This window comes from Abramis brama (assembly GCF_963993115.1).
Source record: "Abramis brama genome assembly, chromosome: 4".
NCBI classification, from domain to species: domain Eukaryota; kingdom Metazoa; phylum Chordata; class Actinopteri; order Cypriniformes; family Leuciscidae; genus Abramis; species Abramis brama.
Genome location: NC_139966.1, coordinates 32,850,873 through 32,995,051, shown reverse-complemented (window position 1 = coordinate 32,995,051; position 144,179 = coordinate 32,850,873). Strand labels below are relative to the sequence as shown.

General features: G+C 39.4%; 4 protein-coding genes across 10 annotated transcripts; 2 read left to right on the top strand and 2 right to left on the bottom strand.

Annotated features, from left to right (window-relative positions):
* The first annotated feature begins 22,548 nt into the window (after positions 1 to 22,548).
* On the top strand, positions 22,549 to 31,197 carry LOC311082328 (uncharacterized protein). Its single transcript, XM_084113092.1, has 3 exons — positions 22,549 to 22,614; positions 23,188 to 23,310; positions 29,581 to 31,197. The coding sequence occupies exons 2-3, from the start codon at positions 23,223 to 23,225 to the stop codon at positions 31,110 to 31,112; spliced, it is 1,620 nt and encodes a 539-aa protein (XP_083969218.1). The 5' UTR covers positions 22,549 to 22,614; positions 23,188 to 23,222; the 3' UTR covers positions 31,113 to 31,197.
* A 38,301-nt stretch (positions 31,198 to 69,498) lies between these two features.
* Positions 69,499 to 71,615, top strand: LOC311081814 (uncharacterized protein; the record flags this gene model as incomplete). The annotated part of the gene is made up of 2 exons (XM_084112509.1): positions 69,499 to 69,598; positions 70,549 to 71,615. The coding sequence occupies exon 2, from the start codon at positions 70,614 to 70,616 to the stop codon at positions 71,613 to 71,615; it is 1,002 nt and encodes a 333-aa protein (XP_083968635.1). The 5' UTR covers positions 69,499 to 69,598; positions 70,549 to 70,613.
* Positions 71,616 to 71,623: 8 nt separating this feature from the next.
* Positions 71,624 to 100,303, bottom strand: LOC311081813 (uncharacterized protein). 4 transcript variants are annotated; one of them, XR_014606012.1, is made up of 6 exons: positions 100,261 to 100,303; positions 91,608 to 91,742; positions 73,831 to 80,744; positions 73,439 to 73,538; positions 73,108 to 73,247; positions 71,624 to 72,703 (listed from the first exon to the last, which is right to left on the bottom strand). XR_014606012.1 is itself a non-coding variant. In XM_084112508.1 (4 exons), exons 1-4 carry the CDS (start codon positions 74,162 to 74,164, stop codon positions 71,922 to 71,924), a joined length of 1,356 nt encoding a protein of 451 aa, XP_083968634.1. In that variant the 5' UTR covers positions 74,165 to 74,805; the 3' UTR covers positions 71,624 to 71,921. The 4 variants fall into 4 exon arrangements, 1 of the variants encoding a protein (XP_083968634.1); XR_014606013.1 differs by lacking the exon at positions 100,261 to 100,303 and adding an exon at positions 92,518 to 92,576; XR_014606014.1 differs by lacking the exon at positions 100,261 to 100,303 and having other exon boundaries at positions 73,831 to 74,390; positions 74,712 to 80,744; positions 91,608 to 91,802.
* Positions 100,304 to 112,820: 12,517 nt separating this feature from the next.
* Positions 112,821 to 130,798, bottom strand: LOC311080816 (uncharacterized protein). Of its 4 annotated transcripts, XM_084110962.1 has the most exons (5): positions 130,740 to 130,798; positions 129,879 to 130,028; positions 115,850 to 115,946; positions 115,612 to 115,774; positions 112,821 to 115,458 (listed from the first exon to the last, which is right to left on the bottom strand). In XM_084110962.1, the coding sequence occupies exons 2-5, from the start codon at positions 129,961 to 129,963 to the stop codon at positions 115,309 to 115,311; spliced, it is 495 nt and encodes a 164-aa protein (XP_083967088.1). In that variant the 5' UTR covers positions 129,964 to 130,028; positions 130,740 to 130,798; the 3' UTR covers positions 112,821 to 115,308. The 4 variants fall into 4 exon arrangements, with proteins under 4 accessions (XP_083967088.1, XP_083967089.1, XP_083967086.1 ...); XM_084110963.1 differs by lacking the exon at positions 112,821 to 115,458 and having other exon boundaries at positions 115,496 to 115,774; positions 130,557 to 130,763; XM_084110960.1 differs by lacking the exons at positions 112,821 to 115,458; positions 115,612 to 115,774; positions 115,850 to 115,946 and adding an exon at positions 119,744 to 121,159.
* Between the last annotated feature and the right edge of the window lie 13,381 nt (positions 130,799 to 144,179).

The window sequence follows — 144,179 nt, the reverse complement described above, 5'->3', positions numbered from 1 at the left end:
ACTCCTCACTTCAGGAGGAATAATCTGTGGGTTTATTTCTTCCCTACATTCACATAGAACCAGCAAACCTCCTGCTTCAACACTGAAAGTCCTTCCTCTTACTCTTACACGACCCCAACAGCGCACAGTTTGCATCAGTTCTTCAATTTGGCTTATGCTGACTTCCTCTGCAACCCCAGCAATCATTACAGCATGAGCTGGATCAAGTTGTTCTCCTTTACACCAACTACTGAGTGTATCTTGGTGTTTACGGTACAATGCAGGCTCCATGTTTATTCTCACAAATGACAACAAGGGAAGTTAGACACAACTGAATATCCTAGATAACCACAAACTTATGAAACCCATCCCAGCGGTGCCTCCATTTTATGTAACGCCCCCTTCCTGTCAATGGGAATTTTAATGGGTGACGCCCAAGTTCTTTAGTATGATGGGTTTAGTTTAATTTGTGCTGCTATCTATTTTACTTCAAATCAAAGGGAAAATTAAATGTAATTCACCACAATACAAAGAATTAACTCCAAATGAAATTTAATTAATTAAAATAAATTATCTATCAATACTGGGTAAACAAAAAACAAAAATATCTTTGATACTGTGTTATCCTTTTCAATAAAGCTTTTGTCAAGATACAAAGTGTGTGTCCTTTTCTCTTTCAAATGAAATTCACATGTGAATCAACAATCAATAAAATCAAAGAGACAAATAAAAGTTTTCAAACAAATAGAATAACCTCCTAAGCCGGCAAATAATACTTTAAATACCCCTTAGTTTCTGTTGCAGGCCTGTTCCGCTGCTTGGGTTCGTAGAGGCCAAAAACACACGGCCGCTTCACTCAATTGAGCCACAAATAAAATAAAACAAAATAGGTACCTTTGCTGAAGATTTGGATCTATTAAATCACGATCGGTCACAGTCCATCGGGCTCCTAACCGGAATCCATCTCACCGTCGCGAGACGCACTCAACAGCCGTCAGCAGTGCGCCATTCATCCAGCGGCTCAGACGCTTACCAACACGATATCTTGCTCCATTCAGCAGTGCACGGGACTCCAGTCACCAAAGTCTCCGAAATAACATCCGTTGTCGTTCTCCTTCACAACGAACGCGACCATAGACAGTTCACTCCGAATGTACTGGCTCGCCGCCAGTGGTTCGTCCGTGCAAGTCTGTGACGCACTTTAAATAAACTCGAACTTCGCGGTCACGCTTAGCCAGCAGTAACTCAGTTCAAAGTCCACTCTAATATCCTTGAGATGAACTATAATGCATACATTTTTATACACAATTCACACTTTCCAGAGAGTTGTCTCGCCGACATCCCACATCTGTCATCATTTCTATCTCGTGCATTCTCTGCCTCTCCTCCCGCTTCTCGTCCCACCCCTCCTCATATCTGATAGGTTATTATTCACAAAGTACCCAATCACATGATAAAGAAAGAAAAATAACAGGCCCTAACAGTTAGGTTATCTCTAAACACATTTTTCCACAGTACATTTAAACCAAACTTTATACATTTTTGTATACAACTTTGTAGAAACTATTTAGATCTAAAACCTCTAACAGATTCCCACCTGGGCTACACTTCATTTGCATAAAGATGGGCATCGGCCAGCTTTTTGACGCGCAGCATTTTTTCAAATGAAGCGCCGCCTTGCCGGAATGCTTTGCGGGTGCGACAAAGTCGCTTGACGTCACCCATAGGAATATAGTGGAGCGCGGCACGACAGAAGTGTCGCACGGACAAGTGGATCAGCGCCGTCAGTCTCCTTCTCCACTCGACGCGGCCGTTTGCATCATATCACTTACTATAGTACCACCCCTTGAAGGCTACAGAGTCCTCTGATTAGCTAGAATAAGTCATGGTAACCTTCTTCTGATTGGGTAAGAAAAATATTCCTCCCAGCTGCAATTTTTCCATTGGTCTTTGCGTGTGGAATATTCCTAACAACATCGATTTCATTGGCCTTATACGCAGTGGTATTACGCAACAAGGAAGTGTGTATACCATATACCATTGTTTTCAGCGGAATCTGAGGAAGACGGCAAAAAAGACCGCATCTCTCTATCATTAATAGTTTTTAAGATAATTACACATTTGTAAAAGGATGCCATTTTGGGCGGTACCGCCCAATCCGTCCCCAGAGGGTTAAACTGCCCAGTAAAACAACTCTAAGGAGGCACATAATGGGCAGTCTGGGGAGCTTTGATGTGAGTTAAAAACATAACGCATTGACACACCCTCTACTTATGCCGCGTAACTCATCCCACATAAACTTGCGCTATTCTGACATCATGAATGCACAAATCCAAATACACGTTTACAACTTTAGTGTAATCATGAATGTCATCGCAGAGTATGCAAGAATTAACACAGAGCAATACTTCCATTTATTCTGTAGCCTGGATTTCTGCATGGTGTTCTTGCAAAAATTAAAACAAAAACAAAGACCATGACAAAGGAAGAGAAGATGTGTTCCCTTGTGCTGGACGAGATGTCTATAAAAGGCCACCTTGACTACAACAGGAAAACAGACTCAATTGATGGTCTTACACAAGATGGCTCCCAGGCTCGTCAGGCTATGGTGTTCCTGGCTAGGGCCATAAATGGAAAATGGAAGCAGGTCTGCAAAATATAAATGGGCACAATGTACAAACAGTACAGTAAACATTTGGAAGCATCCACAAAGTTCAGAAACACTACTATGTGTGTACACTCAGAAGAGTACATACATGTACAAATATTTAAAAAACACAAAAAAACATCACACTTCACCTTTTAGGCAATCGGCTATTTCCTGTGCAAATCTGCCATGCCAGGTGAGGAGATTGCCAGGAAACTGAGGGAAGCTGTCACCCGCCTCGACAGTGCTGGACTGAATGCATGTTGTGTATTACATAGTGAAAAACAGAATGCCAAAATAAAAGGTGATTGATCCTTAATAACTTACATCTTACTTTCAGGTCAAATGCATTGTCTGTGACCAGGGGTCCACAAATGTGAAGGCCATGAGAGCCCTTGGTGCTTCCTTGGACATCAATGAGGATGGCAATGGATCACACTGCATCCTACAAAGACAAATTCCACTCATATTTGATGTTCCACATCTTGTAAAATCAATCTGGAACAACTTTAAAAGACATTCACTGAATGTAAAAGAAACTTTAACAACATTTTCAAATTTGCATTCACTTTCATCACTGTAATGATTACAATCATTGTAATTATGTCCTCTAAGGTTGGGGGACATGATCTGACATGGAGACACCTGGAAGATTTTTTCAACCAGGACAAAAGAAGTGTCATCCGGATGGCTCCTAAACTGACAGAGCGGCATATTCACTTGCCTCCATTCACCATCATGAGGGTCAAACTGGCCACTCAGGTCTTCAGCCACTCCGTAGCAGCTGGTGCAGCTACACAACTTATTATCTACAACAAAAACACAAAAAAAACATAATACACTGAGAAACATCTGATTATTCTCCCCTGACATTCACAAGGCATGCAGACCATAGTGCTCCACCATAAACTCACAGAGGATGCTCTTCACACAGCCAAATTTGCAGAGGACATGGATAGGCTCTTTGACATCCTCAATTCCAGGTGGAACTAAAATACACAAGAACAAACAAAATATGCACAAACATGGTTCTATTAAAGTGTGCACAGTGTGTGTACATGTATCATTCAAACTGAGGTCATAAATTGTGAGATTGTGTGTAGGCTACTTCTATAAATCACCAAAATTAAAATGGTTCCGCAGGAGCATGAGAGACAGTAAATGGTGGAGGAGGCCGCTTTGTGCCAACACCACCAGGCTCCAATATCTCCAGAACAGCAACTGGATAAAGTCCTGGAAATTTGGGTAAGCCTTGGGGTAAACTCCAAGATGAGTTACTAAGATGAGTATGGTACCTTAAAACTCACAGACCAATCCTTTTAAGGTCTGGAAAATACCACCATGCCAGATAGGACTGGTGATCAGCATCCAGAGTATCCTGATGCTTCACCAGCAGCTGATGTCAGAGGGGGTGAAATATCTTTGCACATCCAAGCTCAACCAAGACTGCCTAGAGGTATTAAAGCTGATTTTAGTGATGTTCTGCCTAGGGTTGGGCCGATGGACATTTAGCCGGCATCGCAAAAGAGTTAACTTTATAGTCATTTACACTGTGTGTCTGATATGTCGGCAAATATATTTGAATGGGTTGTTATTGCTGCTTCCATAGACACCATTGTGCATTTTACAAACTATAAATGCATTGTTTTGCTGTAAATTATATGTATTTAAATGTCTGAAACCTAAAATAAACATTATGTGGTTAAAAACACTGAACAGTTGTGAAATAGCCTATGACAAGCGCTGAGCGTGTCCGTCTTTGGCTCAGCGCCAGCCACAGCGCGAAAGCACAGGTTGAATATGGCAGTTATGTCACATCACTGTACATTCGCTCCTTAGTGGTCAGCTGCTGCAGAGCGTGCCGAAATTGAAATTGCTGATGAGATAAAGAGGAAAATATCTAGTGGAAAATAAGAATGTTACGTAACCCCTCTCCTCCCCTCCCTCCCGATGTCATCGTCCATCGCGATGTTTCACAGTAGACATCGTCTGATGCCAAATTGTTGCTTGACGAAGATCTGCACACAAAAACAGTTGGTTTCACCAACCACTCTAAACCAAAATAAATAGTGTTCCAACCAATCACCGACAGGGGGTGGGTGTTGTGAGGTTTTCGCGTGCAGCCGTGAAACCACTCAAAACCAGATTGTTTTTGTGTGCAGATCTCAAAGCCTAGGCTGCCTACAGAGACACAGTTTTTTGACAGCATGCTTATGGGGCGGGCAGCTAGTGGTCTTTTAAGTGGTCTAAAACATCATATTGTTTTTCTTCAGGAAAATCATCTTGTATGCCACGCTTCCGTGACAAGATGTCCAGCGGGGAAAGTGGCAAGGAAATGCTGGCAGTGAAATGGCATGACAAGTGTGATGCCCAAATGTTGACATCAATCCGTAGAGATTTCATTCTATATTTTTTTATGTTAAAACCACTATTACAATACTTGTATTGTATACTGTGTAAATATTGTTTATTGTTTAAAATGTTACATATAATTTGGAAACTATTACACTATATCAATTCTTTAAATAATATTGTAGAGCCATATTTATGATTTAAACATGTTATGCTGTAGTTATTATATTATTATGCCATTTCTATTATATTTAGATATTTAATAATACCTGTATTATAAATATTTTGTAATTACTTTACAAAAATTTTTTTATGACTGTTCTATATCTGTTCAAGTTGTCATGCTGTTACAAGTAAGCAACCTGTCATTTCATTCTGCATTCCATGTTGTCTTTGTTTTTGTGAAACTGAGTAAACTGAACCAAACCAACTTTGGTTAAAAAAAGGTTCAAAACTAACTTTGGCTCATGCTGTTTTCATTGCACAGATAGTATTTGGATATTTTTGTGAATACATATAAAGGATGCAAGTATGTTGTTTCAGCTACTTTATTTTGATGGTCCCTTTTGAACATTCTGTGAACTATAAGTAACGTTGCACTTACGTGTCAACTAACTCTCATTAGAGTATTAGTAAACTATCTGCTTAATATCTGCTAACCCTTTATTGTGATTTGTAACTTTGCAACTACATGTCAATTTATTCTAACCCTAAGCCTACAAGTCTACTAATATTCTACTAACACTCTAATGAGAGTTACAGTGCTGGTCAGAATTATTTGCCCCCTTGGTAAATATGATCAAAGATGGCAAATAAATCTGCATTGTTTATCCTTTTGATATTTTATTTTAAAAAAAATGCAAAAATCTAACCTTTTATTGAAGTAAAAGAACTGAAAGTGGGGGGAGAAATCACATTATGAAATAAATGTTTTTCTCCTAAACACATTATTCACATTAAAACCAAGCATCTGTAATAGCCATCCCAATCTCTGACCTGAACCCTAAATGAGTGGGCTGAACTGAAGAGAAGAAGCGCCAACATGCAGGATCTGGAGAGATTCTGAATGGAGGAATGGTCTCTGATCTCTTGTCATTTGTTCTCCAAACTCATCAGGCATTATAGGAGAAGACTCTTATCTTGGAAAAAGGAGGTTGCAAAAAGTATTTAATAAAAGGGGGCAAATAATTGTTCCCAACGTGTTTTGGAGATTTCATAATGTGATTTTCCCCCAAGTTTCAATTATTTTACTTCTGAAAGGTTAGATTTTTGCAATTTTTTTAAAATAAAATATCAAAAGGATTAACAATGCAGATTTATTTTGTACAGCCATCTTATTTACCAGCACTGTAGTTGACATGTGCAACGTGTGCTGTTGTGATGGATTCTATTCAGGGGGTTGAAAAATTGAGACTGCAGAAGTCATGAAAAGTTGCATTTTAAGTTGAATTTGGAGAAACCATTTGAAACATTTGTTGTGTTGAGCCATTTTAATTACTTTTGTTTTGTTCATTGCAAACAGCTGAAAGTCTGTAAACTTTGCCAATAAACCTGATTTGCAATGGTGGTTGAATAATTTAGATTAAAACTGTGTGTTTGCAGGTAATTATATTTCAAACAAAAAAAGCAAAGAAATTCTGAAAATGTGTGAGTTTGTGTTCACATACATACAAGTAAAAAAGATTATCAAAATAAGAGTGCATAAAAGATTCAATAATTTTAATTTTTTGGGTGAAATGCATTTAGCCCTGTGATGGACTGGCCATTTGTCCATGGTGTTTCTCTGCCTTAAGTCTGAGATAATTTGAACGGCTCTAGCATCCCAGCGACACCCCAGGACAAGTGGTGTGGAGAATGAATGAATGAATGAATGAATGCTTTTTATAGTATTTTAAATACATTTTTTTTTTTTGCATATTTGGCAGGAAATGGAAGACAGACAATCTGCTTTGGGTTGTTTATTGCACCAAATTCATTTGAAAGAAAACAGCAACAAAGTACAAATAAACAAGTATATGTATACAGGCTACTAGAAATACAACAAAGAATCAACTGTGCTGATAAAAAATATATTTGAGCCAAGCATAACTAAAATGTTTTTAGTTCCTCACCACAATTTTAAAATGGCCAGGTATTTCCTGGATTCCAGAATCAGTAAACTTAAACAGATATTAGAACATGAGAACGAAATCAACTTGACTAAAGGACACAAAAATTGAGCTATTACACAACCCACAGCTGGAACTAGGGGTGGGCTGGGCGATATGACCAAATTCTTTTTTTTTTTTAACAAAAGCCAATGGGGGGACGCCCCTCCAGAAACCAACTGAAAACTGTTTGTACATTACATCAGTAACCGAGCTATCATCTGGGGTGGCAAATGGAGACCGCAGTGAGACTTCCTTCAACAATGTCTGGGATGAGACTATCATTATTATCAAGACATTTCCTCAGACATGCCACTCCCTAAGCGAAAACGACAGCTATCTAGAACACTGCAGGGTTGTGTCATAACATCTACAGTTGGACAGCATGTGGAGATGGACAGTAAGGAAGCCTTTAAATCACACGTTTACTACCCAATCATTGACTGTATGATTGGAGAAATAGAGAGGCGTTTCTCAAAATTAAACTGTGGGATCATGAAAGGAATACAAGCACTTAACCCCTCAAGCAGCAACTTTTTGGATGAAGAAAGCATTGCCCTCTTAGCCAAGGCTTATGATGCAGATATGGAGGACCTAAAAAACACGAGCTACATCAGACCAGACGAATTTTAAGCAGGAAAAAGTCTGATGGACAGATGATTCCTGTTACTTTGATGGAATTCACCAGGTTTCTTGAACCTTTTAAAGAAGTCTTCTTTGAGCTTTTCCGTCTTGCAAAAATAGCTGTTGTTAACTGTGAGTAGTGCCTCATGTGAGAGCAGTTTCTCTACACTGAAACTTGTAAAAACTCACTTGCGCTCCACTATGTCAGTAGTGATACAGTAGTGATCAGACTATGATAGTAGACTTAGCAATTTGTCAATACTTCGTATTGAGTCTGAGCGTTCAAAGACTATAGACATGGATGCTTTCATTAAAAGTTTTTGTGCACATAATGGTAACCGGCGAATTCAGCTCTTCTGAGTAGTATATCTACTTCTTTGTGTCATGTTCTGATTTTGTGTACATATGAGTTAATGGCTGCTGCCTTACATGTTTGACTATTTGTCTGACTAGTGTAACTAGGTTCACATAATCAGTTACAGTAGTATACTGCATCTTACAGACTAGGCATCATTTTGTCACGACACGCACACAAATAGATAGATCCAAGTGCAAATTTAATAGGGTAATCCGTAATCGTAAGTCATCCAGGCAAAGGGTCAAAAATCCATACAAAGGCAGTGCAAAACAAGACACAAAACAAGCAAAAGATCTCCTAAGTGCAAGTGACATTAAACAAGGATTCCATGACAATGAATGAAACAGACAGGGTATAAATAAGCAGATACAAACAATGTGAGTGGAAACAGCTGTGTGCAAATGACCAGTAATGAGTACAGGCAAAGGCTTATGGGAATTGCAGTTCCTAATGTGATGGGGACGGTATGGAGAAGAGACCTCTAGTGGACACCCAGGGAACACCAACCAGACACTGTGACATTAACCCCCCTCTAAGGAGCGGCTACCAGACGCTCCTTCGAAAACAAACACAAAACAAGAGTCCAGGAGGGAGCTGGAACAGTGAAGGATCAGGGGGAGGGATGGGGGGCCAGGTCCATGGAGGGGAACCAGAACAGGAGATGATGGTTTAACGGGTGGCAGAACAGATAGTTCAATGGGCCGGAGTGGATCAGAACATTCAGGGGTCCAGGGTGGAGCAGACCATGCAGACGGCCAGGGCGGAACCTGCCATTCGGGAAACCAGTGCAGAGCAGGCTGTGCAGACCCTTCGGGCGACCATGGTGGTGACGACCATTCGGGCGACCATGGTGGGGAACAGCCTTCAGGCGGCCAAGGTGGAGACGACCAGGGTGGAGCAGGCAGTTCAGGTGGCCAGGGTGGACCAGACCGTTCAGGTGGCCAGGGTGGACTAGACCGTTCAGGTGGCCATGGCGGTGCGACCTCCATGGCCCCATAAAGGGACCCACTGCCCCTCCGCAAAATTTTCTTGGGAGCGGCTATGTGATCATGGGCAGGAACAGACACCGGCTCAGGAACGGACACCGGCTCAGGAATAGACACAGGCGCAGGAACAGGAACAGACGCAAGCACATATGTGGCCATCTTGTCCGAAGTCTCTGAATCGGCAGAACTGACGCAAAGAAGCACTGGCTTGGTAGGTTGCATTGGTGGAGCCGGTAGGGTGAGACACTGGGGCGACGCTGGCAGAGCGAAGCACTGGGGTGGTGCCGGCAGGGCGAGGCACTGGGGCGGTGCTAGAAGAGCAAGGCGCTGGGGCGGTGCCGGCAGGACAAGACGCTGGGGTGGCGCCGGCAGGGCGAGACGCTGAGGCGGCGCCGGCAGGGCGAGGCGCTGAGGTGGTGCTGGAAGGCGCTGGGCTGGTGCCGGCAGGGTGATGCCCTTGGGGATGGGTTCGAGGCCCTGTGGAATAGGAGACGCCTTCCTCCTCCTCCTCTTACGAGAGTGTGGCGGTGTTACTGTCTCCTCGGCCTCCACTGGGGGTGCAACAGGGAGAGTGGACAGCTCTGGAACAACCGAAATCGGATCCTCCCAGACCACCGGACTTGAGACCCCCGAAGTCGGGTCCTCCCGGACCACCGGACTTGAGACCCCCAAAGTCGGGTCCTCCCGGACCACCGGCCTTGAGACCCCCGAAGTCTGGTCCTCCCGGACCACCGGACTTGAGACCCCCGAAGTCGGGTCCTGCCGGACCACAGGACTTGAGACCCCCAAAGTCGGGTCCTCCCGGACCACCGGACTTGAGACCCCCAAAGTCGGGTCCTCGTGGACAATAGCAGACTGCTTGGGGCCGGTCTCCGGAATAACAGCGGACTGCTCGGGGACGTTCTCCGGGCCTTGAGAGACGTAGACGCTTGCTTCCTTCTCCTCCTCCGATTCTGATGGTGAGACGGTGGCATCAAGCTCTCCGCCTCTGGAAGCGCTGCAGCAGTCTCTTGCAAGGGCATGGCGGCCATCTTGCCTGGAGAGACGGGCGTAGCTGGTGTTGCCCATTGGCTGCGATGGTGTAGGTAGCTAGTGAAACCCCAATAGTCCAGGATTTCAAGTCCCTTCATCTCCCACTGAGGCAAAGGTTCATCAAGGCAGTTATTGAGAAGATCCTTTAATACTGTATCATTATACCCCATGCCTCTTGAGAGAGTCCAAAATAGCTGAGATAGACCACCCACCGACTGGCCCTGCTGACGTAGATTTGTCAGATTACGGAGTCGTCCCCTCCTCTCCTTAGCAGTGCTAGGGGGAAGGATACGAATACCCGTACTGATGGATCTGTACATCCTCTTGATGGAATCCTTCTGTCACGACACGCACACAAATAGATAGATCCAAGTGCAAATTTAATAGGGTAATCCGTAATCGTAAGTCATCCAGGCAAAGGGTCAAAAATCCATACAAAGGCAGTCCAAAACAAGAAACAAAACAGGCAAAAGATCTCCGAAGTGCAAGTCACATTAAAAAAGGATTCCATGACAATGAATGAAACAGACAGCGTATAAATAAGCAGATACAAACAATGTGAGTGGAAACAGCTGTGTGCAAATGACCAGTAATGAGTACAGGCAAAGACTTGAATTACAGTTCCTAATGTGATGGTGACGGTATGGGGAAGAGACCTCTAGTGGACACCCAGGGAACACCAACCAGACACATTTATTTTGGGGCTCAGAATTTCCTGGAATTTTCCCCAAAATGCATTGTTTTATTGTTTGGTAATCAAAATATTCTGGATTCCTTATCTTTTTGATCACTATGAATAAATAAATGCACTTTGTGTACAAATTAAGGAATCAATTTATTTTATTTTAAAAGTGTTTGTTTCTACCAGTAATCTCCACTGCAGCAAGATAATTTTTCCATGATTTCTCCATTAATATGCTTACACACACATTATCATGCACACACACATTCTCACACATATACTCTCTCACACACACACACACACATACACTCACAAACGCAGATGCAGTTTGGGAGTGAGGAATGTAGCTATTTTGTGTGTGAATTCCATTTGGTGCTGAACTTTTTGGCGACATTAGTTCGTCCAGACGTTGCACACAAGTTTTTAGTTTTATGGATCACGGTAGGACTAGAAACCAGTTGGCCTCTCTAACCATTAGGCCATGACTTTCCTATCCAGGTGCTGATATTTATATATAGCTGATGCGCGCAACTCTAAGGCTGTGTGTCCAGTTTTTAGTTTTTAGCCAGCTGAAAACATTAGGCGCTTGACAGCACATCGTTTTTCTTCTTCTTTTTTTTTTTTTTTTGCAGTTGAGATGCTTTGCTTGCTATGATGGAATATCCGCAGAAGTGTTTCTAGTATCTCATTTCACAGATAGTTTTTTTCTGTATTGTTTCTATAAAAATATGTCGATAAAATGTAAAGTATTTGCTCAGGCTCTTGTTTTAAATGATTTTGTTCCTTACTATGCTTGTTATTGTCATCTGTTGATGTTGTAACAAGTAAAATGTGGCGGTTGGTCGGTGTGGTATTTGTCCCGCCCCTCCTCCACTCTGATTGGATGGCTGTGTAAAAAGTGACAGTGATGAGCACTGTGTTTTACAGGGTTGCTGCAGACTTTGTAAAATCAAATTTAAAATATTTTAAGACCTTTTTAAGACCCAAGCAAAGAAAAAATAATACAATTTTTGTGCAGCAGAACAAACAGCCATTAACATAGGCTTAACATATGTAACCATTTTTATTCAATAAATGTAATAGCATCAGAACAGATATATCTCAGCATTATATTTCTCGTAACTTATAAGCCTTTCTCTCAATTTCTTTATCCAGGTCATGTAGCTCCCCTCTTTTCTCCTTGCAGTGTCTTCTCAGTATTTTTAGACTTTGTAGTTAGTTCTGCCATCTTTGTCCCTGATGAACACACAAGGTTGTATTGTCTGATCACATCTTTAATAATTCACACTGCATGATTTTCACTCAGTGAACGAGCACCGATTTGCCTATGATTTCGGGCATTTGTCTCACAAAACCTGTCGGCGAGTAAAATTGGGCCTAAAATCGTGCAGTGTGAACTCGGCATTACTTAGCTTCACTTGCAGGCCGGAATGTTTGAAGTAGGTGACTAGTTTTTTTCACATCTTTCAGAAGGTGGCCAACTTCGGGTGTTTTGTCCATCACAGCAGACGAGAATACATGTGAAAGGATGATGTTGAGTATATGAGCACTACAGTTCAGTCTTGTGAAGCCGCGTAGAGCTGCGACCATGTTCGCTCCTCTGTCAGTGACAAAGACAAATTTCTTTACCTATGAACTATCTCAGGGATAGGCAACTCCGGTCCTGGAGGGCCACTGTCCTGCAGAGTTTAGCTTCAGCCCTGATAAAAACTCACCTGCCTGTATCTATTTAGTAATCCTGAAAACACTGATTGCCTTGTTCAGGTGTGTTTAATTGGGGTTGGAGCTAAACTCTGCAGGACAGTGGCCCTCCAGGACCGGAGTTGCCTATCCCTGAACTATCTCTTCCAAATACTCTGAGATTTTGAAATAAGAAAGCTTGAATGTTTTCGCAGTCGCAGTTTTTGAAATGAAACCGATATATCTCAGCATTATATTTCTCGTAGCTCATAAGCCTTTGGACGCAATTTCCTTATCCTGCTCAGCTCCTCAGCGAAAAACAACTGGTGCTTGCATCCGCTTCCTATTTATTCCTGCGCTGTGTGGCAGAGCGTGATATGCAAATCTCGCACGCTAATGTGATCCCAATACGTTGGTATATTTACGTACGTCTCGGTTCCCTCCTTCAGGGAACGAGGGTTACATACGGAACGAGATGTTTTCTTTATCCAACTGAGAGATGTAGTTTGAGTATCCTAAAGGGATGGGCGTATTGATCTGAAGTATCAATATATTGATATTGACGTTGAGTATCGAAAATGAAATACAACAGAACGCAAATGAGCCACAACACAACGGAAATAAGCCACAACACAATGGAAAATGTACAACACAACAGAAAATGTACAACACAACGAAATAAAGCCGCAACACAACTAAAATACTCCCGACCACTAGACGGCTCTCAGAGCGCGATAAAGTTAGTTTTCCTTGCCACTGAGTCTAAAAAATTTAACAACACCACTATTAGTTTGAACAGTATGTAGCTAACCATTGTATATCGACATTTAATAATTCAAAATCACCTACGTGCATTATAGCTGCATATTTATACTCTAGAATGCTTTGACGCGCTACCAGTGCATGATCCGCCAATTCTTTCAAGTTGTTAAAACGTATAATTTGAATTAATTAAAATTACTTTTAACATTCAAAAACAGACACGTTCCAAATCCAAAGCTTGATTGTATTGGTAGTAGACTGACTTACTACAGATGATTTTTTTCCAATACCTCCCTTCATTACAGTAAACAATTATTTTTTTAGGAAATTTCTGTAATATAATAAAAGTATTTTTTCTTGTATCATGTTTCAAAGGATGTAGTTCCTATTAACCATTGTGCCAATAGCTCCCTATATGCACAGTACACAATTAGTTTTTTATAAAAACATTAGGCCTACTGTAATTCACCTAAAGGCTTTTTTTTTTCATGTCCCAAAGCTTGTGGTAGGTTCCTAGTGACCAGACTGACTTATTACAGGTGAAATTGTGCCAATACCTTCCTGTAATTCTGCAATTCACCAAATGGTTTTTAATTTTATTTATCAAATTATAATATAATAAATTATACATTTTAACCACTTGGTGGAATTGCCAGACGTTCCCTTAGGGATGCGCTGTGGTAGCGCATCAAAGTATTCTCCAGTATAAATACGCAGCTATAATCGACATACAATGGTTACATACTGTACAAACTAATTGCGCAACCCGGTATCACGACAAGACGTGAAATAATCACGTTGGTCCACTTTGGAAAACGTGTAGATGTCACGGTTTAACCCCCTCAAACGTGAAACTTACACGTTTGCGTTAACACATTCCAGTGGAGAAATACCCGGATGTTGACCTATTCTACACGCTATCGCTGTAAGCTCTACCATAACGACCTATTTTGGTTTTCATTAAACCGAGAAAAATGGAATTTTGTTGTATTGACGATCACTGAGCAATTTTCTGTTATTTAATTATTTAAAATGTAAAAAACATTTATTATTTTCAAGGTGAAAAGCATTAATTTGCCTTGATCCACGCCGAAAAAAACTTCTAAATGTCACGTTTTTAATGAAGTAATGAGTAAAACGTCTATTTTTCTTGCGTCCCCCAGCTCCTCGTTTAGGCGAAAGGTACGCTAAAACAATGTATTACATCAATGTTAAACCATATTAACCATAACCTTTTAAATACTCAACCTAGTTCCATTGCTTAGCAACTACGGGAAACAACTCCAGTAACTTCACTGCCATTGGTTAGCACCTTAGTGCTTACAGATTAGGAGACATATATGTGTTCGCTGCATTTGTAATGTTATACTTTTAATTCCGAGAAGAAAAATGTTGCTGTGTTGGGTAGAATACATTAATAGTGCATACCCTCTCCAAACATGATAACTACACGACAGATAGAAAAAAAATACCCAAATGTAAGACGTCAAGTGACGTCACCGTAATTTGCTAAAGTTTAATTTAAAGAAGAAAAAAAAAAACTGAATAACTACTTCACAGGATTAACACCCTCAAATGTGAAACTTGCATGTTTTTCCAGCTGTGGAAATTCTGGGAAAATACCTGTTAATGCCCGTTAATGATGACGTTAAAAACTCCCGCTTGCAACCACGACTTCCTCCTCTTCGGACTTCATCAAGCAGGTAAGACACGTTGACAACAATATGTACAACGATGTAATTATATAAGAGCTATTGCCATTTGCCTTATTTAATATTTTGATGGTGTTCTTTGGTCACTCAGTCAATGTCTTATTTTTCCAATAGATGTTTTAATGTTAGCAATTTAGTTTTACAATTAAGATGGCTGAGCAGGACATTGGTGCAGCAGAGGATGCTATGTTCCACGCAGACCTGCTTTTGGCTCAAATGAAAGTGAGTATCTTTAGTTATACAGCAATCTGCTCATTTTGCAAATGAATGGGATTCATACAGTGAGTAAAAATGGGAGAAAACCCACTGCTGTTGTGTTTACATGTAATGTTGACTTTCTGTCATGCAAGGAAAAGCAAGATGAGAAAAGAACATCCCCTAACCGTAAGAGTAAATTTCAGTGGATTGAGAGACTGTGAAGGGCGTCCACTGCTGAAAAGAAAGAGCAGAAGCGGAGAAACGCGTATGCGTTCTTCAGCTACAGGTTGGTCTTCGTCTGTATCCTACTGTATATTCTGAATGTGTGTGTGTGTGTGGTGCCCGGCTTGGTTGGTCTGTGTCTTCTCTGGTTAAATCACTTGTAAATGTAGCCTATCACTGCTTTTGATTGTTACAATCCCCACACATTCCAGGATGCCTATGCCCCCTTGCTAGTAATGTTTCCAAACAAACTTTGTCTGAACATCGCATCAATGAGTGATGCAGTAACATTACAGTAGTTATGTTTCTTTCTGCTAGAGTACCGTGTCTGATTTACTTACTTGCACCAAACTGCAAAATTATTTAAGGGAGACTTTATCCCAATATCTTTCAGTCCTGAATCCTTGTGAACCAGCTGAGGAGGTACCCAATGGTGACAGAACAAAACTTGTCTCAACACTTACTTGGTAGGATGACTCCTTATTGTCATTATTTTAATCAAATTAACAGAGTGAAATGATTGTTTGTTACTTCACTATATTGTAGCCAAGTAGTTTAATCTTTCCAGAACCACAATGGGGTCTTTGTAGAACCACTAAGGAGCTTTTTTCATGTCTCTCTTTCAGACAGTAAGATGCAGAAACTGCAGGAGATTCTGACAACAACTGTTGAAGCTTCAGATGGTCCTTCTTCAACATCATCATCAAGGAGCTTGCGACAGTCTGCAGCCCAAGATGAGTGCCAGAAAGCAAGGCCCTACCACCTGGACTGCTTGTTTTTCTCCAGAGTGGTCAAGGAAAATAAATGCAGTCAGTGCTCATCTCCTGTCATTATTCGTTGCAGAGACTGCATGCCAAAAGAGTGGCTGTGTATGGAGTGTGATTTAATTTGCCACAAAAAACTGGTACTCCATAACAGGGAGTCCTGCATTGATGGATTTTACCGGCCCATTCCGCCAACGGTGTGCTGTGTGAAAGAAAATGGCAGATATACATTAAAAAATCAAGGTACTGCTCTGATTATTTTGGTCAAATTGTGTGTGTGTGTGTGTGTGTGTGAGAACTTCTATGTAGTATTTACATTTCTCAATCAGACAGTCCTTCTTTAAGCTCTTTTCAAAATTGTGTAATTTCTTTTTAGTTCGGCTGTTGCCTACAGTGAGACCTGACCGACTGTGCACCTGTGACCCAACAAACATCACAGAATCTGCTGGCAGAGCAACTATTTTGGTTTGCATAAATGGTAGGTAGGTTTTAGCCTTTATTTTTTGGTTTTGCAGTTAAGGGTCACAAGATATTCATACGTTTTGCAGTTATGTGTCACAAGATATTCATACGTTTGATTCTTTTTAGGTCGTTATGACTTGCCCAATTTGGTGTGCAGAGTATGTCTATCACAATTGACACCTGACAGAAGCGACCTCATAAGAAGTGGGTATTGGCCAGCATCTGTGAATGCTGACACATTGTTTTCAGTGGATGTATTCAGCACATTTGAGAAGATGAAAACCGTTGCGCCGGGTTTGTCAAGACAAGGCTTTTTTCGGCTGTTAGAGCAGAGGACAGAGCAGTTTATGATCCGTGTGGATGAAGATTTCCTTAATTAGAGATCATTGGCAATTTCATTTTACTTTTCTCTTAACTATTTGCACATTTACAGAAGGGTAAAATACATGGAGATGTATTTCAGAGGAGCTTTGTGGAATACACTTTCTGCCAGTTTCTATGTGAGAAAATGGCAAATGTGGAGCACTTCACTAGCCAAGCATGCACACCCAACATGCTTGCGGTTTCTGCAGACGGCACACTACACGGCTTTGCTGTACGGCTTACACTGGACAACATTACTCTGTGACGGGGGCACTACATCATAGTAGCTCATGTTATCACAACACAGAAGCTTCTATTTATCATCAGATAATTATTCAAGGTTCCATGATAGGTTGTACTTGTTTCTGCTTCCTCCCTGGTTTCCTCTTGTGCTGTCATTGGCCATTACTCAGCACCATTTTATAGACTTGTCATACATCCACCACACTACAACAGCATGACACATTTTATACTGATAATTTAAAATCTGCTTAGAAACATCAGGATAACTGATACCACCGATACTGGTATGGAATATCGAGATGATACCAGGTATCAGTATCAGTACAAATTTGCCGCACTTTAAAATCCAGTACGAAGAACCATGTGGTGATAATTTTGTATTTTGCAGCTGTGCGCCTGGCTTAAGTTGTTTCACACCTTCTAAAACCTACTGAACAAATGGTGTCTGCCACTGAATATGCCTTTTTTTCTGCTTTCATTAAGGTCAGAGGAACCATACTTTGAGGGCATCTTCATTGCCAAAGATGCAGACGTATCCTCTTTCGTTGAAGAAATCAGGAGTAAAGTGAAAAGTGTTAGTAATGATTCAGTTTGTAGCCCTGCTGTGTAAATGCAGTATTTTTGCCATCTAATATATATATATTTTTTTTCCTTTTTCATGCAGACTCCAGGAAAAGGCACTTGTGGAGCTATTCAGTGGTCTGCTGCCAGGGAGACTGCCAGAAGAGCAAGCAAACTTGATGAAGAGGGTCTTGAGGTAGCTGTTTGCAGGCATGGGGTGATACTAAAGGGTCTCAACATGTACGGGGGGAGATCTTTGCGTATCCCCTGTTCCTGCAGAAGGAGCTTCAGGCAGCCACAAACATTAATTTCTACTGCACTGACATCTCATGCAAGTACTGGCCCTATCTTCAGAAGATGTCAGTCTCTATGCCTGAACTGAGCCCTCTTCTTCAAATGAGGCCGTTTCTGTCAGTCATGCATGCCAAGGCCCATTCAACTAAGTGTGAGGTATTGTCTTTATTATGCCATTTACTATTGCTATTTAATTTAATTATTGATAATGGGAATGCACAATTTATATCTTTGCAAAACTGAGATTGGTGCATCCCTAACCAATAACTTTTTCACATATTTGTTAGATTGTCTGGAGTGGTAGGAATCAGGAGGGTGCTGGCGCAACTGCAGGGGAAGAGATGCAAATGGTGAACAGTTTCCTCTCTCGTTGTGCCCTCACAACCAAGTACATGACCAAATATGTGATCCTGCTTTATTACATTAATAAAAATGTCTTGTTCTTTCAGTTATTCTTTCAGTAGTCTTTTATTCTTTACATAAAAATACAGAAGAGAAACCACATTGCGAATCATGGGACACAAAAAGTCTATACTGAATGTTTTAGTATTACTGAATTATTATTTCTGTCACAATTGCTTTGAGATGTAACCACCACATCAACCAAAGTAACTGTGACTACCAAAACTGTCATCCTTGTGTATTTCACACTGAATACAAGGTTTACACAAGACTGCCTTGAAAATACATTCAGCTGTGAGGTCTAAAAATCCCATACCAACTCCAGTGGATTTCCATCATGCACTGAGAATTATATCTGTAGGGCAGTTCCTCACCACCATCAGGTCTGGGAGCTACCAGGAAGACAACAGTAGCTTTTTGGCAGATTTCCTGGACACAGTGGAACAATATGTCACTCCATCAGTCAGAGTGGAACAGCTGATTGTGGAGAACAGAATAGCACCTGACCTCACAAAAACTGAGAAATGTATTCTCTTCCATCAGGCTACATTGTCCACAAAGTCGTCAGATTTGCCAGCATCTGTGGAAAATACAAAACTGTTAAATTAAAAGAGCTCAAGGCAGGTGCTCTTTGTTGTCCCTCCCAAGAAGCCTATGACTTAACTCAACATATTGAGAAACCATTTAGTACCAAGACCTCCCTGATGGAGCTTCCAAACGCAGTGGATGTCTTGGAGAAAGCAGCTCAGTCACTCTCCAGCAGGCTTCCATCATGCTGTGGAGTACAAGAAAAAAATCACTGATTTCAGCTCATTTCACTGCTGCTCCACATAAACTCATTTGTGTGAGGTTGTGCCACTTATAACGTGCAGTTGACCCACATGATGTATAAACATTTTCCCTGATTTGTAATAAGAATCATTTATAAATCAGCACTTACAAAAATTGACCCTGGTTTTCCCATGTATTGTACTGTAGTAAGTGTTTTTTGTGTGTGTGTGTGTGTGTGTGTGTGTGTATGTGTGTGTGTGTGTGTGTGTGTGTGTGTGTGTGTGCGTGTGTGTGTGTGTGTGTGTTTTTACTCTAAAATACTGCCTTAACAGGAATAGCACAAAGTTGTGTGACTGGGTGCAGACCTGCTGACCTTTGGAAAACATTTAACATTAATAACGTTATCCTAACGCTACGTAATTTGCAAGCTAGCTTGCTTGTTCACCAGGCATTTCAGTTGGCAAAGTAATGTAAAGTTATATGCTCAGTGACCATGTGTCGCAAATTGTTAATAGAATCAAATCAACTGAAGTCAGATTATTGACACGTGCACAAATGGATGTCTCTTCCTAAATGCAAATATATCTTTTCATTAAAATAGTTATTCTGAAAAATATGTGACTGCATTGTTTTCTTCACAACCAATTTATATATTGAAAATTTTGAAAATATATGAGCATGTAGTATGTCATTTACAAAATGCTTAAAGATAATAAAGTCATTTTGGGCCAATATGTGCATAAATGGAGAAGATATCGAAACTTCAAGGTGTTGATGTTGTTTCCACTCTAAAATGCAAACAAGGTTATTAAAGTTGTCTTTGAGAAATCTTTTGAAAAACCATTGAAACATAAATCCAGGCTTATAAAAAAAATGAAAGCACTCAGTTATATAAATACATTGCCGCACAGCTGAAACATTAGCATTTAGCACAATAGACAGCGGCTGTGTCATACAAAAGTAGATAAGTTGGTAACACTTTGCAATACCAGTACATGAATAATCATGTAATAATACCTGAATTAATAGTATCTTCAACATGAACTCATGATTAGTGATGATATGAACTAAACATGAGCCAATGAAGAGCTATCATGTGCTGAAAACCCTTGTCATAAATTAATAAAATTATCTCACTACACAACATCTAATGCAAAATATTCTATGAAAAGTACAGAGCTTTCCAGTGATATATAGTTTGTCAGGATTAGTGCAAGTTTAAACTAAGATATTATTGTTTTAAATATATAATAGCAGATGTCCCACCGGTGGGACGGTGACAGTAAATTAATAACGTTGTTTGTGCAACCACTGAAAATATGTTGAAAGTTCATGATGCAGGTGGGAGCATCTAGGAGATTTTACATGTAAAATCACAGAGCCGTATGCCTTTAGCATCACACGCCTGGACAGGACACGTCATACAAACACAGACAAGTCACCCTAAAAATAAAAAGTTTATTTGAGGTTAAACATTTAACTGTAGTATATTCAGTAAGATTAATGAAAGACATTACAGACAATTTTAAAACAACCTGCTCAACCATGTAAAAGGTATTGAGCTCTATATGCTGTAGCATTACAAATTCAAGTAAACTCTGTGGATATGACCATACCCAAAGGTGGAGTTTGTAAAAACAGTATTTATTTGAAATATAAATATTTTGTGACAGTATACACTACTGTTCAAAAGTTTGGGGTCAGTAATTCTTTCATTCAGCAAGGATGTGTTTAATTGATGAAAAGTGATAGTGATATTGTTAGAAAAGATTTCTGTTCTTTCAAAATGAACAGAAATCTTCATGTGACAGTGTTCAATACTGAGGGAGTTGACAAATACTTATAGAGTTGACAAAGGTCAACCAACTGAAGGTTACAACAAGTAATTGACAAGACAACAATTTAATACAACTAATTTTTAAAGTGATATTTAATTTAATACAACAATCCTTCCAGTAGTTTTTCTTCTCCTTTTAGCAGTACAGGGTCTCCAGTAGTTCAAAGAATACAAGAAGAGTATTTGTTAGATTGAGTGTAATGGTAAGCATTATTATGTAGCAGCAACAGAAATGTTCCCAATGTGAATCCAAAGGATCTGTAGTCTTTAAACCACATAAATTATACATACATTTGATTTTTTTTTTTTTTTTTTTTTACATGTTTGCTCTTTATTAAGTCAGTTACATAAGAGTTTGCTATTGCTGTGATCTCATGTGAGTGACAGGTTGTTAAAGAATAAAAAATATGAGTTCAAATTAATTATTTATAACATGAACTGCTATATACCATTAAAAAAAAGAATCATCAATTTTAGTTTCATGGTGACAGTAGATGTAAAGATGCTATGTATAAAAGGCATGTAAATCCGGCCAAATATATATGTAAATAAAATCATGAAACAACATTTGAATAATTCCCCCTATGCAAAATAATAATAATAATAATTTATCCCTATATAAAGAGTTTTGTGAGCACTTGTCAACTCCATCAGCTTACTGTGTTGTACATTTGAGCAATTTTGTTTATTTTCTCAGTTTTAGCTGCCTTAATATACATATCATAAATGCCAAGATATATCCCACAACTATTTACAGAAACTATTACACTGGGATGACGAGTTGACACTTTAAACCTGTGACCACAGAGACTTCAACACTGTCTGTATAAAATATAAAGAAATATAAAACTTCCAGGACTAAGGCTGCATCCGAAAACGTAGGCCGCTGACTTGTTGCCTCGCTGCCCTATCAGGCAATGACTTTGCAGGCGGCGTTTGTGCACGAAGGCACCTCACAAAACTGATTTTCTGATGAGCCTTTTAGGCAGTGTTGCGCTTTAATGATCTACAGTAAAACAGAGCAAGTTTTGGTAAAAAAAAAAAAAAAAAAAAAAATTAAGTAAATATTACATTACATGTATTTTCCAAGTATAGAACATGTATTTAAATAATACTAATACGATTATTTAAAAATAATAGCAATGAATGTCTCGAGTATCCAGATTTCCTTTAGAGGTAACTAAGTCTTTAAGTATTTTTTATTTTTTGATGATTTTTTATTTTATTTTTTAACATAAAGAAGGCTTTTGTGTGTTTTGCACCCTTATCTCAAGAATCAGTGATTATTCCTGAGCTCTGGTGGATTTAGAGTTGGGGCAGAGTAACAAGTAACGTGTGTATGAATGTAAGTATGTGCGTATGGAAGAGATAATTAAAAAATTCTCTTAAATAAATCCTGACTGTATAACAGTAGGTGGCATGCAATATGCACACAGGATGCAATGCGCTAAAAAAAGACTTTTATTTTGGCGCGGTAGTATGACGTCATAAGTAGGCGCCGCGCTACTGCATAGGATGTAATTCGTCTGAAGAAAGGTTTGTATTTTTAGTCATTTAAACGGTTTAAATCGATACAAACTGTTCAATTAATTTTAGAATCGTTTTTACAAGATATGTAAAGTTAATTATGTTTTTAATGTAACATTATAATGCTTTATATATCATTAAAGAAAGTTATTTTTTGTAGATAAAACGCATCCGCACATGCCTAACAAAACAGGCTCCTATCAGTGCGCTACCTATTTCATGAATCGGTCATTAAAAAGTAGAGATTAGAGAAACAGCTTTTTGAAACGTAGGAGTCAACTGAAGCAAATGCTGCTTATAAATCTGAATTGGGAAACAAATATGTATCTTTGATGACGAGACATGTGTAATGAGAACTTTTACTTTTTATTATTATTACTTTGTAGTGTTTTTTATTTTTTTTAATGGGGCCATTTAAGGCCATTAACTCACTCTGACTGACTCTCTTACCAGTGAACTGAACTACTGAACTAGAGCTGATTGATTTAGAGATTTAGATTGATCGCAGAGATTTAGTTTGGATTTATTTTCTTTCTGTTAATTATTCTCATCTTTAACATGACGTTATGTATAAACACACAGAAAAACTGTTGGAGCAACTGAGACACACTGTTATTATGATGGCGTTTATTAAAGAAGAGAGTGAAGAAATGAAGATTGAAGAAACGTTCAGTGTGAAACAAGAAGATACTGAGGAACAAACAGGTTGGTTTCATTCTCAAAGCAGAACTTTGATCCTTGTTTAAAATGGCCAGGTCTACATTAATGAATGATATTTTTGAAGAATGTTTGAGTGTCCCTATTAAAGTGGTTTTATTTGACATGGAGCGGGTCACCTCATGTGGACAGACATGTTGAGGCATCGTTGGAAAAACACATAGCTGCCAACTCTCACGCATTCACCGTGAGACATGCAATTGACACTTTTCACACGCTCTCACGCCACACATCCATTTTCTCACGCACAGAAAAATCGCGAAGCAAAGAGGACACGGAGACCGACAGACTAGACAGAGCAGGTTACTTATGATATAAAAAAAATCTCAGCTCTCAGATTCTGTCACTTTTATTACGAAATTCAGACAATAAATACCGTTTTGGCGCTTGTAAATGTGACCCGATCTTCTCTAGCTGATAACGTTAATCACGTTAAAATAACGTTAATCACGAATGAACACTGTTGAAAGATACAGTACAACTTACCGAAATGTATATTCCTCATGCATAATATCGACCAATCAATCAAACAAAGGGGTCAATAAAACAGCTGGAGAACAATTATGTCACATAACATTTACCTCAGGAAAGCCATTTAATGACCATAGCCTAATATAGGATAGGCACGTTAGATGGCTAGAAAAAAAGAGCTATAGAGAGTATTTTGCTAAATATGTGTACTATATTGCATATTTATTATATTTTTACTTAAATTATTAAATAAAGTTATTATAATAAAAAAAAAAAACGCATTATATTTAATTTGTGTTATTTTTAACCTTAAATAATACTGCCAGCTGATAGGGCTCTCTGTATATTTACAGCATTAGGTGAGTTGTTTTTTTCTAGAGAAAAATTAATGCCTATCTTGTGTAGCCTACCTAATATTTATCCAAATGAGTCAATATTAAATCGAGCTAGAAGCTGATAAATTTCCGTCTTTGAACGGATGCAGCTCACGGACCGGACCACCCACCTCTGCAGGTATGGTCTCGTTGGACGGGTCTCCTCCAGGGCTATCTATCTAATTTTTCCTCTTTCCTTTCCCGACTTATTAAGAGAAAATGAAAACGCACACGCTTCCCCCCATGTTTGCCATAGACCTATGGCTCCGAGCCCTGCTCCGGGGTCTGCGGGAGAATTTGAGCCTGGCCGAGTATGGTGAGCCTTCCCCGGCTTGGCTCAGACCGAAGGAGGGCCTGGAAGTCAGAGTGACTTTTTGATTTTAGACTTAGGGAAAATCTGGAGCCTTCCCTTCACCGCACACACCCCGTTACGCTTAACTCGTTTTTGGAATAAAGCCGCTATATTTCAGAAAACGGAATTTCGCAACGAGTCGGCACTCGGGCTGCTAACTTCTCCCTGGGCCCGTTGGTTCCAAAGTGCACCCTTCTCTGTTGGATCCCACATCTCCGCTTCGTGGGACGGGGGCGTGGCTTGGGAGTGGTCATGGGGGGTCAACGGGACATTTGCCCACTATAGTGGGTAATTGGACAAATAGTGGGTTCGTGGGACGGGGGCGTGGCTTGGGAGTGGTCGGTGGGGGTCAATGGGACATTTACCTACTATAGTGGGTAATTGGACAAATAGTGGGTTCGTGGGACGGGGGTGTGGCTTGGGAGTGGTGTGCTCTCTTAAGGGCCCGAGTGTGCTCGTTGTGCCATGGTGTTGGACTATTTTCTTTAATTTTCTTTAAGCGCAAAGGAGCAAATGTGTCTAAAGTGCTGGAAAAGAGAGAGTTAAAAGTTTCTGTTGCAATATTGAGTTCTTCTAAGCTATCCGGGATGCTGAGATGATGATGAACTGATCAGGAAGATCATTAATAAAGCAATCTTTAGTGGCAGAAGTGATAGGTCTAACATATTTGTAACACGGAGTCGACTTTGCAGCCTTGGCTAAATGTAATTTACATGAGACTAGATAATGATCTGAGATGTCATCGCTCTGCTGCAGAATTTCAACGGCATCAACATTGATTCCATGTGATAATATTAGATCTAGAGTATGATTACGAGAATGAGTAGGTCCTGACACGTGTTGTGTAACTCCAATTGAGTTTACAATGTCTTTAAATGCCAATCCCAATGCATCTTTTTCGTTATCTATGTGTATATTAAAATCACCAACAATTAGTACTTTATCTGCAGTCAATATTAATTCAGATAGAAAGTCCGCAAATTCTTTGATAAAGTCTGTATGGTGCCCTGGTGGCCTGTATACAGTAGCCAGCACAAATCTCAAACGTGATTTATCGTTTACACTATATATTTTTACATTAAGCACCAACACTTCAAAATAAGTATATTTGAAACTAGACTTCTTAGTAATTCTGAAAATATTACTATAAATTACAGCAACACATCCCCCTTTGCCTTTCAGACGAGGTTCATGTTTATAACCGTAATAAAAGCAGAGGACCTAATACAGAGCCATTTGGCACTCCATACTTTGTTGTAATTTACATTTACATTTAGTCATTTAGCAGACGCTTTTATCCAAAGCGACTTACAAAGTAGGACTAGATTAAGCGAGTCATCATGAAGAGGCAAAAAACAAAAAGCAGCGCAAGAAGTGCTCAAGATACAAAGTTCAGGCATTATTCAGAGTAGCATAAGCCCGATAAGTGAGGTTTAGAGGGAAAGGGGAGGGTTTTTTTTTTTTTTTTTTTTTTTATGTGGTTAAGTGCTCACGGAAGAGATGGGTTTTCAGATGTTTTTTGAAGGTTGTCAGGGATTCTGCATTCCGGATGAGGGAGGGGAGAGCGTTCCACCAGCATGGAACTGTGAATGAGAATGTTCTGGAAAGTGATTTTGTGGCTTTCTGGGATGGAACCACGAGACGTCGCTCGTTGGCCGATCGTAGGCTTCTGGTAGGGATGTAGACTCGTAGGAGTGAGTGAAAGTAGGAGGGAGCTGAGCCTGTGATAGATCTGTAAGCAAGCGTCAATGCCTTGAACTTGATGCGAGCAGTGAGAGGTAGCCAGTGCAGAGAGATGAACAGAGGAGTGACGTGGGCCCTCTTTGGCTCGTTGAAGACAAGACGAGCTGCAGCATTTTGGATCATCTGTAGGGGTTTAGTTGCACATGCTGGAAGTCCGGCCAGAAGAGCATTACAGTAGTCAAGCCTAGAAATGACCAGGGCCTGGACGAGAAGTTGTGTTGCATGCTCAGTTAAGAAAGGCCTGATCTTCCTGATGTTGTGCAGTGCAAACCTGCATGATCGAGCTGTCTTTGAAATGTGATCTGTGAAGGTCAGCTGGTCATCAAACGTTACTCCAAGATTTCTCACCGACCTTGATGGGGTGATTGATGATGACTCTAGCTGGATAGTGAAGTTGTGTTGTAGAGACGGATTGGCAGGGAGGACGAGAAGCTCAGTCTTTGCCAAGTTGAGCTGCAGGTGATGTTCCTTCATCCACGTTGAGATGTCCACCAGGCAGCTTGAGATCCGTGCAGCTACTGTGGGGTCATCTGGTTGAAACGAGAGGAAGAGCTGTGTGTCATCAGCATAGCAGTGGTAGGAGAAGCCGTGTGCTTGTATGATGTGTCCCAGTGATGTGGTGTAGATGGAGAAGAGGAGGGGACCAAGAACTGAACCCTGGGGAACACCTGTGGTCAGTTGATGTGCTCTGGATACCTCGCCTCTCCATGCGACCTTGAAGGACCTACCTGTGAGATAGGACTCAAACCAGTGGAGTGAAGTTCCTGTAATGCCCAGTGATGAGAGGCTGGACAGAAGGATTTGATGATTCACAGTGTCGAAGGCAGCAGACAGATCCAGGAGGATGAGGACTGAAGATTTGGAAGCAGCTTTTGCGATCCGTAGGGCTTCTGTGACAGACAGTAATGCAGTCTCAGTAGAATGCCCTTTCTTGAAGCCGGATTGGTTGACATCCAGCTGGTTGTTGAGAGACAGAAAGGATGTTACTTGGTTGAAAACAGCTCTTTTTGTAATGAGACATCTTTTCATTTACACAAAGTGGTAGTGGTCAGACAGTGCACACAGCCGCGCACACAGAGAGAGCTGCTTTTCAGATAGCGCACAAACTCCAAATTGATCCCTCAAAATTGTCAAAATACCCGTCTCAACAAGTATTCTCGTAAACCCAGCCAGTTGTCTTTGGATCGGTGCATTAGGTCTTAAAGTGACAGCAACCTATAAATACCTGGTGTTGTCTGTATGTCATTAATGTTAACTAAACAACAAAACACAACTCTAACAAAGATTAATCTATAATAAATTTATACAGTGAACATAGTGTTATTTTACGTTTAATTATTACATTTCTGTACCTGAAATGAATATTACAGTTAGACCTTACTTTATTTGTAACTTGTTATATTGTATTTATCTATGCTTGTAATTAGTGTATTTGTTCTTATTTTTACTGAGCCTTTATAATGTTTGAACTATTAGTTAGGCAAGTAGTTTTTGCTTTTGTCTTGTAGTACTTAAAATGCAATAAATGGAAAGAAAAATTTACTCAAATCCCTCATCCCCATGGAGATTAAGTTTACCTGACTAGTTCTTTTAAATCAAATGATTTTCTTTTTGGTAAGAGGGGTTTGATAATTGCCAGCTTGAAAGTATTTGGGACATGTCATAAAGCTAAGAATTAACAATATTGAGAAGAGTTAGCTAAAGCCGGTGACACACTTAACGACTGTAAGGCTGATTATGAATGTAATTTGATACTTAAGATTGATTTTGCCCAAACAAGCCGAGTCAGAAACAGTTACGTTCAGTCGGTGTTTAAAATCTGCTACAGTTGGAAACAGTCTGTGAATGTTTCAGCTAGTCGTTAAGTGTAGGGCTGGGTACCGAGTTTCGATACTTTTTAGGTACCGATCGAATTGCCTCGATACTATCGAGTATCGAAAAATGACATGTTGTTCGGTACCAGATTTCGATACCTAAGGGGTTAACTCGTCAACGTCAGTGCTCAAACAAATACATATGAAATGCACAACGACACACATAAAGTCGCTCACGCACATACATGTGTAGAGTTTGCGTAACTCTACACACACGAGAAGCGCGGAACTCTCCACACACATACTCATATGAGACGCGCGCACGCACAAACTCTCCACGCGCATACGAGACGCGAGCACACACACAAAACTCGCGCACATACTCAATGAGACGCGAGCACACACACACAAACTCTCTGCGCACATATTCATGAGACGCGAGCACACACACATAATACCTTAAAGATGTGGAAAAGTCGATCAAAAGTGTGGGTACATTTCTCCAGGCTCGATGCCAACGCGCGATGCAGTATTTGCGGTAAAATAATTGCTGCAAAGACCGGTACCACGACAAATATGATGAAGACCTTGACAGTGCACGGCCACGGAGTAAAAATAATAGCAGAAAGTTGCTTTGCCTTCTACTGGTAAATGAAGAGGTACCTTGTTGATCACTCTGACAGTGTTTATATTGCAATAATAACCTACTGAGTGTACACAGCCGTTCAAAAATGTGTTGGTCAGTCAGAATTTTTTTTTCAGTAAGGATGCATTAAAGTTATCAAAAGTGACATTAAAACGTGTAATGTTACAAAATATTTAGTTTTTAAATAAATGCTGTTCTTTTGACATTTTTATTCATCAAAGAATCATGAAAAAAAATTTATCATAGTTTCCAAAATATTAAGCAGCAAACTGTTTTCATATTTCTGAAGGATCATGTGACACTGAAGTAATGATTTTGAAAATTCAGCTTTGACATCACAGGAATAAATTACATTTTGAAATATATTCAAATAAGATTTTAAATTGTAATACTATTTCACAATATTACAAGTTTTACTGTATTTTTTATATAAAAAAAGAAAATCAGCTTTGGTGAGCATGAGCTCTTTATAAAACATTTTTTGTTCCTTTGTGCTTTTTTTGTTCCTTTGTGCACTGGCTAAGGAGCATGAGTCAAACTGAAAAAATAAAACCAACATTTTCTGAGGTAATGTGTTATGTAATCTTGTTAAAATGGATTTCATAAAATTGGTATCGAAAAAAGTATCGTTAGGAACCGGTATCGAAACTGAGGTATCGAAAATGGCACCGGATCGAAAGATTTTGAACGATACCCAGCCCTAGTTAAGTGTGTCCCCTGCATTAGTGAATAGCGAATGTATATACTGTAGGATCTAGTGTACATGTTTGTTTGTTTGTTTGTTTTTTATGCTTTACATGTCTAAATGTTTTGAATTGTGTCGCTTTGTGCCATTAAACTGGGGTTATTTTTTCTTAGATCTGATGGCACTAAAAGAGGAGAGTCAAGAGGACACTAAAAAGGAAGTCAAAGATCTGTATGCAAAACTAATACCTGGAGAAAAATCCTTGTTTTGCTCACAGAATGAAAATACTTTGTCACGAAAAAGAGCTCAAAATACAGAAACTGGAAGTTATATCACCTGTGAACATTGTGGAAAGAGTTTCATAAAACATAAAAACCTTCAAGTTCACATGAGAATTCACACAGGAGAGAAGCCATTTACTTGCCAGCAATGTGGAAAGAGTTTTGCTCAAAAAGGTAGTCTTAAATCTCACATGAGAGTTCACACTAAAGAGAGCCCTTTCACCTGCCAACAATGTGGAAAAAGTTTCACTCAAAAAGGAAACCTGAAAGTCCATATGAGAATTCACTTTAAAGTGACCCCATTCACCTGCCAACAATGTGGAAAAAGTTTCACTCAAAAAGGAAGCCTTAAAGATCACATGAGAATTCACACTGGAGAGAACCCATACACCTGCCAACAGTGTGGGAAAAATTTTATTCGAAAAGGAAACCTAAAAGTCCATATGAGAGTTCACACTGGAGAGAGCCCTTACACCTGTCAACAGTGTGGAAAAAGTTTTTCTCAAAAAGCAAGCCTTAACTGCCACACAAGAATTCACACTGGAGAGAAGCCTTACAAATGCCCTCATTGTGAAAAGAGTTTTACTCATAAAGGAACCCTTAATAAGCACATGTCAATTCACACTGGAGAGAAGCCGTTTGTATGTGGTCAGTGTGGAAAGAGTTTCAGATTTACAATAACCCTTAATTACCACATGAAGATTCACTCAAAAGATAACTGTTTAATATGTCATCAGTGTGGTAGAAGTTTCACAGACAAGAAGCACCTTAAGAATCATGTACAAATTCACATCGGAGAGAAGCCTTTCATGTGCCATCACTGTGGAAAGACTTTCAAAAAAAAAGCAAACCTTGAGATTCACACAAGAATTCACACTGGAGAGAAGCCTTATACCTGTCTTCAGTGTGGAAAGAGTTTCACAGTTAAAGGAAACCTTGACATTCACTCAAGGGTTCATACTGGAGAGAGGCCTTACAAGTGTCTTTGGTGTGAGAGTACTTTCAAATATCATAGAGACCTGAAATTGCATTTGCAAACTCATTCTAGAAAGAAATTACAAAGATCTGAGTGTGACCAGAGGATTACGAAAAGGAGCAATTTAAGAAATTACCTGAAATGTCATTTGCAAACAAATTCTAGAAAGAAATTACAAATATCTGAGTGTGACCAGAGGTTTATGAAAAGGAGCAATTCAAGAAATGACCTGCTCATTCACTCAGGAGGAAGGCGATTTAATTGTGACCAGTGTAAAAAGACATTTCTCTTGCCATCACACTTACAGATACACATGAAAAGTCACGCCGAAGTGAGACCCTATAATTGTTCTTTTTGTGGAAAGTGTTTTAAATGGCCCAGCAATTTACAATGGCACCAGAAATTATCTGTCTGTGTGAAATCAAAGATACATTCACACAGCAGATGAATGTGGCCCAAAATGGATTTTCTGCTCAAATGTGTGTGTGCGTATATATATATATATATATATATATATATATATATATATATATATATATATATATATACCGATAATTCTTTACATTTTAAAGCCGATAACCGATATATTGGCCGATAAATCCTAAATTCAAATTTTTATATACTTTGATAGCCTGAATACAAAAACAAAAGGCTCGCCATTAAAAGCCATGTCCCAAACACTTAAACATAAATCAAACATATACAATACAGTAGCCTAGTTTGAACCAGTGTATGATTCTTTAACTTTTTAAAATGAATTTTACACTCCTATGGCCAACTTTCTTTATTAAACAATGGTAACACTTTATAATAAGGTTTCATTTTTTTAGCATTACCGTATTTTCCGGACTATAAGTCGCACTTTTTTTCATAGTTTAGCTGGTCCTGCGACTTATAGTCAGGTGCGACTTGTATATCAAAATTAATTCAGACTGAGATGAAAACATTACCGTCTACAGCCGTGAGAGGGCGCTCTATGGCGGAGTTGTTCAGAAGCGACACCACGGATGAAGAAAATTCAATGGATTCAGTGATGTGGAATGAGATCGCGGGAGCTTGGTGAACTTGTTTACTGGTAACTTGCTTGTTGGACTCGCTGGCTTATGTTAATTTAGCCTATTCAGCCTCCCAGGTATATGTTCTTTATGCTATTGTGTAGCTGAATAACTGTTAATGTGTTGCGTTAACATACCGGATACCTACTCAGCCTGTTGTTCTGTGTGCTACTGTGCAGTTGAATAACTTGCCTTTCCAGATTAAATGTCTGTTCTTGGTCTTGGATTTTGTGAAATAAATTTCTAAATAAATGTGACTTATAGTCCAGTGCGACTTATATATGTTTTTTTCCTCTTCATGACGCATTTTTTGACTGATGCGACTTATACTCCAGAGCGACTTATAGTCCGGAAAATACGGTAGTTAACATGAACCAACAATTAATGAACAATACTTCTACAGCATTTATTAATATTAGTTAATGTTAAGCTCAACATTTTCTAAGACATTTTTAAGATCCAAAGTTATATCTGTTAACATTAGTTAATGCACTGTGAACTAACATGAACACAAATATTTTATTAACTAACATAAACAAAGGCTTTTGCTCTGTTAGTTCATGTTAGTTAATGCATTAACAGATGAGACCTTATTGTAAAGTGTTACCAAAATTGTTTTTAATTAAAGGAACACGCCGACTTTTTGGAACTATATTCTCAGAAGGCGAAGCACTGCTATTTCTGCGGAGTGATTTACTCCAACTCTGAGCGAACTCTCTGCTCCTCATCATGGGGCTTCTCGGGTGCTGCGAGCAAATCACTCCGCCCAAGAAGCAGCGCTTCGCCTTCTGAGAATATAGTTCCCAGTATGTATATGGTTAGAAGATGGCTGTATCTCATGTGACCTTGTTATTTGCTGTGACTATATAAATCACAACATGTAAATAGGAAAATGTTGGGGTTATTTTGTCACTTATTGGGAGCAGTAGACTAGCTGTAGCCGTTTACCTCCAGTCTTTGTGCTAAGCTAGGCTAGCGGTGGGTGCGTCTGACAGAATTACGGCACGCACAGAGATGAAAAGAGTATGTATGGACTTATCTAACTCTGGGGGATATGGTGAATAAGCCAAAGTCCCAAAAAGTCGGTGTGTTCCTTTAAATTAAAATGAAATACCTAAATAATGCAAACAAGTCATTGGATAACATTGGGCTGCATATAATGAAACCAAATGCATGTGCCATGGATAAATAAAGTGGAATTGCCTCTGCATGGACAATATAAGGAAATTATTTTAATCAAACCATATTAATGAAAATCAGGGTAGCCGCGGGGTCTTAAAAGTCTTAAAAAGGTCTTAAATGTCATGTTCCTAAATTAAGGCCTTAAAAAGTCTTAAATTCCGTTGTCCAAGTCTTAATTTTTGAAATGAAGGTCTTACATTTCATTATACTAGCCTATTTATTCAAAGTCAACCAGACTGCAACGCAAGGTGAAATGGGGGAAAAACAACAACAACATGAAAATTCAACAGGGTTTACCGTAACGTCAGAGAACGTCTAATTTCTTGGAGTATGCGCAAACAATAGTTTGGGTTTTCGCGCCAGCGGCAATGGATCAACATTCTAATCAATCAGTCGAGAGGAGAGACATCATGGGGAAGTGTCGTTTTAATACACAGTGGCTCTTAGTTGCTAGGTATAGAGATTGGGTGAGGGAGGTTCCGGGAAGCAACGTCGAAGCACAATGCTGTGTGTGTCGGAAGACGTTCAAGCTGACTACATTAGGTCATCTCGCTTTGGAGTCTCACATGAAGAGCGTGAAACACAACGCAGCAGCCCTTCACCGCCAGCCACCCATCGCTCAATTCTGCACGGCTCAACCTCCGAATGCACCTTGAGTTAGCACCGAAAGGAAACAGGAACACCGAAAGTCAGCAGCACCAGCCGAGCCAGACGATTCTACACACAATTTCTGACCACCACTCGTACAACTCGAATGAATAAGCGAAATTATTAAGGCGATGTTCGATGACTCTGAAATTGCTGCAGCGTTCACCTGCGGCAAGAACAAAACATCTTATATTACGAAATTCGGCCTGGCTCCATACATAACAAAGTTGTTGGTAAAAGACGTTAACGAGGCAATTGGTGGATTCGTTGCCATGTTTGATGAGTCTATATCTCTCTTACCTATCTGTCTACCCCTCTCTCTCTCTCCTATCTATCTATCTCTCTTATCTATCTCTCATTGTGTGTCTCTTTTTATCTATCTACCCCTCTCTATGTCTCTCTCTATCCCTCCCTCCCTCATTTTTAAGGTGTATTTACATTTCTTTTTATTCTTGAAAATGTAAAATGGTTGAAGCAATTTGAATGCTGAGAAACTTTACTAAGATGATTTGAAAAGTTAGTTTATCTGTTTATTGTTATGAATGTTTGATATTTACCAAAAACATCACTTTGCAGTGTATTGTTGAATGAGTTTTTTTTTATAATAAATGTATTTTTAATTAAAACATTTGTTAGTAATAGTCATTATTGGGATTTGATCTGGTGTTTTACAACTGCATAATGGGTGCGATGTAGGAAAAGGTCTTAAAAAGGTCTTAAAAAAGTCTTAAATTTGGGGTGATCAAACCTGGGGGAACCCTGAAAATATTAGGAGAACAAGTTATTAATAACAACACATCAATATTTTTTTCTTCAAAAATATAGAACAATTCTTGAACAATACAACAAAAATATAGAACAATTCTTGTTCGCCAGTGTTTCAGCGTGACGAGTGAACAAGAATTCACAACATTCTTTTGCAGTTGTGTTCTTATTAAAATGTTATAAAGCCTATGTGACAGATTTGTGTTGCACTTAACTATCTTCCTTTCCAATCCATTCATTCAAAACCATCACGGCGAACAGTAAATGATCTATTATCTATCAGCTTTGATATATCTGCCTAATTTTCTTATCGGATCGATAACGCTAACATAAAAAATTACCATTTATCGGCCGATGTCGATATGTTATCGGCCGATATGTCGATACGACATCGTGCATCCCTAGTATATATATATATATATATATATATATATATATATTAGGGCTGGGGTAAACGATTATTAATTAAGCGATTAGTCGGGTGATTATTTTATCGATTAGTCGACTAATCTAACTACTAATTTGAATTAATTATCCTGTCTGTTATTCGCATATCTCTCGAACTGTTAGTCCGATGGATTAGCCCCAAGAAGGTTGTGGTTTAAAAATAAACATTCTGACATAAGCTGTCAGCTACAATGTTTACTTCTGAATATTGTAGTATAAACGTGATAAATCCATTTTGATTAATTTGAGTAAAAAATGTGTTTTCTTTACCAAGAAAGTGGCAAGATGAAAACCACTATTTTCTGTTTCAGAAAATATTTTCTGTTTCTGGGGTTAACGTGTCAGCGTGACAGAAGTTTGATGCTGTCGTGTGAGAACAAGCAACAGTCGGCATTTTTCTTCCTCCCGCGTGCCTCATCTTCTTAATCTCCTCACGTAAATTATTAGATTTCGATGGCTTATGTTTCTTCCCTACGGCAGAAACCACCACAGGTTCATCAATGCCGTCAAATGTATTAATTTTTTTGTTTGTTTGTTGATCAAAAAGTACAAAGTAGATAAGGAAAACTAGGATGCCGGGTGTATTCAAAGCGCTGCCGTTACTGTTTACAATGTGTGGAATGGTGCGCTGTGATTGGTTGAGCGGATTTATAGCATTCTGCAGAGAAAGGAGACTGGCCTTTGTCGCGGTTTGGAAAGAAAGGGAGAAAACATGACAGAAAAACACGGCGGGTGGTGTGTGTGTGGCGAGCTGTACCTCCAGGAATGGTGCAAAAAAAATAAAATAAAAATAAATGAAGTGTCAACGCAAAAATATGACGTCGACGAAATTTTGACAGTATCCTAGGTTATTACGTGAGGAAGTTTTTTGTCCAATAATTAAAATCTCTGTTTTTTCAGAATTAAGTGGTAGGAAATTACTAGTCATCCAATTTTTTTATATCAGCTATGCATTCCGTTAATTTTGTGAATTGGTAAATTTCGTCAGGGCGTGAAGAAATATAGAGCTGAGTATCATCAGCATAACAGTGAAAACTAATACCATGCTTCCTAATGATATCTCCCAAGGGTAGCATGTACAGAGTGAAAAGCAACAGTCCTAGTACTGAGCCTTGTGGTACTCCATACTGAACTTGTGATCGATGAGACATCTCTTCATTTACTGCTACAAACTGATAACGGTCAGATAAGTATCCATGCTAATACAATTTTAAACCTTAAATCTTTATACAGATTTAAACCATGCTAATACAATTCCACTAATGCCAACATAATTTTCGAGTCTATTTAAAAGAATGTTGTGGTCAATAGTATCAAATGCAGCACTAAGATCGAGTAACACTAATGCCTGGCTCACACTACAGGAGTTTTAAAATCCTAACCGATTTTGAAATCTGGTTGCAGCACACACTTAAGGAGAATCTTTGCATATTTTCTTCCCTCAAATCTTAAACATGCTCACACTACAAGGTTTGAAAATCGCGGTGCAACACACACTACAAAATGTTATTAAGATTATCGTGCCAGAGGAAGCACCTCACGTGATCTCACGCAGCAGATCTGAAGTGGAAAAGCATGGAAACATATGGGATATGCATTGCCATGAGACACACACACACACACACACACACACACACGCACGCACATACACACGCACAGAGACTTTGAACCTACCAGTACTTTGAGTTAAGAGCTTAGATCGGGCCCAAAAAATCAAACCCGACCCTACCCGAGCCCATGCACGTTGTGTCCGAGCCCGGCCCGGCCTGACACAACACAACACATTAACATAACTGTAATTATGAGCCCGAGCCCGATTTAAACCCGACCATTTTTTTAATACGTGGGCCGTTATAACCAGGGGCGGTGCCAGATATTTTTTTAACCCAGGTGCTGAGGGGGTGCTAGATATATAGCCTATATAAATACTATTACAAAAATTGGCCACTTAATATTTAATATTCAATTATTTTAATTGTCACAATTAAAGTATTAATTTTATTAAATTGACCAAGCACAACATTTAGCATTCAATCAAATATTGATTAAAGATTTTTTATTATTAGGCTAATAATGTTATTTCAACATAATATCTTGTTATTTCAACAAAATATGTGTGCGTGGAACAAGCTAGATGTGCATTTGTAAATCCGGTGACGCGTGCATTGATTTATATTAATAAACTAGTGTTTTCTGTCGGCTGCAAAGATGAAGTTGACGATCGCCATCTCCGTAGTGAACGCGCCTATAGAGAGAAATGCACATGGATTACATAATCAGAGAGTAGCCTATTTCTTTTCGTTTTGAATTGTTTCGTTTAAAGACATTTCAAGATTCGTTGTATTTCTCATGTCTGTGAGGCATACACTGAGTTTCGGTTAATTTATGATGAGATGCGCTCCAGTTCACGAGCAATGCAAGTGACAGCGCAGGCGCCTCCATGTCATGTTGCATGATTATTGTCTGCTATATTTTCTTCCTATTTATTAAATCCAGGCAATTGGTTGATAAAAAAATTATATAAATTAAGAAACAACTTATACAAAACGAAATTCACTTTAAAGAAAGGTTTTCTACAAAACAAAACTTAATGAAGTGGTCAAAATCATGTCTGACCCACTCTATGTCTCCAGATACATTGCACATCATATCTTACTCGTGCTGTTCACTTTTCATAATCAACATAGCCTAAATGGAAAAAAATAACATTATAATATTTTAACAAATAGCACAATAAAACACAAGCATTTTTGGGGGCGGGCCCAGCCCCCTGGCCGCCCAAAACGACGGGTGTGCCTTCATATCAAGTCATATTGGTGAAAAGGTAGCCCTGACCAAGGAAAGCGAAATCTTTCAAAAATCATCCTTTTAAGGATAGGCTATATGTCTCATGAATGGCGTCAGCGCTGGTCAATACAATAAATCAATGCCGGCGTTGATCATGGAGTGACGCATCAGCTTCAGCGTTGTCCTGCTCAGCTGAGTCTTGTAAAGTGGAGCTCAAAGTTTAAATTAAATATTAAAATAATTAACAGCTTGTTTCATTACATCTAGCACCTATCTGTGAATGCATCCGCATTTTTACATTTCCGTTGAATGAACAGTTTAATGACTGAGTGACAGTCTCTAATGCGCAGAGACTTTCAATGTCAATACTGGTGAAATATCAGCACAAAGCCTCTCGTAAAGTGAGATTCAAGGAATTAACTGTTATATAACAATGGTCTAACAAGCTCATTGTCAGGTTTATGTTGTGTTTATTATTTTATGTGGACCCCCGACCCTTATTTTGACGTGTTGTGTCTTCATTTTAATCCACTTCGTTTTAACGCGCTTTTTAGTTTCGGTTTCATTATTGAACATGTAGGCTACTCGTCTTTGTGCCTGCTGACCACAGCGTAACACTTATTTATTTAGCAATAAATAAATGGAGATAAAAACGCATATCGAGTTGAGTCACTCAAAATTATCTCAAGGGAAATCGGATGATAAGAGCAAATCATTTGTGACTCTGATGAGAGCTGTCTCAGTACTATGGTATGGTCTAAATCCTGACTGGAAATCCTTGCAGATATTATTTCTTTCTAAAAAGGAACATAGTTGTGAGGATACCGCCTTTTTTAGTATATTTGACAGAAAAGGTAGATTCGAGATCGGCCTGTAATTGACTAATTCTGTACGATCAAGTTGCGTTTTTTTAACAAGCGGTTTAATCATAGCAAGCTTAAAAGTTTTTGGTACATAGCCTAATGACAAAGATTAATTAATGATATTAAGAAGAGGATCTATGACCTCTGGAAGCATCTCTTTCAGTAGCTTAGTTGGTATAGGGTCTAACATATATGTTGTTGATTTAGATGATTTAATGAGTTTAGCGAATTCTTCCTCTTCTATAGCAATGAATGAATCGGATTTTTCCTCACGATGCACTGCCTGATGCGATACTGTAGTAGACGGTTGCATGGTTATAATTTTCTCCCTGATATTATCAATCTTATAAGTGAAGAAGTTCATAAAGTCATTACTGCTGTGCTGCTTGGAAACTTCTGTGCTTGAAGCTTTATTTTTCATTAGTTTAGCCACTGTTTCAAATAAATACCTAGGGTTTTGTTTATTTTCTTCTAATAGGGTTGAAAAATAAGCAGATCTAGCAGCTTTTAAGGCCTCTCTGTATGCAATTGAGCTCTCTTTCCATGAAATGCGAAATACCTCTAGTTTTGTTTTCTTCCAGTTGCGCTCCATTTTTCTGGCTGCTCTCTTAAGGGCCTGAGTGTGCTCGTTGTACCATGGCGTTGGACTATTTTCTTTAATCTTCTTTAAGCACATCGGAGCAACTGTGTCTAAAGTGCTGGAAAAGAGAGAGTTTCTGTTGCAATATTGAGTTCTTCTAAGCTATCTGGGGCCTGTTTCAATAAGGAGGTTCAACCAACTCTGAGTTAAAACTTGAACTCTGAGTTGACTTACCCTGAGATGGGAAACTCTGAGTTCTCTTACGAGAGGTTCTCTCGTATTGCGTAAGTTGCTCACGCTATGGGAAAGTTCTCTTTCTTCGAGATCTGAAGCCAAAAAATTATCCTTATTTTTGTATTCATTGTCAACGCAGTGCGGCGGCCGGCAGACCATGGCAGGCTATATAAGCGTGCTCATTGGCTGCCCGGCGGCAACTGCTGCAGCCTACCAGTGAGCCCTGTGTGACGCTTCGCGCCCTCCACATCCTTCTAACCGTCAGGATGGGTGTGGCCAGTGTGTATATAAGGAGGGCTCACAGGCTGAAAATCTGATTTTCTTGTCTTCAGCGAAGCTCTTCGCATCGCTGGATCTTGAGAGCCGCCGCCGTTGAAACCAGCGACCAGCAAGCTTAGGAAAGCGCCTGAGGAAGCCGGCCGCCTTCGCCGCCTTCAGCCATCCGTGCCTGCTACGCTATCCGGCGACATATCCTTTTATTACTGTTGTGTGTGTTCGCCCTGCGACACACACTCTCTCTCATTTCTCTAAAAGAGCACGAGGCGTTTTTGTAAAAATGCCTCGTTTTTCCTGCGGCTCGTCTGCCTTGGCCGCGAGCACGCCGCCACCGCACTCTCTACGGGCGGCTGCCCCGAGTGCGAAGAGCTTTCAATGTCGACCCTGCGGGCTCGACTTGAAGTTTTCAACCAAGCTGTCGCTCCGCCTGTCCCTGCCGGGCCGCGCAAGAAGAAGTGCCGCTCGCAGAGACCACCGGAGACTGATGTGACTGAGGAGCTCGCCGGAACCTCTCCCTCGAGCTTCTCTCTCGCCCTCTCCGGCCCCCCTCCCGGCCGCTCAACCGCCGGCTCTCGCCCGCGCCGCCGCCGCCGCGTTAGGGGATGAGGCGAATGAGATAGACACCCTCCCTCTGTTCGAGCCGCGCAACTGCGCCGCTCACAAGGGATGGCAGAAGCGGACGGTCTCGGAGCGAGCTTCCTCTCCCTCTGTTCGAGCCGCGCAAACTGCGCCGCTCACAAGGGATGGCAGAAGCGGACGGTCTTGGAGCTCTCTTTACATTACAAGAAAGCTACTCCGTCCTCGCACGTCACTCACCGGCGAAAGGAGAACAGAGTGTTTTCGTCCCGCCGTGGCCGGACCAACCTCCATTTCTCACACATTTCTCAATCCCCTCTTAAGTTCAGGCGACTGGAATTGTTAATATCGCAGTATACGAGCCTATTATAAATACACGCACGCCTGCAAGCAAGCGCCGTCACAAGACATGGTGACGCTCTCTTATATGCTCGCGCTAACCGAAAGCTAATGTATTCTCCCCTGTGGTTCATTGGCAGGATCTTAGGCTTTCGCGCCAGAGACCCGTGTTCGATCCTGGCTCTCGCGGCATATAAGAATTTATGCTGTTCGCTTCTCCGAGCTCGCGGCCAGCTTTTCTTACATACAGAAAGCGGACCCGCTCTCTCCCTTGTTGGGCCGCGCAGATTGCGCCGTTCACAAGGGATGACTGAGCGGATGGTCACGAGCAACGTTCAGCGCGCGCGCCTCACTCACCACCGGCGAAAAGAGGAGAGTGTTTAGTCCCGCTGTGGCTGGACCAACCGCCAATTCTCACACATTTCTCAGTCCCCTCTTAAGTTCAGGCGGCTGGAAATATTACTATTGCAGTAAACGAGCCTGTTATAATACACGCACGCCTGCAAACAAACGCCGACACGACACATGAGGTCGCTCTCTTATATTCTCGCGCTAACCGAAAGCTAATGTATTCTCCCCTGTGGTTCAGTGGCAGGATCTTAGGCTTTCGCGCCAGAGACCCGTGTTCGATCCTGGCTCTCGCGGCATATAAGAATTTATGCTGTTCGCTTCTCCGAGCTCGCGGCCAGCTTTTCTTACATACAGAAAGCGGACCCGCTCTCTCCCTTGTTGGGCCGCGCAGATTGCGCCGTTCACAAGGGATGACTGAGCGGATGGTCACGAGCAACGTTCAGCGCGCGCGCCTCACTCACCACCGGCGAAAAGAGGAGAGTGTTTAGTCCCGCTGTGGCTGGACCAACCGCCAATTCTCACACATTTCTCAGTCCCCTCTTAAGTTCAGGCGGCTGGAAATATTACTATTGCAGTAAACGAGCCTGTTATAATACACGCACGCCTGCAAACAAACGCCGACACGACACATGAGGTCGCTCTCTTATATTCTCGCGCTAACCGAAAGCTAATGTGTTCTCCCCTGTGGTTCAGTGGCAAAATCATAGGCTTTCGCGTCAGAGACCCGTGTTCGATCCCGGCTCTCGCGGCAGATAAAAATGTATGCTGTTCGCTTCTCCGAGCTCGCGGCCAGTTTTTCTTACATACAGAAAGCGAACCCGCCTCTCGCACCACACCTACTCATGGTGCTTGAGTATTTATGAGCGTCTAAACACGAGGGAAGAAAAGACGGTTAAGTCCCGCTGCGGCTGGACCACCGTCAAAGCTTCACGCTCTGTCAGTCCCCGTTGCCACGGCTACTGCAGATGTTTACCTCGCAGCCAACGAGCCGGTATATCTACCCGCTTGCCTGCGCGCAACCGCCGTTCTCACGGCGACCCAGAGAAATCTCAAAAGAGCATAATGTCTGGTTGCACGGCTCACGCCGTATGTGTTTCAAGTGCAGTGAATGTGCCCACGTTTCTGTGTTCACCCCTGTACACAAGCACTATAAATCCTGTGTCTCTCACAGAGCCCACTCTCATAAAGCAGGCAAAAGCCGCTCAAGTGTTAAAAGTAGGTCACGTGTCCACCTCCCCGTGCCCACACCTATTCACCGCCCGCTCTGTCACACGGCCTCTCACGACCGGTCATGTTTTGAATGTAAGTCCTGTGCCCGCCCTCGAGTGCTCACACATACTAACAAACATTTCACCCCAGATGCCGCTCTCGCGCGTTGCGCCTCACACTACATGTTCCCCGTCCAAAGCCACCGGGACACTGTGTGTAAAACGGCCAGCCATCGCTGCATGCGAGCCGCCGTATTTAAGCACCAAGAGCGCGCATGCTGCGCCCGCGCCTCCGTTTCGAGCTCTCGAGCCCGCGATGCGCGGCAATCAGAGCCCGGAGGCCATTCTGCCCCTGGCTGCACACGCGAAAGCATGGGAAGCTATTCCAGGCGCGTCAGAATGGGTGCTAAGCACAGTAAAAGAGGGTTATACTCTGCAGTTCGCTCGCCGGCCCCCGCGCTTCAAGCGCGAACCGAGACGAGAGTGAATGGGGAAGTAGCACATCTACTTCAAGCAGAAATAGCGACACTTCTGTGCAAAGGGGCCATAGAACCGGTACCCCCTTCTATGAGCGAGTCGGGCTTTTACAGCCGTTATGTCCTCGTTCCCAAGAAGGACGGAGCTCTCAGACCGATTTTGGATCTGAGATATTTGAACAAAGCTCTTATGAGAAGACCGTTCAAAATGCTCACAACCAGACAGATCCTCGCGTAGATTCGCCCGAGGGACTGGTTTATCTCTCTCGATCTGAAAGACGCGTACTTTCAGATCCAGATAATACCCCGTCACAGGCCATTCTTGAGATTCGCCTTCGACGGTCAGGTATATCAATACACCGTCCTGCCGTTCAGCCTGTCTCTAGCACCCCGTACATTCACGAAGTGCATGGACACGGCTCTCGCTCCCCTGAGAGGTCAGGGAATGCAAATTCTGAACTATTTGGACAATTGGCTAATTCTAGCACAGTCAGAGGCAGAGCTTATTGTCCACAACAGTGCTTCTCAGCCACCTGGAAAGCCTGGGGCTCACGGTCAACTGGACCAAGAGCTCATTGGTGCCCAGTCAGTCAACCTCTTTCTGGGTTTGGATCTGGACTCTGTGGCAATGACAGCCCGCCTGTCGACACAGCGCACGCGCTGTATTCAACGTCTGGCCGCGTCTTTCCAGCCGGGCAGCACCGCACCTCTCAAGACATTTCAGAGGATGCTGGGTTGTAGGGCTTCAGCTGCAGCAGTGCTTCAGCTGGGTCTATTGCGTATGCGTCTGCTACAACGCTGGTTGAATGCCCGAGTGCCTCTCAGAGCCTGGGCTTCCGGCGGCATTCGAATCAGAGTGACTCAGAGCTGTGTTTCAGCACTGAAGCCCTGGTTAGCGGCCGACTGGTACCAGCGGGGAGTGACAATGGGAGCCGCCTCGCACCGCAAAGTTATCTCGACGGACGCTTCCACCGTAGGTTGGGGCGCTCTTTTCGAGGGCAAACCGGTCTTTGGCCTGTGGTCAGACCAGGAGAAATGCCTCCACATAAACTGTCGGGAGATGATAGCGGTTGAGAACGCGCTCAAGCGCTTCCTCCCACTCATACGGGATCACCATGTGCTAGTCCGCTCGGACAACATGTCCGTGGTGTCCCATGTGAACCGACAGGGCGGTGTCAGGTCCAGGAACCTATGCAACTGACAGAACGCCTTCTCGTGGGGGCTCATCGCTCGTTGCGCTCGCTGAGAGCCGCGCATGTGCCGGGCCACCTGAATGTCGGCCCAAACAGACTGTCCAGAGCCATCATTCCCCCGGGAGAATGGTCCCTGCACCCCCAGACAGTCCAATTACTCTGGCGCCTATTCGGCAGAGCGGAAATCGACCTCTTTGTGTCGGAAGACAACGCTCACTGCCCGACGTTCTTCTCAAAAGCGAGGATGTGCTGGCCCAGCCTCCCGCTGTAAGCTTTCCCTCCGATCTCCCTGTTACCACAGGTCATCACGAGGATCAGGGAAACGCACCACCCAGTGCTTCTTATAGCCCCGCGATGGGAGAACGAAATCTGGTACCCAGAGCTAGTGAGGCTGTCGCACTTAACCCCATGGCCGATCCCGGTGGGAAAGGATCTCCTCTCTCAAGCCGGTGGATCAATCTGGCATCCCCATCTAGAGCGCTGGTCTCTGCATGCGTGGATAATCAACGGATACCCATTGACCTGCCAGAAGGGGTCATAAACACGATCACGCAGTCTAGAGCTCCCTCTACGAGAAGGCTCTATGCATCTAAATGGTCTGTGTTCTCTAAATGGTGCGCTACTAAGAGCTTGGATCCACATACAGTGAGGAAAATAAGTATTTGAACACCCTGCTATTTTGCGAGTTCTCCCACTTAGAAATCATGGAGGGGTCTGAAATTGTCATCATAGGTGCATGTCCACTGTGAGAGACATAATCTAAAAAAAAAATATCCAGAAATCACAATGTATGATTTTTTAACTATTTATTTGTATGATACAGCTGCAAATAAGTATTTGAACACCTGAGAAAATCAATGTTAATATTTGGTACAGTAGCCTTTGTTTGCAATTACAGAGGTCAAACGTTTCCTGTAGTTTTTCACCAGGTTTGCACACACTGCAGGAGGGATTTTGGCCCACTCCTCCACACAGATCTTCTCTAGATCAGTCAGGTTTCTGGGCTGTCGCTGAGAAACACGGAGTTTGAGCTCCCTCCAAAGATTCTCTATTGGGTTTAGGTCTGGAGACTGGCTAGGCCACGCCAGAACCTTGATATGCTTCTTACAGAGCCACTCCTTGGTTATCCTGGCTGTGTGCTTCGGGTCATTGTCATGTTGGAAGACCCAGCCTCGACCCATCTTCAATGCTCTAACTGAGGGAAGGAGGTTGTTCCCCAAAATCTCGCAATACATGGCCCCGGTCATCCTCTCCTTAATACAGTGCAGTCGCCCTGTCCCATGTGCAGAAAAACACCCCCAAAGCATGATGCTACCACCCCCATGCTTCACAGTAGGGATGGTGTTCTTGGGATGGTACTCATCATTCTTCTTCCTCCAAACACGTTTAGTGGAATTATGACCAAAAAGTTCTATTTTGGTCTCATCTGACCACATGACTTTCTCCCATGACTCCTCTGGATCATCCAAATGGTCATTGGCAAACTTAAGACGGGCCTTGACATGTGCTGGTTTAAGCAGGGGAACCTTCCGTGCCATGCATGATTTCAAACCATGACGTCTTAGTGTATTACCAACAGTAACCTTGGAAACGGTGGTCCCAGCTCTTTTCAGGTCATTGACCAGCTCCTCCCGTGTAGTTCTGGGCTGATTTATCACCTTTCTTAGGATCATTGAGACCCCACGAGGTGAGATCTTGCATGGAGCCCCAGTCCGAGGGAGATTGACAGTCATGTTTAGCTTCTTCCATTTTCTAATGATTGCTCCAACAGTGGACCTTTTTCACCAAGCTGCTTGGCAATTTCCCCGTAGCCCTTTCCAGCCTTGTGGAGGTGTACAATTTTGTCTCTAGTGTCTTTGGACAGCTCTTTGGTCTTGGCCATGTTAGTAGTTGGATTCTTACTGATTGTATGGGGTGGACAGGTGTCTTTATGCAGCTAACGACCTCAAACAGGTGCATCTAATTTAGGATAATAAATGGAGTGGAGGTGGACATTTTAAAGGCAGACTAACAGGTCTTTGAGGGTCAGAATTCTAGCTGATAGACAGGTGTTCAAATACTTATTTGCAGCTGTATCATACAAATAAATAGTTAAAAAATCATATTTTGTGATTTCTGGATATTTTTTTTTTAGATTATGTCTCTCACAGTGGACATGCACCTACGAGGACAATTTCAGACCCCTCCATGATTTCCAAGTGGGAGAACTTGCAAAATAGCAGGGTGTTCAAATACTTATTTTCCTCACTGTACATGTGGGGTTCCGTGGGTGCTCTCCTTCCTACAGGAGCTGTTGGATAAGGGCAGGTCCCCTTCCACGCTCAAAGTGTATTTGGCGGCTACTGCAGCGTTCGCAGAGACAACGCGCAGCCGTGCAATAGGAAGGAACGAGCTTATTATCCGTTTCCTCAGAGGAGCCAGACGGATTAATCCCCCGCGGCCCCCCCTCGGTTCCTATTTGGGATCTGTCCTTGGTCCTGGAGGCCCTGAAGGCTTTTCCCTTTGAACCGCTTGAATCCGTGGATTTGAAGTACCTTTCGCTCAAAACCGTTTTTCTGATAGCTCTGTCTTCAGTAAAACGCGTGGGGGATCTGCAAGCGCTATCCGTTAGCCCTGCATGTCTTGAGTTCGGACCAAATGACTCCATAGTCATTCTCAGACCGAGACACGGTTACATCCCCAAAGCGATTGGTACCCCCTTTAGGGTGCAAATCATCTCCCTGTCGGCTATGCCAGCATCTGATAGCGGGGACAGCCATAACCTCCTATGCCCCGTTAGGGCGCTGAGAGTTTACATTACGCGCTCCGCCGCTTTTAGGCGTTCTGAGCAGCTCTTTGTTTCTTTCGGCGGACGCACCAAGGGTCTCGCTGCCTCGAAACAGAGCCTGTCCAGGTGGATAGTGGACGCGATTGCAGCAGCTTACGCCTCCAAACACCTGCAGTGCCCTTTGGGTATCAGAGCCCACTCCACTTGAGGCATGGCCTCTTCGTGGACCTGGTCCAGTGGAATTTCTATTCACGATATTTGTATGGCGGCGGGTTGGGCCTCCCCATCGACATTCGTGAGGTTTTATAACCTGGAAGTTCCCGCCTTGCAGGCTAAACTGTTGTCAGTATAAGTGGCATGTATGTTCTGCCCAGTCGCTCATGTGCAGACTACGTTCACGTACTGGTAATATTTCTGGTATGGCACCAAGGGAAGAGTATTTTTGTACACAGACCGGCTGTGCCGCTCTGTTCCTTTGTTCCCCCGTTACGCGCTTGTGTACCGGTGCTGGCCCGCGCCACTGGCCACCTGTCCTACACTCGGTCGCGCTGGGGACTATTCTCTCCACACATAGACCGGTGAGACCGCTCTATTTTTCCCCTATGTACTGTGTGGGCCCGCGCTGCTGGCCGCACTGCTTACGTTGATATATAGACCGGCTGTGCCGCTCTATTTTATATATGAAGTGAAGTGCTTTGTACATGTGCTGGCCCGTTTCTCCGACCGGCCACCTGTTTCAGCATGTTGTTTTCCCCGGTCTCCCTGGGACTCATGCGCTGGATGCTCGGCGTGCACGGCGTTGACAAGCAACTTACGCAATACGAGAGAACCTCTCGTAAGAGAACGTACTCGGTTACCTAATGTAACCTCGGTTTTCTCTAGAAGAGGGAACGAGTATTGCGTAACCTGCCGTGACGCGCCACGAGCTTTTGCGCTTCAGACTACGAAAACCAGATTTTCAGCCTGTGAGCCCTCCTTATATACACACTGCCCACACCCATCCTGACGGTTAGAAGGGTGTGGAGGGCGCGACGTCACACAGGGCTCACTGGTAGGCTGCAGCAGTTGCCGCCGGGCAGCCAATGAGCACGCTTATATAGCCTGCCATGGTCTGCCGGCCACCGCACTGCGTTGACAATGAATACAAAATTAAGGATAATTTTTTGGCTTCAGATCTCGAAGAAAGAGAACTTTCCCGTAGTGTAAGCAACTTACGCAATACTCGTTCCCTCTTCTAGAGAGAACCGAGGTTACATTAGGTAACCAAGTACGTTTTCGGTTACAGAACAGCTGAAATGAGTTAATTCAATCAACTCTGAGTTGACTGACTCTGAGTTAAGCGCGTGCACCACAACTATAAAAAGCCATTATCAATGGAGCGCAGATATTATGAGTCACCATGGCAACAGCGCCAGACAAAAAGAGGTCTGCATATTTCTCACCAGCAGAATTGGATGAGCTGCAAGCATATGGAAAGTACGAACACATATTATTATTAAATATCGGCTCCGGCAGCGAAGGACAGAGAGTTTTCTAGGGAGAAAGTAGTTGCTTGAGTCAATAATTACTGTTATACAGTGATGGGTGTAATTAATTACCAAGTAATCTAAATACTGTAATTTAATTAAAAGGGATTACTCTTAATTCTTCTGTAATTTAAAGTAAAATCTGATGTGATTGCATTAGACTATAGAACAATTCTGTATATTTAACATACATTTTTAAAAGGTATATTTAAAAATATTTAAAAAAAATATCTTGGGATAATATCTCCCTCTACACACTTTGGTCAATTCAAGAATAATTCAAGAATAATTCATGTAATTGTATATTGTTTATTTTAAAGCATTAAAAGTGCAGTTTCTTGTCTCTCTTTGTATTGTTCAAGTGGTTGAGGTTGATATGGGATTTAGTAATTAGTAATAAGTAGACCAATACTTTCTAAAGATAGTCTAAAGATAGTCATTATTACATTAATCTAATTACACTGTTGAAGATGTAATTTGTAGTTAGTAATTAATAACTATTTTAGAGTAACTTACCCAACTGTTATAATATCAGAGGTGAAACTGGAAGAACAGTATGTTAATTTCATGTAGATGTAATCCTGCAGGTATTAAAAGAACATGGCAGCAGCTGAAAATGAAATCTAAAAACATAATTCAATCAGGTAAGGCTTGAGCATATCATGGGTGTAGGCTACCTGACTTTACAAACATTTGACATATTAAATAACTAAATAGCATCCAGTGTCTAGCAGTGCAGCAGCAATTTTGGCTGAGGGACTTCATCAGAGCCAGTCACTCCCGAAGATCCAAGGGCCCTTTTTTGGGTGTTATTTTTTATATAGGCTATTTTTGATATTTCCATTTATTTTTCTTTGGGTTGGGTTTTTTGTTGGTCCCAACAGATTCTGATGGTAATACCTGTCTTTTGGAGGCCTACAGAGGTAATGTTAATATTATGTGTCTACACATCAAACAATCTACACATTCAGAATTTTTCACATTTTTATGTGGAGTAGCCTATAGAATCTAAGTATAAACGGGTATTCTTATCTCTCCCCCCGCCCCCAGAGTGTGGAAGAACAGCAGGAGGACGGTCCATCAACTTCTGTTGCACAGATGAACACAGTTCATAGATTTTCAGTAAATGCCAGTTTAATTCTGTAGAATTTGTTTAGAACTACATTATGTAACTCTAATCTACAACTGTATTTTCAGTTGGCAGTTAAGGAGTTATATAGACTTCATCTCAAAAAAATAGAAAAAAACAGCAGTAAAAACAGCAGTGAATAAATGTACCGAAAGAATGAATGAGGTGTTTAAACACCGCTTCCTCTTTTAAAAAGGGGAGGAGACCGAAAGAAACTCTGGGTTTACCGAAGAAAACCTGCTCCCGACCAGGTTAGGTTCACAGAGTAAGTTACCATGGTAATTGACTCTGAGTATAAGTTACCTCTCTTTCAGAAACGGGCTTGACTTACTCTGCTTTCTCAGGTTTGACATACCTCCCATTCTGAAACAGAAAACCCAGAGTTTCCCTCATTTCAGGGTTAACATACTCAGAGTTTTCACTTAACCTCCTTTCTGAAACAGGCCCCTGGGATGCTGAGATGATGAAACTGATCAGGAAGATTATTAATAAAGCAATCTTTAGTGGCAGAAGTGATAGGTCTAACATATTTGTAACACGGAGTCTTGGCTAAATGAAGTTTACATGAGACTAGATAATGATCTGTGATGTCTTCGCTCTGCTGCAGAATTTCGGTCCGTGTACTTGGCGGCCAACGGATTTTCGTTTTGAAAGGAAAAAAACAAAAACGAAAAACGTCCGGTTTCCCAATTACCATTAGTAAATAGGAAAACGAAAAACGGAAAACAACCCATTACTCGTTTTTTGTTTTGATATTAAAAAACATCTCGTTATCCGATTGTCCTTGATGTGTTTATAGATGGAAATCGGAAATCAAAATACGCATGTATAAAGTCGTAATCCTTAATTCTGCATTGGTATTTTTTTCGTGACCCGGAATCGATCGTAAGTAGTAAGCGGTTGTCATAGATACACCTATGAGCAGTTGTATGCTGCATACCCGGAAGTCATTTGAACATCACCATAGAACACCAGAGAACATAGACAGTTAGAATGATACGGACGTAAAAATGTTTTTAGATGAATATGCTAGTTTTATTTTAGAAAACCAAAAGAATGGAATGTCTTGTGGGGATATAGCAGCTGCGTTGGGTTCACAGTTTGGAACGATACGGGGGTTTTCTGAGAGGAGTGTGCGGAGGTGGTGTGCTGAGCAGGGACTTGTTAGGAGGAACTTCTGTCCTGACGGCCAACTTGAAGTTGAAATCGCTGAAGGTATTGCTGAGGTAAGTTTTTTTTATCAATCGCCGTTTACCACTTTTGTTAAATATACAAATTAATGCCACTCTTAAACAAAAAGCTGACCACAGCTAGGCCGATGCAGTCACCAAACATGTTTTGTTTATCGATAGATGCTAAAATCAGTATTTGAAAAAAATGTATCACTTAATCACTTTATCACTAAGTAGAATGTTTAGGCATAACAATTAACCCTCTGGGGTCTAAGGTGTTTTTGGGGCCCTTGGGATGTTTTGACATGCCCTGACATTTGTGCTTTTTTCAGTTATTTATAAACATGTTAATGGCAAAGGTGTAAATTCACTCTATATAGCACAAACAGGGCTACCATAATTTGTGAGCAACATGTATGTAGATGTTTGTATTTTTAAGAGAATAATGTTTATGCGTGGTTATTGAAAAAACTAAAAATGAAAGTTGCTGAAATAAGACCACAAAACTCATACTAAATATGTGTCCACAAGACTTTTGACTAATGGATGTTGTCGCTTCGTTTTCTGGCTTCAAAATTATGTGAAAATAGTCTTGCTTTATCGTTCACATAAAACAATACATTGATTTAAATGGTGTAAGACAGGTTTTGCTTGGAAAGCCAATATGCGAGGGGGGTGTGAAGGAGGAGTGGTTTACACCTGAGAATACAATGTCCCACCCATTATGTGTAATGACTTGCATAATGAGCCATTAATTCATGTGTGACACTGACTGAGCCACAAGAATGAATGCAAGGACAAAAGATATATTTAGAAGAAGACTTATATTGACCATTTAAGATTTTGCTTACATCTATCTTGTAAATATGTTTTGCTATTTTATTAAAAAGGTTACAATTACAATAATTACAATTTCAACAATATTTCAAGTGCACTCTTTCTTTGTAAAAACATGATTATAGGCCTACATTTGATCATATGTATTCATTAGTTTGAATATAGCCAACATTGGAACATCTAACATCTTAGTTGATGACTTTATTTTTGACAAAAATTGTATTTTATATATTATATATATATATATATATATATATATATATATATATATATAACAAAAGCTTATTTGATGTGGCAGTATATTCTACAGTAAAAACTGTACCCAAATCTAGTCAACAAAATGTTGTCTTTCATATTTCGCCTGACTGTAACATTGTTTTTATGAAATATTAGGGCATATAAATGTTAATTTGCAGTTTAATAAGTTGCTTATACAAAGACATTTTATTTCAACATATTTCAGTCGATTTTTACTCATCTCAAAGCATTTTACAAAGCCTGAACAAAGAATGAGAGGAGATTCAAAGGTTTTGTTTTTCAATCTGTTTTATTGTAATTCCTCTATGTGGAGGAACTAAATGTTCTAAATTTGCTCTAAGCAAATCAAATGTGAGCAAAATAAAAAAATAATCAGTCGGCTATAAACAAAGCAATTGTGAGCGATAAATAAACAAAAGTAAAGGCAGGTATCTCACAGTAAATGCTTATGCCCCGTTGATGCGGGCTCTAAGCAAATAAAATGTGAGCAAAATAAACAAAAGTAAAGGCAGATCGCTATCCTTCGGAAAGGTTAGCAGAGCACACACATAAGGTTCTGTGTGCAGTTCCTGTTCAACTGAAGACATAAGTGAACATTGCATGCCTGACATTTCCATGGTGTTAATTGCTTTTTACCACGCACTGCTTTGCAATGAACACATGAGCGGCGACCAACTGTGGCAACATCCCTGTCATTTGATGTCAGCTCAGCTCCTGGAACTGGTACATGGTCACTATTGGTCTGTTTTGGTGCTGTTTTCTGTGACACACCACAAAGCTCTGTTATAAGCTGCTCCATAAACTCTTTATGGGACAAGTTACCATGTAGCTCTTTGTGCACAATGAAAGAGTTGGTGGAAGCAATGTCCAAGAAGTGTAGAAAGATCTTTCTGTACCACTTCATGGTTTTGTGTTGTGCAGTGTAGTACTGTAACAGCTGATCAGACAGGTCAAGAGGGGACTTGTGTTTGTTGTAGGCAGTCACAGGTGCAGGACATGGAAATGTCTTTGTCCTCCATGTGTCTTGTGTTTTCATCCTCCTCTGCGCAGTGTCTCCTGTATAAGCAGGATGGATGGTAGAACAGACAGATACCTCTCGTGTGTCCATCCACTTCACAAATACAAGAGGTCCATCCCGAATCCACCTGATGGATCCCCTGGCAGATTTTTTAGAGAGTGAATTAGCTGCATTCCGAGGGCAGTCCTTCCTGTTGTCCCTGTAAGTCCCACATGCACCAAACTTCATTGCAAACAAGTCTTTTAGGAGCTTTGGACTTGTATAAAAATTGTCCATGTACACATGGTACCCAGAACCCAAAAATGTGTGGTCTAAAAGAGATGTTACAGCATCATATGACAGTCCATGGCCTGTGGGAAAGTTGTTCTTTCCTGTGTACACAGAAAAGTCCACAGTGTATCCATTCGATGAGTCTGCAAGAACAAACAACTTGAAACCCCAATCTGGTTGGCTTGGCTTTCATATACTGCGTCATACCTGTGTGTGCTTTGCATGCCACCATTCTTTCATCCACAGCTAAGTTTCTTTTAGGATGATAGATGGCTTTACAAGCATGACGAATAGTGTCCATGAGAGGTTTGACCCTGAAAAGACGGTCATGTTCAGCTGTGCCCCTCTTTCTGTCATTATCCATATCTGCATCTGGGTGACTCATGTGCACATTCCATGAAATGGTGCGGTATCTGTCCCGGGACATAACTGTAGCTGGAAAGGGTACGGAGAAAACACTGCTTTGCCACCAGTAGACGCTGATGGAGCTGACCTTCACCATGGCCATGTAGAACAGCAGCCCAATGTAGCGGTACATCTCACTGATGCTGATATCTGTCCATTTATATTTGCAGCCCGTTGCAGTTGCCTTGGCAGCCTGAGCATTGGTGTTGTGGCACAGAGTTGACACAGCACTTTCTGAAAAAAATTGTTTGAATAGACTCATGGGTGAATGTGAGTCTACAGGGCTCAGTTGTGGTCCAGTTTCCCGTGCAGGAAGGAATCGCACAGTCTGCGGAACGATGTCAACATCAGTCTCTGTTTTCCATGCCAGAGTTGACTGCCTGTTGCTTGCCTGCTGGTTAGCCTTGGCTCTCTTCGGGACAGGTGCTTGGACAAGTTCATTGTCACATCTGTAAAAAACAAAACAAAACACACTGTGAGCATACTGATAACACAATCAAAGACACTGTATTATTATCATTATCGATCACTAATGGCCATGGATAAAAAAAAGACAACAGTTTTTGTACTATCACACAAGAATATGTACTTTTATATTATGACGATGTAAACACAATTATATTTCATCTGTAAATATTACGTCTGTGGACTTACTCGGGATGATTCTCCATCGCACTGAGAACTGAACACACCTGTGTGCCCCTCTGCGGGGTGCTGGAGAAGGAGAGCTAGATGCAGCCACATTCCTAAAAAACAACAACAAAAAAAAAAAAAAAAAAAACTGTTAGCATACATTATCCAAAGTAAACTGATGGGCAATTAATTGTTATGGACGCACAATGTATGTATATATCTGTTGATGGTCCATAGGACAGAGAAATATCACAGCGTCACCGCGAGTATCTGTTTATGGGCCATATAGACCGCACGCATTTAGTGACGCACGCAATGAACGGATCGTTCGCGAACGACACATCACTACATTTCAAACATTTACACCTGTATTCACAAACCTCTGTGCATAAGGCAGTATTGAAGCATGATAAGCAGTGTCATAGTCTAACCAAAACCATACATTTATATATATAATGTCTAGTATTTAGACAGTAGGCCTAGGCTATCACATATTTTACCGGAGGCTGAAATATATTTATACTAAATCACATTACAGTTAAGCAGATATTCGCAAATAAGCTACATTAAACACAAGGCAGTATTTTAGCATGATAATCAGTGTTATAAGCTAATCAAAACTGAGTGAAATATATTTAATATACAAATATGTTTAGAGAGTAATAGCCTATCACATTGAAAAAGTTTACACTTGAGCATATACACGAATGTTAGGGATATTGTAAGGCAATCTTTCCTGTAAGATGTCAAAAGCTAGCCAAAACTAAGCAAAATATAGTCTAAAAATTCATGAGTTTTATATTATCAGAAAAAGAATTATATAACAGTAAACAACTTACTCCGAACTTGTGTCCTCGGCGGGATCAATTCGCTCTTCAAAATGCTGCTGTTCGTCGTCCGAGTTGCAATCTTCCTCTGAGGAAAAGGTGAATTCTTCCTCGCTGTCCAGAATCATCTGAAGGGCGTCTTTACCGGAGAAGCGTGCCATACTCAAAACGCGATGAACTATCAGTGAATCTGATGAAGAAACTGTGTTTGTATGGCATTGATCGGGGGGCGTGTGCGATGCATAGATCACCTAAACTATTTACCATGTGAATAGTGCCGGGGGCGTGGCGGCCTCAGCTCATTAAAGATAATGAAGGGAGAACGAAAAAACGGTACCTCTCCTTGCTTTCAAACGGATTACATAAGCTGAGAATATTTGTTTTTTATATAATTTACTTCATTTAAAAGAAGAGATTTCAAGCTTCATAAAGACATATCTCACGTGTCTGTGTGAGAAGTATTCGCTGAGTTCATTTTCGGACGCGTTTCAGAATAGACTTCACTGACAGAGAGTGGGCAGAACTCGCATCATGTTTATTTTTCTTTATTTGAAAAGCACAACACTTTGTTTTTATTGTGAGTATACACAAAAAAAAATTGAATCTTAACAGGATTGACTGATGTACAACACTTAAATTTAAGATCAAAATCAACAGAGTATTTAGAGTCTCGTTTGCACTCTTAAGAAAAAAAGCGAGCTGGTATCGCCGGCGATACCGCCGACCCCAGGGGGTTAACATTTAAACTAAGTTGCACTCCTGCTCTCAGACTGGATCGTCTTTCGGCCGAAAAATTATGACAGGCTATCTATCTGCAAAAGGGGTTAAAGCTTCTGAGGGCAGAATAGGCAAAGTGTTGAGACGTATTCATCAACCCTACCACATTGCAAGACAGCAGGAGAGGTCATAGCATTGTTTTTTTTTTCTGCATTTCAATAGAACACATCAGGGCCCTGTTTCAGGAAGCAGGCTTAACAAACTCTGAGCTTTACCCTGAGCTCTGAGTTGACTGACCCTGAGAGGTGAAACACAGTTTCAGAACAGCTCATAGAATTAGTTCAATATTCAGTATGTTGAACCTGATGGAAGTCACATATTCCACGAGTGGAATACGCTGAATACAATTTTATATTTTTAACTTATTGATCCTTCCTCCACTCCTGTTTTTTAAGATAAATGTCATGGTCCGCATTGGCACACATTCATATTTCTAGTGCCACTGGATTAGATTGGAGGCTCTGCTCTTTATTCACCCGTTGCCATGGTAAATCGTAGTATCAGAGCTTCATTGATGATAGCTTTTTTTCATCCCCAGTTCCCCACTCATGTGCTTCCAACCGGTTTAACGAGTTGATTTAACTAATTCTATCAGCTATTCTGGAACCTAAAACTCTGACTTTCCCATCTCAGATTTAGTCAACTCAGAGCTTAGGGATAAGCTCAGTGTCTGTTAAGCCTGCTTGCTGAAATAGGGCTTCAGATGTTTGGACCCCACTGTAACTTAGGTGTAGGTGAATCTTATCATACAAATCAAGGATTATTGAGATTTTATAATAATGTCGTTCTTATATTTTAGGGTGCCCGAAATCTGAACCCAATACCCTACAATGCACAATACATGGGGCACAAGCTACATGTGGATCAGAATGAAAAGCTTGTTATGTTTGGAGTGACCCATGTAATGGCTATCGATGGTTTCAGCAAGAAGATTGTCAGTCACTCCACTATGCAAATAAAGAACAACATCATCATTTATGAGGAAGTGTACACTGCCCTACAAAGCAAAAAGGCAGTAACTACGCAGAGTGCAGAACTGAGAAAAATGACTTTAAAGTTATCCTGTCATCCAGCCTAAGTAGTTGTAGGTAGATTATTGGACATGTGGCTGTTTTGTTACTTTATATTAGCTTATTTTTTGTACATATCAATCCTCATATTTAATTTGATATTTTACCCCTATTTTGCAGTTACTGTGTATTACTTACCAAAAACGTGGCACCATACCAAGGAAAAAGGCAGTAACTACAGATTCTCCAAAAACTATTTTGCCACAACTTGGGCTCTGGGTGTGTTGGATACACTGTATTTGAAATAATTGGAACCATTTGTTTTCCTGAACATGGATATACCAAACCCAAACTAATTTGACCATTTTAGGTCAATATTTTCCACCCGGAAGCTGTTCTGGTGCTGAAACGGCTGCTTAAAGTCTCACATTGCTAAGCTGTATCAAGGCCCAAATGGGGACAATTTATTTTGAATAGGACCACATTATTATGTGTGAGTATTAGATTAATGTGTGTCTGGGGGTGTTTCTGTATCTGTAATGTAGTATCTGCTATACCTACAAATCACATTAATGTTAAAGCACTGCAAAACAACTTTTCTTTGGAGCAATATAGGCAAGTTAAAAATCATTTTGCCTAAGTGTTTCTAAGGCTTTTCAAACTCTTATGATGATAACTAAGATAAAAAAGTTGATGATTTTATATGGTGCAGTATCTGTTTCAGTAGGTTTATACTGTAAACACAAAGTACTGAATGAAATGAATACATGGGACAGAAATTAGTAAACATACATTTAATAATAGATTGTATATAGATATATATAATAATAATAATAAAAATAATTGATGAACACCACATTTCATATGGTTATTACTCCTCATCCTCCACAACATTGCTCACAGGCAGGGAATACCAGAAAACCCTCCTGTTTGGTGGCATGAGAGGACAAAGATTACAGATGATGTCTCTCTTCTTGACCTCCTCAACCCCTCTATTCTGTGGTCGCAAAAGAGTGGGCACCTTCAGCGAGAATTTCTTCATGAGGAAGTCCAATTCCATAAATTCATTCTCCGTATAGGATAGTTTGTAAAAGAGGCTCTTGGAGCCACGCCGCACCTGTATCTTCGCCATCTCCCCAAGCTTTGGTGCTTGCGCTTTCTTGACCTTGACGGTGGAGTGGCCATCCCTCCAATCTAGCACATTGGCATTCTCCAATTTGACAACATCCACCTTCCTGGAGTTGGAGCCTGCCACAACACTCACAAAGTTATCGAAGTCGTAGACCACACCACCTGGACAGCTCCTCATTTGCTGCTCAACGCCATGGTGGAAACTGTCTGCACTCATGAACGTGTGTCCCCTCTCAAAAAACTTTTGTGTGATGTCCTCCTGTGAAATGGTGTCACTGTTCACACGAGTGAGGATAGAAGGCACCAGTTCTTATTCTGTGCACTGCAGTTGTCCACCCAGAATATGGTGTGGCGTACATTCCGCTCCTTCTCCAATGCAGTTGTGTATGCTGATGTAATTTCCGCTGCACTTCGCCCAGCCATTCCCTCGTGCCACAATACAGAAATGGTGTTTTTTTTGTTTGTTTTTTACCCACTGAGGCAAATGTTTCGTGGTATGCCACGATGCGACGAGTAAATACTGCTGACTTGACTCCTGGCATGCGTGGCAGCATTATCACCTTCTGGAGGTCCACGCTCCGAACTGATGTCATGTCCGGCCAGTCCCTCTCTGCATCTGCCTGGTAGCTTTGGCGGCTCTCTAGGGCAGACTGCTTATGTTTGTTCCACCTTAGGCACTCTCGGCAATCTGAGCTTTCAGTCTCCCCTGTGTGGCAGTTCGCATGTTCAGCATGTTCCAAACAGTCCTCACATTGCTCCTCCCCAAGTTTGGCAAAGCTGATTTTTTTGTCTTTTACAATCTTCCTGTATGCTTCATAGGAGCAGGCGTTTCCTTTATCCAGGTAGTCTGAATGCATCATCTTTATTGTGATGTCACTTGGCAGGTACCGTCGATTTGGGGCATGCTCCCGTCTGTAATGGCTCACACAAGGATGGAAGGACTCAATGTGGTCATCAAGGGTCTTCACGTCCATCTTGTTGACTGCAGCCTGCCTTCCTCTCTGGTCCTTGGATGGAACCAGTGGCCTGGTGTTCGACTTCCCCATCATGGAAATGACTAGACTGTCATTTTTAGGGTGGTAGCCCAATGATGACAGGAAAAACATTTTGCAGATCTGTCTTGGCTCTCCTTTCTGGTTTTGCAGCCGGTAGATGAATGAGTGGCCACGGCGACTTTCTGGGCCGGTTGTTGTTCTTTTGGTTGGCATTGGGGTAACTGAGTAAAACATCCATGATCGTCTTTCTGTGTAGGTCATCTCCCAGTATTGACTCCATATCTACCTCCGTCTTTCCTCTGAAATATGGTCTGTACACCTTCTTCGACATTTGGCACCACATGGCTCTCTCATTGGTGGTCGACGTGATTCCACATCAGGCTGTGGCCCTGGCTGTGGCTCTTGAACTTGTTCCCCTGGGTCTCCAAGTTCCACTTCAGTCTGTGTCATCGTAGGGGTTGGGACATAATCTAGGTCTGTAATGTCATCGTATAAGCTGTCCACGCTGGTGGTATCCAGTAAAGTGTCCAGGATGGTCCACTCCATTTCTTCAGCGGGGGGCAGGACTTGCTGCCTCTTTGATGGAATACCTACATGTGTATCTTAAATGAAAAAGAGAGAAAATTAGTGGCATGAATGTAAATCCACATCTGTCTGTGTCTGTCTGTCTGTCTGTGTACTGCAACAAATTATTATTATTATTATTATTATATGGACCTACAGGACAACATCTTCACTCTGATCAATATATGTATATTGATGTCTGTATATCATAATATTTCATTGTACAGGAAATAACTTCAAAGAGGTCCATGACAAAATAATGCATGAATTAGGCTAACACAATAATAAATTAATAATTTTGCACCCTTAATGAAAATGAAGAAAGAAAAGCCAACACACAAAAACGCAGCCTGGCTTCATAAGTTACATTAGGCCTACAATAATAGGATAAAACATAGAAGCTTGCAGTCATGCAGAGGGACAACATTTGCATAGGTTAATATAATTAAGGGGAATCCAAATTAAATATATAATTTTATATTCAGAAGAAACCGTGCAATAAATAAATGCTTAGGAACAGGAACCAATGTGTTTGAGCCTGAGAGGTAAGGGGGGCATAAATACCTGCCGGCTCGCTCTGCAGAAGTTTGTTTTTGTTGAAAGCATGGATGCTTACAGTAAAGAGAAAGATGTCAGTTTTGCTCACAACTAGCTAACTTCTCTAAACAGCGGACATAGTCTTCAAACAGCGGCCGCGAAGAGAGTGTGTTTTAAGTTGAACAGACACCTGTCACGTTACAGAATAACTGTTACACCGATAGCTGTGTTTATGGACAGTTATATTCTCCTGCTGGACAACAACGCTGTGAATGATTAGCCTATGAAAAAAGAAGACGCCGTTCATGTAGGCTAATAAGAGCGAAGAAGATCACTCTGGCTGCTTGGATGTTATGGGATAGCCTGATGCCTTTAGAAGTTTCACCTCCGCCCAAAGGTTATCTTTTGGTGCTGTTTCTGTCTGTCTGTTCGTTAGTAAGATAACTCGAAAAGTACTGTACGGATTTGGATGACATTTTCGGACAACATGGGTATTAGGACAAGGAACAGATGACTACATTTTGGTGGTGATCCGGAACATGGGACATTTGGAATTTGTATTGCCTCAGTGACCTATTAGGCTACCTTGACAGAGGTTAGTGCTCTCCGAGTGCTTTTCTAGTTATTAAATATTTTTCCACCGCTGGTTGGATTATACTGTAACTTTGTGACATGAACAACAAAATGATGACATGGCATCGGCGATGATGCGAAGTTACAGAGGATAAAGTTACAGCTAGGAGCAGGGAGGATCAGGGGCAGGTAAGCAAAGCTATTTAAAACATTGCCTGTCAATTAGCATAATGCTATCTGAATGGACCTCTGAGAGGAAGTCCCGCCCTGGCAGCTGACAGGTGTTTATATTGTGATAGCCTAGCCTCTAAATGTTTAATCTGTCACTGTTACTTACCATTCTCCGGGTATTTTCTTTTCAACGCCAGTTCGACCATCTTCTTTCCCCGGCTTTGTGCCATCTCAAACAAAATTTGTGTGAAGTTAGAAGGGAGACACTTTGACATGTTATCACTGTACGAAAATGTGGTTCACCATAACTACGGCCCTTTTAAAGATGCAGTTAGGTCTCTTATTGATTTCACCAGAAGGTGAGTGTGACCTGCAGTGGTCAATAAAGAAGCAGTATACTTCCAAAAATAACATTTATTACAGAGGAAACTGTAAAAGTGGTTTCAGTCCATAACAAGATAAATTGCACTAACAATGCAGTAACTCTGATTGTTTACAATAAGCACTTACCATCTTTGTTTCTTTGTAAAGTCTTTGTTTTAAATGTAATTGTCATGTAAAGAAGTTGAGCTTTTGTATAAAAATCTAGCTCATCAGATCACAATAAAGAACATAACATCAGTTAATCTGTTTTAACTACTTCCTCTAAGAGGTCAATTGCTGTTGAGGAACAAAAAGCAGAAAGACCCTTAACCTGGTGCACCTTGGAGTCAAACTCTTGAGCTCTGCATTTCAGACAGTTATCTGCGGTTAACAGCCACTGCTCCACACATGTTTGGCATCCAACCAGAGACTCGCAGCATGTGGAAAACATGGGCTCTTCCATTAGAGCTGCAAGGTTGTAATCAAAGAAAAATATGCATAATGACATTTAATAGTTTATTTCAATATAAAAAGGAAATTAACATGTACTGTATATGTACCTACTGTTACATAACTTACACATACCTTTACAAATTAGACAGGTGAAGGCGTCCTTTAAAGTGTGCAGACAAGCATCTGGCATTACTGTTGTGGTTTTTGGACTTTGCAAGCTCAGACAGCTGGTTTATGGTTGTAGTGATGTCTTGGATGCCCTCTGCAGCTTGCTTTAGTTGGTTCATTTTACCAATGACCTCGTGCACTCAAACTGTCTTCAGCCCTTCGACTTAAATGTAGGATCAGAAAAGAAATGATTCAAGATGCATTCAAATGGTGTATTCGGTATGAACAAATGATTACACATATTTCTGAATATTTTCATATTTCAGTATTTTCAGATAGCAGTGCAGGGGTGGTAGTGAAATCACTTTTTTCAGCTCATGAAGTTACTAACCCCCTAAGATAAATTCTGTTTTTGAAATCTGGTGTATATCTGGTTTAGGCTCATGCTAGGGATATTGTCAATATTCTATATATCTTTCATTTAAGCCCAGTACTGAATCTGTCAGACAAACACAGAGGTCACATGACTTCTTTAAACCAGAAATAACACACATTTTTTCACAATTTCCGCCTAAACTGTATGCTTTCTTTTATCCCTGTGGCATGAAAGAACACCACGGACACAAAACTCAACAACTTCAATACTCAAGACACTCTGATGACTCAGAAAATGTATAATATACCCATACTATTTATTTGTGAGAGCCTTAAATTAGACTTGTGCAGCCAGTACAAGTCTTCAAAATAGAATAGAGCCAATAGAATGGAGACCTATTAGTTGTAAAAGTCAATAAAGAAACAGGTTGTAAAGTGAATATATTTAATCAAAGACTGGTTTGTATGTTGATGTCCATTATTTTATTATCTAATCATCATCATTTTCCATGTCGTCCTCGTCTTCATCTGAACTTTCTACACAGGTCACCTGGTTTTCACACTCTGTCAGTTTACACATGTCTGTGTACCTGAGGCCATTTGCAAGACACATACATCGTGGGAGTGAACATTTTTTTGTGCAGTTGCAGGCGAGTAGATCCAGGACAGCTTCAGGTGCTGGCTGGCCTTCCATCCAGTGCAGCACCAACTGTTCACCTTCCTCCTCTGTCTCCATCTTCCATCCTCTTCCATCCTTGTCTTGTCACAGAATGCTAAAGACATGATAAAGACATCATGAACGCTAAGAACGCTAAAGTACGCTAAGAACTTTATGGGCAACTAAAGGAAGAACGTTGTCAATGTTAGATGGTTTTGAAAAGCCTGATTGGTTCAGAGATGGCACAGCTCAGTGCTCGATCAAGATAACAGCAGAAGCTGCTCGATCCCATGACAGATATACAAAACAGACCACCTCCTCCTTAAGGAACTCTCAATGACCCCAAGGTTGAAATCTCTTAAAACCAAAGAGACTGAGACTTTAACCCTTATGTGCTGTTGGGGATGTTTTCATCCACTATGGGGTATTTTTTAGTCTAAATTTGGCCATAACTTTCTCTGTGTTTCAGCAAATGGAATGATTTTTGGTGACAAATCTTATTTTGACACATATTTTGGGAAAATGCTTTGAAATTTTTCAAAAACTCAACAGTACACTGTGGGCAAATTTACTACCCTTTCGTTATGTTTGTGGCTGAAAACAGCCACTACTTTAAACTGCTGTAAAAATATATCAGATAAATATTTTTTTCAATTTTTTTTGCATAAATCTATTAATCAACCTCAGTCCTGCTCAAAAATACTAAATGTTTAAAAAAAATTCAGGATTTTAACTCTTTAATTGCCAAATTCGTAAATGATGTCACTGATTTGGGAAAAAACACACACAAAATGACTCATTTTCAATATAAAATGTGATTGTGGACTGGATTTTTTTTTACCTTTTATCACAGTCTTGGACATGTCAAAGATTAGAAACAACATTGGTTTTGATGCATTGTTAGTTTTTGTGCAGCATCAGATTTTAACTTTTTCTCCCTCATTTACTGTTCGTGGCTGTTTTTGCCCCATTGACTTCCATTATAACCACATTTTTTGATTGCAAAGTCATGACACCATATAATTATGCATTTTTGATTGTTGGTGGTTTTCCCTGTTGGGAAGAGGTAAAATTTGTAATTTTTACTGTTGATAACCAGGTGGCACCATTAACCCTTTAGATAGGCCTGTGCAAAAAAAAGCTTAGTTTCTGGCTTTTACATGGAGTTATATGGAGTTTATATGGAGCATAATAAAGTGTGTGTTTGTGTGTGTGTGTGTGTGTGTGTGTGAACTCACCTTGATGCGTCTGAGAAAATCAAAATATGCACCTCAGCTCTCAGAACTACATGGAGTAAACAAAAACAAAGTAAGTGTATTTATGCATCTGCTGCCTTTTGATGGTGAGAAATGCAGACTAAACAAAAACAAAGCAAGTGGATTTAAACGCGTGCATGCAAGCCTGCTGCTCATTTGATGGTGAGAAGAGCAGCAAGCAACATGAGAAAGGGCTTGACTTGTAGTGAAGTTTTAGAGATGATTATGCAGCCTGACCCCTCCAGCGAGCTGCATGATGTATCGTCTTCTCCCTCTGACACCACAGACTCAGGAGAGTCAGATCCTGATTTGGATGTGGCACCCTCATCATCCTCTCTAGCTTCCACTGAAGGCGAGGAGGATTCGGAGGATCCTGGATCTGGGTAGATTGGGAGAAACGGCGAAGTGTGGTTTTCCACTAACGCGGAGACAACTCCCTTTCTTCAGCCTGCCAGAGGCGTGACTCCAGGGCCGACGCGCTATGCCATCACAAAGCATAGTCATACATGTTTGTATGACTGTACAAACATGTATGTGTTGACGCAAGTCATGCTGACAATGAGGTCAATCATCTCCTCCATAAAAAACAGATTGAACACGGAATCCATGTTCTGGACCTTTGCGATGGCATAGCGCGTCGGCCCTGGAGTCACGCCTCTGGCAGGCTGAAGAAAGGGAGTTGTCTCCGCGTTAGTGGAAAACCACACTTCGCCGTTTCTCCCAATCCACCCAGATCCAGGATCCTCCGAATCCTCCTTGCCTTCAGTGGAAGCTAGAGAGGATGATGAGGGTGCCACATCCAAATCAGGATCTGACTCTCCTGAGTCTGTGGTGTCAGAGGGGGAAGACGATACATCATGCAGCTCGCTGGAGGGGTCAGGCTGCATAATCATCTCTAAAACTTCATTACAAGTCAAGCCCTTTCTCATGTTGCTTGCTGCTCTTCTCACCATCAAATGAGCAGCAGGCTTGCATGCACGCGTTTAAATCCACTTGCTTTGTTTTTGTTTAGTCTGCATTTCTCACCATCAAAAGGCAGCAGATGCATAAATACACTTACTTTGTTTTTGTTTACTCCATGTAGTTCTGAGAGCTGAGGTGCATATTTTGATTTTCTCAGATGCATCAAGGTGAGTTCACACACACACACACACACACACACACACACACTTTATTATGCTTTTATACTCCATATAAACTCCATAATACTCCATGTAAAAGCCAGAAACTAAGCTTTTTTTTGCACAGGCCTATCTAAAGGGTTAATGGTTCCACCTAGTTATCAACAGTAAAAATTACAAATTTTACTTCTTCCCAACAGGGAAAACCACCAACAATCAAAAATGCATGATTATATGGTGTCATGGCTTTGCAATCAAAAAATGTGGTTATAATGGAAGTCAATGGGGCAAAAACAGCCACGAACAGTAAATGAGGGAGAAAAAGTTAAAATCTCATGCTGCACAAAAACTAACAATGCATCAAAACCAATGTTGTTTCTAATCTTTGACATGTCCAAGACTGTGATAAAAGGTAAAAAAAAATCCAGTCCACAATCACATTTTATATTGAAAAATAGTCATTTTGTGTTTTTTTCCCCCCAAATCAGTGACATCATTTACGAATTTGGCAATTAAAGAGTTAAAATCCTGATTTTTTTTTAAACATTTAGTATTTTTGAGCAGGACTGAGGTTGATTAATAGATTTATGCAAAAAAAATTGAAAAAAATATTTATCTGATACATTTTTACAGCAGTTTAAAGTAGTGGCTGTTTTCAGCCACTAACATAACGAAAGGTAGTAAATTTAAACAATGCACAAGGGTTAACTACAAAAATACATAAAATCATCCCAAAACAATTATTGATGGACTTATAATCAAACATCGTTCAACTACATAATTCTATATTGTGTCTACAATCTATATGTGTGTCTAATATGCTTACAGTAGATCCCATATAAATCAGTAATTGTTATAACTGTTAGATGTTTGAATGAAAGTGTGTCTTGTTTACTTAATAATTTTGACCCATACAATGTATTGTTGGGTATTGCCACAAATATACCCGAGCGACTTATGACTGGTTTTGTGATCCAGGGTAACATATATACTATGGGCTTACTCCACGTGAGGTGAGCATGATGGATAAGTGTCTTGAGAACAGGGTAGAAAAGACAAGATTCAAGACCTCTTAATTTGTATTGGACCTTTCATGCAAACTCAATTTAATGTTTGTGAATGATGAATAAAATATTTAAAATCAGGTAAAAGTTAAATAAATACCAACACATACATTTAGACAATTTCTAAAAAAAAATGTGTGTCCCTACTCGTGTTATGATTTCTTTTAGGTCAGAAAGTTTGCCTATCAACTCACGGTGGAATTCAACATACAGCATCCACAAACCTGGGATGAGAAGAAAATGGCGGGGCCTGATTAGTTTAGCTCGTTTATGAAGCAGAACCCCAGACTTTCAGTGAGGAGTCCGCAGGCAACTAGTCTTTCAAGAGCCACCAGTTTCAGTCGTGCTAATGTAGAACTCTTCTTCAGTCGACTGGGGGAGGTGATTGATAAAAACGGGTTCGATGGCAGTGACATATGGAATGTCAACAAAACCAGCGTGACAACTGTCCAGGCACCACACCGGAGTCGTAGCACGCCGGGGTGTGAAGCAGGTCACAAACACACACAATATGCACATACACTCCCCATATTCACACATTTTATTGTTGCAGCCATTCATTTAAAAAAAAAACTATTGTTGTGGCATATCACTTGGAGTACCCTTAGTTTTTGTGCATTTTGTCTACCTGTTATAACTTATAACCCCAGTATATGTCACTACAAAAAAGGACCATCTTGTATTGGTCATCATCTCACAAAGTCTGTGATATAGTTGAAGAAATTTAAATTGTTGCCATTTGTAGTAGACAAATGTGGGTACTTTGCCTAAAAGTTTCAGACGTGTAGCTAAAAAAAAGAAAAAAAAAGGTAGTTTTAGGTGCTGAAGAAAAAAGTGTTACAACCATACCCGGTCTCCCCTACAACAGAATGCTCTCCAATGTTTTCTTTTAGCATCTTTTATGACTTTCCTTACCTTAGCCTGTGCTGTTATACTTAATAAAATCCTCAAATACAAATGTTTTCCTTACTTTTCTTAATGCACGGTTTCTATCCCTTATTGCTTTATTACTGTCATGCTTGGACTCAATGAGGAAGATGAGGCAACGGGTAACAAAATAACAAGAAGCTTTATTCCAATAACAATAGTATATCCAAGAAGAAACAGCATGTGAGGCACATATAGTGTGCACTGTCCACAAACAATCACTGACAAGGACATGAAGGGAACTTAAATACACAGATGATAATGAGACAACAGCTGAAGACCATGATGATGATGACTGGCAGGTGCGGGTAATGGTAGAGGAGGTGCAGGTGTGGGCCAAGGAGGATCAGGGGAACTGTAGTGCAGACAATTACGATGACAGTGACAGTGAAGAAGATGATGACAGTGACAATGAACGTAATGGTGACAATTACATTGTTCTGTCCACCATGGAACTGCTTTCTTCTTATACTTTTCTGTGTTTTTGCAATAATCTTTTTTGCAGTATTAATAACAGCTCCACATATTTTATCATTAAATTCCTCAATATCTTCATTTACATCATTTAATGCAATACATTTTTCTTAATTTTTTTCCTTTAAAATATTCCAATCTGCTGTTTTGAATTTCCACCTAGGTATTATTTCTTTAATTGCTATATCTACTTCAACCCCTAATTTCCATATTATAGGGAAGTGATCACTACCCATTAGAGTATTATTCAATACTCTCCCAACACTTACTCTAGCTAGATTTTGAGACAAGTTAAATCTAAAATTGAACTTCTCTCTGGTGCCATATCCAATCTTGTTGCATTCCCATCATTGACATATTAGGTTCTCCAAATCTAGAAAATCTTCCACGACTTTCCAATTTTGGTCTGTACACCTACCTCCCCATAATGTGCTGAGAGCATTAAAATCACGACTCCATATTATCCTACTTATTCCTGTACTAATGTTACTTAATATTTAATTATTTAATTGTTTACAAGCATAATGAAAATTAACTACTCTTATATTCTGTTCCCCAATCCACACCTCCGCCACTTGTGCTTCATGTTCAGAATTTATTTCCACTTTCCTAAAACCTATTCCTAATTTAATGAGAGTAATTACCCCTCCACCATTTCTGACTGTCCTATCCCTACGTTAAGCCGTATAACCCTGAACTGCAAAACTCAGGTAAGGTTTGAGCCATGACTCTTGAACACAAATTATGTGTGGTTTATTTTTAAGTCATAAAGTTATTATAAAGTCATCTATAATTTTTTTTTATTTCCTAACCTGGCAACCACCATACCCCGCACTATGGGCCCCTTCAAAATTGCAACACTTTATTCCATAGAAGAAAAAAATACTATGGAAGTCAATGGGGTCCATCAACTGTTTGGTAACCGTAATATCTTCTTTTTTGTTCAGCAGAAGAAAGAAACTCCTACAGGTTTGAAACAACTTGAGGGTGAGTAAATGATGACAGAATTTTCATTTTTAAGTGAACTATTCCTTTAAGTTTAACAGTTTCGAAAAGATTGACCTGTAGGTAGAGTTTTGATGTTTTTTATGTCTAAAAAACAATGTGTTCTCTCAAATCAAGGTTTTCTAGTTATTGTCTTGCACTGAATCAGTTAAGTTGATTTTACTTAGAATATTCAGTACTGTCAACATTACATTTAATGTTGTTTGAACCTATAAAGTTTAATTGGAACATCTTTATGAAAGCAACTTTCATTTTTAATTCCACAAAATCAAAGTTGGAGTTCAAAACCATAAAAATAGCAAATATGGTAAACACACCTTCCATCTAAAACACCACTGTCATTTACTTACCTGAATTTATCAATAAACCTGTCTAAGTTAATCCATTCGCTCTCTCTCTCTCTCGCGCTGACTGAAACATGATATAAAATAATTATTTACAATTGAAATAAAAGAATATTTTTTAAATAGTTTATTTGGTTGAACTAAGAAAAACAAGCCAAATTGGTATCGAAATCTTAAAACCTTAGAGGGCCAAAAAAACAGAGTGATCTGTGGAATTCACAGATCTGTGAATCAATTACTGTCCATATTAAGACAGCAAGGGCACCTGTTGCCTATGGATGCCAGGACACTTCTTGCTACACCACAAGATAAAACATCTGTCAGATAGAGAGGAATGGTGTCCTTCTCAGTGTAAACATTGATGGTATCCCTCTTTTCAGAAGTAGCAGTATTCAATTCTGGCATTACTGGCAAAATATTTTGTGGACAAAAGAAGCCTAGTCCCCTTGAGGAGTTTCTTTCTGACTTCTTGAATGAAGACGAGCATCTTAAAGACAATGGAATAAGTTATAAAGACCAGACATACACCATCAATATTGAAGCTCTGATCTGTAATGCGCCAGCAAGAGCATATCTAAAATGTATAGACCAATTATAGGTTTGTAAACATCCGGGATGCGCGCGCATCGTGGTTGCAGAAAGACCGTTAACAGCTGATCATTACAGCTGATCATTACACGGATACGGAAAAGAATAATACTATAATACTAATAGTTCGATTTAAAAAAATTTCATATACATTTTTTATATATATTTGAGTTTATATTTAATTTTCGGAATGTTCTCCGCGTATTTTAACAGTTTGTCACCCAGCGATAAGAACTGTTACAAAATGAAATTAACGTTAGTGAGTGGGATACATCTTACAGATCCATTTGCCATAAAACCTTCTGAATGGTTAAACGATGTAACGAAATGGCCAGCCATCCAGTGGCCAGAGATATACAATTATCTTATCGAAACTCCGAGTGTATATACCCGGGAGAAGTTAAAAGCGTACAAGTCGCTTGATGCGTACAACTTTGTTCTGTGTGGTCACGTCCAAGACATACAATTTCATGATTAAGTTCAAAACTTCGTAGTGCTGAAGACGGAGGTTCTGCCTAGCCAAAGACAGAGTAAGAAGACGGAATTGTACAAGGCCTGGGTTATCGTCAACAAGACAAACAACTGCATTCTTACTGCGAACTGCACCTGTATGGCTGGGTATGTAACCAAAATAAGATTACTATATTACGTTTTCATTATTTACCCATTTCAGCCAGTCTCAGCAATGTAATCAAACAAAATGTAACTTCTTATTTGCTGAAATCATACAACTGTTGGTATGTATAGCCTAAAGCACAATTTAAACCAATGTGTTACTACATTATACAATTTTGTGCAGGTTAGGGTCATGCTGCAGTCATGCAGCTGCACTTATGTTTAAAGTTGAGCTGTGGGTCAGGATGGGAAAGACGGAGAAGAGTTGTACATCAGGGACAAATATGTGGATTAACACATCCAAGAGAGAGGTGAAACCAGCCAGACTGAGTGAGATCAGCTTCAGAAAGGCTAAGAGGACAGACACCCAACTGCAGCCAGTCAGAGTAAAGTGTAGAAAGAACAATGTAAAAGGTAGACACAATCTGAATGTAGAAAAGATCAGGTCGTACATATAACAAGCAGGTATTAATTAGTTTTATTTTATTTAAATGAAAAGGGCAATTAATGAAAAAGACTAGTTGCAATAATAAAGCTTCTGAGGGTGTATTAGGACATGTTGTTCCAAGGTGTTATATTATTTCTGAGTTTTGATTATTTTAATTTGAAGCAATGGAAGTAAATGATTGATGCAAAAACACATTTCTACAAGGTGTCCCAATTTGTGAACATCTTGGAACAGCCTGTTAATACCTAAATGTTGTTTTTAACTTTGGCAGTTTGCTGCTTACTTTTGTACCATTTACTGGACTTGAACTACTTATATTTCAATAAAACTACAAAATGGGGATGTTCTCAAACTTTTGACCAGTAGTGTAATTAATGTAAAAACAGTTTTGTTAATAAAAAGTTAAAGTTATAATCAGTACCATGTAACTATTAATGACATGTAACCAGCTTTGATTGTAGTTTGTATTAAAATAAGGTATCTAACATTTAATTTGTGTATTCAGAACTGACAGATGAAGACATTGCAGACCTGAAAGTATTGGCACCTAATGCAGCTGTGCTCACTAGCATGGACTTCAGTGACACAGACTCCGCATCAGAATCTGAAACAGAGACCGGAGACCTGCCAGAGCCACTCGTAGCTCTGTATGATGCCAATCTGAGATGCCTCTGCCAAACTGAACTACAAGAGAGGTGTGAAGAGACCTTCGAAAAACTGGGGAAGCAGTTAACGAATGACCAGTGTGTAAACCTTGAGCTAACGACTAAAAATCAGGCCCACTCTCAGGCCTGGCACACACACAGAACTGGAAGGATAACGAGCACAACCCTACATCGTGCATGTACCGTAGTAACCGAGAGCGCTAAAACAAACCTTGTAAAACAGGTAATGCACTACAACAAACATGAGTTGTCCCATGTCCCAGCAGTACTTTGGGGAAGAGATATGGAGGACACAGCCAGAAGAATATACACAGAAATAATGAAAGCACAACATCACAACTTTGACGTGGAGCTATGCGGTCTTGTTGTGCGGCCAGACAAACCACATCTTGGGGCATCGCCGGATGGAATGGCAAACTGTACCTGCTGTGGGAAAGCAACTGTAGAGATTAAGTGCCCATACAAATACCGTGATGGTCTGACAGGAAGTAGTGAGGACACACAGTTCTGCTTAGACAAAGCACTTAAACTAAAGAAGAATCATGAATATTACCATCAAGTTCAGCTTCACATGTTTGTATGCAACGCCCAGTACTGCGACTTCGTGGTTTGGACAAAGCAAGATATTACCATCAACCGCATCACCAGAGATGAAGAAATGCTGCAAGCAGTCCTGCCTAAAGCTGAAGTGTTCTTTAAACGCAGAGTTTTGCCTGAGCTGTTAACGCGCACCATGGATCCACTGATGCAAGCACCTGCAGTCTGCTCACACTGTCAAAGGCCAGACTTTGGGATGATGATTGACTGTGCAAAGTGCAAGAACCATTTTCACTACACATGTGCCAGAGTAAGAAGAAAGCTTGTGGATTGGTATTGTGATCAGTGCAAAAACAACAACTCAGAATGAAATGTACTTCGAAGCAAATTATTTAATACAATACTAATATTTTACATAAAAACACTTACATGTGCAATAAGTTATGTTATTTACAATAAACAGTTACATAAAGAATTAATCAAAATCAAGCTATCTTCTTGAGACTAATATACATTTACAAAGGTTTGTGTCCACACACAATCACTATATACTCTTAAGAGGTCAACCTGTGTGAGTTGATTGATTGATTGATTTCTGGATCAAGATGACATAAAACAGTAATCCAAAGGATAACATTCTAAAGTAAAATACTTATTTTCAGCACGGTCCTTGGTGTTACACACAAGAAACAATGGACAGGAAGCAGACAAACCAGACTAAAAAAGACATATATAGTATGAAGAGGGTGTTAAAAAGGTCATAAAATCCAGACTCAGCTGTAATTTGTTTATCCGAAACCCGCCCGCCCCAGCCTGCCGACAGAAAAGTAATGGCTCCTGCAGGTGACATGCCAACCAAATATTTAACAGTGTTGTGGCTTTTATAAGTCGAGTACGTCTGGGCTCTGGAGGTTAAATTTGAGGGTCTGTTGATCAAAATTTCTGTACAGTCAATAATGCACCTGCAACGTTTATATTTGGGTTTAAAACATTTTGGCATATTCTTTAATATTGCATGCTTGCTTGGCCACTTGATGAGAGGCTTTAAAGCCAGAGACATAGCAGGGAGCCAACTTCTCAAAATTCTAGAGATGTCACATTCTGTGACATTAAATCTGAAAGCAATATCCTTGTTGCTGAGTCCTAATCTTAGTTTTAGTAAGACGGCTAATAGATGATCCTCCAGGTTCATAGAGCCACGCACAACCTCTACACTGTCTTTAAGTTTGCTAATCAACCACTCAAAAATGACACTTGTCAGACCTGTGAAAAACAGCACATGCACTGCTTTGCTTTTGATAGAGCTAAAGGAAAATTGTGTTTTTCTGAGTGTTGTCTTTAGTTCCTCATTCTCAGATTTCAGTTTTTTTATGTCCAAACGCAGGTTGTCACACACTGTAGAAAGTTGGCTGTACTTGTGTTTCAGATCATCATGGAGAACCTTTGGTACTGTGGCTTCTGAAATAGAGATTAGATTGTAATTAACTTATAAAAGATACATTGTCACTTGTTTTAGTTTAGCTTTTCTCAATTATTTGATAAGATGTTTTCAAGCAGCATGTGCTAAACAGAATAATGTTCAATTTCATTCACAACACAGTTCTGCTGTATTGAACAATATATAAACAGAATGACCAGATTCATCTTAATAATAGGCTTGTTTGAATTGAACTGGCACTGCACAGACCGATAGGTGAATGACATCAAAGTACCGCAAGAGTGAATAGAGAGTAGACAGCTCCTAATGGTTTTGAATTGCTCTTGCGTTACTTTGATGTCATAAACTGATTGGTCTGTGCAGCGCCGGTTCAAATCGAACAAGCCAAGAGACTGCCATTAGTTAAGATATGAGAAGTTCTTACCAATGCAAGGACCAGCAGCAGGCTCTATTCTGCAGTCATCTGAGGACAGGGAAGCTTCTGCAGATTCTGATGCAATCTTATCAGTAACTTGGTCTGGTGGTCTGTGGGTGGGTTCATCCCTTTTTCTTTTCCTCTTAAATCTGATACTCAGAGATGAGTGCAAACAGTAAGTCCAAAACAGTTTAGTTGGTTAGTAGACAAAAACGATCTGGTCTAACAAATTATATTTACAAAAAAGATGTGACATTACTTGCCATGCATTCTCTGCATATTGATGCATGCAATGTGATCCCAGTTAGCAACTAAATAAGGCATAAGTGACGATATTTACCTCTCAAGTTTTGCATCGCCTTTGTTTATTTCACACTGGGTTGAGAATGAAAAGACAGAAGGGACAAAGTCGGGACTATTAAATTCCATGGATACCTCTCCTGCACAAAAAAAGGTGTATTCTAGTGATTGACAGTACGATAGAGTGTAACAGCAAACTTAGCCTGAGTTTACTATAACGTATTAGCCAAGAACTAACTTTACTACCAAGCTTAGGCTAACTAGCAAGACAACGTAACCAAATTGAAGGTAAGTTAGCTAACGTTTAGTAAGCAAATTCGCCTCAAACTTGTACTTTATTCTGTGTTGTACAACTCATTATTTACCGTTATTTTTGTTGTTGTAAGCCAAACCGAGTGATGTGTGTCTGATTTAGCGTAACCGTTAACTTACCTGATATGAAGTGTGAACCGCAGAGTCGGGCATTTTTTATTTTTTCCTCGTTCCAGTCGGCTCTTCTGATGGCTTGTAACCAAAGACGTCTGCGGTTGGCGTTAAAAGGAGTGCGAGTTGATGGTATTCGGTAAAACTTAAGACCACTGTTTACAGATTTACGATTTTGGCATCCGACTGCACAACACGACATTTTTCCGTTTGTTGTTGTCTTTTGGTCCCGACATGCGCAGTAGAACCTGCGTGACGCCGTGTGACGTAGGGTGATAATTCCCCTATTAAGAATCACAATTCCTATGAGAGTTGTAAGAGATGTGTAATCAGAGGTGATCATGTTGAGGGAAGAATTGTGTTCAATGAACAGGAATGCCCTTCTCGATCAGATGAAGCTTTCAGTAGAGCAGAGTACAGCAACCACCAAACCAGTGTCAGCCCCTTAATTGCTGCAGGGATTCCTTGTGTAAGCTCATTTGTATTAGATTACATGCATATGTTCATCTTAGGAGTAGTCAGACACCTCTTGACATTCTTGACTCGTGGCCCAAAACACTGTCGTCTGTCTGTAAGGCAAAAGGAAGAGATATCCCAAAAATTACATGCGCTGAGAGGGAAGATGCAGAGTGAATTTGCACAGCAACCCCGGGGTTTACACGAACTGGACAGGTCAAAGGCCACTGAACTACAGCAGTTTTTGTTGTACACAGAACCTTTGGTGCCTGGTTCAAATGTTTACTTTTTTAACATTTTGATTACAAAATGTATGCTTAATATGACGTTGCATCACTAAAGCTAATAAAACTGAGTTTTTCTTTTAAAAGAGTAATATTTTAAACAGCACACTGAACTGAGTAATATTTATGTATACATTATCTTGTGAATACCTGCAGAGTAAAGAGATGATTTTTGTGAGGATCTGTATACAGTGTTTAAAGGGATGGCTCGGAGGAATTTCAACCTAGGGTCCTTTGCACAATGACCTCGAGCCAAACACCCCCCCAGAAGCCTTTTTTCCCTTGGTCGATCATTATTAAAGTTAGAGCTTATTCAGAGATATCAGCCAAATGGCTTAGTGCAGGCGGTAATGCATCCTCGTAAATTACCCCACTAATAATGCCCAGAATGGTACCAAAGTTCTACAATAGTACAAATAGGTTCTGTACTCATAAAACGAGGCATTGGAAAGTTTGTAAGTACATCAGGAGTTTATTTAAATAACACTTGTCTGATGGCTCATGCTACCGCTAACCCGGACATCGAGGCCACTTCCGTGATTTGGGAAAAGCCCGTAAAAGTCCTGGCAGAAAGTGATGCATAAGGATGTAGTGTAATGACGCCCAGTTCCAGGAATGCACTAATATTTTGTTGGTAGTACCAGTTTGCAACAATTATTAGTTAACACTAAGTTGTCAACACTTCAAAAAAAAATAAAAAAAATAAATTGGGATATATTTTGTTCAAATTTGTTTATTATTAGGATAAACCCCTTGAGATGCATCATCTCGTTTTCGAGGGGGTCTATATTTCTATGGAGTGTTAAATTCACTAGCTTTTCCCTTACACTTGTGAGTTTTGCTAAGGACTTTTACGGGCTCTAACTTTAATAATAATGTTAGACCAAGGGAAAAAAAGCTTCTGGGGGGGTGTTTGGCTCGAGGTCATGGTGCAAAGGACTTTTCTTCTTTTCTTTAATCCTCTTGGCCCCCTTGGGAGCATAGGGCGTCCACCATGGATCTCCACCTCACTCTCCTCTGTGCTAAGGACTTTACTTCTTGCCAGGAGGTCCCCGTCTTGGTCAGTTCATCAAGCGTGGACCGCCTCCAGTTGGATTTAGGTCTCCCTAACTTCCTCTTGCCTTGGGGATTATAGTCCAGATCTTGTCTTGCTATGTTCCTCGAATCCTTCCTTAGTGTGTGACCAATCCATCCCCACTTTCTAGATTTGATTTCAATGTGTATTTGCTCCTGGTTCATGCGTCTCCACAGGTCAACATTTTATATTTTATTAGGCCACCAAATCTTCAGTATGTATCTGAGACAGTTGTGCAAAGGACCCTAGGTTGAAATTACTCCGAACCATCCCTTTAACAGGTAAGACAAAAGCAGGGCCAGAAAATTGGCAGAAGTCATTCAAACAAATCCAAAACAGCAAGGTGGTGGTGGAGCCTTCTGTAAAAGATTGTCCACTGAAGGCAAGTAAAGTTTGAACCAAGTGTAGTTTGTTCAAACAATGAGAAATAAATAATAAAGAAAGAAAAAACAAAGACTTGACTTGAACAGACTTAACAGAAACCTTGAATGTGGACTCAACAGCAGAGGGTTACACATAGGAAGGAGATGGTCAGGCCACAAGTGATAATATGTACATGACAAAAGGGGAAAAAAAGCATCAAGGTCAAAGTAAAATGAAGTGAAGTTTGCAAATAAAAGTAGTAAACATGGGCAAATCACTTCTTAAGTCAAGTCACCTTCATTTATTTAGCACTTTTAACAATATAGATTGTTTCAAAGCAGCTTTAGAGTGATAATGGGAAATTAAAGTAACAGAGATTGTTTTGGCTTTAGAGCAGCTCTGGAATAAAGTTATTGTCCAAAAATAAAGTTAGTTTTGATTGATTCACTTCCGTTGCAAAGATCATTATTTATTAACTTAGGGGCCGCTTACACAACACCATTCTAACAGAATGGAGGTTCAACCAACTCTGAGTTAAAACTTGAACTCTGAGTTGACTTACCCTGAGATGGGAAACTGAGTTTTCGGTTACAGAACAGCTGAAATGAGTTGGTTCAATCAACTCTGAGTTGACTGACTCTGAGTTAAGCGCGTGCACCACAACTATAAAAAGCCCTCATCAATGGAGCGCAGATATTATGAGTCACCATGGCAACAGCGCCAGACAAAAAGAGGTCTGCATATTTCTCACCAGCAAAACTGGATGAGCTTCTGCAAGCATATGGAGAGTACGAACACATTATTATTATTATTATTATTATTATTAAATATCGGCTCCGGCAGCAAAGGACAGAGAGTTAGCTAGGGAGAAAATAGTTGCTTGAGTCAATGCATAAGTTTACATTTTAATAACTGTTATACAGTGATGGGTGTAATTAATTACCAAGTAATCTAAATACTGTAATTTAATTAAAGGGATTACTCTTAAGTCTTCTGTAATTTAAAGTAAAATCTGATGTAATTGCATTAGACTATAGAACAATTCTGTATATTTAACATACATTTTTAAAAGGTATATTTTTTAATGTAACCTTCTCCCTCTACACACTTTGGTCAATTCAAGAATAATTCATGCAATTGTATATTGTTTATTTGAAAGCATTAAAAGTGCAGTTTCTTGTCTCTCCTTGTATTGTTAAAGTGGTTGAGGTTGATATGGGATTTAGCAATTAGTAATAAGTAGACCAATACTTTCTAAAGATTATTACAGTCATTATTACATTAATCTAATTACACTGTTGAAGATGTCATTTGTAGTTAGTAATACAAGTAACTTATCCAACTGTTATAATATCAGAGGTGAAACTGGAAGAACAGTATGTTATTCAACCTAATTTTCATGTTGGTGCAATCCTGCAGGCATTAAAAGAACATGGCAGCAGCTGAAATAAATATAAAAACATAATTCAATCAAGTAAGGCTTGAGCATATCATGGGTATAGGCTACCTGACTTTACAAACATTTGACATATTAAATGACTAAATAGCATCCAGTGTCTAGCATTTTTCTATCCTGGAGGGACTTCAGAGCCAGTCACTCCTGAAGATCCAAGGGCCTTCATAAAATGTAAGAGGTTTACATATGAGTTATTTTTTATATAGGCTATTTTTTATATTTCCATTTATTTTACTTTGGGTTGGGTTTTTTGTTGGTCCCAACAGATTCTGATGGTAATATCTGTCTTTTGGAGCCTCCTGTCCCAACAGAACCACAGGCAGTTGTAAGTAGCCTACTCAATACACCAGAAATAATGACAAATAGTGTTATAAAGTGTACTCAACCAAATGCTCATCTTCACAGGACGATGGGGATAAAGAGTTTCTGCTGCCACAGAGAGGCCTACAGAGGTAATGTTAATATTGTGTGTCTACACATCAAACAATCTACAAATTCACATTACATTTTTATGTGGAGTAGCCTATAGAATTTAAGTTTAAATCTAAGTATAAACGGGTATTCTTATCTCTCCCTCCCTCAGAGTGTGGAAGAACAGCAGGAGGACAGTCCATCAACTTCTGTTGCACAGATGAACACAGTTCAGTGATTTTCAGTAAATGCCACAGTTTAATTCTGTAGAATTTGTTTAGAACTACATTATGTAACTCTAATCTACTACTGTATTTTCAGTTGGCAATTAAGGAGTTATATAGACTTTATCTTATTAAAAAAATTGGGGAAAAAACAGCAGTAAAAACAGCAATGAATAAATGTACCGAAAGAATGAATGAGGTGTTTAAACACCGCTTCCTCTTTAAAAAAGGGGAGGAGACCGAAAGAAACTCTGGGTTTACTGAAGAAAACCTGCTCCCGACCAGGTTAGGTTCACAGAGTAAGTTACCATGGTAACTGACTCTGAGTATAAGTTACCTCTCTTTCAGAAACAGGCTCAACTTACTCTGCTTTCTCAGGTTTGACATACCTCCCATTCTGAAACAGAAAACCCAGAGTTTCCCTCATTTCAGGGTTAACATACTCAGAGTTTTCACTTAACCTCCTTTCTGAAACAGGCCCCTGCTCATTCGCAAAACAACAGTGCCTGGTGGCTCGAGAACACAAACTTTGAAATAGGTTCCAAGGTGCAAGCGTTAATTTTTTTTGAAAAACGTTATCATCTCTGCATAAACCTCAAAAACGGCCTTCACAGGGGAGAGACTAGTTGACACTTCAGGACTGCGTTGTCGTCATGTCCAGGTGCAGGTCCTTTATTTATTTTTGGGGGGATTTATGGGAAGTGTTCCCAGTTCCAGCTGACTTAATCTATGCAGCCTAACATTGATGTGATGAACATGCCAAGGTGGAGCTTCACCTGTTCAGAAAAGCATTTGATACAGGCCACATTTAAGTGTCATGTAAACAGCACAGCAAAAAAAAAACAAACAAAAAAAAAACCTGCATTTGAGCAGATAATCAGAATGGGGCCACATTCAGCTGCGACGTGAACGTAGCCTTAATTTAACACATATCCGTATTTTCTGGTGCCATTTTAAATTGCCGAGCCATTTAAAACGCTTTCCACACAAAGAACATGAATAAGTTCTCACATTTGCATGACTTTTCATATGTATTTGTAAGTGTGATGGCAAAAGAAATTCTTTATGACACCGATCACAATTAAATGATCTTCCTCCAGAGTGGATAAGCAGATGATTTCTGAAATTGCTCCTTTTTGTAAACCTCTTGCCACACTCTAAACACTGCATTTTCTTTCCAGAATGAGTTTGCAAATTACGTTTTAGGTCTCTTTGATAAGTGAAACTCATCTCACGCTGAAGACGCGTGAAGGGCTTGTCTCCAGTGTGAACTCTCATGTGAGTCTTAAGGATTTTTTTGAATCGGAAACTTTTTCCACACTGGTGGCATTTATAAGGCTTCTTTCTGTTGTGTCTGGATGTAAGATGCCTGTTAAGGCTTTTCAGGGAACGGCAACTTCTTCCACACTCATGACATATAAAACAGTTCTCTCTTGAGTGAATCCTCGTGTGCTGACTAAGGGTTGCTTGACGTCTGAAACTCTTTCCACACTGATCACATGTGAATGGCCTCTCTCCAGTGTGACGGTTCATGTGATATCTAAGATTTATCCTCCGTGTGAAGCCCTTCCCACACAGTTTACAGGTGAAAGGACTCTCTCCAGTGTGATTTCTCATGTGGACGTCAAGGGATTTTTTATATGTGAAACTCTGTCCACACTGAGTGCATGTGTAAGGCTTCTCTCCAGTGTGAAGTCTCATGTGGAGTTTAAGGTTTCCTTTTTCAGTGAAACTTTTCCCACACTGATGACATTCAAAACAGTTCTCTCTTGAGTGAATCTTAATGTGGTTATTAAGGGTTATTTTACGTCTAAAATTCTTTCCACACTGATCACATCTGAATGGCTTCTCTCCATTGTGAATGTTCATGTGATATCTAAGGTTTAGTGCTACCGTGAAACACTTTCCACACAGTTTGCAAGTGAAAGGCTTCTCTCCGGTGTGAATTCTTATGTGCCTGTCAAGGGCTCCTTTTTGAGTGAAGCTCTTTCCACATTGTTGGCAGGTGTAAGGCTTCTCTCCATTGTGAATTCCGATGTGGACTTTAAGGTTTCCTTTTTGAGTAAAACCCTTTCCACACTGTCGGCAGATGAAAGGCTTCACTTCATTGTGAATTGCCATGTGGACTCTAAGGTCTTCAGGTTGATTGAAACTCGTTCCACACTTAAAGCAGGAGAAAGCATTCTCTCCATTGTGAATTCCCATGTGAATTCTAAGGTCTTCAGGTTGATTGAAACCCATTCCACATTCAAAGCAGGTGAAATAAAATCCAGTTCCTGTCTTCTGAGCTCTTTTTCGTGAGGAAGTCTTTTCAGTCTGCAAGGAACTACATGATTTTTCTCGAGTTATGAAAGCATTATGTTTCTCTTCCATTTCAATCAGGACTTTACTCTCATCTTTCAGTGGCATTTCTCTATTGTGAATTTCCATGTGGACTCTAAGGTCTTCAGGTTGATTGAAACTTGTTCCACACTCAAAGCAGGTGAAATAAAATCCAGTTCCTGTCTTCTGAGCTCTTTTTCGTGAGGAAGTCTTTTCAGTCTGCAAGGAACTACATGATTTTTCTTGCACTATGAAAGTATTGTGTTTCTCATACCGATCTTTCTCTTTCATTTCATTCAGGTCTTCACTCCCCTCTTTCATTGGCATCAGGTCTAAGACAAAAAAAGACAAATAAAAGTTAACCCAAGTTTAATGGCACAAAGCAACAGACATAAAAATATTTAGACATGTAAAACATCAAAATCTAACATAAAGCGTCAAAACCAAAAACATCCCATAACTACTAAGCTACTGAAAGAGGTGTTTTCTTTAATGTCAGACCCTCTTCTCAATTTTGTCAACTCTTTTCTTTATTTAGAACATGTCTCAAAAACATTCAAACTGGCAGATCACACAAAAAACATTGTCGCCAAGGGGAACTGGTTAACTACAGACAGATCTTAAATCTGACATTGATGTCTACAGTATTAGAAAAATGTCCTCTCAACTATGATCAGTCATGCAAAGTAATCAAAATAAATTCAGCCTGGATTTAATCCCTATTGCAGCACAGAAACTATGCTTATTAAAGTTACATCTTTCATCAACACAGACCCCAACATTCTCTTAGACAGCTTGAGAATTGTTGACATTTATGGACAAGCATTAGCAGGTTCGGGTCCCATCTACCCAACATTCACTCTAAGTTGTGCACTTATAATGTCTCAACAGCAACATTAATAAAATAAAATGTAATAAAATACAGCCTAGAGGACAGGCACCAAATGTGTGGGGAAATCCATTTGATTGTAATCTAAATAAGAAATAATTGCAGTGGTCAACCGCTATAGAGTTAGTACCAATGAATGCGGTTTACAGTATTCATAGAAAGAATTGTGTGAGTGGCAGTGAGCCAAATCTTTAAGTCGCTGTTATTTAATGTTTGTGGACCAAATAGCTCAATACCAAAGGCAACACAAAATGCAAAGATGTGTAAAATAAAACGTCATCATGTTTTAAAGAAGAGTGGCTTGATTAAATGGTGGAAATAACGGACGATAAACAGAGCAACGTAACACAACTCCAGAGACATTTACAAATGCACACACCAACCCACCACAGGTGAAGCGTGCAAACTCAAAATACCTGTTACGTCAGTTTTAGTGGTGGAACAGATCACAAAATTCACGGTTCGGATCATTTACGTTTTTTTGAGCCACGGATCGGATAATTTTTCAATCAGCAAAAAAAATAATAAAATGAAATATAAATGTCTGTGTGTGTGTGTATGTTCACACATTATTTAAAACAAGTGAACAGTCAGTAATAAAATAAGAACAAATACACAAATTACAATTTGTGTTTGATTGAACTGATTCAAGATTGCGCCTGTGCTTGGCATGTCTGATGCTCTCGTGTTTGCTTATCTGGTTGTTTGCTGTGTCTCTAAACTGCTGTATGTTTCTAGTCTACGACCATCAAGCTCTCCTAAACATCCACATCTCTGTGATGGACTAGGGCTGGGCGATATGACCAAAATCTCATATCACGATACAAGTTATCTCATATCCCGATAATGATATATATCACGATATAGTACCTTTTCTGTAAATTTAATCAATCAATAATGTATTGACCACATGGAAATGACCATTTCTTTTCTACATTTTAAAGTATACACTAAAAAATGTACGCATTCATAAGTGATTCATTTATTTTCTTTTATTTAGAACTTCTGGACAAATGTTTGATTATGAATGTAGAAATATAAAATAATGAAATATAAAACACTTTTCAAAAACAAATGATTATAGGCCCAACATAAAATATTGCTATATAAAATGTAAACATTGCACTTTCAAGTGAAAAAAGTAACAGCAATATAAGGCTCACAACATAAATAAAATATTACAAGAAAACAAACCACTGTAAATTATTGAATAAAGCCCCAACATAAAATATTGGTGTATAAAATAAATAAAAAAATACACTCCAGGTTAGTCCCACAACCAATATCAATATTTGACAACAATGCTTCAAAATGTTTAGCCTGTCTTGCCGAATCGCAGGGAGCTACTTTTATAGGTTGAAAGCCAGGAATACAAGTTGGTCAACTCTTTCTGGTGCAAGTGCTGACCTTTGGCACGTTACAATGTTCCCACTTGTACTAAATGCCCGCTCTGAGGAGGCACTTGTGGCAGGGATGCACAGCTATTTTTTAGACTGGAATGGTCTGTCTAGGGGTGATTTTCCACCCTCCACATTCTACTAAGGATTTTACACAGCAATTTACTGAACTTATCAGCAATATTGCTACTAATTATGATCGCTTCCTACTGGTGAGTGATTTTAATATTCATGTTTTCTGTCTGTCTAATCCATTGTCGCAGGAGTTCCTTAATCTAATAGATGCTTTTAATCTATCACAGTGGATCAAAGACTCTACAAGATCCAACGAATGGCCCTGAATATGAGTACTCTCTTATGGATTTGATGTTACTGATATTGTGTTCTCAGATTTTCTGCTCTCTGATCATAAGCCTATTTTATTCTCACTGTCTCTTCCGGATATCTCTCAACACCTGTAACATTGTCTCGGTTCTACTCTCCACAGTTTAGCACAAACTTAAATCTGTGCTTTGCTGAACTTTGTTCAGTGTTGCACTTGGATCAACCATTATCTGACCTGGATGCGGATCAACATCTTAGTCTTTTAAATTTGGCCTGGTTTAAGGTAGCAAATGTGACTGCTCCCCTTAAGCCTCACAAGTGCAAACCAAAACTGTGGAAAAATTCTGACACCCGTCACCAAAGACAAATTTGTAGAAAGGCAGAACGCAAATGGAAAAGGGACGGGCTGCATGTCTCTTTCCAAATGTTCAAAGACTCTCAAAAATCTTCCCAGAATACTGCCAAGTCTGTGAAAGTTGCTTATTTTTCTACCTTAATTGAATCCAATCACTCTAAATCAAAGGTTCTGTTTTCAGTTATTGAGTCTGTTGTAAATCCTTCTGTTAACACATTGTCTATTGCCTCTGATGCTCTATGTAAAGGCTTCGTGAGATTTTTTATTAACAAAATTACTAACTTAAGACTTAGCGTCAGCCTAACTTAACTGTTAACTTTTGGGGATTTTTTTGAACCTATCAACCTCCAGACACTGAAGGAAGTGATTGTCAAGCTCAAACCTTCATTTTGTCCTAACGATATCATTCACCCGAGATTTTTTTAATTAATTATTGATTTGATTGGGCCAGGTATGGCATTTCTTATCAACAAGTGCCTCCAAACGGGTCTGTTACAATCGTAAAGTGGCTACGGTCACTCCTCTGCTCAAGAAGCCTTCACTAGACCCTTCTGTTTAAAAAAAAAAAAATAAGTGCATCATTCTTGCATCAAAATTGTAAGTGTATTGTGATTGTCAAAACATTTTAGTAACTAAACAGAATTTTATTTTGTTTAGTGACAACATGTTACAATGTTTATTTTTTTTCTGGTCAGCTATGGTTTTCTATTATTGCTTGACAAATTTCATTTCAATTCAATTCAATTCTTGTGATTTAATTAAATATTGACTCATTTGGATAAATATTAGGTACACAAGATAGGCGTTCATTTTTCTCAAAAAAAAAACAAAAAAAAACACCTAATGCTGTAAACATACAGAGAGCCTTATCAGCTGGTAGTATCATTTAAGTTTAAAAATAACTCAAATTAAATATAACGCGTTTTTTATTATAATAACAACTTTATTTAATGATATAAGTAGAATTATAATAAATATGTAATACAGTACACATATTTAGCGAAATACTCTCTATAGCTCTTTTTTCTAGCCAACTAACGTGCTAGGCTATATATTATAATCATTAAAGGCCTTTCCTGAGGCAAGTTAAATGTTATGTGACATAATTGTTCTCCAGCTGTTTTACTGACTTCTTTCAGCGGTTGTTTTGAAGTTGTACTGTATCTTTTAACATTGTTCATTCATGTTTATTTACTATTAACTAGAGTTGATCGGTTCACGTGCCGCTAGGGATCTGTCACGTCACATTTACAAGCATCAAAACGGTATTAATTGTTTGAATTTCGTTATAAAATTGACAGAATCTGAGTGCTGAGATTTTTTTTTATATCATAAGTAACCTGCTCTGTCTTGTCTGTCAGTCTCCGTGTCCTCTTTGCTTCATGATTTTTCTGTGCGTGAGAAAATGGATGTGTGGCGTGAGAGCATGTTAAAAGTCTCACGGTGAATGCTTGAGAGTTGGCAGCCCTGGAATTTGTGCTACCTTTTCTGTCGACAATTTCATCATCTTTCGATAATAACTCAAGGTGATGTGCTTCCACACATTTTTTGTCGTCCTCGTGTCGAGTTTGCAAAGTGCAGTAGGAAATGGACTTTGTACTTTGATTCTCAGTGTATAAGCCCTGATTTAGAGAGTCTGTCCGTTTTTAAATCCTCAAGGGTGTGGAACATAGGTGTTCTGGTTGACCAGCCTTTAAAATTGGACAAACATATTTCCTTCGTAATCGGTTCCAGCTTCAATCAACTTAGTCAATTGTCTAAAATCAAAGGCTTTCTCTCTCCGAAAACTCTGGAAATGGCTGTTTATGCGTTTGTTACATCTCGGCTAGATTACTGCAATTCATTATATTGCGGTATATCCAAGTCTCAAATTGCTCGTCTTCAGCTAGTACAAAACGCTGCGGACAGCCTTCTTCATAAGTGTCGTATCTCATATCTCTACACTGGCTGCCAGTTGTAGAATTACAAATTTAAGAATATGTTTTAGATCTGCGGATCCTACTCCCTTACATAACATCACATAAGAAAACTAAACGTTGAACTGTGTGTGAATGTTATCTAGTCTTAGTTCTCGTGACCATGTGTTGTTTATACCATTTGGGGGGTGCCATTATCTCAGTTGGGGGTAATTGCCTCTATTGTTTTTAGATGATTAGATTCAGTGGTCATCTCTAAGGCAGGGTGACTTTCAAGGACTGCCCACTGAATGCCTATAAAGATACCATGTAAAGTTACTTTAGATTAGACTTTGGTGACTGCAGCTACCGACAGCTTGTGATCTCAATAAAGAATCCTGCTGAAGAAACAACCAAGTCTCCTGGTCTTCGATTCTGAGTTTACAACACAGTTCACCAGAGAATAGATTTTAAAATTCTACTCTTTGTTTTTAAATCTCTACATAACTTAGCTACTGCCTATCTCTCTGAACTACTTCATCACTACACTCTGTCCAGAGGCCTAAGATCATGTGACCGGGCTCTGCTAGTAGTTCCTCGGCTCTAGACTCAAGCGTAGAGGGGAGCTTGCATTTGTGGTGGCAGGGCCACAACTCTGGAACACCCTGCCTCTACAGATTAGAACAGCCCCTTCTCTATCTGCTTTCAAGTCTCTTTTAAAAACCTACCCGTTTTCTTTAGTATTTTGTTTATTTTCTTCGGTTGGTTTTACTAATTTATATTATTTATATGTATTAGAGTCTTATACTGTTTCGCTACTCCTGTTTTATGGTTCAGGACCTTTCACACCGGATACGTAACGAAAAAGCGAAACGAAAAAGCGAATAGTTTGTGTGCGAATAGTTCGCGTCAAAACCATTCACATCAGCCGCGACGCGAATTTGCGACGTCAGAGCTTCAACATTCCAAAACTTTTGCGCCGACAGCTGAGAAAACATGGACACTTCATCATCATCATCATCCAGTGAAGACGAGCTTTTCATTTTCTTTAAAAGACAGAAAAGAAGGTTTTGGGTGCACCCAATCTTAAAGAACAGAGAGTCTGAAGGGGAGTATGCTAATATCCACTTTTAGTTTCCTTTTCCTCTCTCCTTTTTCTCACATAGGTGTCCCTGAGGTTTTTCCAGTTTTTTTTGCATCTTCAACTAAACACAGTGCCTTTTGTAATGTAACACACGAAGTAACAAGTTAAAATCATTCGACTAGTAGATATCAGATATCACACAAAGAATGTATAGTATACTAAAATCAGCCCTAAATAGTCTCACTACATTTTGTTACATGTTCAAAGTACACGGTCTCTGTTTCTATCGTTGACGATAATAGTGTTAGCTTTCTATCCCAAATGTAGTTTAGCCTGCAAGCCTACACAGCACAGGACTATACAACGACTAAAACTATCACACAACATACTCACAGTCGTGATAACCGAGTTGGTTGGCAATGCTACGCCACACATTGTCTTTCAAATCTTTGTCCTTGTAGTTTTTATTAGATTTGTCAAACAAAACAGGATTCGTCGACACACAAGTAATCAGAAGATCCGTCATTTTTGCTGTGACGTCACCTTTGTTTCCTTGTATGTGATTGGCTGAAACCTTTTCTGTTGCCGCAAAAGTAAAAAAAAAAAAAATAAAAAAAAAATCGACATTGAAGCGAAAAAAATAAAAGTCGTTTTTGTTCGCCGCAGCACATTCGCGTTCGGTGTGGAAGCACTCATTACACAAACAGCTGATCAAAAAATAAAACCATTGCGCGAATTATTTGTGCGTCAAAATCGAGTCCAGTGTGAAAGGACCTTTACTCCTAGCTATGTTGCTCTTATTTTTTGTTTAATTTGTTGTTATGCATGTTATATCTTCTTTAAATCTTGTTCTGTAAAGCACTTTGGTCAGCCTAGTGGCTGTTGTAAATGTGCTATATAAATAAAATTTAACTTGATTGAACTTACAAGTAGAGATGAATACTAAATAAAGTTACAAAGTCTAAGAGTAGTATTAGGTGCAGAAATTAATAATTAAGCCTAAATGTAAAATAACACTATTTGTTCACTGTAGAAGTTAAATATAGTTTCATCTTTTTTAAAGCTGTATTTTGTTTAATTAACATTAATGACACAGACAAAAGTAGGAATGTTAGGTGTGTGCACTGCTGTCACTGATGACCGAATGCACGGACCGAAAAAACGGACAGACATCCGGTTTCTTTCTCTGTTCACTTATGACATAAACAAGAGAATACTTGCCGAGACGGGCATTTAGACACAATTTTTCATTTATGTGTCCGTTCAAGGGCAAGGAAACGTGAAAGAGGAATCAATTCGCTGTTCAAGCTCTATCTGAAATGTGTGTGTGTGTCTCTCTCTCTCTCTCTCTCTCTGCGCTTTCGGGTGCGTGCGACTGTGAGCACATAATGAGTGAGTCCCGATTTTCGCCTCTTTTTCCGCATTTAAACTTGTTTTATATTTTATAACTGATAATATTTTGAATATCAAAATCCACTAAAGAAGACAGATAATTTTCCTGTTTGGCATCTAAACTCGAGTAATTTTGCTAGCAACTGAAGGGCCTTTGCACTTCATGCCACGTAATTGTGTAATTCTCTTCCAACAGGGACACACCAAGCCGTCGGGCCGTTTTTGAGTGTCGGCCAACTTAGTTTTTTCTGTGAGTGCCACAAATATTTTCATAATAACATTAGCGGAGTGGAATAAAGAACGTGATCAGCATGATTGATATTTAAAACAGTAAGCAAACACTGCTTTGTTTATGATTTGTATACCTGCAGTATTAGTTTTGATTTCCCTTTTTGAATGATGAATATAAACAAATATGATCGCTTAAATAGACAGTCATCTCCTTTACACGCAGGCGCAGAATGCGTGAACTAGTTGATAGTCGCCTGTAGTGCTTTCTGTGTTCAAGCACAGATTTTTCCCCCGATGCAGGCGACAACACAGTTGTCTTTCATCAGCGCTAGTTCTTTGGCATCGGTTTGGTGTGTCCCTTTAGGGAAACAAAACCCTGGGTGTTTTTTGAAATCCTGTCTTAAAAGGTCCTATGACATGCTGATTTTTTGGATGCTTTTATATAGGCCTTAGTGGTCCCCTAATACTGTATCTGAAGTCTCTTTTCAGCCTTGGTGCAGAATTACAGCGACTACGAGCCAGTCCCACAATGAGCTTTCCTTAGGACGTGCCATTTCTGTGTCTGTTGCTTTAAATACTAATGAGGAGGAGAGAGGCGGGGCAATGTGGAGGGTGGGGGTGTGGCCTTGACCAGCTTGCAGCCACAGTACCTTGCGCTAGTTTGACCCAGAATCTGATCCGGATGGAGAAGCACCTGAAGAAGTTGCAACTCAGCGGCTAATGCAGGACGTCTCCTAATGGTTAGTTTAAAATATTGTGTCTGGATACAGTACTTTAGTTGGTTTGTTTAGTGAACGAAAGCGAAATCAGGAATTCTGCCGTGCAAAGGCAAAAGACCGTAACTTCGTCTTCGTTTAACATTCAAGACCTCCTTTATCATGTGGATAAGTATCTTGAATCAATTCCGTTGTTTTTTCGAGAAAATAATGAATTGTCTTAACAGTAACTTCCAAAAGCCCATGAGAAACAAAGGCAGAACACCGTAACATCAGTTACTGCTCTTTGGCTTTGTTTTGGAACGCTCGAAATGGAGTTACGGTACTCTGCCTTTGTTTAGCCGCGCGTCAATATGAAGTTACTGTGCCGGTGTTCTATCAGATAATGCTACCTACCAGATTGTACGCTTATCAGTCCCTCTAACTTCTGATGTCCTCAGAGCTTTGTCCTGCACAGTTGCGGTCAGAACATTTGATATGGTCTGAACCCGCCGTCGACAAACGTGCGATATCGATCGCGAAGGATTATGCAGAGTTGACAGAAAAACGTTACACATTGCCGTATCAGATGAATACGACCAAGAATTAAAGCCCCGCCTCACTCAGTTCGGGTACAGGACCTGGTTGAAACACTCGTGCATCTAGCTGGCAGAGTGCCAAAACTTCGCCGGCGCCTTCAGCCCCGCCCTAAACACGGTCGAGCCAATGCTGGACTAATATATCTATGGAGGTATTTTGTCATGTCAAATGTATTAATAATGCCATCAGAATGCAACCAAAGCCCATGCTAGCAATAAGTAGATGGCTATAAATAATTGTAAATCATACAAAATAAATGCCATGATCACTAAATTTTATACAAGTGTTACTATAATGATTTTGTTAATGGTGATCAGCAACCAAATATTGATAATGTGGAAGTTACTGCCTTTTGCCTTGGTATGACTTCTCACTTTTTGCTGACAATACAAAGGCAGAGTACAGTAACTTTAAAATAGTGGTCAAAAGTCAAGTTTGACCTCAAGATTTTTTTATGTATATAATTTCCATTACTAAAACATCTATTTGCCAGATTTCCAGTGTCCTACCTATAATTAATTTGACGGGACAACTAAAAATCTTTAAAGTCATTTTTCTCAGTTCCACACTCTAGCGACTTAAGGTCTTTTGCCTTTGTAGGGCAGAGTTGCGGTCTTTCAGTTTGTTTATCGTTACCTAGCTACCAAGGGTTTAAGTTGTACAAGATGTGCTGTAGCCTTAATTACAATGGCCAAGTCGCGTTTCATATTAACAGATGAATAGGCTTCGCTCAGTTTATTAAATACATCCAACCTGAAATGTCTCTTACAAACTATGCTCACGGTAAGCCATCCTACTCCTGACACCTGTAGGGAAAAGAGAGAGCTGTCATGACACCTGGCTTTGAACCCCCCAGACCTCCAGTTTGACCACAACGCTGAAGAACCAGACTCATTCACAGGGCAGTCACAAGACATAGTGAAGCAGAACCAGGGTGGCTGCGCACCATCACTCTTAAAACAATCAACAGACTATACACACAAGAGTTGCTTTGTAAATAGGTGTTTCTTTTTTTTTTTTTGTGTGTGTGTGTTTATTTTGTATGATTACTTCACACATGTATTTGTACTCTGCTGACTAATGCTGATCCATGTGTTGTTGGTAAGGGATTGCGGGTGGGGGGGTCAAGGGAAAATTTGACAAATGCTGTATATATTTCCCTATGTTGAAAACATTGCATTAAAAAAAAAAAAAGAAAAAAAACACATACACACCATACACAAACAATTAACACACCATGAAATATATTTTTTAATTGACTTGATAACAGGTTAAGGTTAACAACCTTTTTTTTTTACTGTGTATTTGTATTTGATTTAACTATTTCACTACCTGCATGAATGGGCTGTCCTGACTTATTGATTAATTTATTAATTAAATGTTCTACTTATTGTGTATTGACATGATTAAAATCTTGCATTAAGGCCTGTTTCTATTTCATAATTCCACCTGTAATAGCAGTATTGAGTCTAATTAGTCGTTACTGCTTGAATCACCTAAAGAAGAAACATGAACTGGTTAACTGGAGTTTACTGGAAGTTTACTTTTCTTTTCTGCAATACAATAAGTAGGCCTAACTTTATCGAGGTAAAAGTTTCCCCGCTGTCACCAGACGTAGGTCTAGTGGAGAGAAGAGTGACAAAATCACGGTAGGACTGTGCAAACAAAGTAGGCTATCTGTCTAGCATTGCCATGTCAGTGTATTGATTCATTGTCCCTTCATAGTTTGTAAGAGACATTTCAGGTTGGATGTATTTAATAAACTGAGCGAAGCCTATTCATCATCTGTTAATATGAAACGCGACTTGGCCATTGTAATTAAGGCTACAGCACATCTTAAACCCTTGGTAGCTAGGTAACGATAAACAAACTGAAAGACTGCAATTCCTGATTTCGCTTTCGTTCACTAAACAAAGACTATGGAAATTAAACTTCACTTTTCCATCAAAAAACGTGTTGTAAAAAACATAACTTGTTAGATTTAAGACCTAGGTTCGCTAGCTAGTTCTGTGCCTGCCTGTGTGCGCTATGGTGTGCGCTGACCCTGGTCGACGAGAACCCGCATGAGATGTGACGCAGGACGTAACCCCGCCCCCCGGGCGAGATGCCCCAAAATTTATGAATCCCGCTAGCCTACGTCGTTGGCTTTTCATGTTGCTCTGATTTGCTATCGTTCTAAAGCTGTATTAGCATCTATATCAGTAATCTTTGTAGTTTAGAGAATACCATACTCTGGCTAATTTTTTAATGACAAAGTTCTCCATGTCCACTTATATTGAAGTCATGTTAAACAGTATCAAATGACTGAGTTCCGCTTTGAGAATGAAACCAACCTGTTTGTTCCTCAGTATCTTCTTGTTTCACACTGAATGTTTCTTCAATCTTCATGTCTTCACTCTCCTCTTTAATAAACGCCATCTTTATCTTGTGTTGCTTCACCACAAGTTTTTCCTCTCTGTTTAGACACTCTGTCATGATTAAAATGAGAATAGTTATCAGGATGAAAAATAAATCCAAACTAAATCTCTGGGTACGTCTCATTCAGCTCCTTAGTTCAGTAGTCAGTGCACTGGTAAGAGAGTCAGTCAGAGGGAATGGCTTTAAATGACCTGATTAGCCAAAACAAACTCAAAACTAGCACCAGAATTTTTTTTTAAACACAAACTATGCAGACACTTAACAGTTAGTTGTATTCAATGATTTGTAGATTTCAAAACAAACAAAAAATAGGACTAGAAACTAATAATAATAAAAAATAATTATACCTGACACTGAATATTTAGTTGTATTTAATTATTTAAATCATTTTCAAAATTGTGTTACTAGTTAATAAAAGTTGTCATCGTTAATGTTCGTTTTATTTGTAACGTTACTAGATTTAAACCAAAATGCATCTTCAGCATGCGATGATTCGAGCGCTGCAAATCACTAAATCATTTTGCAAACCTTATTTGGTTCATTTGACGTGGAGTTTTGAAAAGCTGTTTCTTCATCATTAATTGCCGGTTCCCAAATTCGTGTTTACGATAAAATGATTTATAGGGAGCAAAATGAGAAGCACCTTTTCTGTTACAGGATGCGCTTTACTAACAAAAAAAAAACGTTCATTAATGTTAGACAAGCAATGCAATATTACTTTAAATAATAATTCACTCATTTAACATCGTTAGTAAAAGCTATACATTCGAGTAAACGATTTTTATAGATTTAAACGCTTTAAATAGCCTACTTAAAAACACAAACCTTTCTTCAGCCAAATCACAACAGATGCGGGATGCGGCGCAGCCTTATGACATCACATCACAGACCAAAATAAAAGTCCTTCTTTAAAGTTTTGATGCAGTTGGCAAATCAATTTATGGTGCATTTTCTGACACCTACTTGGAGTGTGGAGGATTGACGTTGAATTTATTTGTGTGTATGTATGTATGTATATATATATATATATATATATATATATATATATATATATATATATATATATATATATATATATATAAAAAATAAAGTAACAATTGTATACCTAACTCTTCAATCTTGTTTCTAATTTTGTATAATTTAAACATTTAAACAGTATGTTAAACACTCTTAAACCTTTTTAACTGAATCTGCAATGACATTGAGTAAGCTCTTTGTGTCTCTATAAATTGTGATATTTAATTCTCATAACCTCCACACTTAACAACTGCACTCAACAAACTGCATAACAACTGTTTCAAGTAGATAAAATCTGGCATAACATACTGATTCATGTTTTCCAATGTTATTAAGTGACTGACTGAGTGAAGAGTGTCCAATTCTGAGATATTATTCTATCTTCACTTTTATTGCCAAAACTTATTTTGTGTACACATCCTTCTACAAGTTCTGTATTATATTACAATGAATCACCCCCCCCCCCCCCCCCCCCCCCCCCCCCCCGCATGCCCCACACCTTTTCTACATCAGCGTTGCAAAAAACAACAACAAAAGAAACACAACAAAAACATTTGCTTTTAAACATTTGTTTATTAAAAAAAGAGGAATATTTTATTATCACAATTGTGTTTTATTTTAATGCCAATGCATAAAAAGCATAAAGAACTAATGCACACATTGACTTAACATAAACAGGATATAGAAACTACAAAATGTAGACTATTACAACCTCTCCTTTAGCTAAATTAATTAAAGGCACAGGTTTATCATCTTAAGAGCTTCAGAGTAATTTGAAAGTGAAATAGCTTGTATATATTGCTACGTTTCTTTTCTTTCTTTTTTTTAACAAAGATGAATGTGAATTTTGGCAAACAACACTAAAAGATTAACAATCAGTTATACATTCTTATTTATTTTGTTCATGTTATAGAAACCAGACAACACATTCTTAAACAGCAATCTAAAAGCACATTTCGGTTAATACATTTACATTTAATAAAATCAGTCCATATTTGTGTATAAGGACAACCCCCCAAAAATATGAAGTGCTGCTTCACTACAACAAGAGCAGCTTGTGTCTATATCTCAGCTTGTGTCTATTCAATTATTTGGCTATGTAATAACATACTTAGTTTGTTAATTATTAAAATATAAAGAGAATCGAATCAGAGAATATGAGAATATGAACAGAAACCAAGGAAGGTCTCCGGTTACTCTCGTAACCTCGGTTCCCTGAGAGGAAAGAACAAGACATTGTGTGAAAACGCTATGGGGTTTCCCCCTCCTTCCTCGGATTTCATCTCAACAGTAAAACAGCGATTTGCTAAACCCAGGAATAAATGCTTCAATCAATGCGGCCGAGTCTGTGCATCAAAACAGAGCACACAGCTCACAGGGAAGGGCATGGCAAGCTGTTGCAAACAGCCAATGTGGAAGGCAAGATGGATTCATTTTTGTATATCAGGAAATCCTAGGAGAAAACGTCATGCCGTCAGTGAGGAAGGTGAAGCTAGGGCATCATTGGACCTTCCAACAGGACAATGATCCCAAACATACCTCAAATTCCACCAAGGCTTGGTTGCAGAAGAAGTCCTGAGAGATTCTACAATGGGCGCTACAGTCACCTTACTTGAACCACATAGAAAATCTCGGTTGGGATTTGAAGAACGCAGTTGCAGCACGCAAACCAAAGAATATTACTGAACTGGAGGCATTTGTTCATTAACAATTGGCTAAGATTCATCAGAAACGCTGCCAGAAGCTGGTGTCTGGTTCAAAGTCTTGTTTGCAGCAGGTCATAACAGCAAAAGGGTGTTCTACTCAGTACTAAAGATGCTTGCCATGAAGGGGTTGAGTAGTTTTGAGACTGCAGAAGTAATTAAAAGTTGCATTTTCAGTTGAATTTGGTGAAACCACCAGCTATATCAATTACTTTTGTTTTATTTGTTCATTGCAAACAGCTGAAAGTGTGTAAATTTTGTCAATAACCCTGATTTGCATTAGGGGTTTAATAATTTTGATTACAAGAGTATTTACTATAGTAATGACTATTTTTATTAAATTAGGCATAATCACAATCAATTTCCATTAAATTAACAACATATTAGGACAGAGAATAAAATGCCTAATGCCAGCGTTTACAGAATACGTAATGTAACAAGAACAGAAAACTGGACCACACATCTTCTCACAACTCCTTCATGTAGCAGTACTGTTTATTTCTGTCAGGTTATTTAGTATCAAGGGGGAGTGCCCTTTAATTGCGTTCCTTCCGTATAAAGGGGTGTCGCTATGGGAGTGCGTTCTCTCTCTGCGTCATTTGACTATATGGAGAGGCTGCAGACCTGGAGCCGGTAGATCTACGCCCCAAGCAGTTTTACGCCCCAGGCAGTTTTACGCCCCTGCTGTTCCTGATGCGTCCAGTAGGGGGATATACTGCGAAATAACACCATTAAACGCTCAAAACTTACACATTAATAACCGTCCCGTTCATAGACTTTGCCCAATTTTGTGGTTTTTGTTCATTTAAATATGAACGTTACAGCGTAGATCTGCACTATGGATTAAAATATCTGTAGATATTCAGTTAGGCTTCACTCTTTACACTCAGCCTACAGAAGACTATTTGTTTTTGTGAATTAAAAAATTAATAATACACATAGTTGGATCAGATGACAAGTAATGATATATGACCTACTGTAGAATAGTTATATATGACCTACTATAGAATAGTTAATTGAATAATGAATATAGAATATTCACTGTATGTTTTTATATACAGGAGACTGAGTGATACTGAGTGAAATATGTTGTTGTGAATTTATATAAAGTTACATTTAGATATTAACCATATTTAGCCCATTAGACATACAGCACCGTGTAATCATATGGATCCTCGATTAAATATCTGCTGTACTATTTACTATTAGTCATCATACAGCTACAAAACAGTGTCCTACATAGCATTTTATGAAGACAAACACAATTTAACCCTTTTCTAAAATTCCAAGGGCCATTAAGAAGAAAGAGACAATATTGTTGTTCACAAAAACATTATTTATTAACACCATTTATGAATTCTCCTGTAGATGACTCCCCTATGGCTTGCCAATCTTCTTTAACTGTTTTTCTATCCTCCTGTCAAAGTGCTTCTGCTCACTGATAAAAAAAATAAAAAAAATAAAACATTAAAAAAATTGTACAAAGGACATCCATAGTGAATTTGATCTTGTCAAATTCACAAGCAGCAGGACTCACTGTTACATTTTGTATAAAATTCCTGAATCCTTAATTTTTTATCACAGTTGCTTTGGTACATTTCTCAGATCACTACTGAAATTCTCATAACTACTTTTGAACAAATTGCCAATGCTTTGGTAAATTCATGCAATTGATTATGAATTCCCTTGCTGCTTCCTAATTGATCAATTCATTATTTCCTTCATTAGTGAAATTCTAAATACACCTCCGCAATTCATCAATTCAGGACACATTTACAAAATAAAGTGTAATAGAAATGTATTGAAAACATGCTTAACAGTTTGACAACTAGTCAACCATTTTGCATTTAATGACTTATGCAAGGAACTAATGCCTAGATGTTTTGAGGAGTATGACAATTCAACAGAGAAATAGTATAATAGGCCTACATTTTGATCAACATGACATAAAGAGTTGATAATGTAGGAAACAGCAGAGAGTTGTACATTATCAATTGCATGAATGTACCGAAGCATTTGCAATTTGTATAAAAAAAATGAGAAATTGCTTTTATGATGTGCACAAGTGACAAGATGATGTGATTTCAGTTGTGATCTGAGAAATGCACCAAAGCAACTGAGATAAACTATAAGACTTATTGGAGACCCTGCAGAATCACTGTAGACCCCCTATAAGAGTCACAGACCACATATCTGTGGGTATTTCATAAAATAAAATAAAATAAAACATTTAAAAAATGTAAAAAGGACATCCATGGTGAATTTGATCTTGTCACAGTGTGTGTGGGTGTGCTGTCCAGAATTTATGTCAGGTGAGTGTGGATTGCAATCAATTTGCTCCTGATCTTCAAAGTACAACGGCACAGGCACTTGTTGGTGGAACACTTTTGGAAAAAGTGTCAAGACACTTTGATTTCTTTTGGCCAGTGATGATGGACTGTGCAGAGAAAATTGAAAATGACATTAAAAACATGTCCATGTATGTCTCTGTAAGTCATTTATTTACTAGAGAAGCTATTGGTTTGGAATGCAGTTAAAAAAGAGAGATGGGTGTTTTATAGTTTATACAAGTTTAGAGAGAGAGAGAGAGAGAGAGAGAGAGAGAGAGAGAGAGAGAGAGAGAGAGAGAGAGAGATTTTCATTTCCTTAAGTAGCTAAAGCAAACACACACCTTTATGGGATGCAAGTTAAATAGAACTTGGTAAAGACAGAGTATGATAAATCCCACATTAAGTGCACACAACCTACATTTTAGTCCAGATCAGTAAGCTATTTTAAGAAAAATGTATATTTAGATATAAATTAGATAGTTAGATAATCTCATTTATAAGAAACAACTCAAACCAGAAAGGAGTAAACAGTCTTACCAGAAGAGGCCATCTCACGCAAGATAAAGACAGGCAACAAAAGAAAATTCAAAATAAAAATTAATTTTGAAATTGAGTAGAAAAGACGAGGGGCAGCTAAACCTACAGGGGCAGCTAAACCTACACGTGATTAGCTAAATTGAAGCCAGACAGAACATCAACCTGAGCGTCCATAACTTTTTGTCTCTCGAAATAAACTACAGACCCATCCATTGATATATAGAAATGAATTGATATCTACCTAGCTCTATCAAGCTAATCGTTTATAAATAATAAATGTTGCATCATTGCTAAACAACAATAACTTTAGCAGATTATTTAATATACCTCAATTCGTGTCGCTGTACAGTCTCCCCCTACTGGACGCATCAGGAACAGCAGGGGCGTAAAACTGCCTGGGGCGTAAAACTGCTTGGGGCGTAGATCTACCGGCTCCAGGTCTGCAGCCTCCCCCTACTCTCATTTGAGCGAGACACCGGGTTTCCGGCGGGACGCGTGAATGTTTGTACGGTTGGACAGAGGAACTCTGTGGGATGTCGTGATTTTAATGAGTGCTTAATATAAAGCTGTTTGGGTACCGTGTGAATCGCACTACAGGTGCGGGCCAACGTGCGAAAGACGTTACTAGTGGGCTTTCTCTGGGTTCCTAACGTTATAGCAGCTAAACCGCTGTGTGGATGTTCCCTTTTGCTGTCTGCATTGTTTGCTGTCTTTTCCGACTTTATCCGACTCGTTACCGTGACTACAACTCTAGCTCAAAGTGAGACGGGCTGTCCCGAGTGTGTCTGTTCTATTGAACTGATTAACAAGACTCATTGACTCTTTCAGTTCGCGTGTTAACGCGCTGCTGTTCGATCCCTCGCCACATCCATTGTTTACGTCCAGCGCGTGCTCCATCAGCTGGTCCGAGGACTGTGGGTCGTTGGCATGGTACCTCATCAACTGTGCTGTGAGCAAATACATTGAGTCATAAACCTCCAGTGGCGCCCAGGTATCAGATCAACCACTTCATTGTCACTAGCTCTTCTATATTTTGTTTTCTTTAAATATCATATCATTTTCCTGAGTTTCTTGTTTTATGGATTAATTTTATATATATTTTCTTTTTCATTGATTTGAGTTGCTGGATATATTATCCATAGATATATATGTATATATTCTGTGTGACCTATTTGGTGTGCGACCAAGTTTATGTATGTGTATGTTTCTTGTGTGGATACCTTGAGGGCAGCCCAAAAGAGGTGTTTCTCTATTTTAACATTGTTGGCTGTTGTGCCCATATCTGTCCACCCAGCATTGTAGGGGTGACCGGATGCGGCACCTCGATTCGATGAGCCAAACTGATGTGGTGAACTCTTTTAACATTGTGTCTTAAATTGCCAGCTGCTCTGTTTAATGTTTTGATATTGTGTGTGTTTTGTGTTACTATTTTTTTGTTCTCTCTTCAGAATTGGGGCAGCCAGTAGCAGGAAATAAGCGTCTCTTCCCGATTGTGGTGGTGGGTTCTTTTGCCTGAGTGCTGTGCTCACAGTGAGGTGTGAAGTGAGAGTGCAGTGAGTGTGCACGTATGATCGCTATATCCGTTCTGCTAAAGAGAGCCAGCTCCCCATTCTGAAGTGAGCGTCCGTGTCATGTTGTGTTCAGATTATTTTCGATTTATTGGTGTTGTCTTAAATACAATTTGAGGTGTTTTTATTGAGAATAAAGTTTTGTACTATTTTCTACTCCATGTCTGATATCTGACTCTGATCAACGAACCTCTGAGCCTTATTTAATTAAAGGGCATTTCCCCGGAAAGAGGCCCCCGGGTGGCGTAGTCGGTAACTTTCTTAAATCTTTAGCGTACCTCTAGTCAAAGCTGCCACATTCAGACAGTCAGTAATTTTGGAGTTTGTTTACTTTCATTTCCAGCTATTTTTGAAAGCACAGTGCACTGCTAGTTGTTTTTGACAGCCCTAGTAATTTTATGTTATTTATATGAAAATTTCACGGGTGGTTGGAAAGCAGAAGAGGATGAAGATTCAGTTTCATTACAAAGTTTTAATGATGAAGATACAATGAATAAACAAACAGGCAGGGCAACACACAATAAAGCAACGTAGACCGAACAAACAGAGAATGAATGTGAGGGACCCACTTAAAAAGCAAACACAAACTCTACTATTCAATATGTAATTGTCATTGTTACCAGGAGTAAATCCTCTGAGTTTTCTTTACAAGAAAAAGTAAGATGGAGAGCAGTTTGAGGCCACCTAATTGACCTAAATTAACTTGGAATGTGGACAGCAACACTGCCGCACTAAGGCAAAAGGTCATAACTTCGATTTTTGGCGAAAATTAGTTATTGTAATTTTTAGGACAATAAACATAAGTTTTATCATATAGACAAACATCAAGTTTCAATTTGATTGTTTTTTTGGGGGAATGATGTTGAAAGATGATGGGGAAAAGTTCCCCTAAAATTTTTGGGGAAAGATGATGTTTTTGGCGTAACTTCAAAAAGCCAAGGGGAAACTGTGGTAGAAGCCCGTAACGTCAGATTATTGACATCTAGGTTTGAAGAATGGCATACTCTCTGGGGAAAATGATGGCGGAGATGGCTTTGAAATGTAAACACCAAGATCAAGGTAAGAATGACACACGGGTGCATAAAAAAAGATAATCTTTAAAATCCAGTAATAGCTAGCGGTAGCCTTTAGCTAGCGATGCTACTTCACAAACTAGACACAAACACTTTGAGCCATAATCAATAACTTATCCAGTAACAAGCGCTGCATTAGAGCAGGCTTGTAGGATATCTTAATTCACAGCCCATAATACAAGGCTTCATGTACAACTGAAATAAAATATGCTTCTCATAGGCTAGCTCTCGCCTGCCAATGACAGTCCACTGACTGAAAATTACGTGAGTTGGTTGGCTGGAGCCGCAACGACACACCCATTATACACCAGCAGCAGGAATGTAGTAATTTAGGGCCTACCTTTTGTTGAACCCTGGTTAAAATTCATGTCAAACAACCGATGAGAAAGCAAATCCATTACATCCACTGCAAGTTTTTAAAACTTGCTACCGGCTAGTCAAAACTCCCAGGTTGTTACAGGCTGTCAATTATATCTATGCAATCCCAGAGTTTAGTGTAGCTGTGGCTTAGTGGGGAAATTCACGACGTCACGTCACCAAGCAAAAAGTATCTGTAGTGTCACATTATGACCAACAGATGTCACTGTGGTTTAACCTTGAAGCTGTGTGTTCGCTAGTAACACTAGAACAGCCAGCCTGTCAGCCTGTTATTGTTGCAATGGCAGAGAGAACATACTATACGAAGATAATCTAAATCTTTAGATATGTATATAGATAATTAAACTTAAAGGAACCGTATGTAAGAAATGTATTTCAATTAATCATAAAATGGCCCTGATATGTCACTAGACATTAAGAAATCATGTTCATTTCAAATACTTATATCACTGACAACAGTAGTCTAGCCAGGATATTGTCATTTAAAAAGTGAAGTTGCAGCCCTCAACTGATGTTGATGTTGTCATGTTGTGTTTTGGCCTGATGCGCCACCCTCCACCTATCTACTAATCACGAAGTCAGTAGTGTTTCGGCATCCGGGTTGCCAGCTCTGCTCAAGTTACCACAGCTGCAGCTACAAACGTGTCGGATAAAAAATGTCTAACGTTACGAAACCTAAAAGACCTCGTTATGAATCCGAAATACGTCGTGACGTAACGTCTTGTACGTACGTTAATGACAGATACCTAACCGTTACAAGTTAGACTAACAGCTACAATCCATGTATCATTCGTTCTTTTCATATTCAATTGAGATTCCAAAATCGGAAAAAGAAATAATGGTTTGTTATTTCGTTATTCGTTTATAAATGTGATACAAATAACAGGTCATTTTTCGTACTTTTGATTTAATGCTCAGATCAAAAATAGGAAATGAAATAAAGGGGGCAAGATGGTAATCCGTGTACTTTTTCGTTCATTCATTATTCTATTTCGGAATGAAAGATGAAATTTAAAAAAGGGTGCAGCTTGGTTTTTTGTTTAAAAGAAAAAAAGCAGAAATGGCTGTATTTTGTTTTCCAAATGTATTGTTGTCATCAAATAATAGTATTAGAAAATTGAACGACATTTCCGATTGTTTTTTAATTTGTAATATTTATTTGTACGTTTATTGTATTTCATTTGACTGATCCTATCTTTACCCGGAAGTAAATTACACCGTTGTGCGAAGTCATAGATATATACACTAGATGTCGGACATGTATTTATGTCCGACACGGTCAGACATGTATTTATCATTCCAGAGTCCAGAGAAAATTTAAGGGAAAAATTTAAGCGGAGAGCGAGCCGAGGAGACACAGCGGAGTTCGGGTGGAGAGACAGCAAGGAAGTGGCCAGTGGTGGAAAACACAGGGCTCAAGGAGATAAGTGACGGTCTCCTTTCACTGAAAATGATATTAGGATTTGCCACAGTATTATTGGGTGGAAGATTCACTACATTCTGCTTCTTGAAGATGTTGTAACTCGACTGTGTCTGAAGGCATTAATTTGGGGAAAGAAGAGGAGCGCTTTGGATGTGACATTGCAGTGCAGAGTTTGTTTACACCTGTCCTAGAGATTCTGTCCGCCGAGGCTGCTGTCTGGGCCCACACGCTGATTTAATGGTTGAGGTTTGTGAGTGCAGTGCTGGTTACTTTAATCACGTGTGCAGTTGAGTGTTTTGCAGAGTATGCACGAGTGGGGTGAAGAAGTTGTGGATTGTGCGGTATCTGAACGAACAGAGCCTCGACGAAATCGTATTCCTCACTGTTGTCATCAGTCCAGTGAAGAGCCTGCTAAAGCTGTGAAGTATATTTACCTCCCTTCTCTCTGTCTGAATCCAGTGAAGAGCCTGCTAAAGCTGTGAGTTATACATATCCTCCACTCTCTGTCATCGCCAGTGGCCCATGCATCATGTCGACTGTCACTAAAAATCAGTGGTAAAACGTGAGGAAATGCTAGATTTTTTTATAGCTGGCAAAGTTAAAGTCTAATGAAATACACTGACACCTTATTTTTGTCCTTTCAAAAGTAACAATGCCCTGCTACATAGCCTAGTAGCCTACTACAGTCATAATTGTATTTAAAACATATAAATGTACATGTATGTATAATTATGTCATTATAAATTATATATTTGTTTATATACACACTATAAATGCATTTATTTTGAAAATAATACATTTTCCGCTTAAAAAAAAAAAAATGTTCCGTACATAGTCTAGATCTACGCGCCCCCTAAACCCACATAATAAAGATGGACAGTGACATAGAAATTTGCACAAATTAAGCATACGTTCCATACAATTGAGGTAGGCTATTATCGAAATATCTAAATTTTAATAATGAGTGATTATTTAACTACATTTTAGACACACACACACACACCTCTGAAGCGATAGAAAAGTCCTCGGAACCGCATCACTCGCAAGACGGAACCTGCATTGCTGTACAAGGCCGAAGTCCACCATTCTCCAGTTGAATGGTTGCTATACACAGTTTAGATCAGGGGGGCAGCGTTTCATATTATTTTGAAGGTACCCCCGGGAGCCGCCATTGGCTAACAAGCCTTCACCTGCAGTTAGCATCCCATTGACTCCCATTCATTTTGGCGTCACTTTGACAGCGAATAACTTTACATCTGAGGCGTTTAAAGACTCCATTTGTCCATCGTTTATTTCTAAAGAAACACGACAATGTATAAAAGGCTCCATTACCTTGTATCTTACGTTATGGCCCCGTAGAAGCAGTTTTTGTAAAAGTAGGCTAACGATTGCGTCATAACCACGCGACTCTCTGGAAATTACCGTAGAGACAGGAAGAGAAGCTCGCAGTCAATCGGGGGGACGTGGAGGCATAAAGTCCGATAAAGTCAAGGGAGAAGCCCATAGAGAGTCATGACGTTGCTCCTGCTCCTAGCTCATGGACAGATCCTACTCACGCTTTCCGTCTCTGCAAGATTCGGAAGGGAATGGTTCAGATTTCGTTTGGCACAGCTACTAGAAAACTTACAACTGTCAGGCAGGCTGCTCACGTCACATCCACGTCGTCAAGCTCAGTTTGAGTCTGCGCAGTACGCTCGGCAATCAGGAAATGAGGGCTTCTAATGTGCTTCACTTCTCTCCGTTGAAACCTATGGGGTCGCTGTGTCCAGTTTATATACTGTCTATGGTTTAGATGTGTCCGTGGTTGATGGTCAGCCCTGGCAGCATCGCGGGGAAAGATGCACTGGAACTTTTGCACCACGAAAACAAACGCGCGTCCCATCATTGCCTCTCTCATCTAATACGCGATATCACAGTTTGACATGTCTGTCATTGGAAAGTTCCACGTGGTGTCATGAATAATTAAGCGGCAATGTCTTCTCATTGGATAAGAAATCTCAGTAATGAATAATAATGAGACACCGATGAGTCATAAAAGTACTATGGTGCTCTGCCACATCACAGCCTGTGACGTGGACACGGTGAAGATTTTAAACCCGAAAGATGAAAATAGCGTAAAAAAACTCAAATTTAACCATTTTCCCCCTACTATTAAATCTAACAGATGCTAACATTGTCTTCAATTAGGCCTGTCACGATAACAAATTTTTCTGGACGATAAATTGTCCAAGAAATTATTGCGATAAACGATAATATTGTCGTTCTGAGACCATTTTCATCTAATATAATGATAATGGCATAATAATGCAGGTACACCTTTTCAAAGATCTATAAACTTTTATTTCTAAAGAATATTAAACATTGAAAACAGAAAACATTTTAAATATCCACAAAAAATGAACAAAACAACCAAAAACAATAAAAGCAATGGACTCTCAGTGTCTGTTAACAAAAAAATTCACTTGAATAAATACCAAAAACAATAAATGGATGTAAACAAAATTGCACTTCAAAAAATATTAAACATTAGGCTCAGACATAAATAGTGATACATTCCATAACAGGCAAAACTGCCAGTTAGGACCTTTGTAAACAACTAAAAAAAAGCCTCAACAGGCCATATCACACCATAGCCGCTTTTCCACCGCAATTACCAGGAACTATTTGTCCCAGGAACTTTTTTCATAGGAACTTTTTTTGCCCCAGACCGGTTGCTTACTGCGTTTACACCGCGATCTAAAGTACCGGGAAGATTATGTAAATTAGTCTGGTGACGTTGAACTGCGTGCGACTGCTCCTCCCAGTCTGCGACGGACAGGAAGCGCCTTTGTTTTGAGTTTTGAGCGCGTTTTGAGTTTTAAGTATGGAGGAGATTCAAGCTGTGCTGCTTTTGTGTGTGATCTATTGGCTTACTAACGAGGTAATTAACAAAACGGCAGAAAAGAGACGAGCACTGATACTAAAGCGTATTCAGAAAGCTCGTAATGCTAGATATAAAAGTAGACAACGTTTGTTATCAGCTATAGCGGACATTGACCGTGAGATGGATGAGACGAACGTGTGCCATTGGGCAGAAAGAACAAGATTGGTAAGAAATGAATCCATCAAAATTAACAAGAGTTATGAATAATGTTATTATCGATTACATCAACTTATTTTGTGCAACTTTTGTGTGTTTTAGATATGGGAGTACTATCGAATGCGTTGTGTTTCGCGATCGGTTTGGATGCACATTAGAACAACATTATGGTGGGACAGCGTGGTTCCAACTTTCACCGAAGCACAGTGGTTAAAGAATTTCCGGATGTCTAAGGATACTTTTCTGTACCTCTGTCGTCGATTGCAACCCCAACTGGAGAGACATGACACAAACTACCGACATTGTGTACCCATTCAAAAAAGAATCGCCATTGCACTGTGGAAACTTGCGACCAACTCACAGTATAGAAGCATCTCACATTTATTTGGAGTCGGAGTTGCTACTGTGTGTCACTGTGTTCACGATTTATGCTCATCTGTTGAGAAGGTACTCATGCAAGAAGTTATCCAGTTACCAAACAGTGAAAAGTTAAAAGAAATGGCGACGTATTTTGAGTGCAGATGGGGTTTGCCTCAGTGTGTAGGTGCAATTGATGGATCACACATCCCCATTCTTGGACCAGAGGAGTACCACACAGAGTACTTCAACCGAAAGGGCTGGCATTCGATCATCCTACAGGCTGTTGTGGACGGAAGAGGTCTCTTTTGGAATGTTTTTTTAGGAGCGCCAGGGAGCCTGCATGATGCCAGAGTGCTGCGTTTGTCAGGATTGTGGGACCTAGTGGATAGGGGTTTGTTACTACCTGATGTAACCAAGAACATTTGTGGACATGATGTGGGGTACTATGTCCTTGGTGATGCAGCCTATCCTTTGAAGAGCTGGCTGATGAAACCTTTCACAGACAACGGACGACTGACACCCCAACAGCTTGTGTACAACCATAAAACAAGGAGAGCCAGGGTGGTGGTTGAGAATGCTTTTGGCAGACTAAAGGGCAGATGGAGGTGTTTGCTAAAACGAAATGACTGCAATACACACAAGGTCAAATCCCTGGTAATAGCATGTTGTGTTCTGCATAACCTCTGTGAAATGAATGGTGATGAGTTCAGAGAAGAATGGGCTACGGGTACATTCAACCAGCCTGACGGGGCACTGTCATCCACTGTAGAGGCAGAGGGTCTAGATGCACGTACAGGTCTAATGAAGCTTTTGACTACAATGTAGTAAACTAAAGTATCTCTGGTTACACACCAGAAAGTTTTTTTTTTTTTTTGGTAAGGGAAAAAAATCACCTTCAGCTGCTGTAATGCGTTTTTTTTTTATGCTGTATACACCTGTTGTACATTGTTTTTTGCTGTGTAACACTTTTTTTTGTAAATAAAAAATGATTACATATGAATCATGCTTTGGTTTTAATTTATTCTGTTATCACCTTCTGTTTACAGGTGAAACTTAAAAAATTAGAATAACATGCAACATTTAATTTCAGTAATTCAACTTAAAGGTTAAACTAATATATAGACTCATTACATGCAAAGATATGAAAACCAAATTCAAAATTAGAATAAATGTGAAGTTTTCATAAGCTGTAAGCCATAGTCATAAAAATTATAACAGGCTTGAAAACGTAATACACCTTGCATGTAATGAGTTTCACCTTTAAATTGAATTATTAAAAACTTTTGCACAATATTTCTAAATTTGAGTTTCACCTGTATATTGGCTGTCAAATATAAAATGTAATTTCATAAGTGACTTAAATGACCTACACTTTGCTTATTTTAACCTGTGCACTTTCACCGGAATGTTTTACATCTAACCAGCACTTCAAAACCTTACCGTAAGAGCTAAAATTACCATGGAGATGAAAAGGCACTTGATCTCAAAGTGACATTTTACAAACTTTATTTAACACAAGGCAAGTACTGCTTACAAAATATATATATTTTTAAAATACAATCACGTGAAAAGAAATAAATTACGAGAACAGTAATATATTGTGTAAAAACAAATACAAATGTATTTTTGAACAACTGGGCAAACTGTCCAAGAACAGACAGAAACCCGGCCCTCTGCAGGAATGAAAACAATATATAAAAATTAGAATTGTGCAAAGAAAAATAAAAAATGCAAATGTGCAATTTAAAGTGCAATCTCAGAGTTCAAGTGGCTACTTTTTGAATGACTGGGCAAACTGTCCAAGAACAGACAGAAACCCGGCCTGAAAGTCCCTCTGCTGCCGTCTGCTTTCTTCAGCTTCCGACTGCAGGAACGCCAACTCCTGCCTCCTCATCTCTCTTTCCTCAGCCTGGCTCTCAAGTAACAGCTGCATATATTTGTCACGCTGTTCTTGTCCAAGCTGCAGGGCGGTCCGGTTAGAATCTTCCATGTCCCTCAGCGCATCAAGGAAGTCACAATCTCGTTTCCTCTTCTCTAAGTGCAGAAACACATGACAATAAATACACAAAGCCACCCTGAAAACCATAAAATACCTATTTTAAGTGTTTTCACTACAAAATCTTAAATTTGAAATTTGTGTTGGGCCATCATGCTCCATATTTTTTATCATGGGCCATTTAAGTTTGCAATAAAAAAATAACACAATGACCCAAAACCATTAGGATTACAATTAGATCAGTTTTGAATAGGGGTGTAACGATACCCTCATGTCACGATTCGATATTAATCACGATACAATGTATTGCGATACTCCCAAGACATATGATAAAAGGTTAACAAAAAATGTACTGTTGATTAGAATGCTAACTTTGATATTACATTGTGGGTTTAAATGAATAAGCTTGGACTTGGTGCTTGTAACCCAAGGACAATGGTGACACCAGAATAAAAATATTCATGATTCTGAAGCTGAAAATACTGAATTATTTTAGACGAATATGCTTAACATTGGTAACATGTTTGGCATTATCAGGACCCACAAATATTCCCCCATTGCATTATATTATACACTAATATCAACATAATTTTAATGTAGTACTGACACTAAAACTCTGAAAACCTGAATTTTTTCTCACACTGTAATTTTTATTTTGGGTGAACTATCCACGATACGTATTGTTGCATTTTTGTATTGCAATATATTGCTGCACGCTATATTATTACACCCCTAGTTTTGAAGTATATTTTTATCAACAGACAACGTTGTTTAATACCTCGTCGTGTGTGTGTTTCGGCGGAAGACATGGGTTGAGGGCTACTGGTGATTGCAGGGGAAAACACGCTGGTCTCTGTTGCCTGCACATCGTTGGGGCCATTCATTTCATCTGTAAAAACACGTTGAAAAAAGTTAGTTTGTTTTATCACTGCAACGAGTTTAAGACGATATCATGTAGATGTGTAATCATTTACCTTCAACCGACGGGTCCTCAGATTCATGAATGGATTCCAAAAATGCAATTGCAGAGTCTTTTGTCACCGCTGCTCCAGAAAAAGCCGGCCTGTGTCCCAACAACGCGTCCAGGCGGTCAAACCACTTGTTAGTACGCCGATCGGATCCGCTTCTATTGTTGTGATCCTTGACTTTTTTGTAGTCTTGTTTTAATTTTTTTAACTTCTCTCTGCACTGTTTTCCAGTGTGAACAATGCCCAGCTCGTATAACCGACTCGATATTTTCAGATACCTTTTCATTGCGGATTGCCGTTTCCAGTTCCCGCTGGATTTCTTCTTCCGCAAATACGCTTATTAAAGCCTGGACCTCGTCGTCGGTCCAGAGGTCGTATTTTTTGGTAAACTCCATATTAATTTCCAGACAACTCTTCCCAAAACGCGTAACGGTTCACATTTACCAAAAGCTGGCAGGTCCGCTCACACACACACACACACGCACGCGTGCGCGCGCGTCTTGCTATACTTGTGTGGACCAACCTTTGGCAGGCCACCATCATTGTGTGGACATTTGTAGTTGTGAGGACATTTTGCCTGGTCCACACAATGTTTAACAAGCGATTAAACTCTACCAGTTAGGTTTAGAGGTATGGTGTGAATTAGGTTTAGGTAAAGGTTAGGGTTAGGCATGTGCCAGTAATGGTTAGGTTTAGGGAAAGTGTGTGGGTTAGACATAGTAAAATCAATGGAAGTCAATACAATGTCCACACAAGTATAGCAAGACAGGAGTGCGTGTGTGTGTGTGTTTGTTTTGCAGACTGTCGACGCCATGTGGAGGGCAAAAAACATTTAAAGATTGTGGCCAGTACAGTACAAAATGTCTATATTTTCTTTATTAAAAGTATTGTAATCAAAAATATAGGTTTTATTGTTTGTTTTTAATAACCAATTTCTAGCCAGTGAATGGGGAAATTACTGCGTGCAAAGTAATGGAGTTGCAAAAGTCTGCCAAAAGCTAGCGACTTTCTATTAAAGAGTGTTGCTGTATCGCAGTATATCGAGTGAGAGGTTTTTCTCCCTCTTTCTGTTGAGTGACAGAGGAGCAGTGGAGAGCTGTGGGCGTGTCGTCACTCATACCTTTGCGTGAAATATATTTTTGGTTTTAGTGGAGCCGTAGCGAGCACGATGACAGCTTTGAGATAGCGACGGGTAACAGGTAGTCTTACCGGGCCACGTTCCACTCAGTATTTCATACTTGTTCTATTGTCCGACAGCAGAAACAAAAAACATGTGAATGAGAAAAACGTCATGAATTCAGCTCTATCAAAATACTGTGTACAGAGACCCAACTTTTCATGCTGTTTTTAGCTAGATACACAGACCGCAGAGAAGAGGCAGTGAGAACTGAAGACTTGCATGTTTATTTGAACACAGTTGTTTAAACGTAAATTTTGTTTTGGTGATTTATTGAACATAAAATATTTTGTGGAGAAAGTACAAGAGAGAAAGATTGAGATGAATAAACATTTAAGCAATCTGGTTAAATGTACAAAATATAAGGTACAACTGTAGAAAATAGCAATTCTCCAAAGCCTGGGATATATGATATATACCGGTATTTTACCCTAGTTTGTCATAATATTTTACTTCAGATCCATTTCATACACAACACCAGTAGGCTAAATGGATTTAGCATTTAAACACATTTAGCTTTACAAAAGGTCTATCCATTTCAGCAATATAATTGACAAAAACGGTTACAAAGATTTGATAAATCAAAATAATTTAGAGTCAAAAACACATAACTCATCAGTTTGTGCCATTATGTATACCAGATACGTAATGTGCCTTGGTGCGAGCAGATGCAATTAATTTAGAAGTCCGATAATAGTTAATATTTTCTAACGTTAGTGACTGATTGCGAATACAGCTTGACTGTGAGAGTTTGGACTTTTAAACTGATACCAGCAAGTAAAATAGCAGTGTATGAACTAAAGTAGAGAATAACTTCTGTTTTAGTAGTGTGGCATTGCAAGTAGAGGAAAGCAGGTGGCATTGTGAAAGACAACAATCTTTGCACAACTATAATACAGATATAACGGTATAGGTACAATATCACATCTGTTTCAAAATATATCTCGATATGATAATATCGGTATATCGCCCAGCCATAGTTGTGATAACTTGACTCGCACTATAGCAGCTGAAAAAGTCTTGAAAATTTCCTGGAAAAGTCCTGGAAAATCATTTCAAGAAAAGAGTGGGAACCCTGTAGAAGCACCTCATCTCCAACACCATACACCGTATTTTTGTACTTATTTTGTACTCTTTTTGCATAGGCCTGCTTCTGTTTTTCCTGAGACTTGGAGATGTTTTCCACTGTTGTTTTTTTAGCAGTCTCCATTGACTTTTTTTTCCCATCCAAAAATGAACTGATAGTTTTCTCCTCAGGAAGAATTATGTTGGAAAGCTGAAATGAAAAGCAATTTTCTTTTCAAAATGTAAACCCACACAAGTTCTGAGTTATTAGGGCTGACGATTTAAAGTGTTAATTTATTTTGTTATGAAAAAACAACAACTTAAATGATTAATTGAATTTAACGGATGAATTTTATGAATTTATTTATTTTATGGAACATGAAATATTTTTAAGAATGTTAATAACCAAACTGTTTTGGTCTGTAAATATATCTAAATACCAATTCATATGCAGCCTCTGGAAAAAAAGCATGGCAGTTGTATGGCGGCATAATAATGTCAATAATCGCGAGAGGAAATGAGATCCTCGCGAGAGGAAATGAGATCCGCGCGCGTACATTACTTTTGCGCGCAGAATTTCTCTGCTCACGTGAGCAGGATTGTAACCCGCGAGGAGAAAACTGTGCTTTGAGCGTGCGCAGAATCCCATGTACATCTCATCCCATCATCCATCTCTGCTGCTCGCGAAACTTTAACCTTGCTCGCTCGCGGTTAATCTTTTTGGCAGTAGGTGGGCGGATCCAGTCGGCATCATTTCACTACACATGATTGGTTACAGTTCCTGTCCTCTGTGATTGGCTGTACCATTTCGCTGTGTGCCAACCGCCAATAAAATCCCATGAAGAAGAGCGGCGGCGGCAATAGCAGTAGAAGTAGAGCCAGGACAGGGGCATGGCTGACCATCAGGAGGTAAGTTACGTAACGTTATGTCTTACAGTGCATAATATTCTGTGCATATTGGGTATAACACAGCTTATCATTTCCTTAGCTTGACATTCAGTTAAATATTTTACTAGCTTACCTTACATTGCCGCCGCTATCTGCCGGCAGCATGTTGTAGACTTGACGTTGTCAGGATTCCATCACCATCTCCTTCCACTCATTCCCTCACTCCGCCCACTCAGTCATTCACACGCTCATTGTCACCTGATTACTAATCACCGTCACCTGGACCTCATCATCAGTTCACCCATATATACCTGCTACAAACATTAAGTCATTGTCTGATCTCGTCTACACATGACACAGACTCTCTGCCATACTTGCCTGTATATCTACCTTCGATCCAGATCTTCTCAGCAAGTCACCATTCCGTTTTCTAAGGAACTCCTTCATCATCTGCAAGAGAAAGAGAGAGAGAGACTTGGTTACACTTCAGTTAAGCTATCATCTGAAATTCAACTTACTGTTTACTCACCTGTTTCGCTGTACCGATCCATTCTGCAAATTAAAGCATTTAACTTACCATTCTGTCTGCTTTGTCTATGCCAAACCTGACAGACGTAAGCTAACGTTAGCTTTTTTGTTGTTTATGTCTGTACAACAGGCACAGTTACAAAACGCTGCCAGGCGGGTGGTAGCCTTGTTAAGGAGTGCCCTGGATAATGAAGCTGAACCATCTTCACAAAACCGTAAGTGTGCTGTTAACATTGTTTAAGATTATTTAGCTGTGTGTCATTCCTTAAGATACCGTTTTATTGTTTATAATGGCTGCACAGTAAGTAACAACAAAACATAATATCAACGTGACCACTGAAACCTTTACAAACCTTATTATTTTCAGGTCATGTGACTATTTATCATGTCCAGACGTAATTTTAACTGTTTCACGGGTAGTTTTTTAAACTGAGTTTTCCCCCTTGCTATAAAAATAAACTGCCCACATAATAATACCTCAAAAAAACAATTGAATGCATGGTCCAAATACACTTTACAAGATGAAACACAGAAGACCTGATGGTCATTGTAAAAACACTTCAATTAACTTCAGGGTCTTCTTGAATTGGACCCTAAGATGTATTAAAATGAATGTTATTTAAGCGCTTCTTAAAAACCGTTTTGCTTACACATTTAAATACCGTTAACTTCTCAGTCTCCCAGGCCTATTCAAATGTGGAAAAGACTTCAGGATGGACCAGGGAGACAGATGCAAACAGCGGACGAGCTTGAGAGAGATTGAGAAACAGGAGAGGACTGTCATTTGCCTACTGGACAGGCCCATCACCTCAACAGGGAGATGGATTTATGCTTCAAATTGAATTTGACCATCATTGTGGAGTGCACTATGGTAGGAACATCACATGTGCATCATTTCTGTGTTTTCAAGATTAGAATACTCCGGTGCTCAAAGTGAGAAATGGAAATAAAAAGAAATGAAATCTCCACAATGTCAGTTTCTTATTCTAATATGTTGAATAGTAAACCATAAAGAAAAGACACTTTCTGACAAACTTGAAGCTTTAGTATTTCCCTTTTATGCAATTATATCAATACACTCCACTGCATCTTATAATAATCATGTATACACAACATATCTTCAGATGCTGATTTTAAATGTTTGTGACTGAAGGATGAAGTGTTCCCTTTATGGTTTGAGAAAATTCTTACTCCTACTTAAAAAAAATTACGCACTCTCAGATAAACAACATGTTCCCCAAGCTCATGAAAAGTTGGCTTTGTAGAGATACATTGTTCTCAAAGGACAGTAATATTAAAGGGACACTCCACCCATTTGCACTAAGCTTTGCATTGTTAGAAACCCAGTCATACTATTGAATGGTCGTGCAACACTCTCTCATTTTCCCCTGAGATGGGAGAAATCCGTTATTTACCTTACACTTCCTCCCACAATGACGCAAAAATCGTCATTTTGCGTCATTGTCGGCGGAAGTGTAAGAGGGGGGGATTTCTGTTGAGACTACAAGCACTAGTTCCTCATCTCTCCAATCTTTCCCAGGGGCGGGACCCACTCACGCTACAGACCTATTACAGATCAGTGGGTGGGACTTTACTCTCTGAAACTGAAAGCAATATCCTCCATCTTGTTTGAAGCTAAGCTAACAGGCGCTGTGGAGACAGATGTAAAGTTATGACAATAGCGGAGGAGAGTACTCAATATGATATAGAAGAAGAGGATTTCGGAAGTCTGATGCTTGAATCAGGTGTTTGTGGCTACCTTTACAAGCCGCATTATAGCGAAGAGCAGCCAAGGCAGAAGACCTGCCTGCCGCGGACGAGAAGCCCAGACTGGCTCGAGTTAGGGCAGACTGGTGGCGCCGATGATCTCACTATGCAACTACGAACACAGAGATAGAGTCTGTCTGCGGCAAAGAATTTCAACGATGACAATTTCGCCTGGACGAAATCTCTGAATCAGACGAGGACACGGACTTTGTGTTGTGAACTATCCTAGTTTCGCACCGCATATGTTCTGACTGAACATCCCGGTACCATGCAATAATTCACCTTTTCGAAAGAAATAAAAACGAGGAGTAATGCACTAATGAGTTCACCAACTAACTAGACATTTTGTGTGAAATGAATTTCAAGCTCTGGTGGTAGCTAGCCTTGTAGCCGGAAGAGTGATTTCTCTTATATGCAGATATGCGCTGTTCTGGATTAGTGGGAGTGGCTTGCGGAGCTGTGCAATGTGGTGCATTGTGGGAGTTGTTGTCTTTCATACAAATGCATCCTGAAGTTATTTTTTATCTTTCCTCGGTCACGAAGGCACCAAATTCAAAATTTATTTTACATTTCGACTACATATATGACCCACTTTCAATAAAAAACAATGTTCCTATGGGTGGAATGCCCCTTTAAGAACAAGATCTTTTTCAATATGATGCATTGCTGTAGATTAAACTACCCAACAGTATGAGCTCAAACATCTACAGCAGTAAAATGCAACATACACATCAATGCAGCAGTCTTCTTAAACCAGAATCATCAGATATAATGGTTTCACACTAGCTATGTTTCCATCCACACGTTTTTATCATTTAGTGATATCGAATGAAAAATGCCTTATGGAAACAGTAAAATTCGATTGAATTTCATGAATAACGACTCAAATGAAATACGGTCGGTCTCATCGGATTTTATCTTGATCGATATACGGCTTATGCGATAAACGCTGATGGAAACGTTATTATTATGGCGCAATCCATTTTGCCTAGCAAAACTTAGTTCGCAAATGTTGTGCAATTCGGTGAGACTATGAATGGAAACACTTTAAAATGTCTCAAATCAATTCGATATACCAATTTGATCGCAAAACAGCATGTGACGTCATTACGCACAGGTTTTTATTCGCTTTAAAGCCGTTTGATGGAAACACACTTTCACCAACTTTATTCGCATGAGGTTTTTTACCGAACTTCAGATAATTCGATTGACAAGTGGATGGAAACTTGACTAGTGACTGACAGGGAACATTTTACTGTACAATGAGTTTTTACACATCTATTTCTACTTCATACTCAATACTTGCATTCATGTTTTTTAATTTTACAGTGTGATATTACTTTTACTTAAGTAAATTATCTGAATAGTTCTGCCAATGATTACAGCTCATGGAAATCAAAACTCTATATCTCAGAATATTAGAATAAAGAATGTATAATACAGAAATATCAACCAGGGAAGAGCCTTTAATCTCTCAGTCTGGTTCAGTACACAAAACCACAATCATGGGGAAGACTTCTGACTTGACAGTTGTCCAGAAGACAGTCATTGACACAGAATCCACATAAGGTCATTGCTGAAAGGGCTGGCTGTTCAGAGTGCTGTATCAAAGCATATTCATAGTAAGTTGACTGGAAGGTTAAAGTGTGGAAGGAAAAGGTGCACAAGCAACAGAGACGACCGCAGCCTTAAGATGATTGTCAAAAAAAGCAGATTCAAGAACTTGGGGAGCTTTACAAGGAGTGGACTGAGTCTGGAGTCAGTGCATCAATAAAATAAAAGAATCACTTAGAAAATGAACACACTTTATGATTTCTTCCTTCCTCTCCTGTGTTATAGGACCACTGTACCCGCATGCTAATATTCTGTCAAGGAGGTTAATCAGAGCTTCAGGTTCAGCCATCGCAACCTTGGAGATGGAAAACATTAATGAGGTCATAGGAAACTTATCGCTTCTTTAGAATTTATAAATATTCATACTACTTAGGTAGCTGTAAACCAAACTGCATAAAACCAACTACATCAAACACAAAGAAGCAGCTGAGCAGTGAGAAACAAAAACCTCTTCCATAAGTTGTCTGAGCTCTGGATCAGTCACATCATCTTTGGAAATCATCTCTTTGTCAATCTCCCCAGTGGAGATGTAGCCAAAGCACCACTCCCGGAAAAAGTTAGGTGGAGGACCACCTTGTGTAATGCTCACTGCAATAATCTCTCCAGCCGTCCTGTAGGAGTAGTGTATTATTACATAAACAAAATACTCATATGACTGTCACATTGCAGAATACAATTCTACATACTTGAAATTCTCCTTATGGTACTCAGTGATTGAGTAATTGGGGGTTTTCCCTGTACTCCCTCCCTGAAATAAGTTGGCTTCAACACCTGCCATCATTTCTATAATTGAAAGAGAATGCTTTATTTGAGATCTTTCATGTTATTAATCCACACAGTATATTATAATGTGCAGTAGGGCTGCAACAACGAATCGATTAAATCGATTATTAAAATTTCATAATCGATTCGTTGCGTTGCGCGACTATCAATAAGTCGCGGAGAAAAGTTGTAAATACAAAAAAGTTGTATATAAATAAAAAACAACAATTCAATTATTACCACTGAATTAGCAGACTGTGATTTGAATCAGATAGACAGAAGATGAAAACACTTTCTTGTCTGTCCCAAGTTCCACTGTTTTTCCAAAATCTGTGAGTGTGAGTCGTGAGAGTTTGTGAGCATGTGCGTCTATGAGTAGTGTAGTAGAGAACAACTTCTGATGTTCAAACAAATCCTGTTAAGTTTTCTGATTTGTATTTTTCTTTATTTTGTATAAATTATTTATTGTTCTGACAGCTCAGGTCCCTTTAAACAAAAATATACATCTTTTTGAGCACTTTATAAATAAATAAAAAGCATATGTAAAGCATACATGTGTATGTTTTTTGTGGTAGTCCATTTTTTTATTTTTATTATTACTTTAACAGCTCAGGGATGTTCAAGGAGCAATCCGTGTAGCTGCCTGGTTTAAGAAAGGTTGAACTCGTTTACTGATGATTTCCACACACTTTATTTGAATGTCCGTCATCACAGATTCGATCACCGTTGGACACCATGACTCGTTGAGAATCAACGTAAAAGCTTGTACAAAAGAAAACAAAATACCAAAATGAATAAACCTTAAAATAAACATACATCAAAACCAAATAAGTAAAGATTAAAGACTTAAATATACCTAAACATTATACAAAACAACCAACAATTAATCTTAATACAAAGAAAATAAATCAAAACAAAACAAAGATAACAGGAAGTCTATAACCGTACCTTGTTCTCCATTTAAACCAGGAGCTAAATCCTTTTAAAGGTCAAAATTAATGTGTAAAACTGACAGCTAGTGTTTAAAATAGTTACTGCAGTACAAATTCAAAATACTGGAGAGAGTCGTCTCCCCCGCCCCCTCCTCTCCAGACTCACGGTAATAAAAAATTATTTATGATTTATGATATAAGCAAGTGATTATGATCACTTGCTACACTTACTGCTATATGTTATTGTATGGCCATGTAAGTATACGCAGTAATGCAAAGGCAAAGCGCAGTATAGCCTATAAAACTACCAAATTTTGCCTGACTGTCAAAAAACTAAATGTTTAATATTCACCTCCCTTTGATCTATCTAATTGTACCCTTTGTTGTTCAATTTAATTGGATGCTTATATTTGGTGTAAGAAAAACACAAAAAGCTGTTTTTCTCAGTTTGGCGTTTTTGCTGATACTGCTCTTTGGCTTTGTAGGGCAGTTTAGCTGTATACGTAAAAATGTTGTATCGTATCGGCGTTTCGTCCAGAGGGATCCGGTGTTTTGGGAGACTGAAACCGCTATTTTTTTTTAAAACGGGTCCTAGAGTGGATAAATCTGAATACGACACCCTTGCGTTTTCGTGTGTACAGCCAATCTGTATATTTCTGTCAGGTCCATTAAATCAAGAACACACAGACAATAAAAATAATTTAAGAATTTTTATTGAATAGATTGCAAACAAGCTCATGTTCTTGAATTGAAATTTGGCGGTATGGCTCTGTTCAGGGAGTCCTCTGACCTTTCATGAGCACCATGAAATAGCAGAGAGTCAGAGGACAGCAGCAGCAGCATTAGGGAATGCTCACACAGTTTAGGACTGTGAGAGCGAAAATATCCCCCCTGTGAACAGAGCAGGCAACATGACATAAAGCAAATGCCACGTTATGCATAAGGAGGAGCTGGGGAGGTGGCGGGCAGCGGAAGCGAGCAGCAAGCATGTATGAGCAAACTGAATGTGCTTTAAATAGGGCGCCTTGTTTGAGCTTTGGCCATTGAGCAGCGAGGGGAGTTAACCAGCTAATGCAGCTCAGCTGGAGCAAATCAGCTGACGGGACAGTGTTGTTAGCAAATAGCATTAGCAGCGTCTTGACTACCTGGCCTGCCAGAACTGACGCTCAATTTTGTGAAACGATGATGTCATCACCCCACGTGTCGACCCTAGTCAGACACCACTACTTCACGTAAGAGCAACAACAATGCGGATTACATGCTTGTGTTTGTGCTGCAGAAGTTAATGAGACTCTTTTATTTCTTATTATTATTTACTTGAATGTGAACTTTACTTGAACTTGAATTTACCTGAAGCACCCCCAGTTTTCAGCTTTGTCCAACACCTGGTCGTCTAATGGTTAGATGGAGACCTAGAGAGGCCTACAAGCCACAGTGTCTCACACCCACTGTGAAATTTGGTGGAAGATTGGTGATGATCTGTGGGTGCTTCAGCAAGGTTGGAATCCTTGTTATTTTGACCAGTTGTCGTTTTCTGCAATTAAATGCTCTAAAAGACAATATTTTTATTTTGAATTTGGGAGAAATGTTGTCAGTAGTTAAATAAAACATGTTAATTTTACCCATACACATACCTATAAATAGTAAAACCTGATAATTTTGCAGTGGTCTCTTTAATTTTTTCCAGAGCTGTATATGGAGTGGGTCAGACATACTTTTGACCACTTCATTAACTTTTGTTTTGTATAAAGCCTTTCTTTAAAGTGAATTTCATTTTGTATTAATTGTATCTTAATTGTAATCAATGTTTCATCAATCAATTGCCTGGATTTAATTAATAAGAAGCAAATATAGCAGACAATATAATCAGGACATGGAGGCGACTTGCATTGCTCATGAACTGGAGCTCATCTCATAAATGAACCGAAACTCAGAAATACATATATAGAAAGCTTGAAATGTCTACTTTTAAACAAAACATTTAAAAACGAAAAGAAACAGACAACTCTCTTATGTAATCCGTATGAAATGTGCATTTATCTCTATAGGCGCGTTCACCTACTGAGAAGATGGCGAGTCAGCATCGTCAACATTTTTGCAGCCGAGACTGACACAGAAACACTAGTTTATTAATAAACATTTAAAATGTCTCCTTGCTATATTTGATACATCATAATGATTACTTTGCCAGTTCTTTGTGGCAAGCTTAATGCGTCCGCTAACTAATCGAATACTCGAAAATCGTGACTCGTCCCTATTTTGTACCAGGCCATTTATGGTTGTTCATATTGTTCAATAAAGTTATTGGTAAAAAAAAGAAAAAGAAAAGAAAAAGCTACTGAGCCTACTATTATTGTATACAGCGCGCAAGGCTTATGCGCATGCTCCAAGTCTTCTTCTCCGTTTTTAGTGTATCTCTGTTGCAGAATTACAGTGCCACATACTGGTATAAAAGCATGTATACTACATCGTTTTGATTTGGTTTCAGTGGTTTCGTGTGTACGCAGATATTTCTTGAGACGACGAGAAAAAAACATCGGATAGAGAAAGCTCTGTCTTCGTGTGGATGTGGCCTAGTGATCCTGAAGACATTGATTAGCTTGTTCAGGTGTGTTTGATTAGGGTTGGAACTAAACTCTGCAGGAGAGTGGCCCTCCAGGACCAACGTTCCCCACCCCTGGTCTAAATTAAAGGCTGTCTACCTAAACCGCTTAATATTTGAAATTATAGCAAAGAAGATGGTCAGGTGTGGCCACTGGAATAAAAATGCAAAAATAAAAAGCCTCAAAGGAAAGAATAATAAAGAGGTGAAGGATATAAATAAAAAGTAATAATACAATAAGTTGTCATGAAGGCGGACAATCAGATGAAACCCACATTCAGCTGCAGAGTTAAAGTAGCCTTTATTTTAAATAGATTCACACTTTCTATTGCCATACTCTTTAACAAAGAACACAAACAGGGTCTCACATTTACAAGACTGTTTTTATTAGACTGATCACAACTAAATTGTTTTTCTGCAGAGTGAATGCGCATGATTGTTGAAATTGATAATTTTTCCAAACCTCTTTTCTCAAAGAAAAGCTCAACTCCAAGTCTTCCAGAGTCGCAGCCAAAGCCGATTCCAAAGACGACTGTTCGCCAGCAGCAGCAGCTCTTCTTTGTTTTAGCAGGCAATTCATGCGGAACCGTCACAACTTTGCCGTCATCATGTTAAGCCCGCCCACTGACTCTATACACAATGTGATTGGCCTGACTAGAGTTTGGTTTTTCCAGCTCGCAAGCCAACGGAGAGTTGCTAGACGACACTGGCTGCAAAATAAAATTTGCTGTTGCTAGGGTGCGTCTAGATTTCTAGGCTAGAAGACGGCAATTTCTTTTCAGAATGAGTTTGCAAATGCCGTTTCAGGTCTGTGTGATATGTGAAACTTTTCTCACACTGAAGACACTTGTAAGGCTTCTCACCAGTGTGAACTCTCATGTGAATCTTAAGATTTCCTTTTGTCGTGCAGCTCTTTCCACACTGAGGGCAGGTGAAAGGCTTCTCTCCAGTGTGAATTCTCATGTGATTCTCAAGGTGTGCTCTGTGTTCAAAACTCTTTCCACAGTGATGACATATTTGATGCTTCTCTCTATTGTAAATTATCATGTGATTCTCAAGGGTTTTTCTGTGTTTGAAACTCTTTCCACAGTGATGACACATGTAATGCTTCTCTGCAATGTGAATTTTTGCATGATCATTAAGATGATTCCTGTCTGTGAAACTCCTTTCACACTGATGACATACAAAACAGTTCTCGCCTGAATGAATCCTCATGTGATGATTAAGGCTTTCTTTATATCTGAAACTCTTTCCACACTGCTCACAAACGAACGGCTTCTCTCCAGTGTGAATTCTCATGTGAGTCTTAAGAGTTCCTTTTACTGTGAAACACTTCCCACACAGTTTGCAGGTGAATGGCTTCTCTCCAGTGTGAGTTCTCATGTGGACAATAAGGGTTTTTTTCTGTGTAAATCTCTTTCCACACTGAGGGCATATGAACTGTTTCTCTCCAGTGTGGATTTCCAAATGGACTTTAAGGCTTTCTTTTAGACTGAAACTCTTTCCAAACTGTTGGCAGGTCAAAGGGCTCTCTCCAGTGTGAACTCTCATCTGGAGGTTTCTAGTTTCTGTTTTATGAGTCAGTGAGTACGTAAAAGATTTCTCTTCAGTCATGAAATCATGGCATTTTTCATACTGATCTTTCTTTCTCATACTGTTTGCATTCAGTTCTTGACTCTCCTCTTTTAGCACCATCGGGTCTAGGGTGAAAAGAAACAAAAACAAGTTAACACCAGTTTAATGGCACAAAGAAATGAAAACCTTTAGACATGTAAAACATCAAATCCAACATCTATGCTGAATCCTAAACCCACTAAACAAATGAAAAAGGTGTTACCTGTATTCTCAGAATCTCTTGTCAATATTGTTAATTCTTTGCTTTCTTTAGGACACATCCCAAATACTTCGCTCAGTTTGTCCCTCCCATCTTTCCTCTGTTGTCAGCCTCTCTTCCTTCACCCACACAATTCTAATCTCTGGATGTGAATACCACAACGGACACTTTATGTTCCACTTAAACTTCTTGTCAAAACAACATCTGTCCTCTCTCTTCCAGGCCAGTGTGTGCTACCCCCTCTTTCCCCTGGTTATCTGATGTTCTGCGTGAACACCAGACCAAACTCAGGGCAGCAGAGCGAAAATAGCGCTAACCAAAAGACCCATCTGACCTGAGTATGTATCAGTCTCTGCTCCCATCCTTTTCAGTTGAAGTCTTCATGCTGCAAAATCTTCATATTTCCAAAACAAGATCAACAGTAAGCACGTTTCCATTACAGATTTGTGCACAACTTTTGGGATTTTTTTTCTAAATGTCGATAAAAAAATATTGCGAAATGACAGCATTTCCATTAACCAATGTTATGCGACTAAAACGTTTTTTTTCCTCTCGCGATCAGTCATTCCAAAAATCATGGTTTATATCCCAGCCACCGCACTAGTCATTATTTCTAATTGAAGGAGACGTAGGCGTGTTAGCCAAGCATTAATGGTGAGGAAAAGCCCCTTTTACTTGTGAGTGGCACATATGAGGTGTTTCTCTCTCTTATCTGCTTCAAGCTCTTGATTGTGGCATGTCTTTGAGGTTTAGAATCCAGTATTCCTGTAATTCTTTTGTCTTTTATGAATTTAACAAAGAACTCGTCTTCTATCCAAAACATACCGCGCCATCTACGTAAACTGACCTGTAAATGCGCAAAAACTGTTTCCTTCGCAGTTTTGCGAAAATTTGTGAATTGCCAGAAAAACCACCTCATGTGAGCGTAAAACCTTTTTTTGCAATAAATGGGAGTTTTTGCGCAATTGACATTTTTTTTTTCATTGGGTGCATTTTCAATTTTCAATTTCAATTTGCACAATTTAAAGGGTAATGGAAACGCGGCTAATGTTTCAAACACACGCAAACTTATCAAAACATCCTACTCTCTCCTCTGTCCCCCTCCACCACCCCTTTAACTGCTGATAATTTTGCTAGTTTCTTCACTGACAAAACTGTTACAGCAGTCAGTTCTCAGCTCCAGATGCACAGAAACTCAGATCAAGCATCCACAGCCAGAAATCTTCTCTCCTTCTCTCCCCTCACTAAGGCAGATGTATCTAAACTTCTCTCCAGTCATCCTACCACATGCCCTCTAGATCCCATTCTGTGATGGCCAGTGATGGGGCCACACAGTAAGACGGTAACTAAACAACACCCACATACATACATCCTTCTCTTTTGTTTGTTTACACATTATTCTGGTTATCTTTTAGCATTTCATGGTTAAACGTTTGTTGCAGTACATGCTATAGATTTCATAACGATGACAGACACAGATTTGGTTCGTTTTCAGTTTTATTTCCAATTTGTTTTTATTTCATACCACAAGTGACTAGTTTTGGTGCACACTTTTTAAAAAAAGTTATTAATGGTATATTTTGTTAACATTTATTTATTTTGAGTTTAAGTTACCTATGTGAGAAAAGTGGAGGTTTGGCACAGTCCGTTTCAGTGGAGGTCCGTTCCAATAAAAGACAGGCTAACAACATTACTTTTGTTCTGCTGTATCAATCCATGCTGCAAATTAGCTAGGGGGGTGTAGGATTGTTTGTTTATTTGTTTATTTTATTAACTATAATTATTTGAAATGTATATTACTAATTTGTTTATGACCCATTTCTTTATTTTTTTTTATTCATTATTTATTACAGTTGTGTTAAATGAACAGTTCACTTCAAAATAAAAATTCTGTCATCATTTGCTCACCCTCAAGTTGTTTCAAACCTGTATGAATTTATTCCTTCTGCAAGACACAAAAGAAGATATTTTGAAGAATGTCGGTAACCAAACAGTTGATGAACCCCATTGACTTCCATATGGAAGGAGGTATCCAAAGCTCATCAACTGATCACAGGGTTCAGTTCTTGGATCTCGGGATCCGGGATAGCCTTGGATCCAGGGGTCTCAATTCCCCTCCTCTTCTCCATTTACACTACATCACTGGGACCCATCATACAGGCACATAGTTTCTCCTACCATTGATATGCTGATGACACATAGCTCTACCTTTCATTTCAACCAGATGATCCCACAGTAGCTGCACGAATCTCAAGCTGTCTGGCAAACATCTCGGCTTGGATGAAACAATATCACCTGCAGCTCAACCTGGCAAAGACTGAGCTTCTCGTCCTCCCTGCCAATCCGTCTCTACAGCACGACTTCACTATCCAGCTAGATTCATCATCAATCACCCCATCAAGGTCAGTCAGAAATCTTGGAGTAATCTTTGAGGACCAGCTGACCTTCAAAGACTGCTCGGTCATGCAGGTTTGCACTACACAACATCAGGAAGATCAGGCCTTTCCTAACTGAGCATGCAACACAACTTCTTGTCCAGGCCCTGGTCATTTCTAGGCTTGATTACTGCAATGCTCTTCTGTTTGGACTTCGATCATGTGCAATCAAACCTCAATTTTTGTCTTCAACAAGCCCAAAAGAGCCCACATCACACCTCTCTTTTTCTCTCTGCATGGCTACTACTTGCTGCACGTTTCAAGTTCAAGGCATTGACACTTGCTTACAGATCTAATACAGGCTCAGCTCCCTCCTTCTTCCACTCACTCCTACGAGTCTACATCCTGTTGTATTACAAATTTATGAAATGTTTAATTTAGGTTGCAACAGTAAAAGTTGAGTACACTGAAGTTAGCATTTTAAGGTTAGGTTAGGATAATAGTAACAACAGTTTCTGCCAGTCCTGTTTTTCTCTATTGTAAGTCACCTTTTGTCTTTAATGGCTCGAGCCCGTAGCCCCAGACGCACCTTTGTCTTTAATGCCCTAGACGATGAATTGTTAGGCTGATTGGATTAGCACATATGCTTTTGAATGGTTATGCTGATTGGATTGAGACTGGTAAAACACTGGAGTCGGGCGGGTTCCTTAACCTGTATACTTAATTTGCATGCTTTGTTCAACCTCAATGTAAATCCCTCCCCCTAAATGTATATAAATTTGCAAGGCAACTGTCTTGAGTTAGACTTGGAAGAAAACTACAGACTTGGAAGAACACTACAGACGACACACAGCTAAGATCCCAATAAATCACTTCTGCTTATCCCAACGTCTCCTGGTCTTGTGTCGATGAAAGAAAACTTTCCAACAATCCCTACCAGAAGCATGCGATCTGTAAATGAGCGATGGCTCTTGGTACCATCACAGAGACACAAAATCACTTTCCAGAACATTTTCGTTCTCTGTTCCTTGCAGGTGGAATGATGTTGTTACTCAAATAAACTGCAAAGAATTGCATTTGTAAGTTGCAACAAATATTCAAAATCATTGATGTATAACTGGCACAAATCTGGCAATTCTGGGTTGAGGCGACATCTCTGATCCGTTCTCCCGGGTCAAAGTAAGCATTCCTTAAAAGATAAAGCACTTCATTTATTTGATGGGGTTCCCTCTTTAAGTCATATGAATTTATGCACTGGTTTTTGGCACTGGTTGTTGGCATGCTAAAACATATTGATTGAAATTCATATATATTTAAATTAAATTAAAGATATATTGCACTGAATGTTAGCTTGTGTTGTTGTTATTGTGCCTAAGAGCATGATCTAGTCCACATGTAACACTAACAAGAAACTATACTTCTAACCACAGATGGACATCTGTATTTCCAACCACACAAGTTTGCAATGCTGTTTGCTAATGTTCATGGGAAAATATAGTTTCAGCAAATGGCAAATTGTTAAATTACGTTAATAACCATGGAAGATGTGACCATTGTTGTTAACAATGCTTTTGGGAGCTGCACCCCTGAATGTTTAGTTTAGCCAAATTCTGTTCCTGGAGATCTACCTTCCTGTAAAGTTAAGCTCTAACCCTAATAAAACACACTTGAATCAGCTAATTAGGATCATCAGGACTCGACTAAATTTAATGTCATATACGTAGCTTTCAAAACCATACAAATTGCTCTACATAAGAGCATAAACAAAAGCATAAAACTAACAATCTCAGAGCATGCATTGACAAAGTAAATTTAAAAAATAAATAAATAAATAAACGTATACATTTCATCAGAAAAACTGAACTTTTTCCAAAGAGGATGAGTTCAGTTTTAACCTCATTGAGTTAAAGAAAGTTATTTTCCAAATCACCCTTTTGAGTTAAGTCAAACACTTGTCAAACGGGAGACAAATGAATAGTCACCATACTCGATGGAAAGATACTATTTAAGGTCATCAGCATAAAAATGATAACCTACTGCATATTTCTTAAAAATTACCCCCAGAGGCAACATATACAATAATTTTTTTTTTGTTCTATTTTTTGGAGTTGGACCAATAATCGACCCTTGTGGAATCCCCCAAGAAATATTAATAGATGATGAGGTAGGGCTGGGCGATATGGGCAAAAAAATTATCACAATAAGATTTCTTTCAAATTTAAAGGCAGATTTCTGCTCCTAAGTGAACCCAGACCATTAATTGTGGTTTTAAACTACTCTTTATTGTCAGAACAAAACAAACACTCCACGTTTTTGAATTTTTTACACTTTTACAGTCATTTTTCCTTAACAAAATTAATATCTTAATAGAAAAAATAATTTGTTAGTTTCTTCATGCTCTAACGGCTGATATTGTTTAAAGTCATGAAAGGTTTGTGTTGTCTTCAGCACAGTTTGCAGTGCAGGCTGCAATATTAATAAAATGACATGTTGTCTCTTAGAAATGCACATTTGACAGTGAGTTGACAGTAGTAGTAGCTTGAGTTATAATGCAGATGTAAATGAACAAAAACAGCAACATTTGTAAAAATTGTAACAACCTCATTTTGATATGGTAAAATTTAGATATTCTGACTGTTTGAGTTTTATCAAATTTAACCATTGGTCTTCTATAGTAGCATTCATTTTGACCACGATAACCGCAATTAAAACCATGCATATAGCACCTCACTACCATGGTAAAATGTAAATTTTACTAAATAGGCTACATTTTGTATAAATACTCAAATGCTATAGCTTAATCACAAAAATACTGTAATTATATTCCATTAGGCTCCTCCTTTAATACATCATATACACAATAATACAATTATAAACGAATATCCCATGTTTCTGCCACAATATCATGGTGCAGTTAGTGTTCTATGAAGGTAATATGATGTCATTAAGAATCGCATGCGCAGGGTAAGATTTGTGAAAGTGTACATAAGATTGCAAGCGTAAATTAAATTTGCATGTGCAAGAGAAGATTTGTAAAGGTGTAAATTGCCTTTCAAGTGTAAGAAAAAAATATTTGCAGCATTTTACTGTTATTCGTAAGTGTAATGCTTGTATTGTGAAACTGCAGCTTCGTGCTAACGCAAAATAAATAGGATCTGTATTCTTCTGACTTCCATTTTTCCGCGCTTACACTTTTGGCACGTTTTTTTCGCACAAATACAGCCAAAAGCACTGCAGGCCTGTGAACAGCAATTTGCAACCGAAAACAATTGAGTCAGGAACTGCAAAACAGATTAATTGCGTAATTAATTGCGTTTGTGTAAAAAAATAAACTGTTGCAAATGTCTAAATGGCTTGTTGTGTGCATGAGGCAAAAAAGTTCCCGAAATAACCCGATTTGTACAGTTGTGTCTTTCTTTTACCTGCGCTTCCAGTTTTGGCACGATTCTCTCACTCATTGAGTTTTGCAAGTGCGAAGAGGAGGGCGAGTCCACCTTCTTAATGTAGCCAATCAAATGAGCTTCTCGCTAGCTCTCGATTTACTCTTATCTGATTGGTTCAATAAACACGCCAGTCACCAGAACACATCTTTATCTTCATTTGGCTCAGCATCGTTCTCGTTGATGAAATGGTACTTTTAATGCACACATAGGCCTACATGCCAAATTAATATACAAATAAATCATAATTGCTTAATAGGCTGTGCACCATTAGGCTGCCTATATGAGTCCATACTGAATTTGAAGCTGATGTGTTAAGAAAGATTTATGTGTATTCAGTGCATGTATCCTGCTCATCAGTGCATGTATCCTGCTCATCAGGCCATATCAGGGTGGTGATGGTGCAGTGGATAAGACACATGCCTTTGGTGTGAGAGACCCGGGTTCGAATCCACTGTGAGACACCAATGTGTCCCTGAGCAAGACACTTAACCCCTAGTTGCTCCAGAGGCGTGCGACCTCTGACATGTATAGCAATTGTATGTCGCTTTGGATAAAAGCGTCAGCTAAATGAATAAATGTAAATGTAAAAATGTAAATATCAGTGTGTAATCTTGATGCTGCTGAATGTAGGCCTAGCATCTACTACTGCATGCATAATTTCACCTGTCTACTGATCGGGAGGATTCCAGAATTATTATTATTTTACTAAAATGAGTTACAATAATATTTTTCCCTTTTAAAGTGTATTTTAAGAGCATCTCTAAATTATGCACCATTTATCACCTGCAATGCCATTGTGTAACCACTAGATGTATAGCTGTATAGCTGGCCACTAGCTGTATAGCCCTATATATAAACATATCAAGATGCTGTGTATTCCCTGGTTGCTGGGTTTTTATTCAGACATAATCAGTTATTTTTTGTCAAAATTGAGTTTATGTTGATTTAGTAAACAGATCCTATTTATTTTGCGTTAGCATGAAGCTGCAGTTTCACAATACATAAATTATACAGTAAATAACAATAACAGTAAAATGCTGAAAAAAAAAATTCTTACACCTGAAAGGCGATTTACACCTTTACAAATCTTTTGCGCATGCCAATTTAATTTACGCTTGCAATCTTATGTACACTTTCACAAATTTTACTCTGCGCATGCGATTCTTAATGACATCATATTACCTTCATAGTGTTCCTACACTAGCCTTGAAAAGCTTATGACTGTATCTTGCACACAGTGTTTCTCTTAATTGTCAGCGCTGTTTCACCTGGCTTTAAACTGGTTTAAATCACAGACATTTGTGTTCTTTCTGAATTGAAGCACTTCTCTGGATCTCACAACGCTGTTTAGTGCTTGCATGATCAAGAACGATCATCGAGTAAACACATCTGCTCTAGTAAGCTCGCGCTGCCATTTGAGCTTTGAACCGAGCGGATAAACGGTCTGTGTGTGCGGTTCAAATGAGTATATAACTGAATTTGTGCTTTAATCAAGAATTTCGTCATCTTTTGATGATAACTCGAGGTCAGTTTCACTTTTACTTTCGTCGCCACTTCCACACTTCTTTCTTCCTCGGGTTGAGCTTTCTTTGCAGTAGGAAATGGGCATGTACATTGCCGTGCAAGCTAAAAGCTGTACGCTGACTGGCTGTTGTCACATTTATTTCTGCTGTGTGATTGGCTGTTAGATTAATCCATCATTGTTATCGACACAAATTTTAGCGCGATTCAATACATGTTTACCATGTTGTTGTTTTTTACTTGAGGGTTAGTAAATTATGAGATAATTTTAATTTTTGGGTGAACTAACCCTTTAATGCGTTTTTCATAACACTGTTTAATAACAAACACATCCCACAGTTTAGCAACATAAGACTGTATTATACAACAATCACTTATTCGGCTTGATTGGGATGTTAAGTTTGACTCAGGAATGAATGAAAGCGCACAGCTGTGAAGGAAAGAATGGTGCACTGGGTGAAATGCGGCAGCAGCACAATAATCGTTTTGTCGATTATCAAGATTATCTTGAAGCCAAAATTGAAATTGAAAATCAAGCCCTAGCGAGCGGGATTAAGAAAACAGCCGAGTGCAGGGCTATAACCCACAGTCTGACCCAAGAGAATTGATTAATTACAGAGATCTGAAGTCTGCCATTATTCACATATAAAATATTAGAAAAATAGTGTCCTTGAAACTATGTTTAAAACTGCTAAAACAGTTTTTGTGAAGAATTTTGAATACTGAAAATTGTTAGCTTCCATGTGCATCACACGAATATGAGACAAATATAAAAAAAATTATTGATTACATTTCTTACTTAAAAGTTGAAAGTGTTTTTCCAAGTCAAATCACATTTATTTATATAGTGCTTTTTACAATACAGATTGTTTCAAAGCAGCTTTACAGAGATAACAGGAAAATAACGCAACAAAGTTTGCAGTAAAATTTAGTATTATTTCCTATTAAACACTATTATTTTGAGGAGTAAAAGTGTTTCAATCAGTATGCCAGGAAAAAAAGTAATGTTTACAAGACCCTGATTTGATAAAGTGATTTTGAGGATTAAAAAAAAAAAAAATTCAGTTCAGTAGTTATTGGGTTAATGTTGATGGCTTGATGTTACCAAAATAACTGTTTTGTTTTGGCTATTTCTTTGTTGTTTTACTAATTTAATTTGTGACAAGTTGCATCTATAAATGGAGATAAAGAGGTACATTACGCAGAATGACTGAAGAAAGACTTGAATGAAAAGAATGAAACCAACCTGTTTGTTCCTCAGTATCTTCTTGTTTCACTCTGAATGTTTCTTCAATCTCAATGTCTTCACTCTCTTCTTTAATAAACGCCATCTTTATAACAGTGTCACATGGATCTTAGTCGCTTCACCAGGGTTTTTTCTGTTTGTTTTGACACTCTGTCATGTTCAAGATGAGAATAATTAACAGAAAGAAAGATTAATCCAAGCAAAATCTTTGGGTGCATCTCAATCAGCTCCCTAGTTCAGTAGTCAGTGTACTGGTAAAAGAGACAGAGGGTATGGCCTTAAATGACATAAAAAATAGCACTACAAATTAATAAAAGAACACAGATTATTAAACAATAATAATTAATTTTTAGATATTTAGGTTTGTATTGATTTGTATATTACATTTAATACATTTACAGTTACACCGTCTTGAAAACATTGGCAGTTGATTTGTAGAAGTTGTCATTAAACACGTTTGTGTTGTTGTTCTTGTTGCATTTACACTGTTGTAACGAGGCTGACGTCAGCGTGCTGTGATTCGAGCACTCACAAACTGTCAATCATTTTGAGAAGCATTTGACTCAATTGAATCTGAATTGGTTTCAAAAAGCCAGTTTCTATATAATTTCTTGACAGCGACCAAACAGCGTGTTAATGATTAACTGATTTACATGCAGGGAACGAAATGAGACGCACCTTTTCTGTTACTCATGTGTGGATGTGCTTTACTCTCTCTCTCTCTCTCTCTCAAAAAAATAAAATAACGTTCATTAAATTTATTAGATATAATACATTACTAATGTTACCTTCATTCATAATTAACTTATTTCACAGTTCTCTATATATGTCTGAATGGGTTGAACTGATTTTAACACAAACCTTTTTTTCAGCCGAATCACAGACGCAGGAGCGCGGAGCAGCCTTATGACATCATGTCGCCACACCATAATAAAAGTCCTCCTCACATTCTAAAATAATAATTGAAAATCACATACAGAAAACACATTCAAATGAAAAAATAAAGGATTGATTCAAAGGATCAATCGCAGATTCCCAGAGCTATCAATACCACTTATATCTAAATATAATCATACCAACTATAGAGCATTTGTGATATTCTCAATCATGAATAAAGTCAAGTATCTTGATCTTCGTATTACAAAGGATTGGAAAGAAGTTGAGTATTTAAAAATCATTAAGAATATGTAGTTAAAAAACAAGTTTATCGCTGCAGAGAAATATCTACTTTAACTAAAACTGATCCTTATCATTTTATTCCATCTCAGTTTCTCCACAGAATATAAGTGAAATAAATAAATTAAAATTTCAACTTTGTTTTGTTAAAGTGCACTGACTAACTCTGATATTATTCACAATTATATTAGTACCTGTTTATGATGATGTGGTGTTAATTATGTATTCAGTCATTGAGCTTAATTGGTTACAAATGGATCTTTACATTGATTGGTCATGATTATTTTAAATGGGATTGAGTTTGAATAGTTGTATATGCCTGATGAAGGTCGGATTTTGATACTCATTTGCAAGTACTGATAGTGTGCGGGAGTTCCTTGTTTTTTGCAGATTTTTTAACCTACTTTTTTGATATTTTTTTCCCAGCGCACCTATCACCTGCAGGTGTGCGATGGTGTTTGCTAATTGACTGTCTGAATGGAAAACTTAAATTTAAATAGTTAAAGTGTGCACAGGTTTTTGGTCCAATAATTTAAACCTCAGGTTTTTTTCAGAATTTAATAGTAGGAAATTACTAGTTATAAAAAAAGAGTATATCCTCTCCCTTGGGAGATACCATTAGAAAACATACCAATTCACAAACCTAATGAAATGCATAGGCTAGTCGATATACTTTTTTTATTTTTTTATTTTTTTATATATAACTAGTAATTTCCTACTAATAAATTCTGGAGAAAAAAAAGGACTAAAAACCTGTGCACACTTTAACCATTTAAATTTAAGCTTTCCATTCAGACAGTCAAAATGAATTGTTTTAAACCCACCATCAGTGTAATACTACAGTCACGGCCATTTTAATACAATGCACTTTAACAAAACAAAGTTTACATTTTATTTTATTTATTTCCTTTATATTCTGCAGAGACATTGAAATGGAATAAGATGATAAGGATCAGTTTTAGTTAAAATAGATCTTTCTCTGCAGCGACAAACTTGTTTTTTAACTACATATTCTTAATGATTTTGAAATACTCAAAACTAAGTGGCACTCAATACAATCACACTACTGTAATCACCAGAGATTCAAAAGTCAATATCAAACTGGAAATTTTCTCTCTTTAACAGTTTTATCAACTATTTCTCCCTCCGTGTAACTCTGTTTCGAACTGCGCTCTCTTTCAGTCTGACACACACTATCTCGCTTTTGCGCATGCACAAACTCTTACAGTAATCCTGGACCTGGCCTGTAGACCCATTCGCAATTTGGTGTTGGGGGAATTTCTCACTTGAACTGAGTTAGTGGGTCCCTAGACATGAAAAATCACTGAGGTGCTCGTCCGCCATAGTGCCACAAATTACGTAATGGTCAAATCAAATATGGCCACCATCGGATGATGATGAAAATCCACAACTTCTTCTTTAATCTCACGGTTACAGCACCAAGTAGGCCTCTCTGGCACTGTCCTGGAGTGGTTTAGATCCTACCTGTCTGACAGAACATTTCATGTTAAAATGGCTGAGTTTGAATCCTGCCCTGCTCCGCTGTCATGTGGCGTTCCCCAGGGTTCAATTTTAGGTCCCTTGCTTTTTTCATTGTACCTGCTTCCTTTTGGGTCTATTCTTAGAAAACATGGTATATCTTTCCATTGCTATGCAGATGATTGCCAGATTTATGTACCCTTAAAGCGACATGACACCTGTTCAATTACACCTCTTTTAGCATGTCTGGAGGATATTAAAGCATGGTTGGCCTTAAACTTTTTAAATTTTAATGAAAAGAAAACAGAGGTGATAATGTTTGGATCTGGTGGCTCATGTGAGACCTCCCCTGTTGAGCTGGGTCCTCTAGCCTCGTATCTTAAACCCACAGTATTAAATCTTGGTTTTAGACTGGACAGTGATTTTAAACTCGACAGCCAAATCAACACCACAGTCAAATCAAGTTTTTATCACCTAAGGAAACTGGTAAAGGTGAAACCTTTCCTTTCCAGGCAGCAGTTAGAAACCGTAATCCATGCCTTTATTTCCTTACGGCTGGATTACTGTAACTCCATTTATTTTGGACTCAGTCAATCCTTACTTGCACGTCTGCAGCTGGTTCAGAACGCCGCTGCACGGGTTTTAACCGGAACCCGGAAGAGAGAACACATTACTCCCGTCCTGGCTTCACTCCACTGGCTGCCTGTGCATTTTAGAATCCATTTTAAAATTCTCTTGTTTACTTTTAAAGCTTTAAATGGTCTTGCTCCGTCTTATTTAACTGAGCTACTCAACCGTTACACTCCCTCCCGGTCCCTCCGGTCGGCTGACCAGCTGCTCCTGGTCGTCCCCGGATCCAAGCGGAAGCTCAGAGGGGATAGGGCCTTCTCTGTTTGTGCTCCCAAGTTATGGAATGCCTTACCTTTAACCATTCGTCAGGCTTCCTCATCATCGATTTTTAAAACTCTTCTTAAAACTCACTTCTATACTTTGGCTTTCAACCCAAACTGAGACTTGATCTTATCTGCTAGTATTTGCTCTTAACTGTCTTATTTTGATATAGTTTTATTGGGTTAGATTTTTCACCCCTAGTTTATTATTTTTATGATATTGTGACTGTTATTTATGTCTTGGTCGATGTTTTTGTACCCTTATGTACAGCACTTTGTTCAGCTGCTGCTGATGTGAAAGCGCTTTATAAATAAAGTGATGATGATGATGATGTTGAGTGGGCTGTCCGTGTGAAGCAGTGCAAGAGAGTTGTCATAGTCTCCATTGACACAGACACCTTTGCATTGCTTCTCCACTACAGCCCATATTTTCAAGAACTCGGGATGAAGGAGATCTGTCAGCAGTATGGCACTGGTGAAATCTACACCAGTGGAAGTGCTGGAATTGATGCTCTCCCTCCCACAAGTAGTGGGATAAGAGGCCATATCCAACAAGGGGCTTTTCTGGTTCATACAGCATGCCACTTGCTTGCAACAGCCAAGGATCCCAAAGCAAGACTAGACTTGAATGGAAGGAGCACTTTGGCACACTCCTGCCATCAAAATGTCTGAAGCCCTTACCACCAAGTCTGCTCACAGTATGTAAGTGTGCAGGCAAGTGTGACAATCGCCAGTGTGGCTGTCGTGCTGCTGGACCAGTCCTTCTGAGGGTAATCCGTGCAGTTTTGTCGTAAAAATATACATATTTAAAACTTTATAAGCGAAAATAACTGGCTTCCGGTGGCGGTCGGCGCGCGTTCATGGAGATGGTTGCTGGCTTATGACGTAGGACGTAGCGCAGGAAGCGTCGTGACGTAGAACGAGCGTGACAGCGCAGCTAGAGAGTAGAGCAAAACAAAACTCTACGTTCGCTCTACGTCACAACGTCATTCATCTCCATGAACGCGCGCCGACCGCCACCGGAAGCCAGTTATTTTCGTTTATAAAGTTTTAAATATGTATATTTTTACGACAAAACCGCACGGATTACCCTCAGAAGGCCTTCGTTTATCCCCCTGGAGCCGGATGGATTATTTTTGTGAAGGATGCATGCACATTTTGCGACTTGAATCAGCTGGACCCCATTGCTTCACATTATAACCACTGAAAGATCTAAGACATTTTCTAAAATAACTGAAAATGTGTTCGTCTGAAAAAAGATTGACATATGCATCTCGAACGGCTTGAGGGTGAGTAAATCATGGCTTAAATATCATTTTTGGGCGAACTATCCCTTTAAGCCCGCCCACCGACTCTATACACGATTTGATTGGCCTGACTAGAGTTTGGTTTTTCCAGCTCGAAAGTCAACGGAGAGTTGCTAGACTACCCTGGCTGCAAAATAAATTTTGCTGCCGCTAGGGTGCGTCTAGATTTCTAGGCTAACTATATGGTGCACTTTTAGTTAATTTGGCATGATGTCACGTCTTAGATGAAGGTGTCCGCCTTCTAATCGCGGGTGGGGAACGCCTGGCTGAACTTAGTAAATACATCAGCCACAACTAAGACATTCTCCCGCCCATCCGATGGAGGCTGTAGTGTGGTGAAATCCATTGCGACCACCTCTAATGGATGCAACGCCAAGAACGGGGTCCAAGGGGCCTGTATCCTGGGCTGCCGCATTTTGGCTAACACACACAGCTGGCACTCCTTCTCCCACTTATCCACAGCATCACTCATCCCAACCCAAATACAACGCTGCTTGAGCAGGCCCAGCATCCTCTCCATGCCCTGATGCACCCCATCTGGTCATGGAAGCTTTGCAACACCAGTTCGACCAGACATGCAAGGAGCCGCAACTGTCACTATTTCCCTTTGAACACATCGTCGATGACTCTGTACAACAGCCCTTATCTCTCTTGGATCCTATACCACTGTTTAAGCAACAACAGCACCGTTCAAGACAAGCCTTTCTCTCATGAATTGTGGGTTTTCTCTTCTAGTCTCAGAAACACTTAAGCACACTGATGGTCGGATCTGCCTCTTGGAACCAACAAAGCTCATCCTTCGTGTATCCAGGTAACGTTGGGGTATTCTCCAGGAAGTGTTCCTCTTCAGTTCCTTGATAGTCCATGGCTGACTGTAGCTGTCCTGTCCCTCCGTCTCTAGGCCCTGCCATTAGCCTTGACAGATCAGCCTCCACTGCAGTCCCGGTGCGAAGCCTGCTGCAAATAGCCACACAGCCATCATACTCCGAATCTTCAGTTACTTGCTCCATCCCCTCCAGCCATGGTCTTCTAGAGAGAGCATCGGCTGCAGTGTTACAACGACCAGGATGGTACTGCACCTCAAAATCGAATACTGCAAACTGTGCAACCCACCTCTGTTCAATGGCACCCAGCTTGGCTGTGTTGAGATGGCACAGGGGGTTGTTATCTGATAGGACGGTAAACTTAGATCCCAGCAGGTAACTCCTGAACTTCTAGACCACTGCCCACTTGAGTACCAGGAGCTCCAGCTTCATACTGCTGTAGTTCCTGTCATTTCGCTCTGCACCCCTCAACCTCTGACTTGCATACGCTATCACAGTTTTCCTTCCCCCTTGCTGCTGGTATAGCACAGCGCCCAATCTCAGGTTACTGGCGTCAGTTTCAAGCACAAAAGGTAGGGTGAAGTCTGAATACCCCAGCGTTGGAGCAGAGGTAAGCTTCTCCTTGAGGTGATCAAAGGCCTGCTGTCATTCTGTTGTCCAGGAGTCCTTGAACAACTTATTAGACTGAACAACACTCCCCTGGCCATGTTATGCAGTTTATTTTCACAAGCTGGACAAAATTTTTAAACAAGATTTGCACTTGAGACATTTTCTTTACTTTTCATAAGGACTTTCATTTTTGGTATAAGTCCAAAATTTATCAATTTCAAAAATGCTGAAAAAAACCAAAAACAAATTTTGATTAATTTTGTCTGTTGTAATGAAACTGGTCTTGATAAATTCCTTGAGTAATACTGAGAACAGTGACAATACCAATACCAATTATGCCATTGTCAGTCAAACTTGTCTGCCATTTTGAATTTAATTGAAAACTTACCTTTTTCGAACTCCATCTAGACTGTTGGTCTGATTTGCACCAAATTCGATTTAGATAATTTTTAAACTAGAGCTGCACAATTCTAGCCTGACAAGCCAGACCCACATCAAGATGTTGGGTCTGGGAACACACCATTGGCAGGGCTCAATCCGAAGGGTGGGATAAACGGTTGTCTTTCAAATCTGCACGCAATAGGATAGCGCTACAACCAACCAGAGCATTTTCCCACCAGCGGAGCTAGTTCACAGATTAAACTTTTGCCGTATCCGGTCGGCAAAACTCCGAACACATCTTCCTTTTTTAAGAATGACTTAAGTGCCGTTCTTTGTTCTTTTCTCAAAGAAAAGCTTAACTCCAAGTCTTCCAGAGTCGCGGCCAAAGCCGATTCGAAAGCCTGCTGTTCGCCAGCAACAGCAGCCATCTTCTTTGTTTTCAAATAGCAGGCAATTCACACGGAACCGTCACAACTCTGCCGTCATTATGTTAAGCCTGCCCACCGACTCTATACACGATGTGATTGGCCTGACTAGAGTTTGTTTTTTCCAGCTCGCAAGCCAACGAAGAGTTGCTAGACGACACTGGCTGCAAAATAAAATTTGCTGCTGCTAGGGTGCGTCTAGATTTCTAGGCTACAGTGATGCGCGGGTTGATCCAAAATGAGCGGGTGCCTGCGGTCACCCGCGGTTACCCGCAGTTACGAGTCATCCAAAAATATTTTTAATGATATTCAGGTCGCGGTCGGTCAGGTCGTTTGAAATAAAGATGCCAATTAAACCTTTGTAATTTATATAGTACTAGACACAATTTTCAATGAAATACATAGGCCTACACTTTATTGGCTGAATAACTGTCAAGAAGTACGATGACGCACAAGCTCAGTCTGCAGGTAGAGATGGAGGCGGCAAGAGAAAAGGTGAAGACTGGGGAGTGGAAGCTCCGCAAATACACAAATAGAAAGAGCAAAGTGTGGGAGACATTTGCCGAAATAATGAAAGATGATGACCAAAGTGCTGGCTTTGTCATGTGTACTTCTTGCGATGCTATTTACACATTTGATAGCCACAAAACTGGCACGACCAACCAGGCACAGCGCCAGGATTCCAGTTTTGGATGGGCCAGACCAATTGTGGGTGGGCCTTAAATTAAAAACGTTAAATAAAATAAAAAAACGTTATCCAATCACTGCTTAACCTAATAAAAAAATATTGACTAATATAGCCTACTGTTATATTATCTGTGCGTATACATAATATAGATTTTAATAGCTTGATGCTCTTTAAATATTTTGTTGCATTGTTAAAAGTTTCGGTGCATAGGACGGACCTATCCGTGATCGCTCTCCATGGTTCTGACCAAAGAAGAGCGCTTTGGAATCTCCATTACGCATCATACGCATCATACCTGGGCTGCATTTTCCGATAACATTGTTTCTTAGCGCGCTACGAAGACTCTTAAGGTATAACTTAACTAAAGGTATACTACCACTAAAGGTATATCATTGCTAGGTGTCTTCAGGGCTATCATCCACTCGCGAGGCAGAGGCGCTGGCGCCCACCTAGCAACGGCGTTGTTTTTGGTAAAACATGATTTTGACGACTTCATTAAGTTTTGTTTTATAGAAAACTCTTTTTAAAAGATTTTCCTTTGTATACATTTCTATTGTATCTTAATTTTGTATCTTAACTTTGATCAATGTTTTACCAATCAATTGCCCGTATTTATTGAATAAGAAGCAAATATATAGCAGACAATGTAATAAGGCGCCGGCACGATCACTTGCATTGCTTGTGCCTCACAGATTTGAGAAATATGGGCTATCTATTACAGAAAGCTTGAAATGTCTACTTTTAAACGAAAATATTCAAACCAAAATAAATAGGCTACTCTCTGATTATGTAATCCATATGAAATGTGCATTTCTCTCTGGCGTTCATGGCGAGTCCGCATAGTCAACTTCATCTTTGCAGCGACACAGAAAACACCAGTTTATTACTGTCAGGTTTCAGACAAGACGCAAACAGGATGGTAAGTATATAATGTGATTTATTCAGCAGAATGGATCAGTTCCAGAGATAACGGTGAGTAAGCAGATATTAGACAGTTTATGAAGACTTAGCTGTTGAGTAACAATGTCTCTCTTTCAGGTGACGATGACTTGGATCTGGAGCGGAATACAGCAGGCTGAAGAAGGTCGGGGATACAGGTAAGTAGCGGGATGAGAGAGGTGAGTCTGTGTGTCCATGTAGAGACGAGACCAGACGAGGACTGAAGGGTGAGTGCAGTTTATGAAGGGTGAGCTGGTGATGGGATCCAGGTGGTGGTGATTAGAACTCTGGTGATAGTGAACGAGTGGGCGGAGTGAATGATGACGGTGATTGAGGGCTGATTGAAGGTGTAATCCTGACAATTACTAAACAATTAAATGTCTCCTTGCTAATTTAGACACATTCATAATTACTTTAACCGGTTCTTTGTGGCAAGCTTTATGCGTGTGGTCATAACGCTTATTATCCTGTAGTGTAGGCTATAGCATTTAAGTAATTAAATTAATATAAAGGGGCGATTTGTCCACGAATGGCTTAAATGAACAACTAATAGTTCACTAAAAAAAAAAAAAAAAAAATTAGTCGGAGGCAGCCCTTATTCCACAAATTTTCGAACCAGCAGGCCATTCTGGGTTGAGCGAGCGACCCTGCGGAATGAGTGAGCGGATATTCAGAAATGCGCTCTCCACTCACAAGCTCTGATCGGAACAAACCCGAACCTCACTGTCTGCTGAACTTGCGCAGAAACATCAAAATAGATATAGCCAGCTTTTTAAAATTGTTTTTAAAACTAAACATTTAGACTATTTTAGTACAAATTATGAGCTTATTGACGATTTTTTATAATTCTTGACAAAATTAGAATATATTAATTTTTTTTACAATGACGCTACGATGAGCATTTACTACTTTTAAAAAATGCGGGTCAGGAAGCGGGTCGGGTACAATATTTTCTTTTTCTTTTTTTGCGGTCCGAGTTGCGGGCGGGTTAGTTGAAAACGTCGGTCGGGTGCGGGTTGTTTATACATTGACCCGCGCATCACTGCTAGGCTAGCACAATTCTGGATAAATTGAGAATCACGATTCTTTTGTTTAAAATAGAGATCACGATTCTACTAAAATTCTAAATAGACTGCAGCAATTAACATTTTGTTACATGCTATTTTGTTTAGTCTATGTAAAACTATTTAATTTGAAATCATTTTTAAAAAAATCATTTTGAATGAATGATTCAATGACTCACTCATGGGCTACGTTTACACTGTCAGTCCAAATCTGATTATTTGTGTATCCGACTGGAATCGGATCTAAAATTGTTGACTGTCCACATTGTGTATCGCAACTGTTCAGATCCGATTTGTGTGTTCATACCAATCTTTAATTTTCCGAATTAGATAGAGTTTGCAATACATATGTCGTCTTATTTACAACATGACAATGTGTAGCCGCAGCTCTGGATTACTGGGTCTTCTGAGGCAGGGGCAGAAACATAGGAGGCTGGTATGAGCGGCTTCAATCTGGTCGTCTCCGCTGGTTTCATAACATGTCTCCGTTATGTTGTCATTTTCTACTCGTCCAGCACTTTGCAACAACACAGCATTGTTTGCGCAGCAACTTTCAGCATGTTTCCTATAACAACGTTGGACGTTTACATGCCGTGAGAAAGTCACATAAACATGAAATCCGATCAGAACAATCTGAAATGGAAATGCAATTTGAATAGGATTTCAAACCACATATGAATGTAGCTTGAATCGGATGTGTAAAAATGCATTTCATGTGATTTTTGTCCATACATTTTTTAAAATATTACAGAATTAGTTAAAGTTCACAAAAGCAAAAATTACATATGTAAAAGTTATTTTAAACAGAATAGAACAAACTTTTAGAACAGAAAAATAGAATCAAAAGTTTAAAATAGAGACGACAGCAATAGCCTATTTAAAGGGGTCATATAATGCCATTTTTGTACAAGCTAATATGATTCTTTAGGGTCTAAATTAAAAGTTTGTAATATACTTTAATTAAAAATTCTCATTAGTACGGTAAGAAAACACTCATTTTACCTGGTCAAAAACAGCTGTTTTCAGCATGCCATTTAAGTGCATGTGTCTTTAAATGATAATGAGCTTTGCTCCGGAGCAATTTGAACCGGAGTCGGAAAACAGGACGTTTCTGAATGGTTGGTTAACGTAATGTCACTTTGATCTTTCTTTGTATGGGGAGGGTAGAGTAGTGAGATACGAACGCTTTTTTTTTACTTACAACAGTCATTGTTTTGTTTTTTCTTATCACAATGACATTTGAGTTCATGATTTTAATGTTGTTTTTTTGTGGCAGACTAATGACAGACTGTTGATCTTTGAATAAAAATATGTTTAGTTCAGGTTTGAAATTCATTATCTTTTATTATAGGCTACGCAGTCTAATATCATAGAAGCCCCCCATCCCGTCACCCCAGACCGCAGATCTAAATTTGTACTGTAATTTCAGTACTGTGATTATGAATTTGTTAAACTACGTTTCACTTGAATTTATATGCTACAGCTGTCAATGAGCCGCGGCAGATTACGTAATAGAGAGAATAAACTGACACTTTTCAAAGTCTGTGATTGTAGTGCCATTTAGTAGTGGTAAAAGGTAGCAAATACACATCCCCAATTTTACCGCCGCCGTTAAAAGTATTACTCCGGTTGACTACCAACTGTAGCCATAAAGACTTGACTCGTTTCATTACTGGATGAATCTCCATTTTTGAAAGATTCTCTTGAATGCATTTTACAAAAAAAGAAAAAAATGTTTTACTTGTCGCCACTCACTGGTGTAACTATGTAATTTATACAATCTTTAGTTGAAGCATTGTTTACAAATCAAACTGCTCTCAATCCAAAACTGCACAGCTGATTAAAGCAAGGCCAAATGGCCTTCCCTATGCATTGCTTGCATTTTCTGAACTTATTACTTGTTGGTGTTCTTCATTGGCATTTCAACTTCTCTGGCTACAGAAATCTCTTCTTTTGATTGGATTGAACTAGATAATGACATAATTACAACTTGTATATGTTCTTTATAGCTAAAAGTGAAATTGTTTCATAACTGATTAACTTTGCCACTGATTTATTTTCATATGCTTTACTGTGAAGCTACTTTTAAATGATCTGTATTGTATAAAGTGCTATATAATAAGTGTGAGTTGACTAGATGAATCAAATAATTTTGTGAAATGTTCATTATTTCATTCAGTTTGTCATTTTATTTATAATATTTCAGTTACATTCTGGTATTTCACAGCAAGACAGAATTTTAACTAGAATTTTGATTCTGAGGTGTTAATATATGGAATGTAGCGACGCCTCTATACAATAACCAACGTCTCCAATAACCACTCAATATTTGAATATAGCAATAGAGATGGTCAGATGTGGCCACAGGTGTTCATATGTACATGACAAAAGAAAATAAAAAGCCTCAAGAAAATGTACAAGGAAGTGAAGAATGCAAATAAAAGAAGTGACCATGAAGGTGAACAAATAGTTACCAAATTCTGGACCAAATTCAGTTATGATGTGAAGATTTGAAATGCCTCCTTTTTTTAAACCTAGAACATTGCAATTTCTTTTCAGAATGAACTTGCAAATGGCATTTCAGGTCTCTCCGATATGTGAAACTCTTTTCACACTGAAGACATGTGAAAGGCTTCTCTCCAGTGTGAAGTCTTATGTGAGTATGAAGGTTACCCTTAACTGTGAATCTCTTTCCACACTGAGGACAGATGAAAGGCTTTTCTCCAGTGTGAACTCTTATGTGAACCTCAAGGTTTGCTTTTTGTGAAAATCTCATCCCACAGAATTTGCAGGTGAAAGGCTTCTCTCCGGTGTGAACTCTCACATGGACTTCAAGGGATGATTTATATGTAAAACACTGTCCACACTGAGGGCAAGTGTGAGGCTTCTCTCCAGTGTGATGTTTCATGTGGGCTTTAAGGTTTTGTTTTTGAGTGAACCTCTTTTCACACAGTTGGCAAGTGAAAGGCTTCTCTCCAGTATGAATTCTCATGTGGACTTCAAGGTTTTGTTTTTGACTGAAACTCTTTCCACAGTGACGGCAGGTTAAATAACTTTTAGATTCTGTCTTCTGATCTCTTTTTTGTGAGAAAGTCTTTTCTGTCTGTGTGGATTGTTCTCCATTTAAAAAATCATGATGTTTCTCATACTGATGTTTCTCTTCCATTTTACTCGGTTCTTGACTCTCCTCTTTCAACACCTTCAGACCTAAAGTGAAAAATAAAATACAAATCAACACCAGTTTAATGGCACAAAGCAACAGCCAGCATAGCAATTAAAACCAACATGTAGATCCTATAAGCAATAAGCAAGTGAAAGAGGTGTTGCATGTAATCTTAGATCCTCTTGTCAATATTGTTAACTCTTTACATTCTTTCGAACACATCCAAAAAAACAACAACTGGCAGTTATCAAACACCTTGTAAAACACTGGGCCCTGAATAACTGGTTTATAATAGACAGATCCAAAATCTGTAACACGCACACACAAAGTTGAATCAAACAAAACAAAATTGACCGGAATGAGACCCAGGCAAGGGGCAGCAGTGCGTTCAGGCAATCAACCTGTCGAACATGAAACAGAATTAAAAACTTAAAACCACCAAAACAGGCAAACGACTCATACATACCAGGAGATGTTCACAGCGTGATACTATGCGTGGTCACTGAACATAACGTGCAGTTACTTGTTCGTCAAACTACACATAAAAACTCAAAAAGTAAACCCGGGGCAGCCTGCACACAGCAGCATAACGCGAAGACGGCACACCAAACTATTCCATTCATAAATGTAAACGTCCGCAAAAGGGGCGGTACACATGACAACGCATCCCAGGGAACCAAAGCCCTCCAATTTTATACTATAACACCCGACTACTGATAGGTTCACCGTTTTCATATGACACTGGCCAATGAACAACAAGCGCACACTTTCACCCTACTACATACAGTTCTGCAGAGAAACAACAACATAGACCACGACATTCTCTTGGGTAGCTTGAGAATTATTTAGGCATTTATGCACAAGCATTAGCAGTGTTTAGGTCCTTTTTATCCATTACCACTTGTGTTTGATAAGTCATCTCTTTATTTACACAAGTATGGAGTGCCACAGGGCTCATTACTGGGTCCTCACAAACGTGCAGAATTCATCTCTGAACAAAAACTCGTTTTGACCGGGCAAGTGGATTCTGACTAAATGAAATACCCCTGATTGATCACTGCAATCAAGAGCTAAGCAAACATGTCTGTGATTGGCTACATTGCTACATTTGACGTTCTCCAAAGCATAAACACAAATAAGCACTGGAGCAATTACCAGGTCTGTTTTGCCAATATGATATTATTACAGTGTTCTCTGAGGGTTCCATAGAACTGGCCCTGCCTGTATAATTTGGTCTTTCTTTTCTTCTTCTGAATCAGTTTCTGGTACAAAGATATACGGCTGAATTAAGTCAATTCTCACTACAGTTGATCAGGTATTTTGAGCTGGTGTGAAGTGGAGGCGGAGACCAATTTG

Coding starts and splice junctions, on each gene's coding strand:
- LOC311081813 (XM_084112508.1), bottom strand. CDS start 74,164: ATGATCACCTCTGATTACACATCTCTTACAACTCTCATAGGAATTGTG. Junction 73,539..73,830: donor CGGTTCACACTTCATATCAG/GTAAGTTAACGG, acceptor TTTTTTGTGCAG/GAGAGGTATCCATGGAATTT. Junction 73,248..73,438: donor GGCGATGCAAAACTTGAGAG/GTAAATATCGTC, acceptor TCTGAGTATCAG/ATTTAAGAGGAAAAGAAAAA.
- LOC311082328 (XM_084113092.1), top strand. CDS start 23,223: ATGATGGCGTTTATTAAAGAAGAGAGTGAAGAAATGAAGATTGAAGAA. Junction 23,311..29,580: donor AGATACTGAGGAACAAACAG/GTTGGTTTCATT, acceptor ATTTTTTCTTAG/ATCTGATGGCACTAAAAGAG.
- LOC311080816 (XM_084110960.1), bottom strand. CDS start 129,963: ATGGCGTTTATTAAAGAAGAGAGTGAAGACATTGAGATTGAAGAAACA. Junction 121,160..129,878: donor AGATACTGAGGAACAAACAG/GTTGGTTTCATT, acceptor TTTTCACCCTAG/ACCCGATGGTGCTAAAAGAG.